The 143,034-nt window shown below is 47.8% G+C and overlaps 1 protein-coding gene across 5 annotated transcripts; it reads left to right on the forward strand.

The window, feature by feature from the left end:
- The first annotated feature begins 4,287 nt into the window (after window positions 1-4,287).
- On the forward strand, window positions 4,288-64,697 carry GAPVD1 (GTPase activating protein and VPS9 domains 1). 5 transcript variants are annotated; one of them, XM_007060943.4, is made up of 26 exons: window positions 4,288-4,497; window positions 27,033-27,248; window positions 29,159-30,002; window positions 36,982-37,068; window positions 38,193-38,327; window positions 38,458-38,647; window positions 42,612-42,772; window positions 47,067-47,196; window positions 48,194-48,319; window positions 49,046-49,219; window positions 49,537-49,677; window positions 50,660-50,794; window positions 51,664-51,783; window positions 52,379-52,456; window positions 52,631-53,004; window positions 53,605-53,692; window positions 54,759-54,839; window positions 55,124-55,246; window positions 55,828-55,957; window positions 58,151-58,260; window positions 58,887-59,046; window positions 59,573-59,760; window positions 60,839-61,052; window positions 61,749-61,821; window positions 63,214-63,411; window positions 64,135-64,697. In XM_007060943.4, the coding sequence occupies exons 1-26, from the start codon at window positions 4,490-4,492 to the stop codon at window positions 64,273-64,275; spliced, it is 4,425 nt and encodes a 1,474-aa protein (XP_007061005.2). In that variant the 5' UTR covers window positions 4,288-4,489; the 3' UTR covers window positions 64,276-64,697. The 5 variants fall into 5 exon arrangements, 4 of the variants coding, with proteins under 4 accessions (XP_007061005.2, XP_007061006.3, XP_027679152.1 ...); XM_007060944.4 differs by having other exon boundaries at window positions 4,364-4,497; window positions 47,067-47,133; XM_037880103.2 differs by lacking the exon at window positions 4,288-4,497 and adding an exon at window positions 23,109-23,258.
- Window positions 64,698-143,034: the final 78,337 nt, after the last annotated feature.

Consider the following 143,034-nt stretch of genomic DNA (forward strand, 5'->3'; position numbering starts at 1 on the left):
GTGATATCTTCATGGCCAAATCTCAGGGCCTCTGCCCCAAGCCACTGTGTGTGAAAGAAATTGGAAACCAGATGAGACAGGTGGGTCAAGTTAAATTTGGAGAAGATGAAGCTTATATTAGCAGGAATGAGAGAGGATTTTGAGGGCATCTGATCACGAAGTCACAAAGTAGTGTATAGTCCTGAAGTCCTGCTTAAGATGTTAGTTTTGATCTTTAAAGCCTTTGATGGGGTAAGACCAAACTATCTCAAAGACTATCTCTCCCTCTGTTCTCTGCTGTGACAGCTAGATCGACCAGGAGAGTCTCCCATAGTAAAACAATAGAGATGGGAAGTGCAGCAAATAGTCTGTGGAGTTTCCTAAAGTAGAAATCAGGATGAAACAAAGCCTTTATATACAGTTTAGATAACAATGCATGACCCATCTCTTTGCACTGGCTTTTCTCCAATCCTGAAGCAATGGGAGAGCGTAGCAACAGTCTCCTGGATTACGGTCACCAGTGGCTAAGAGATGAGGGAAGTGAAGCAGTTAGGTCCTACTTCAAACATGATTCATTATGGATTTCAATTATGTAAATAGTGCCTAGATACCTCCCTCAGTTAGAAATTGAAGGGAGAATTGCTTTAAATCAATAATTATTTTTATATGAATAAAAAGGTAAAATCCAAAATTTATATATGTAAAATCCATCATGGGCTTAATGTGTAAACACAATTGTTTGCTTGTAGTTTCAGCTACTCTTCAAATTTTTCAATTTCCAGATAAACTGATCTATTTATAGGCTGCAATAAGTAACAGAACAGTAGCATGGCTATTGTTGCATACAAACAACGGGAGTTTAGTGTTTTACTTCTTGTATCTAAACATGGTTTGTTGCTTGACTTGGTATATCCTGAGCAATAGCTTGTACTGAAGGTTGATAAAATGTCCTGCTGCTACAAGTGTCAGACATAGTAAGACATCTTATTACTTAAAAATGACGAGGCTAAGGTCAGGAAGTCTGATTCAGTGTAATTACAGGGTAAGAACTATCCAAAACATAGCCTACTGAAACTGTTCAGTGCCAGGTACGATCTTGGCATGACATCTGCTTTTCTGACACTCCTCCTTGAGCCAGAAAACCATTTTCACAAATGTACAATTGATCTGTGGCTTCTTAACTGTTGAAAGAGGTCAAAGACTCTTCTGTTAGAGATCAGTTGGTTTCCTCTCAGTGTTTCTGGTCAGTCTAGGGACGCTGGTGTGCGGTGTTCTCAGTCTGATCCAAGTATGCATTTATATAGCTCAGTTGTGAACAGGCATTCTTACCTACAAAAACAAAAAAAGTTCAAAATAGAATTTTAAAAATTCCCAAGCTTTGTGTCACACAAGGGTAGTACACAAGGGTGCTAAAGGAGTTGGCGGATGTGATTGCAGAGCCATTGGCAATTATCTTTGAAAACTCATGGCGATCAGGCGAGATTCCGGATGACTGGAAAAAGGCTAATGTAGTGCCCATCTTTAAAAAAGGGAAGAAGGAGGATCCAGGGAACTACAGGCCAGTCAGCCTCACCCCAGTCCCTAGAAAAATCATGGAGCAGGTCCTCAAGGAATCAATTTTGAAGCACTTTGAGGAGAGGAAAGTGATCAGGAACAGTCAGCATGGATTCACCAAGGGCAAGTCATGCCTGACTAACCTAATTGCCTTCTATGATGAGATAACTGGCTCTGTGGATGAGGGGAAAGTAGTGGACGTGTTATTCCTTGATTTTAGCAAAGCTTTTGACACGGTCTCCCACAGTATTCTTGCCAGCAAGTTAAAGAAGTATGGGCTGGATGAATGGACTATAAGGTGGATAGAAAGCTGGCTAGATTGTTGGGCTCAATGGGTAGTGATCAATGGCTCCATGTCTAGTTGGCAGCCAGGATCAAATGGAGTGCCCCAAGGGTCAGTCCTGGTGCCGGTTTTGTTCAATATCTTCATTAATGATCTGGAGGATGGTGTAGATTGCACCCTCAGTAAGTTTGCAGATGACACTAAACTGGGAGGAGTGGTAAATATGCTGGAGGGTAGGGATAGGATACAGAGGGACCTAGACAAATTAGAGGATTGGGCCAAAAGAAATCTGATGAGGTTCAACAAGGACAAGTGCAGAGTCCTGCACTTAGGACGGAAGAATCCCATGCACCGCTACAGACTAGGGACCAAGTGGCTAGGCAGCAGTTCTGCAGAAAAGGACATAGGGGTTATGGTGGATGAGAAGCTGGATATGGGTCAACAGTGTGCCCTTGTTGCCAAGAAGGCTAATGGCATTTTGGGCTGTATAAGTAGGGGCATTGCCAGCAGATCGAGGGACGTGATCGTTCCCCTCTATTCAGCACTGTTGAGGCTTCATCTGGAGTACTGTGTCCACCTTTGGGCCCCACGCTACTAGAAGGATGTGGAAAAATTGGAAAGAGTCCAGCAGAGGGCAACAAAAATGATTAGGGGGCTGGAGCACATGACTTACAAAGAGAGGCTGGCGGAACTGGGATTATTTAGTCTGCAGAAGAGAAGAATGAGGGTGGATTTGATAGCAGCCTTCAACTACCTGAAAGGGTGTTCCAAAGAGGATGGATCTAGACTGTTCTCAGTGGTACCAGATGATAGAACAAGGAGTAATGGTCTCAAGTTGCAGTGGAGGAGGTTTAGGTTGTATATTAGGAAAAACCTTTTCCCTAGGAATGTGGTGAAGCACTAGAATGGGTTACTTAGGGAGGTGGTGGAATCTCCTTCCTTTGAGGTTTTTAAGGTCAGACTTGACAAAGCCCTGGCTGGGATGATTTAGTTGGGGTTGGTCCTGCTTTGAGCAGGGGGTTGGACTAGATCATCTCCTGAGGTCCCTTCCAACCCTGATATTCTATGATTCTACACCTGTGCTACACCGCCTCAGTGGCTAATGGCCTTAATTTCAGAGGTGTTGAGCACCCAGATCTCTCATTGGCTGCTGTGGGATTGTGGGAACTAAGGTACTCAGCACTTCTGAAAATCAGCAGTGAGCCTACAACCTCTTAAGTCTCCCTGCCCCTTTCAGGCCAGGGACAGAGGTTAGTTGCATCTTTTAAATTGAATCTATGCTGGATAAGATCCACTCTGTATTAGCCTTCAAGCACTATCACTTTGAAATGACTCTGGACTCTCTTTAAACCATGACTTCATTTAATAAAAAAATAACATTGCCTACTGTACTTCTTATGTTCTTTCATCACAGAATCATGACGGAAAATAATACTGGCTAGAATCTTATTAATGTGAGCAAACATATGTGTTTTGAACCTAGACTATGAAATAATTAGTTCTTCAAAAAGAGGAAATATGTAGTCTCAAGGATCTACAGCAACTTTGCACTTTCAAAAGCAGAAATCCCTTTCTCTTTACAAATCTGTATTAGAGAACAAGATGCCACACTTCTGCCAAACATAGGAACTGTACCAAATTCAGCTCTAGCATTCAAAGCTTATTTGAGGACAATTTCATCCTGAGACAGTGTTGTTAGTTGAGCAGGGTGTTGTCCGTGTTGGCTGACTTACAGCTTCTTTTGCTGTCTTTACTTCATACATTTATGATCTCATTTGAGACACCCAGTCTTTATATTTAATTACATTTATGAGGAGTCCAATAAAAGGTTGAAATTGAAATCCTGAACTGATGGTTACAAAATCAGAATAGTAACAGATACAAAAATATACGTCTCAGGCAGGCACGTTTATGAGGCGTTTGTCAGAGGGTAGAAATTTGACTTAAACAACTCTCTTCTTTTGTGGTGCCTACAAAAAAATCAGTCGTGGCTAAGTTGATGGTTTGCCAATGACCATTGTTTTTGATGGTGACCAGTACAATTTGTTCCCTTGAGCTTCCCACGCCAGTGTGTTTTACTCACCTGTTTTCTATAGTTTTACACTTAGATTGCAAGCTCTTTGGGACAGGGGCTGTCCTTTTTCTAAATGGGGGCACACTGACTAGCACAAAAGGGCCCTGGCCTCTAGGTACTAATATGAATAAACAATAAAAGTAACATAATAAATGCTCCTTATGCAAGCAGGAGCTTTATGTAGTTTAGTACGCTTGGCAGGCCCAGCACCTACACCCCATGCAATACAGTAACACACAGCATTAAAATCAGAAATACAGCGTAGACAGCCTGCCTGCCCGTGCCTGTGGGCTAAGGCACGCTGGGGCTCTGTGCCAGGCCTCCCCCCAGGTCCGACGGTCCGTTTCCGATCTGGTAGCGGCTGCCGGCTCGTTCTATGCCCATTTCCCCCAAGGGCAGCCCTAAGTTGTCTTCCTTGTCTCTCTCCTCCCCGGCCTCTCCCGCACCCCGCCCATCGCTCCCCTCCTGGAACTACATCTCCCAGAAGGCCCGGCGCCCCAGGCCGCATGCGCAGTGACGGGCCTGCTCGCTCTCGCTGAGGGAGGCAGACGCAAGCAGCGGCGGGGTCTCGGTGGAGCGGCGGCTGGAGGCGGCGGCACATGCAGAGGTTGGGCCCCCTCCCCCTCCGGCGGCTGCCGGCCCCGGCCCCGGCCCCGGCGCGCGCGGGGCCCGGCCGGGGGAGCCCTGGGGCCGGAGGCCGAGTCCTCGCGCCCCCTGCTGGGGCGGCGCCGGGGCCGCGGGCCGCTGCCTGCTCTTCGCCGCCACTCCCTGGGCCGGCGGCCTGCGGCCCCGCGCCGGGCTCGGCGCCTGCCCCACGGAGCCCGCCGCGCCGGGGTGGGGGTGGGGCGCGTCGGTGGCCCCCTCGCGCGCCTGGGAAGGGGGCGGGGGCCCAAGGTCACGGGCACCGGGGCTGCGGGGCCGGTCTAGTGCCCTCAGCCAAACCCGCCTCCCGGGCCCGGCCCCGGCCCCGGCCCCGGCCCCGGCCTGCCGCCCGCTGCGGGCCTCCGCGGCAGAGCAGCTCGCCCCTGCCGAGCGGGGCCGGGGTGCTGGGGAGAGGAGTGGGAGAGCTGCAGGACGCGCCGTGCCCTGGGGCCACGGGGGGGGGAAACAGGAACGGTACCGGGACGTATTCACTGGGATGTCTGTCAAATTCAATCTTAGGAGCTGCTTTTGTGTCTAGGCAGATGAATGTAGCTTCTCAGACACGTTCAGCATTTGTGCTGCAGAGCCATTCAAGGTCCCGTTTGACTTCTTGCCTTCCCAGGAGCCATTGTTACCTGGCCTGTCAATATCTAGCAAACTGCAGTCATGGAAGTATGAATGAGTCTTCCCCTCCCATGGCATTCCAAAGAGAGGCACGGCAGGACCATAGCCCTGTCTGAGCCAAGTCACTGTGACAGTACCAAGGTGTTTTAGAATGAATTCGGGTAGCTTTTACTATAGAAGTTTTGGATATATTCATGGACTAAGAAGCTTTATGTGGAAGAGTATCCTGACTTTCCCACCTCTTGGTTACTGATGGAATGTACCTGCTCAAATGGAATGCTTTATTCTTTGCTAAGTCATGATGTTGAATTCTTCTTTATAGGACCAGCTTTTATGGCATTAAGGAAAACGGCACTGTTAAAATTGCTGATCTTTATAACTGAAAATATGAGCCTTTGTTTACTAACAGGGATTGGTCACTTTTTCCTCTTGATGGATGGAACTGTGGCCTGCCATGTGTGAGAGAGACAATCTGAAGATGATAGGGAATGAATTAATTATGCTACAAGCATGAAAGTTTTTGAGTGAACCTCAGTATACTAGGTAAGAAGATGGACAGGAGTCTTCAGAAAAGAGCCTTGTACGTTGTAAACTGCTGTTCCTTCACAGAGGACTTTAAAATATTCTGTCTAGGCATCTTTTTACACATCCCATTTTCATTATTTATTTGATCTTTTTATTACTTTCTTTGTATGAAAATATGGCAGTGTCCTGAGAGTTTTTCTGTTCCCTAATTGAAATTAGTTTTCACTTCATCTTTGGTTTTAGTACCAGTCATTTCTAGAGACTTCAGATGGGAAATAAATAGGTGAATTCTTATGACAGCCATCCTAATTCTTAAAGAATGAGACAGAGAGACAAATTTGTTTCTAAATAGCATGTTTTTCAAAGTTTTCTGTGAGACATGGCTCTCTAACAATGACAGTGATTTCTTCTAACTGTACAAACGTGCTAGATATTAAGCTCACGTGTCATAAATATGTTATTGTCAAAAAGTACCTTGGGAAAAGACTGCCCAGTCGTATTTTGATGGAGTCCAAGGCTATGTCTACACTATGCACCTTTTAGCGACACAGCTAAATGATGGGGTCGAAATTAGCTATTACCATTTAAGAAAGAGATCTTGGAGTCATTGTGAATAGTTCTCTGAAAAACGTCCACTAAATGTGCAGGGGCAGTCAAAAAAGCGAACAGAATGTTGGGAATCATTAAGATAGATAAGACAGAAAATATCATACTGCCTCTATATAAATCCATGGTACGCCCACATCTTGAATACTGAGTGCAAATGTGGTTGCCCCATCTCAAAAAAGATATATTGGAAAAGGTTCAGAAAAGGGCAACAAAAATCATTAGGGGTATGGAACGGCTGCCATATGAGGAGAGATTAATAAGACTGGGATTTTTCAGCTTGGAAAAGAGATGACTAAGGGGGATATGACAGAGGTCATAAAATCATGACTGATGTGGAGACAGTAAATAAGGAAGTGTTACATACTCCTTCTCATAACACAAGAATTAGGGGTCACCAAATGAAATTAACAAGCAGCAGATTTAAAACAAACAAAATGAAGTGTTTTTTTTCACACAATGCACAGTCAACCTCTGGAACTCTTTGCCAGAGGACGTTGTGAAGGCCAAGACTATAACAGAGTTCAAAAAAGAACTAGATAATCAATGGCTATTGGCCAGGATGGACAGGGATGATATTCCTAACGTCTGTTTACCAGAAGCTGGGAATGAGTGATGGGGATTGGATCACTTGATGATTACCTGTTCTGTTCATTCCCTCCTGGGCACCTGGCATTGGCCACTGTCGGAAGACAGGATACTGGGCTAGATGGACCTTTGGTCTATCCAATATGACCATTCTTATGCTACAGCCATGCTTCTAAAAGATGCGCAGTGTAGCCTCTTTGTCGGCAGGAGAGAGCTCTGCCGCCGACAAAGCACTGTTCACATTGGTGCTTTTCGTCGGTAAAACTTTTGTTGTTCGGGGGAAGGGGTGTGGTTTTTTTCACACCTCCTGAAGGACAAAAGTTATACTGACAAAAGTCCAGTGTAGACAAAGCGTGAGAATCTGTTTGACGCTCCCCCTTATCTGCATCATCTTTAATCAGACTGTGACAACTGCCTATCTGTCTAGCCAGTCTGCCTACATCAGTCTCCTTAAAGGGGACTCCTGATTCAGACCTGTATCTCTTTATATCATTACGGGCTTTCTTACTAATTTTAATGTGAATCCTGCATCAGAACTTGTCCCTCACTGAATGCTTTCTTAAAGAAACCTTGCCCACTTAAGATCTCCCTGCTTTGTGCCCGGCATCCTGGTAGGACTGCAGGATGGTACTCATTTGTACATCTTCCTGTTCCAAGTTACAAACATCTTCAAGAAGATCTCATAATTCAACATTTTTAATACTTAGCCTTGTACAGTAGAAGCTGGATCTGTCACAATACTTTTATTTTCCTATTTCATAGTCCTTAAATATTTCAGCCTAATTGGATATTTTAAATCACCCTTTACTTCCAATTCTCAAAATGCAATACAAAACTCTCAAAGGGGTTTGTGATGGAGTGGACTGGGCCCAAAGACCCTCTGCTGGAGGCCTCAGGGTTCTGCCACATCCATCGCAGGGAAGGAGCAGTGAAGAGGTCCTCCAAGAAAGAACTGCAGGCCTGGCAGCCTGGAAGAGCTGCAGGGCCACGGACAGTTTGCTAGCAGGGACCGAGGGAGCATTGAGGGAGCTCCTGGCTGGTTGCTAGGAAGGAGTAAGAACTCAGCCTGGGGAGGGCTACCGGAAGATAGAGTCTCCAGGGAGGAAGCCCTGGCGATATAGCGCCATATCAGGGCTGGACTACTTAAAGACCAAAGCCCAGGGAGGGCTAGAGAGAGAGAGACACCACCAGAGCGGTACTGAGATTGGCCCCAGTGGACCATATATCCGAAAGGGGTTTGTGCTGGTTAATATGCAGACAGTGTGACTCAGCTGGAGCACTGTGTCGCTGACAAACCCGCCTGAGAACCACCAAAAGGGGTCACCAGCACTAAAGAACACAGACATGCCCAACCAGAAGAGGGCACTTGCGGTGGGTGCCAATCCCGTTACAGGGGGTTAACCTTCACATCATTGCTGGGAAAATAGATCACTTTTATTGTGTGTGTCTGAGGATATAGTCACATTAATTCACAGTGATCCTGCATGCTGTTCCACGTGAGCAGACCCCAGTGCTCGCATAGAACCACACTGACTTCAGTGGCCACCCATGCAAAATAGCTTACAGGATAGGGACCTAAATTTGCATGACATGAAAACAACCTTCCTAATATGAAAAATTATTTTAACATTTTGTTATATACAGTCTATTTGCAAATACACACTTTTAAAGAGATTGTATATAAATATAGTTTCTCTTTCCAGCAGATGCTGAATCCTGCTAATGTGAAATAAGCCCTTCTTTGCTTCATAACTTTAAGACCCTCCCAATCTCTTATATTTTTTGGGGAGAGCGTCACTTAGTAAAATGTCCTAAAAATATAATCATGTATACACATTAGAAATATATTAGCAAGGAAGATATTGCTGACCCTTTATTAATGGCCATTTTTAGCATCTCTTGTCTTTGTTATTACTTAAGAAACAGACAATTGTAGTGTTTTTTGTTTGTTTTTGCTTATGTCATGAAAAAATTAAATGTAGTGGCATGTGGTATTCACAGAGTTATAAAGTTTGATGTGGTTTCAGTAAACAGTTTTGTAATGTTTGTCTAAAAGTTCACCTGCCTTCCCCTTGTCAAATATTTCTTGTGAACTTTTGTTTTTCTCTGTAAATTTAAGTAACCCGTGAAAATGGTATGTTTACAAATGTGGTTTTGAAGTGGGTTTTTTATTCTTTTATTCTTTTTGGTTTTTTGAGTAGATGAAAGTGATCCTCTGGGATTAAGCTAGCAATTGTGGAGTCTGAAAGTTTGTGTTTCCTCTTGTAAATATAGACAATCTTAAGTTTATCTGTTTTTAACTGTTATCAAACCTAAAGCCTTCATGCTGTTTGTTTACATTTTGCAGATACTATTTATTTATTAATAAGTAAAAAAAAATGTTTGGAGAGAGGGACTAATTCCCCACAATTACCTGTTTGTGTGTGATGACATCATAAAATATAAAAAGATGCCATTCTTAAAACAGTAAGTGCATTTGACATAAATTAGAGGCAGATAATGCTAGCAACTAATAACCCTGAACTCCCAACCATCACACCATCCTTAACCCCTATCAAGTTCCTCTTACTCCAGAGGTCTTGGCAAATAGATATGCTCTGCAGTGTGCCTTGGCGCTCAACAGACCTGGGATGCTTTGGACCAGGGAGAGGAGGTTGCAAGCTGCTCGTGGAAAACAACCTATTGGCAGCCTCCTTTCTCTTAAATCCAAGGGATTCCAACTTGTGCATATCTGCTGTTGCAAGTGTGGTAGGATGGCATAAGAAGAGAGACAATGCCTTAAGTAAGAATGTTCAAGCTATTGGGTTAATGATCATTTTCTAGTAATACCTTCACTTCTTAGTTTTTGCAGCACAAAATGAGTCATCTGAAAAAATGGCTATGTCTACACTGCCCCTAAGTGTCAGCAGTGAGTAGGGTTAGTGTAGAAACATGCAGCAATGAAAAGCAAGTTGCATCCACACAAGAGAGTGTAGCTATTACCCATGTCAATGAAAGGCTCCGTCAGCTGGAGGCAGCTGTTAAAAATAGTGTAGATGTGGGAGTCTCTGCTTGGGCTGCAGAGAATCCTGTAAGGTATATACCCACAGTCTTTAGGCATACCTTTATTTGCCCAAGCAGTGCCTTCCTATCTACACTGGCGTTTATCCACTTCATGGGGGGCAAACAGTGTGTGTGTTTACATGCTGCCGTAAAAGGTGTGCAGTGTAGACATAGTGTTACACTGTATAAGTCCATTCATCAAATGATCGATGTACTCTGTAAAGGGATCCTGAAAATTAAGGTTTCAGAGTAGCAGCCGTGTTAGTCTGTATTCGCAAAAAGAAAAGGAGGACTTTTGGCACCTTAGAGACTAACCAATTTATTTGACCATAAGCTTTCGTGAGCTACATGCATCCGATGAAGTGAGCTGTAGCTCACGAAAGCTTATGCTCAAATAAATTGGTTAGTCTCTAAGGTGCCACAAGCACTCCTTTTTTTGAAAATTAAGGGACTTCCCACCTCAGAGTTTAAACTATAAATTATTATTAGCCTAGATTTCAAGACGGGTTGCGGCTTCCACCGAAGACAATACTTTGGAAAAACCAAGCATCTATTCTGTAAGAAAAACCTTGGAGATAGATGTGAATGTAAGCACCATGTATAGACATTTAGCCTTCTGTTAAAGAAAATATGCTATCTGGATTTTAAAACGTTGTTTAGATAGATATGTTGTTCTCTCTTTTTTTTTTTTTTTTTTTTTAAAGTAACTCCTGAGGTAGAGTGATGAAACTAAACTAAAAATGTAGTGTGTGGTTGGTAAAGGAGGAAGACATTTGCCTTTTTGCCTATAGGAAATGTATGCGAAAGGTCACCAGGTAGTTTTTTGTTTTACCACACTAATGTGGACACACTTGATTACAAACACCACTATATTCTGATACTAGTTGTGCTAAATTGTGCCCAGGAATAGTAATCCTGTTGAATAGACAATACATTCAGTGTTGCAGTGAAGCCAGTGGGCACAGGTAAATTTATAATGCAAAGTTGGGTTAGTCTGTTGTTGAAGAAGAGGTTTGAAAATTTGAGATGCTGGTTTTTAAAGTTTAGAACTCAGTTCATATAATTTATTTAGCTGTCTTTTTTTTACAAATGAAATTTTCAGCTTTTAACTTTTTAGCTAACTCTTTGAGACACATGCCATTTATTTAAATCCAAATTCTGTTGCTTTTTAGCTGTTACTGTAAATGTTAATGACACAGGAAACATTTTATGTTTTCATGTGGGACAAATTTGCAGGGAAACCAAGCAAGCTTGCTTAGGAGATATTTTTCAGTTTGATGGAATGGTTCAATTTTGTCTTGGTTTGCCCTGCCTAGATTTGACCTGTCCAAACTTGCTATGGAAGCTGAATCCTGTGTGGGCTCCATGCTAAAAAAAATAACCTGAAGCAAGAAATGTTCCAAGGGAGAAGAAAAGGAAAACTATAACTTACTAATGATCTTTACCACTTTGGTAAATAATCCTTATCAATTTTGTTTAACGCCTTATTTTAGTGACGCACAGAACTATTTTATAGAGCTCGTTGTTTCTTTACATTGCAATACAGAATCAGACGTATACCTTAGTAAGCATTGGTTAAATTTTCAGTCATCTAATTCAATGGAGTGGTTTTTAGGATTTTATTGCTTTTTATCTGTCTGTCCTAGGCATTTATCACCTTGGTATCTAAGCACCATATCCCCTTTTTCTTATGTTGTGACAACAGTTGTCAAATGTCATGTCAGTCAGGTATGCCAAAACATATTTCAGCTCATGCTATCCAAGAGCATCATGATGTGTTGTATATTATTAACATTAATCATGATAATTTACAGCTGCAATACCAAAAAACCACTTCAGCGTATCTACATTGAAATTACGGAGATAGCAGGAATTTAATATGAAAAATCCAGGTATTCGCTTAACTTCTATTGTTTTTGCAGCCACATGGAATTTAAACTTCTGTTTGTCACAGAAGTTATTTAAATATCTGGATTTTATAAACTTTTGTCCTTTGGACAACTGTAAATAATCTTTCACCTATTCAAGTTGATAGGTTCTTTGTTTGGGACCATAAGGTGATTTCATGAGCACTTATAAGCTAACACAGTTGGGCAATCATGACCTTTTGTATTCCACAGAAGTTAATAAGAACATTCTTTAAAGTTCTTGTCCTGAATGCTGGAGTGAATTGAACTGCTCTCCAGTACAGGAAGGTTACAGGACACAAAATTGTTTGCTCCTAATGATTTCTTTAGATAAGTATGAAGGGAGGAACTTTATTTGAATTGTCTCTCTTTTTTTTTTTTTTTTTTTTTTTAAGTATTCACAGTAGCTGGGTGTGACGGATTGGACCCCTTAAGGTGCCACCTGATGTGCTGGGATATCACTGAACCCACCTGTTCTGCCAGCCAGGGCTCCCTTTTTACATGTCTTGCTGAGCCAGGCTATTAAGCCTCCTCCAGCATACACACAGGCAGGGCCACACCCAACTGCCGAATGACACAGACACTGAGATCAGCTCTGGGAAGCCTCAGCTTAAGGGACTTGCCCCAGCACTCAGGTGTCCAGCTCCCTTGGAGTGCAGGCCCAAAGGTATATTATGAAATCCACCCCCTCCCTCAATGTGGAGGAAGGTATGTATAGCTGCTTACCCCCCCCAATTATGAATTGCACAAATGGGGTTATATTATAAACAAGAAATAAGTTTATTAACTACAAAAGGTGAATTTTAACTGGTTAAAGAGATAGCAAACAGAACAAAGCAGATGACTAAGCAAACAAAACACACATACGAAGCTTGTTTCACTAAAGAAATTGGTTACAAATAGTAATTTCTCACCCTAAATATTGTCACCGGTAGATTACAGAAAGTCTTGAAAGGCAGCTACACTGGCCTGCAGCTTGAGACTTCAGGTAGTTCCACTCACAGTCTGGATATCCTGTCAGCCTGGGTTCAGCCCTTCTCCCCTCAGTTCAGTTCTTGCTTCCAGGTGTTTTTCAGTGTCTCTTTGGATGGGGAGGCAGAGGAGAACTATGATGATGTCACTCCCCTGCCTTATATAGCTCTTGTGTATGGTGGGAACCCTTTGTCTCCCAGTGGCATTCCAAGGGGTGGATCCAGTACAAGGTGACTCAGACCCATGTCCCTGCAGGACTGTGGCAGCCATTACTCGTAGGCTGTCTGGAGCATCCACAGGAAGACTAAGCTCTTTCACGTCCATTGTCTTTGCTAATAGGCCATTAGCCCTGTCTGGATTTTCCATTGTTGTACCTGAAGGGCTAGTTGGGGGTGACAGCCAAAGTAACATGTATGAAATACAGATACATAGTCAATATTCCTAATTTCAGATACAGAAATGATACAGGCACGCACATTGGATAATCACATTCAGTAAATCATAACCTTTCCAATGGTACCCTACATGAGCTATCTTGTATAAAGTATATATCAGTTATGTCATATTCATTTCATAAGCATATTTTCATAAAGAATAGGGAGTGAAACATCACACTGGGTGTTTCAGAGCAGGCTGTATTCCTAATATTTGTATTTAGAGCAGTGAAAGTGAGACTGAGCACAGTCATTTATTGACATTGTTATTCACGTGCTTCTCTTTTTGCTGAATTGGAGTTGGTTAATTTGGTCACTTACAGTATTTAGTAACGTTTCTTTATGCAGTAGTTTGAAGCCTTCTGACATGCCATACCTATCAGATGCATTCCTTTACTTTCATAAAGACATGTCTACAAATTTGTTGACCTACCTTATGTCGGCATACAGCCGCTGCAGTAATTACATCACTTGGCCTGTCTACACTTTGCTACTTGGTCAGCGGTGTGCTTCCTCACCAGCAGCATTTGTATTGTTTGTACTATCGGTGTGGGGCATTGTGGGATGGCTCCTGAAAGCCAGTAACAGTCGGTGGAAACAATGCAGTGTTTACACTGACAAAGTGTTGACCTAACTACATCGACCTTGACTCTACGCCACTCGTGGAGGTGGAATGATTAAGTCAAAGTAGCAGGGCAGTTACATCAGTGGGAGCAAAATTTAAGTGTAAACACTTCCTTAGTTAGGTTGACTTAAGCTGCCTTGTGTCGACCTAACTCTGTAATATAGACCAGACCCAAGGTTCACAAGCTATATCTTAAGGCTAATCTACACTAGCAATGCTAAAGTGGTGCCATGGCAGCGCTTTAATGTGTCTTGTGTGGTTGCGGCAGAAGCGCTCTAAAAAAACGACCTCCACGAGGGGCATAGCTACCAGCACTGGGGGCATGGCCCCCAGGGCTGGTGCGCTGTCTGCACTAGCACTTTACAGTGCTGAAACTTGCGCTCGTGGGGGTGTTTTTTCACATGCCTGAGCGAGAAAGTTGCAGCCCTGTAAATTGCCAGTGTAGACAAGCCCTGAGTCTTCATCTTTAGTTTCCAGTCAGTTTGCCCTGTTACTCCAGACTTCCACATGACTTTAGAAGCATTGTTGAAAACTGGTGAGTGGGAGCAGTGCCTCTCATTGAGGCAGTGCTTTTTGCAGAGGCTGAGAGTTCAGTAGCAGTCGTTAGCAGGCCAATCAGCTTAATTTATGGAGGACTATAAAACCATAAAAGCTGTTTTCCAGATGAGATAAGATTGACTGCACTATGTGAAAACGCAAATTAATTAAAACTTTTTCTCAACACAGTTGTATGTACTGGCAACCGACTCACCAGTTCACAGCTTTAGGTTTGTACGCACTAGTGCTTACTTCGATATAACTCAAGTCACTGAGGGGTGTGGAAAAGTTACTCCCGAGTGATGTAAGTTATACCAACCTAAGCGCCGGAGTGGACAACGCTTTGTCGGCAGGAGAAGCTCGCCCGTCAGCATAGCTACTGCCGCTCGGAGAGGGGGAGTAATCATGCTGACAGGAGAGCTGTCCCCCGTCGGCTTAGAACGCCTGCACTAGCAGCGCCGCAGCTATGTGGGGGCAGCCGCACCACTGTAGCGATTCTAGTGTAGACGAGCCCTTAGTCTCACCCATCTCGACCTTGAATGGTCTTTTATTGTGTTTGAATTTCCACCACAAAGAGACAGACATTTTGCACTTTTTGTGTGTTCATTTCAGGAACCATAATGCTAGAGCAGGGGTGGGCAAACTTTTTGGCAAAAGGGCCACGTTTGGGTGGGGAAATTGCATGCAGGGCCATGAATGTGGGGCAGGGGGTTGGGGTGCGGGAGGGAGTGCAGGGTGTGGGAGGGGGTGTGGTGTGTAGGAAGAGGCTCAGGCCAAGGGGTTGGGGCACAGGAGGTGGTGTGGAGTGGGAGGGGGCTCAGGGCAGGGGGTTGGGGTGCAGGGAGGGGTGTGGAGTGTGAGAGGAGGCTCAGGTTTGGGGGCTTGGGGCAGCAGCTTGGGGTGCAGCTGGGGGCTCAGGGCAGGGGGGTGAGGTGCAAGAGGGGTGTGGCAGGGGGTTGGGTGTGGGCTCCGGCCCGGTGTCACTTATCTTGAGCGGCTCCAGGGTGGCAGCAGGGCTAAGACAGGCTCCTTGCCTGCCTGCCCTGGCCTTGTGCCACTCCCGGAAGTGGCCTGCACCACATTCCTGTGGCCCCTGAGGGAAGGGGGGCAGAGGGCTATACTGCCCTTGCCTGCAGGTACCTCCCCTGAAGCTTCCATTGGCCACAATTCCCCGTTCCTGGCCAATGGGAGCTGCAGTGGGCGGTGCTTGCAGGCGAGGGCTGTGCGCGGAACCCTCCCCCCCCTCCCCCGGCAATCCCACTGGTCGGATCCAAAGCCCTGACAGGCCAGGTCCGGTGCTGGTCTGATGCCGACATCTGCTGATGAATGTAGTATCTTAGGGAAACTACAATTTTTGTATATTTATAAATATCTTTTTTTTTTCTCTTGACAGCATAATACACTTTAAAAGATTATATTGAGGTAACCTGATATGTTCTGCCATGTTGTGGCTCTCTAACTGGTCAACTTATTTTTAGATATATTGCACTCGTGTGTCAAGATATTAAAAATGTGTGTGGGAGTGTGAATTTGGATTCTGAGCATCACCTGATATGGAGTCACTTCTTTGTGGACTCTTGGAGTAAAAACATGCTGTGCTTTTATTCTGATCATCAGAATTAACCTTAAATTGTTGTCTTTAATCTAAGCCTGTCCTGTATTTTCAAATGACTATATAAATGTACCAATGTCACCGTAAAGCCTTACTTCAGTAATAAACTTCCCATCCAAATCCTCTCCATAGCCACCAATGATGATCCTACAAATAAGAAAGCAGACTGATTTGGGGGTAAAGTATATTGAATCTTCTTTCTTGTAAAAGTTTTTCTTGAGTGGCTAGATCACCTATAGAACCATGACTGGCAAAGTTTGAATTCATATCTTCAAATCCAAATCTCCTAAGTCAAGTTTGCTGCAGTATGTCAGATGATTTACTGGAGTTCCGAGAGTGAGGCTCCACAGGGGATTTAGACTGAAGCTTTTTTGATGCATGTCAGGTGACTCAGTGTGCAAGTCACACCAATAGTATGCACGTGGAACCCCTGTTCCATTTTCAGTTTGCATTGTGTGAACGGAGCATAGCATTCTAGGGGGGAGGGATAGCTCAGTGGTTTGAGCATTGGCCTGCTAAACCCAGGGTTGTGAGTTCAATCCTTGAGGGGGCCTTTTAGGGATCTGGGGCAAAAATTGGGGATTGGTCCTGCTTTGAGCAGGGGGTTGGACTAGATGACCTCCTGAGGTCCCTTCCAACCCAGATATTCTATGATTCTCCAGGAGTATCCCTTGGTCCTTTGCTTCACTGCTCAGCAGTCTGCATCCTGGGATTGTTTTCACTGGGAATTGTGGGAAGCCAGGTGGATTCATTTGAAAAAAAAAATCCTTTCTCTCCTGTCTTCACCCAGTACTTCCTTTCTGGACGGGCACATGCCATTTTCGAATTGCTGTCGGTCAGCATGGACCCATAAATGGTATGGTGACAAGCAGGAGTGCAAAAAGAATGCTTGGTCTGTGTGACAGCATTCAGAGCTGGATGAATTCAGCATTGGACTTCGCCTGTCACACTGTGGAACAGACGGTGCAGTAGCAGGAGAATGTTCTATGGCAGCAGCAGCAGGAGGATACTGGGCATTGGTGGCAGCAGGATGAGGGAAAAGAACAGGATGCTGCTGAGCTGTTAAAACAAGAGGAATGGCTCCTGGATCATTTACACTGTGTTCAGCGCTGTTTCTGATCCTGGGAAACCAGTGTGGATTGTCAGGAAAGGATCATTCTGCAAAGCTGGGATGATCAGCAGTGGTGAGAGAACTTTTTGTGAGATCTGTGCAGATCTGACCCTGGAGCTTCAGTGATAGCAGACCAACAAGTGGTGTCCCATACTTGTGGAGAATTGGGTTGCCATTGCTGTCTGGAAGCTGGCCACCCCAAATGTACCAGTCTGTAGCTAATCAGTTTGGCTGTGGGAGATCAGCTGTTGGGGGCATTCTCATGCAGATCTCCTGTACCATTGTTAAGGTGCTCTCTAATTGGGTCATGAAGCTGGGTAATGCTCAGGAGATTATTGATGGATTGGCACATATGAAGTTCCCAAACTATATTATGGCGATTGATGGAAGCCGTGTGCCATCATTCCGCTTTCCTTCCCACTAGGAGGGCACAGAATTTATAATGCGAAAAGGATATTTGCCGATTGTGCTCCAAGGACTCATGCATCACTGTGGCAGGTTTACAGACATAAATGCAGGTTGGACTGAGAGGGTCCACGATGCTAGCATCTTTCAGAACTCAGTGCTATTTCAGTTATGAAGAAAGAACTGTTTGCGCTCAGGAGCACTGTGGACATTAATGGTGTGGAGGTTGGTCCTGTTGTTTGAAGAGACCCAGCTTATTCCTTGATAGTTTGGCTAATGAAGCCATACACAGGCTGCTTGGACAGAAGGAAGAAACATTTTAGCTATTGCCTGAGTAGTTGAGTGTGCGTTTGGTCATTCAAAGGCAGACGTTTGTTTATGATATAGTTTGGAAGCAGAAGAAAAAAATGATTCAGCCATTCTAACTGCATGTTGTTTTGCATAATATTTGTGAGGGCGAAAGCCTTACTGATGGGTGGGAGGCTGAGGTCCAGAGACTTTCTCAAAGGTTGAAGCAGCCAGCAAGACGTCCTATGGAGAACGCAAACACCCAGGGGAATGCTGTCTGGGATGCCTCTTGTTTGTGTTTTGAATCTTATGCCTGAAGATGTTGCCCATGGGACGGTGGGGGCGGGCAGGTGTTGGGATGCAGACATTGTGATCACTGGGGTATTTTGTGTGGCTGATTGAAGTTTAACATTCCGTATGTGCATTGTAAAAGCCTATGAGTTTTCAGCTTTATTTAAAGGATTTTCTGTGTTAAAATCAATGATTTCTCATAATGGATGCATTGTAAACTGTTTTATTAGGAAATAACAATAAAAACAGTTTTAATGAAACCAATGGAAAAATATCTTTGTATTTGGAAATACGTTTGTTTAATCTTCTTAAGTGACTAGATACACACAAACTTTTAATTACTGCAATGGGGCAAACAAAACTCGAAGTGCAATAGTAAGGACATTTCAAATACAACAATTTGGAGTGTTGGAGAGGGGTGCATAAAGTTAAAGACAAGTATACATCTTGTTGCTGGTGGTTCTTGTCCGCATGGATTCTGGGATTGAGTGTCGTGGCTTAAAATTCTCATGGGCATTGTAAGACTCAAAAGAGCTGGACACAAGTGTAGTGTCTACAGCAGTGGTTCTCAACCTATTTTCTCCCCTTCCGGTTAGCCAGCCTACTGGAAGTAAATAGAGGCCCAGTCCTTGATGGTCTGGCTGCTGCAGGCATTGTGGTTGTGGGAGGAGGAGATGGAAAGAGTCACTTATTCATATCCCGGACAAGTCATGGTAGCTTTTTTTTCTTTTTTTTTTTTAAAGTATGTATGTGTGGCTTTATCTCTCTGAGCTTCCTCCAAAGAATGGGAAGTGATCTGCATGTATAAAAGGTAGTGGGTACATTTGGCTTTGTCTATCATATCTACTTTCAAGCTGTTTAGGGTGGGGTGGTTGGAGCTATGTTGTAGGTTTGTTTTTGTAGTGTGTGTGCTGGAGATGCTTCTGTGGCATTGGAGATGTAAAGGGGAGAGTTTATGGAAGGTGAGCTGGATAGTAATCTCCTTTGGGCTGTCCTCATTCTCGATGTTACATGGAGGCAGGTGACTAGGGGGAGAGAATGATCTTATTCAAAGAGACAAAGGGTAGACTAGTGAGAGATGCTCAGAAGTTATTCACCAGGACACTTCCCCGAGAAGTGCTGCAGGAGTGGAAGGAGCTTGTAGTCTACAAGGGTTGGGAGCATGGACATGAGGCTATTCCCTATAATATGCAAAACAAAATCAAGGTATTTCTCAGTCTTAAGTTCTGCTATATCTCCCTTGCAGACATGGAGAGAGTGCAGAGAAAAATAGAAGGGATCCTACAATAATTGTCAGCTACAATGCATCTTACAGGGCATTTGTACCTCAGCGGGGAGCGATATTGTTTGTGCCTTGACTGGGCAGGCAGTGTGTACTTATACCTCATGTAAATTAACCACATTTCTTTTCCTATAAGCACTGTCTCAATAAACTGAATTTTGCACAAATGAATGCCTTCATTATTCAAATCTGCTGCAGCGGAGGGGGTTGAGAACACATTGTAATTCCGCCATGCTGGCAGGCACCATTTTGAAGCAATAGAAGGAGGTCGGGGGGAGGGAGGCAGAGGCTCTTAGCTAACATCTGCCAACAATAATAATGAGTAATAAATTGTAAAGATAGGTACTTACGTGCTGAAGTTCCCACCAGGAGGTCTGACTTCCATCCTTGCCTGAGATTTTGGGGGGGATTCAGTCTCATCCATCACAGGGCAGAAATCATGGTCCATTGGGGCAGGGCAGGACTGGGGCTGGCGTTCCAGCTGGCTGTGTCGGGTTTCTGAGTCCCAAAAGGATCCCAGCTCTCAGGGGACAGTTCATCTTCTGATTTGTCGAGCTGGTCATCATTGCTGTGGGGGACAGCGTGGGCAGCAGGCTCCAGATAGTGCAGTGGTTCTCAAGTCTGGTCCACCGCTTGTTCAGGGAAAGTCCCTGGCACGCCAGGCCGGGTTGTTTACCTGCCGCATCTGCAGGTTCGGCCCATCGCGGCTCCCGCTGGCCGTGGTTCGCCTCTTCAGGCCAATGGGGGCTGCGGGAAGGGCGGCCAGCACATCCCTCGGCCCACGCTGCTTCCTGCAGCCCCCATTGGCCTGGAGCAGCGAACTGTGGCAAGTGGGAGCCTCAATTGGCCAAACCTGCGGCCGCGGCAGGTAAACAAACCGGCCCGGTGTGCCAGGGGCTTTCCATGAGCAGGCGGTGGACCAGACTTGAGAACCACTGAGAGAGTGCCTTGGTTGGGTTGTACTATAGTTAAGCAGAATCTTGTCCAGTTAATAAAAAAAAAAAAAATGGACAGATCACATTCCCCTACCAGATTGTGTCCTTTTATCCCTTGTGTCAACATACTTTCTTGTGAGCTGCTAAGTCTTTATCCGGCACTGGTTGGCATCTTGTGGATATCTGCTTTGCAGTGTCCATGAAAAGGTCCTTATGTCCATAGCTGGCCACAAAAGTTTCCTGAACTTATGCTTCACTCCAGATGGTGAGGAAGTCCAAAGTGTCAGCACAGCTGCATGCGGCATGTTGTGGGGCTTTTGGAGGGCTATTGTGGTTGTATCACCAGTATAATGGTACAATAGGATCCAAGAGCAAATGGGCAACATCTTGCTCTGCACCATCTTTTCAAGGGGAGAAGGGTCACCCTGGAAACTTGGTATCAGGAAAGGGAGGGCACACATGTAAATGGATAGGTCAGTAATGGTCGACCTGCAAAGCATTGTGAGGTAGCCTTTAAAAGCATGCAAAAAGTGGTGCACAGCAATTGTGAGCGCATAAAACACCAAACAAAATCCATTTAAAGTAGTCCTAGTCCACTATGCAAGAGGGTTCCAGTGTTCCTGATAAATGCAGAGTTAGGGCTCAGTGATGGGTTGTGTCATTTGTATGCAAGCATTTTCAAACCAGATTAACTAGATTGGATCCGGTTTAAAACTCCAGTGTTAGGCAAGCCCTCTGAGAAGGCAGTAGCTATTATCTGAAAGACTTTTATTGGCTGATCTTGTTGGCCTGGTTTTTACTGGGAAAAGAAATGTGTTAATGTAAGTGAGCTAACTTGAGGTGAAAACTAAATGAAGATAAAATGGTTTACATATATATAAATAAATAATATTTTTACACAGATTAGCAGGTCAAGTTAAAAGACTAACTTCACCTGCTGTGTGTAAAATCTACAAAATGCCTTATCTTCATTAGGATTTTACCTCAAGTTAGCTAGCTCAAGGCAATGCCTCTTGATTTTCCCATACAAGGAAGATAAGACAAATGAATTTAAAGCTACTTCCCAGCATTGTTCATGAATTTGGGATGATTGTAAGGAGAAACAAGTTTTTCCCTTCCAGGTTTGCTGATCAGGTTTTTGGAACTTGTAGGTTAGTGAATGAGGGTGTGGGGAGAAGTGAGGCATGGTCTGAGTCTGAAGTATGGTAAACTGCGCTCTGCTACTGACTCATCCTTGTAGTACTGGGCAAACAACTTTACCTCTCTCTGTTTTTTCCAGTCTATAAAATTATAATTCTTTACTATCCAATCTCCTCTCAAGTAATTTTATTTGATGTTTGTGACATTCCTTGAAGATAAAAAGTCCTATATAAGTGTTAAGTATTAAAATCTCTTTTGAATTCAAATTTTAGTTATAGTCTGAAAACTGACTTTAAAAATGATTGCGTTCTTCTTGCTTGTTCTGTTTATAAGTAATTTTTTTTTAAACTGTCAGCCCTGAAAACTCAGTTTAGGAGTTGAAAGTCAAGCTGAGTTCTTTCAGGCACATGCATCATAATAAGTATTGAAGATTCTTAAGGCTATATTCTGCCTGGGTTTTACCTATAGAACTCCATTGTCTTCAAATGGTACTGTACATCAGGTGTAACTTAGGTCAGAAGTTGATCTTGAAATTGGAATTTAGTTTAATAAGTCTGATATATGAGCCAGAATAAAATTCAACTTTTTCTCCCATTGCTGTACTTGCTCTGAAGAGCTAACAGGAGTTGAAAAAATGACTCCCTACGTGACTTCATATTAAGTGATAATATGGACACCACCTGGAAAGAAAAAGAGGGCAATCTAGAGAAATATTATGTAGAATAGTAGAAAAAGAAGCCTGTGAATATGGCACTCAGAAGCCTGACTGACCAGCACAAGACAAAAATAAATAGTGGAAACTGATAGAAATCCTATGCACCTGAGGTGCAGGAGGATAAAGAAAGGAGGAGATAAAGTTTCCTGTTTTCTGAAGAATCCACCTCACTCCTTCTCTCCACCCCCCCTCCTCCAACCAAAGAAATAAGTTGATATGACCAGTTACATATTGATTAACTTGCAGTCCTGGCTTTCAAGCTATGGACAAATGACTTTTGTAAATGCTTTCTTTTCCTGCCTCATAACTAAACTAGTGGGATTGAAAATATGCTGTCTGTCTTTTTTGGAAAGTTTGTTTGAAAGCTCTTGCACTTGAAAGCATTCTGGGTCCAAATTCTGCATTCCTGTGTGCCATGCAACTCCAGAGTGAATAATTGGAATTTGGCCTTAAGTCCAAAATATTATTTGTTTCCTATATTTTTGCTGTTTCAAAATCAAATCAAGTTGGCACTGAATTTGTCCAGGTATGTTTCCAGAGAAAATGTGGTTAAATATGTCAGTCTGAACTCCAGCTCACCTTGTGCTTGAGTTAATTAAAATGCTGTTGTCACTTTGAACTCCAAGTAGGTCCTCTGTTCTATATCAAGGGATCCCAGGAATTTAGGACTGTCAGAAGATTTTTTTTTTATTGTATGCAAATTCTCAGAGTTGCCTTAATGTTGTTTAACTCTTTTGAAATCCTGACTCACCTTTCTAAAGCTAGTTAAAGGATATTTCTTGCTTTTTTTCAGTACAGTTTTGTGAAGGAAAGATGAGTGCACTGATCTTTTAGCTTTTTAGAGATCTATCATAGGCAGTCTTTTCTTCATAAATAACTTTCTGGTTATACTTTCTCATTTCCTCCACAGTTGAAAGTAATGTTGTGACTAGCAAACAAAAGGGACGTGTGAAGAGAGAGCTGGCTTTCTTCTTAGCAGAGCTGAATTTGCATTATTGCCTCCAACTACTAAATCTAACTGCAGGGATTTTATCATATAAAAAAAATCTCATGTTTTAGTCACAAAAATAAAACTCCTATTCAAAAGGTGAGCAAATGAAGTCCTTAGAATAATGAATAGCTTTCCAAATAACATAGCAAAAATGTTTAGTTTCATAAAAAAACATTTTAAAAGTGTTTTGATCTACTCCAGGTTCCAAATAGTATGTCTTTACATAATTGAAAATGTAGGATAAAGAGATCCATTTGAAAGTTGCAGTCTTTAATATTGAGTAAAGGCATACTAGCCCCATTTTTAAATTATACCAACTATTAATGGGCGGTGAAAAGCATTGATTAGTCTTCCTGTATTTCAGTTTTCATTGTGAAAGAGGTTGCCTTTGCAAAGTAAAACTTCTCCCTAATAACAATTTATAAAATCTAATGAAAATGTTCCTTACTTTTTTCTGTATACACACGCACTTGCTGTACAGTCCCATTTTGAACAAAAAAACCTTTTGTAGTGCATGTCCAAGAAAAAAAACAAGCTCAACAAGAGATTGTTTTCACTATTAAAAACAAAGACTTCGTGAAACCCTATGCAAGTACTTGAGATGTAATTTTATTTTAAGGATCTGAAACTCATCAGATGCAGGTTAATTATAAAATGTCATCTATAATAGGGGAACTTTGCAAAACTAGGAACTTGTCTCCCCTCAAAACGTACACCGTGCATTGTCTCTCATCCAGAATGAGTTAAAATGAATTAATAATTCTACGCCATGGTGGGTACTGGGTACTGTAGAGATGAGGTCCATAAAAGTACCTAGGCAGCTCCTTAACTCATCCTGATGTGCTTCTATATATCAACATTTGTATGTTATAGCTAGCTTGTTTTAGATCCGTGTGCTTGGATTCCTTGCGAAAACGGAGGAATACAATGACGTATGTCACTATATACATCATTTTTTCTGGTCACCTGAAAGTTGCTTTAACATAGATATTTATAATCTGTTTCTTGATTTTTATTGTAAGAATAATTTGTTGCGTGACATCATTTGTTAGAAACCTTATGCTGCTGGCACAGTTCTGTCACATCAGTAGCACTTCTCCATTCATTTAATGAGCCAGTCACCTTTAAAACTTTTTGTAAAGGTACTTTGTATTCTTCTTGGAGTCCTTTTGGTTTAATGTGTCAGAGGGGTAGCCGTGTTAATCTGTATCCACAAAAACAATGAGGAGTCCAGTGGCACCTTAAAGACTAACAAATTTATAAACTTTTGTGGGTAAAAAACCCCACTTCATATGCAACTGAAGAAGTGGGGTTTTTTACCTATGAAAACTGATGCCCAAATAAATCTTAGTCTTTAAGGTGCCTCCGGACTCCTTGTTGTTCTTTTGGTTTAATATCACCTTCAAGTAGAGCAAGCATCTCAGCATGAACTACAGCCTTTGGATTGATTTTTGTTAAGGATACTCTGAGTCTCCTTTGCAAGCTTAGAAAATGCTTTGTAAGTTGAGGTGTTCGGACATTAGATGTTTAAACCTTTCTATATAAAAAGATGATATGACAGCTCTTTATGGTTTATCTTCAGTTGGATTATAGGGTTTTGTTTGTCAAGTCGAACCATAGAGGAGCTTGGGTAAGTAGTTGTTGGTGACCCATGCTCTTGAACCATCAGGGTTTCTTCAAAAATTCTGTGCCCAGTGAAGGAAGCTAATAAATATTATTTGGAAAGGATCCTGTGGCTTAGTGCCTGGCGTGGCCGGGAAGATCTTTAAAAGAGTACGAAGAGGAGAGTGATATGCCTGCAAATCATAAATCATACTCTAGTTCCCTGAGTGTGGGAGCAAGTAGCATTGTGAGATCAGGCTTCACTGAAGGTGCTAGAGCTGATAAGGAACAGACAAGCATTCCATTTATTATTGTATTTAAGTACCCATCACCATAGTATTTGGATGCTCTAACATATACAGGGTGGTGGAGCTGGTCATAATTCTTCCTACCAAACTAACACTCAAGAAGGGCTACTTCTGATGGTGAGGATATGAGTGGTCAGCTAAGGTAATTTTCTTTGTATGAAATCAGGTGAGGTTAATGGCTGTTCCATTTTCTTCTCTGTAATTATGCTTACACAAATTATATTGTCTTTGTTAACATGGTTTTCACAAATGATTCCTCAACATCTTAATTTAAATAAATAGAGGAAAAAAGGAAATTTCTTTTGAATAACTTGACTGTTTTATAATATGTCAACGGCAGTATGCCTTATCTATCTAGACTTTTAAATTGGGTAGTTAGCACGTTAGCTAACAGGTGCAAAGATCACACCTTTAAATCCTAAACTAGACAAGTTGCATCTGATTAATATTGCAATATCTGATTATATTATCATATAGTTACATATTTGGCAAACACTTCTTACTAGCCTTCATTAAATTTCTAACTTAATGAAAGGTTTTAAATACTATGATACTTTTTTGGTTTATTTAGTCATTAAGAAGCAAATAAGGTATTTACAAAGTACAACTTAGCTGCTGTTGTACTGTAATGGACTGTGCAGATTTCTTTTCCAACTTGAGGTTTCTTCAGTTTGTTTTGTCATTTAGAGAATTTCTGGATCATGGCCCGCAAGTACATTCCTATGAGTTGGGACGTTCAAGAAGACATTGTTGAACGAGTTCTACTATTGAGTAGCAATGTATTCTATGCATGTTTCCAGCATTTGGCTTATGTATGGGTGGTGCTAGTTATGAGTATCTTTAGCAGAAAAGGCAAATTGAATAATGTAGAAGACCGAATCTCTTTATTTCACATAGAAGCAGGAATTTCTGTCAGTCAAGGGGCTACTAGACCCAAACACTTATTTTAAACTGCAGCATAGCTTAGCATGTGTTCTGATTCATCTTACTCTCACGTACTGCTTTGCTCACTGAGCACTGACTTGGCCATATAATATGTCAAAATGGGACTCCTTTTCCCCTTCTACCTCACTGATTCTGAGTGTCGTTATGCTGGCCTCCACAATTAGAAATTAGAAGGGTAATCCTGAGGGTGTTCTCTTTTCTCCTCCTGCACCCCAGTGTGGCACTTTGGGGAGAGCTTTACTGTTATTAGTGAAAACAGAGTAATGTTTAAGTTAGCAGAGCTGAGGGCAGCTTTAATTTATATGGAACTGGCCAATATGATGTCACTGAACCCTGCAAGTGCATGTGAGAAATTTTGAAGATCCCATTATCCATGTGAAGTGTTTTACAGTAAGGAAGGATGGTCTAATAACTAGGGCTGTCGCCTGGGGTTTGGGAGGCTGGGGCTAGATTTAACATTTTTATTAAAGCTAATGTTAAAAAAAATATATATATAATACATAGTTTGAGAAAAAAGTGTCTGTACATCTGGGTATAGTGCTTAGATTATCCACAAATACAAAGTTTTGCTTTTAAAGTCATATGATACATAGAGTACATAATCAGCAATAACCCAAATTTAAGCGGATCGATTTAACAATACAGTTTAGATATTAGAATCCAAATACTCGGGTACATCACTCATGAAAAATTGTACCGAGATTTGGTAGTGGAAAGCAAAATATATCAATGAGTGGAGATTCTCCCTCAGTAATTGAGAATTAGGTTGGTTGTCCATTTAGAAATTACAGTCCATGAGGAAAGTAGGGATCCATGAGCAAAATAGGGATCAAAGATAGGTGGTAGGTACTGTAGTTACAGTAAGTCATAAACTTACAATTATTACTTGGTTCTTAAATTTTATCAGGAATTTTTTGATAACTTTTCAGTATCCAAATTCTTTTTGCCTGTTGGAGTTTTAAAAAATAGAAGCTATATATAATGTGAAATTCTTCATGTATTTTCCCTTTTGCAGTGAGTACTGTGTAGTCCTCTCACCCTCAAAGATGGTGAAGCTGGATATTCACACTCTGGCTCATCACCTCAAGCAAGAACGACTTTATGTAAACTCAGAAAAGCAACTTATTCAGAGATTAAATGCAGATGTATTGAAGACAGCTGAGAAACTGTACCACACAGCCTGGATTTCCAAGCAGCAAAGGATTAACTTGGACAGACTTATCATAACAAGGTGATAAATGCTTTGGGGGAAATTGAACTCCTAAACTCTGTGAATTAAAAGAATTCCATGATTCTTTTCATACTGTATATTGAGCACAACAAGTGATTCTAATTACAAAATTTTAATGGCTATAAAGCCATTCTAAAAAATTATTCTAAAACAGGAAGTCTGAGTTGTCTCAGATTTGCTCTGAAATAGTTCACTCTCTACTCTTTTGGGGGGGGGGGGGCTTTTGTGTGTGCGTGCGTATGTTGCATCTCTTCTGATTTGTAGTTCATAGCAAGAAATGAGGTTTTTATTATTAAACACTTGAATTTGTTATTGTAATGAAGCTTATACATTGAGGAATATTCAAAAAAAATTTTTTTTTGTGAAACTTACAATAAAGATTGTAGATGTTAACTGCTACGTTTTTTTAAAGGAAGAATTCTTGCAGTGTATTTTTTACTCTGTTGTCTAGAGTAGCGTTTTTCAAAATTCAGGTAGCAACCCAGTACTGGGTCATGGCATGTCAGGCACTGGGATGCTCTGGTCAGCACCTCTGACCAGGACATTAAAAGTCCAGTCATTGGTGCTATCCAGCTAAGACAGGCTAGTGCCTACCTGTTCTGACACCATGCTGCACCCTGGAAGCGGCCAGCAGCAGGTCTGGCTTCTAGGCAGGGGAGCCACAGGGCTCCGCGTGTTGCCCCCACCCCGAGCACTGGCTCCACACTCCCATTGGCCAGTGCCAGGCCAATGCTGGCTGCTTCAGGTGCAGCGCGGTTCGTGGTGCCAGGGCAGGCGGGAAGCCTGCCTCTGCACCCTGCGCCCCAGCCCTGAGCCCCCCCAAACTTGGAACCCTTTCCTGCACCCCAAATCCCTCATCCCCGGCCCTACCCCAGAGCCTGCACCCCCAGCCCAGAGCCCCCTCTCCCACCCCAATTCCCAGCCCCTTGGGTCGCGGGCATCAACAATTTTCCTCAAGTGAGTCCCCAGAAAAAAAGTTTGAAAAACACTGGTCTAGAGCTCCTGCTAATGGATTCAGAATGCTGTTTCATTTAGATTTAATTATTTGTCTATTAAAAATTAGGGTTGTCGATTAATCGCAGTTACCACATGCAATTAACTCAAAACAAATTAACGTGTTGTTTTTTTTAAATGAACATTAATCTTATACCTCTGGAGATGGGATGCAGCTGGGAGGGAGGCACCGCCTGCGCCAGGGAGCAGGAGGCCGACAGGGAGAAGCAATTTGGGAGAGCTGGTTAAACACCCTCCGGGGTGTGGGGGCAGGAGAGAAGAGCCTGGCCTTAGGGATGTGCGAAGGAGGCCACCACCCAGGGCGCTGTGCTGTAGGGGGAAGTGGGGAAGCTTCTACATGCCTCTGGGGCAGGGATACCTGTGCTTCACTGCTGCCCCTGGCCAACCTGCTCTGGACCGCGGAGCCTGCCTCCTGTCTGCTGCGCAAAGTGGGGGTGAGGGACTGATGTCGGGGTGTCCCCCTGCTCCTTTCCGGGTACCCAGTCACCGCTGAGGTGCGGGATCGGGGTGCCTGTCTGCCGCTGCCTCAGGTGTGAGTGCTGCCAACAGCAGCTGCTACTGGCTGAAAAAAGCGTTCAGGCACCTGAGTGCTCTGCTTAAAGAGACAGCACTCCCCCAGCGCACGCGCACACGCAAATACTTGTTATAAAAAACAATACAAAGTGAGCACCGTACGCTTGGTAATCTGTATTGTAATTTAAATCAGTATATTTGAAAATGTAGAAAACATCCAAAAATATTTAAATAAATGGTATTCTGTTATTATTTAACAGCATGATTAAAACTATGATTAATTGGGACTACTTTTTATCTCATGATTAATCACAATTAATTTTTTAATGGTTTGATAGCCCTGTTACAAATAATTAAATTATTTAACTGTTTTTTCTCTGAAGTGCTGAAGCTTCTCCTGCTGAATGCTGCCAGCATGCCAAAGTCTTGGAGGACACACAGTTTGTTGATGGGTACAAGCAGTTGGGATTTCAAGAGACTGCTTATGGAGAATTCCTCAACAGATTGAGAGAGAACCCTAGGCTTATTGCTTCCTCTCTGGTTGCTGGAGAGAAACTCAGCCAGGACAACACACAAAGTGTCATTCACACGGTCTTTACCTCCATCTATGGCAATTGCATCATGCAGGAAGATGAGAGTTACCTCCTTCAAGTTTTGCGTTACTTGATAGAATTTGAACTGAAGGAAAGTGACAATCCCAGACGGCTTTTGAGGAGAGGTACCTGTGCATTCAGCATTTTATTCAAACTTTTTTCTGAGGGACTCTTTTCTGCAAAACTCTTCCTTACTGCAACATTGCATGAGCCAATCATGCAGCTGCTGGTGGAAGATGAAGATCACCTAGAAACAGATGCAAACAAATTGATCGAGAGGTTCTCTCCCGCGCAACAGGAAAAACTCTTTGGGGAGAAAGGCACAGAAAGGTTCAGACAAAAAGTCCAAGAAATGGTGGATTCCAATGAGGCTAAGTTAGTGGCTTTGGTGAACAAATTCATTGGTTATCTCAAGCAGAACACATACTGCTTTCCACATAGCTTGCGATGGATTTTATCACAAATGTACAAAACACTCTCCTGTGTAGACTGGCTGGAGGTTGGGGAGGTGCGAGCAATGTGCACGGATCTTCTGCTTGCATGTTTCATTTGTCCTGCAGTTGTCAACCCAGAACAGTATGGAATAATTTCCGATGCCCCAATAAATGAGGTGGCAAGATTTAATCTGATGCAGGTATGACTTCCTTTTTTTTGTTACTCTAAACAAATGGGACCAGATAAGAATGGCCGTACTGGGTCAGATCAATGGTCCATCTAGCCCAGTTTTTTGTCCTCCAACAGTGTCCAATGACAGAAGCTTCAGAGGGAATGAACAGGGCAATTCTGAATGATGCATCCTGCCATCCAGTTCCAGCTTCTAGCAGTTGGAGGTTTAGGGACACCAGGAGCATATTGTTGTGTCCCTGACCATCTTGGCTAATAGCCATTGATGGATCTCTCCTCCAGGAATTTATCTGATTCTTTTTTAAGCTGCCCACCAGACTATCAATTGCCGGGCAGTTCAGTTGTCCCTCCCCCCACTGCCCTGTGCTGCTCCTGCCCTCTGCCTTGGAGCTGCTCCTGCTTGCTGTGCAGGGGCGGGAGCTAATGTCAAGGTGTCCCCCTCCCCCTGCTCCTGCCCCCCATCTCCACAGAGCAGGGAGGACATGACAGGGCACAGGATGGAGGGAGCCTGCTGGCAGCAGCTGCTGTCTCAACTTGCTGATCTACTTAAAAAGGCAATGTACTTAGAGTGGGGTCAGCATACTTAAAGGGGCAACGCGCATGTCTCACACACACACACGGTGTATGTATGTCTCGCGCGTGCACACGCACACGGTGTGTGTGTGTGTCTCTCTCTCTGCCATGCTGTTTCTCCTCCCTCCTTTTGTGCTGCCTTGTACAGTGTGAGGCTACGTTAATAGCAATGTGTTAACTCTTACGGGCTCAGCCGAGTGCTAGTTCATCATTTAGCAGTAAGGCATTCACTGGGAAATGTCCCACCCTCTTCTACCCTCTGACTCCTCCACCACCTCAACCAAGCAAAATTTCCCTGGAACCAACCCCCCCATTTACATTAATTCTTAATAGGGAAATTGGATTTGCTTAACATTGTTTTGCTTAAAGTAGCATTTTTCAGGAACATAACTACAACGTTAAGCGGGGAGTTACTGTACTTTTACCTTCAGAGCATCCCATGGCAGTGAGTCCCATACGTTGACTGTGTGTTGTGTGAAGAAGTTTTGTTTGTTTTTAAACCTGCTGCCTATTAATTTCCTTTCATAATTTTATAGACCTCTACCATATTCCCCCTTGGTTGGTTGTTTTCTAAACTGAACTGTCTCTCCTTATATATGGAAGGCGTTGGGAAAGCTTATGCTCAAATAAATTGGTTAGTCTCTAACGTGCCACAAGTACTCCTTTCCAGTCATTTTGGTTGCCCTGCTCACTACTTTTCACAATTCTAGTATCTTTTTTGAGATGGGGCAACTAGAACTAAACCTGGTATTCAAGGTTTGGGCATACCATGGATTTTCTGTCTTCTGTTCCCTAACATTGTTAGTTGTTTGTTCGTTTGTTTTTTACTGGCACTGCGTGCTGAGTGGAAGTTTTCAGAGAACTATCCATGATGACTCCAAGATCTCTTTCTTGAGTGGTAACAGCTAATTTAGACCCCATCATTTTAATGTATAGTTGGGATTATTTTTTCCTGTGTGCATTACTTTTCACTTAGCAACATCGAGTTTCATCTGCTATTTTGTGGCCTAGGCACCCAGTTTTGTGAGATCCCTTTGTAACGCTTCACAATCGGCTTTGGACTTAACTATCTTGAGTAATTGTATATCATCTGCAAATTTTGCAACCCCATGATTCACCCCCTTTTCCACAGCATAGGTCCCAGTACAGATCCCTGGGGGACCCCACTATTTACTTCGTACTATTGTGGAAACTGACTGTTTTTTTCATACCTTTTGTTTCTTATCTTTTAATGACTTACTGATCCATGAGAGAACCATTCCCTCTTATCCCATAACTGCTTAATTTGCTTTAGAGCTTTTGGTGAGGGATATTATCAAAGGCTTTCTCAAAGTCCAGGTATGCTTGGATCGCCCTTGTGCACATGCTTATTGACCCCCCTCCAGGAATTCTAATAGATAGATGAGGCATGATTTCCCTTTACAAAAGCATATTGTGTTCATCCATGTGTCTGATTCTGTACTTTACTATAGTTCCAAGCAGTTTGCCTGGTGCTGAAGTTAGGCTTATTGGCCTGTAATTGCCAGGATTGCCTCTGGAGGTTTTTTAAAAATTGATGTTACGTTAGCTGTCCTCCAGTCATCTGGTACAGGGGCTGGTTGTAAGCAATGGGTTATGTACAACAGTTAGTAGTTCTGCAATTTCATATTGGACTTCCTTCAGAACGCTGATAAAATTAATAGTAATAAGTCACCAGGACCAGATGGTATTCATCTGTTTGTTCCAGCCTCCTCTGTTGACACCTGAATTTGGGACAGTTCCTCAGATTTGTTACCTGAAAAGAGTGGCTTGTGTGGGGGGTCTCCCTCGTATCCTTTGCAGTGAAGACAATGCAAATAATTCATTAGCTTTGCTGCAACAGCCTTGTCTTCCTGGAGTGCTCTTTTAGCACTTCAGTCATACAGTGGTCCTACTGACAGTTTTATCAGCCTTCCTACTTCTGATGCACTTAACTTTTTTTGTTGCCAGTTTTTGTGTCTTGAGTTAATTGCTCTTCATATTCTTTCGTGGCCTGCTTTATAATTGACTTGCCAGAGTCTATGCTGCTTTCTGTTTTTTAAATAGTCTCCCTGTAGTTTGCCGGCATTTCACCCTTGTGACTGTTCCTTTTAGTTTCTATTTAACTTCCTCATTATTGTACAGTTCCCCTTTTTGAAGTTAAATGCGACTGTGGTGGGTTTCTTTGCCATTTTTCCCTCTACACGGATGTTAAATTTAATTACATTATGGTCTCTATTATTGAGTAGTTCAGCTATATTTAACTGCTGGCCACATCCTATTCTCCAGTTATGACTAGATCAAGACGTGCCTCTCCCCTTGTAGGTGCCAGGACAAGCTATTCCAAGAAGCAGTCATTTATGGTGTTCAGAAATTTTTCTCTCCATCCCTTCCTGAGGTGATATGTACTACGTCAATATGAGAACAATTGAAATCCCCCATTATTATTGTGTCTTCTACCTTTATAGCCTCTTTGTAGCCTCTCCCTGAGCATTTCACGGTCACCATCACCATCCTGATCTGGTGGTTGGTAGTATATTCCTACAGCTATACTCTTATTGTTCAATCATAGAATTTCTATCCAGAGAGATTCTGTGGGGCAGTGTTATTAATTTAAGATTTTTACTTTGACTCTGTGCTTTCTTTCACATACAGTGCCTCATCGGTATGACCTACTGTCATTCCTGTATATTCTGAATCCGGGTATTACCATGTCCCATCAGTTCTCCTCCTTCCACTAAGTTTTTGCAATGCCTATTCTGTCAATATCCTCATTTAATACCTAGCACTCTAGTTCACCCATCTTAGTATTTAGCTGTCTAGCAGTTGTATATAAACACTTGTACATTTTGTATTAAAATGGGGCTCTTCTACATTTGACTGTTCCTTACTAGCTCCTGTCTGTACTTTACCAAATTCTTTCCTATTGTCTTTTCTAGGACATAGAGATCCCCCTTTAATAAATTCATTCCTAAGGGATTTTTCTGCCTGAACTATGTTCTGCTCCACACCTGTCAGCTTTTCCCCAAACCTTAGTTTAAAAAATTCTCTACAGTCCTTTGCAACCTCTCCTCATATTTGAGATCTTCTAAGCATTTATTGGGGCTATTGTTACAGTATTTTTACTGGTTTTACTAGGGATAAGATGATGAATACTGATATAAAATATTTCTTTTATTATGATTCCTGAAGAGGAAAATTTAAAGCTTGAATACCCATTTGTTTTAAAATGTTGAGTTTTAAAAGACATTTATTGGTGTTTTTGATAGCAGCTGTTGAAGTTAAGAAATATATAGCAAACATCTAAATTCTGCTTTAAAAGGCAATACACCTGCTTTTACAAGGGTGACAGCTGTAAAGTATAAATATTTGTAAGTCTGGTCTAACAGCGCTTGTAAATTTTAATATCCTTCCACTTTTGTTAGCATAGTTGTATTTTTTGCTAATCTGCACTAACTGAAATAATAGAATTTTGTACAATTGTAGGACTGGAAGGGACCTCGAGAGGTTTTCTAGCCCAGTCCCCTGTATTCTAGGCAGAACTAAGTCTTATCTAGACTATCCCTGACAGGTGTTTGTCTAACGTGCTCTTAAAAATCTCCAGTGATGGAGATTCCACAACATCCCTAGACAATTTATTTCAATGATTAACTAACCTGACAGTTAGGAAGTTTTCCTAATGTCTAACCTAAACAGCCCTTTCTGCATTTTAAGACCATTGCTTCTTGTCCTATTCGGTCTCTCCTCACAGGTCGTGTTTTCTAGGCCTTTTATCTTTTTTTTTTGTTGCTCTTCTCTGGACTCTCTCTAATTTGTCCACATCTTTCCCAAAATGTGGCACCCAGAACTGGACACACTACTCCAGTTGAAGCTGTATCAGCGCAGAGTAGAGCGGAAGAATTACTTCTCATGTCTTGCTTACAACATTCCTACTAACACATCCCAGAATATTATTTGCGTGCCCTCCCTTTTTGGGGGGGGAGGGGAAGAGTCTTACACTGTTAATTCATATTTAGCTTGTGATCCACTATGACCCCAGATCCCTTTCCACAGTACTCTTTCTTAAGCAGCCATTTCCCATTTTGTTGGGTGCAACTGATAGTTTTTTCCTAAGTGGAGTACTTTGCATTTGTCCTTATTGAACTTCATCTGATTTACTTCAGGCAGTTTCTCTAATTTGTCCGGACCATTTTGAATTTTAATCCTATCCTCCAAAACACTTGCAACCCTTCTCAGCTTGGTATTGTCTGCAGACTTGATAAGTGTACTCTCTATGCCATTATCTAAATCATTGGTGAAGATATTGACCAGAACTAGACCAGAACTGATCCCTGTGGGACCGCACTCGATATGCCCTTCCAGCTTGATTGTGAACCCCTGATAACTACCCTCTGGGAATGGTTTTCCAACCAGTTATGCACCCACCTTATAGTAGCTCCATCTAGGTTGTTTCCCTACTTTGTTTATGAGACAGTCATGCAATACAGTATCAAAAGCCTTACTTAAAGTCAAGATATACCACATCTACTACTACTCCCCCCCCCCCTCCATCCACAAGGTTTGCTACCCTGTCAAAGAAAGCTATTAGGTTGGTTTGACATGATTTGGTCTTGACAAATCCATGCTGACTGTTACTTATCACCTTCTAGGTGTCTGCAAATTGATTGCTTGATTATTTGCTTAATTATGTTTCCGGGTACTGAAGTCAAGCTTACAGGTCTGTAATTCCCCAGGTTGTCTTTATTCCCCTTTTTTAGATTGGCACTATATTTGCCTTTTTCCAGTCCTCTGGAATCTCTCCCGTGTTCCATGACTTTTCGAAGATAATCGCTAATGGCTCAGATATCGCCTCAGTCAGCTCTTTGAGTATTCTAAGTTGTATTTCATTAGGCCTTGGTGACTTGAAGACCTCTAACTTGTCTAAGTCATTTTTAACTTGTTCTTTCCCTATTTTAGCCTATGATCCTACCTGTTCTTCACTGACATTCACTAAGTTAGATGTCCAATTGCTACTAAACTTTTTGGTGAAAACTGAAACAAAGTCATTTAGCACTTCTGCTAAATGTCTGTCTCTTTTGTCCTCTGAATGGATGTACACCATGTTGCTTATTGGGCAACTACTCGCTGTATTAATGCTTTAGAATATGCCTTCAGGTGACAGAATTTATTGTCTTTGTGTAAATGTTTTGGGAACTTAATATTCATTAGTGGTATTACACAGCATCCATTTGACTAAAAAACTACTGCATGTTCCATGTATCTGGGGCAAAACATACCTACATGGGTGCCAAGTGTAACTGGTATACTGACTGACTGAAATTCATTTCAGTAAGTTTCATAGAGCAGAAAGAGTGTGCCTAGCAGAAGGGGGCCTTAATCCTGACTGGGTTCTTTAGATCCTTCTGTAAAACAAGGGATCACTTATATACCTGCTGTATCGTTTTTTGTATGTTCTTATAGGACTTGCAATTTTATAAACCTCTTGGTGACAGGTTAAAAAGTTAAGGAGGGTTATTTTTCAGGAAAAACATGTTAAGCCGTAAAAAGAAAAGGAGTACTTGTGGCACCTTAGAGACTAACCAATTTATTTGAGCATGAGCTTTCGTGAGCTACAGCAAGCGAGCTGTAGCTCACGAAAGCTCATGCTCAAATAAATTGGTTAGTCTCTAAGGTGCCACAAGTCCTCCTTTTCTTTTTGCGAATACAGACTAACACGGCTGTTACTCTGAAACATGTTAAGCCGTGTACAAACTGAGTCAGAGGTTTGTGTTTTTTCCATGCGTGTCTAGAAAAATTTACATGGCCTTTAAAAATCTTCAGATCTAATACCTCTAGGTTCAACCCTCATCCCTTCCATATTTGCTGTGAAGAATCAGAGCCTAATAATCTAGCATAGGCTTAAAAACATACGGAAAATAACTGCTCCACATGCAATATTCAAACAAATGGCTAGGATTTCTTTTACAAATAATGAAATAATTTCAGATAAGGTACAATTATATACATTGTTCAGTGAATGAAAGATGGAATTAAAACAAAGAAGCCTTTGAGTTGGGAGAGGAAAAAAGTACAGTTTTCGTAATAGGAGAAAGTACTCTTCCTGTTTAGATAACTCAAATAGCTTTTAGTGAAACTTTCATAGAATCATAGGACTGGAAGGGACCTCAAGAGGTCATCTAGTCTAGTCCCCTGCACTCTTGATAGGACTGAGTATATTTCCACATAGAACATTTTACTTAGAGCCCAAGAACAAGTCTGAGAAATTTTAGCCCCAAAAGTAACTTTGGGAAAGTTTTTATATGTAAATTAAAATAGTAGTTTAAAATGGAAGCACTTTCTCATTTGATTCCTGTATTACGATCTAACTTGTTCTGTAATGGTTTCTGAAATATTTGCCTGAAGTGTTTTTTCCATTTTAGGTCGGGAGACTTTTGCAGCAGTTGGCAATGACAGGCTCTGAAGAGGGAGATCCGCACATGAAGAGCAACCTTGGCAAATTCGACAAAGTAAGAGTCACAAAACAGTACTTATGTACATATTTGACACTTCGCCTTTCTGTAGCCCCTGTCATCTGAGAATCTCAAAGCACTTCACAAACAAATAAGCTCCACAGCCCTCTTATGAGGTAAGTGAGCAGTACATCTAATTTATGGATAGGTAAACGGAGGTACAGGTTAAGTGACATCTGCATGGTCGCATACAGTTGGGGTCAGAGCTGGGAATAGAACTTGGAGTCATGCTTCCTGACTACTAGACACACAGTACCTTGCTGCTTAAATGAAAACATTAACAAAATGTCAAAATATGGCACTTTCTAAAACAGATACTATGTGATTTTTGTATAATTTTCTCTGCTGAATCTAGCATAAACTACTTTCATTTAAGGGGACACCATGTAGTCAATTTAAAAAAAAAAAAAAAGAAATTGCACACCTGCCCATGGAGTTCCTATCAGTTTTTTGCCTCATTTCCTGTGTCTCCCCTCATCCCCCCCCCCACCCCCCTTTTTTTTTTAAGTAAATTGTTTACTCTCCTTTCTTACTGTATGAAGGATGTACACACAATAGGGAAACTGACTCTACGGAGGAAACAGTGAAACTAACTATACACGATATGCTGTCAAATGCAGAAAGCAAACTAACAAACTTTTTTGCTCATTTCTTTCAATCTCTCTTGCTACTTGTTATGAAACTAGGTAAACATTCAGTCAGGTGTGACTTTTAAATTGACAGTTTCCTTATTTGCCTATCCCTGTGCCCTATAGCTTTGTTTCACTTGTAAGCTATGCTCAGCTGTTTCCTGAGGAAGGAACAATTTAAGTACAAGTTCATTACTGTGAGCTATTTTAAGTCATCAAGTGCCATTGCATAACAACATTTTAAAAACTGTACTTAAATAACGAGGACTTCAGAATCTATTTAAATAAGTGACACTTTCAAATGCAGATATGGAGTGAAGGGATCTCTAAATTTTTTGCATAATTTTGTACTTACTCTTCTTTGGCTAAAATATGTTTGATTTGCTATATATATAAGAAGCAGGAAAACTGATATACCTCTTGTACCTTTGTTCTTCTGTAGCTCTAAAATGTGAAAACATTCACTAAAAAACCTATGTCTTCTCCTTGCAGAGCTGTGTTGCTGCTTTCCTGGATGTTGTTATTAGTGGGCGCGCCGTGGAAACCCCTCCGATGTCCTCAGTTAACCTTCTAGAAGGGTTGACTAGGACTGTGGTTTATATGACATACAGCCAACTTACTAATCTGGTAATATCCTGATTCTTCAATGGGAGTAATATTTTCCTGCACACACTTGCAAGAGAGAGAGAAGTGGGTGTAGTAGGTTAATATGTAGCTTCATGCTCCTTTCTTAATGATACAAACTCTAATTTTGTAGGTTGGTTTTATGCGAAATGTAATGTCAAGTGACCAGCTGAAGGAAGATCGGATGGCTCTGGAAAACTTGTTGGCAAACTTACCCCAGAACAAACCCGGGAAAAGTAGCAGCCTTGAAATGACTCCTTACAATACTCCACAACTCTCCCCTGCAACTACCCCAGCCAACAAAAAAAATCGACTGCCTATAGGTGAGGAAGATTGAGAGAAATTCTTACAGCAAAGGCTTTTTGTTCATAGGCTTTCCTGCGCCCTGTATATGCTGCTTCAGCATTTCTTCAGTCCTCTTGTAGGATATGCTTAAGTTTTCTTCACACCACTTCCACTGTGTGTGTGTTTGTGTGTAGCATAGTTGTCATTGAATCAGACTTTATGTAATGAAAATATCTGTTGGATCGTCTTTCTGGTGTAACCACTCTAGAAGGACTGTACTTTTACCATATTTTTTTTCTAGTGCCTTGTCTAGTCAAGTTTGAAATTTCTCAAACGATGTTTCCACCACTTTACTTGGAAGAATATTCAATAATCTAATAGTTCCAATTCATAGTATAATTTTTCCTTTAATCCTACTTACACCCGACTGAATTTTAGTGTATTCATATAGTAAATGAAGTTGTAGGGTTCCCAGTTTACATGTAATGTAGATTTAATATAATCTAATCAGCATATGGTAGTGAAATGGTGCAGGCAAGTGGATAGGAGAGAATGAAAGGGAAGAGTCAGAGATTGAGTGGTGGTGAGGATAGTGCAGTTGTCAACATTGATACAGAGAGGGTTTGGATATGAGGAGAGAGTAGAAGGAAAGAAGGATGTTCAGGTTTTGCAGTATTTAGAGAAGTGGCAGTCTGTTTGTAATAAAGTGCTGGAGAGACAGGAAGAGATGGGAATCTGGTCAGTTGGGGAGAGGTTAGGCATGGGGAGGTAGATTTAAATCATCACCGTGGAGGTGATGAGAGTGGAGAAGATCACTCGAGTGATGAGAGTGGAGTGGGGAAGAAAGCAAGGGTGCAGACATTTGGCAACATCAGTATGAAAAATGGGAGGAAGGGGGATCCATTGAAGATAATGTTAAAAAAAGTGCTAAGCAGTGTAAGAGGGGAGATTGCCTTGTAATTATGCTGTCTTAAATATGGCTACTGATGTAATGTAGCACATTCTCTTCTGAAGTATAGAATTTCAGGATCTTATACCTTTTCAGCTCAAAAATATCCCATTTCAAAATGTGACACTTTTTCCTCTAGATCCTCAAGTATTGTACTCTGTTCTAGTGTTTACTTATCTGATTGGAATATTGGTATTCAGTAGAAAAAGAACTTGGTATTTATCTGTAACATAGGGCAAAAATATTATACTTAAAATAGTAAATTAAAGGTAGTAATTGCTAAAACCTCATTTTGGTACCTTGAGTTATCTTTACCTCTCTATGCACAACTGCTATTTTAAGTTTACATTAGTGAAGTAACAACTTGTTTGTATTTATTTTACAGTTTAAAATATTTTTGTTGTTCAAAGGCTTGATTTTGTTTCTGTTTAATGCTGTCGAAACCCAGGACAACAGTTGGCAGCCATTACTGCCTGGGATACTTCTACCACCAATCTCACAGCTCACATTAATCTAGTAACCCCATTTGGTGGGTAATGGACTCTTTCCCTTCTTCCTCTATGCAAAACTTTTATTTACTTCATAAAACCATGCTTCTCATGCTTGTTTTTAATTTGCTTTGTGCCAGGCTTCTTCGTTTATTCCATTACAAAGGCCAATTCCTACTTAAATAGCTAGAAAAATGTAGTAACCTAAAAAGCCTCCTCTCCCTTTGATGCATGATAATTGAAGGTAAAAATTTCACTCTCAATTTGCACATTTGGCCTCAGCTCCCATGTTTCAACTGAGGAAATTGACGCCATGCTAGATAAGAAAAGGAACTTCAGATCTTTGACTCTTTTTCTCTAAGGTGTCTAGAATGGGGAGAGGAAGAGAAGATTATATTAAAAGGAGTTACAGAGAACCACAAAATAATCAGGATGGGGTTATGATGTTGCTTTGCCATGTGTTTGTCAGTTCCTGATGATGTAACATTGGGTCTTCAAGTTTGTGATTTTTGTGTGCCTTCCTGCAGTTCTTGCTGGGTGGCTCACCACTGTTCTGAATGACTTGTTTCTGTTACCAGCACTGGCTCTGAATAGGGAAGAACCACCCAAGGCCAGGCTTAGAGTGGCATTTTCCATTTTATTTATACCATCACAAAAATTATAAATTAGCATGCCCAAGAGGTAAAAAGAATGAGGGCTTACCAGCTTTTGCTTGTAAGTATTTGACACGTTCCATCTAGTGTACGCTTGAATCCCCTTTTATATCAGCTTTTGCTGAAAAGGACTTGCTCAGTAAAGTCCAAAACTGTCTTAAATGCCTTAATAAAAGGTTTACTCTACAAAACATTGAAACCCTTCAATAATGCTGCTTTAGAACCTAGTCACACAAGGGGCTGTGTGCCTCTAGCTTCTGTTGACTTTATTGGAAAGTGCTCAGCAACTCATGGGATGCAGGGCCTTCATTCTTTTGTAGTGCTGTACATTTGGCTAGAAAGTTTTATATGTTGGTTTGTTTTTAAGTAAGAATTCAGGTAGCTGCTCTAAACAGCACTGTCTGAATTGCTGCCACTGTGCCTTCCCTTACAATGAGAGGTGTGTGTCTCCTATGAATTCTCTGCCTGTTCTTTCAGGCATTTAGGGTTTGGCACCAGCTAACATATTTTGAGTAACTATCACTGATGTCTGGGTAAAAAGAAAAGGAGTACTTGTGGCACCTTAGAGACTAACAAATTTATTTGAGCATAAGCTTTCATGAGCTACAGCTCACTTCATCGGATTTATTCCGATGTCTGGGTGTAGTCCAGAGAGTTTGCTGGTGAATGCTGAAGGGATACGTTTTATTTATTTGTATGATGTTCCTAACCTCTGTTTGCCAGAAGCTGGGAATGGGTGACAGGGGATGGATCACTTGATAATTCCCTGTTCTGTTCGTTCCCTCTGGGGCACCTGGCACTGGCCACTGTTGGAAGACAGGATACTGGGCTAGATGGACCTTTGGTCTGACCCAGTATGGCTGTTCTTATGTTCTTATTACAGTAGTGCTTTAACAGTTCTTATTAAGGATCTGGGCTTTCAGCACTATACAAACAAATAGTAGCAGATGATGCCCTAAAAAACTTGATTTATAATCTAATCATTATTTCACAGCCTAGTGCATAGCATCAAATAATCATTCTGGTCAGAGGTCTTGGAGATTAGAATTTTAAATGCTGGTTCTTGGATGTTCAAGTTTAAAAAAAAAAAAAAGACTCTCCGCACTTCATCTTTCTCCTTCCTCCCCTCTGCCCCCATATCCACCCTCTACATTGTTTCCGAACAGACCTCTTAGCCATAAGGAGCTTGATGCCCTTCTAGCTGGCAGCCATAGGGTCTTTGAGTTTCCATGCTCGTTGAATTCAACAAGGGCTCAGCCAGAACCCATAAATGGTTCATTGCATAAATGCAAAAAATGGCTTTTCCAGGTGTTGGTTTGTTTGTATTGGTCTCCTGGTGCTTTTTGATGAGCATTTTCCTGTTATTTAATGCAACAGAGATCTCTTATCAATGTAAGGTGCCTTTAGGTCATGAGGCTGTGAGGTTGGAATGACTGCAGTTTTTATGGAATAAAAACGCCACTACTTAAAAGGTATTTTAAACATGGGAACTAAAGTGCCTTTCTGGTGGTGCTCTGTTTTTGCAGTGGTACAGAAGCAGAGGGGAATCTCTCTTGCAAAGGAAAAATGTGTGCAGATAACCTAAAGGGAAAGCTGTCCTGCCCATCTGGGGCAGGAATATCTGTGGGTTAATGGAGAAGCATGGTACATTATATGCTTCTTAAGCCACTATGCTACAAGTCTGATATTTTCACAGTAGTGCAATATTTAAATAATTACACAGCCCCAGTGTCAGTTTTACACATCCCCAATATCAATTTCCACCTTTCCCGGAAGTTGTAAATTATATTCTGCATTTTGTCCATTCTTTGATATGCATGCGCTAACATCACACTTGTGTATTTGTAGATAATCTGAGAGTTTAAATATTGTAAACCTTCATAACACTCTCTATTTTAACATGTATCATTAGCTACCCGTAGCAGAAATAGATCAAATATTCCAATGGACCAACATGGAGACCATGAAGGATCTTCCCAGGATTCTATACAGGAAGTTCAGCCAGAAGAAGTACTGGTTATTTCTTTGGGAACAGGTCCGCAGCTTACTCCGGGTATGATGTCAGAAAATGAGGTATGAACTAGGTGTCCAATATAAATCACATGCTTTGAGAAATGAAGAATGTATATTCAGACAATGAAATAATACTAAATTTGTGATTAAACTAAGACAAGGTTTAAATTGGAGAATTAGGGCGAAAACCCTTTATTTGTTTCATTGTATTTAGGTGTTGCAAATGTTCTCCAAACCACAACTGATTTCTATTTATAATGATTAATACAGCATCCAGATTAAACAGGTAGGTGGGTATGCCACAGCCTTCCATTCATAGATTCCAAGGCCAGAAGGGACCATTGTGATGTAGATTGACCTGTATAACACAGGCCATAGAACTTCCTCAAAATAATTCCGAGAACATTTTAAAATAACATCTTTTAGAATAATATCTGGTCTTGGTTTAAAAATCGCCAGTGATGGAGGATGTACCACACCCCTTGGTAAATTGTTCCAATGGTTAATTACTCTTACTGTGAAAAATTTTATGCTTAATTTTCAGTCTGAATTTGTCTAGTTTCAACGTCTAGCCACTAGACCATGTTATGTCTTTCTCTGCTAGATTGAAGAGCCCATTATTAAATATTTGTTCTGCATATAGATATTTAGATATTGTAATCAAGTAACCCTTTAACCTTGGCTGTGTTAATCTAAATAAATTGCTGTCTTTGAGGCCATCGCTATAAGGCATATTTTCTAACCCTGTAATCCTTCTCATGGCTCTTCTCTGAACCCTCTCCAATTTATCACCATCCTTGAATTGTGAGCACCAGAACTGGACACAGTATTCCAGCAGCAGTCGCACCAGTGCCAAATAAAGAGGTAAAATAACCTCTGTGTTCCTAATCAAGATTCCCCTGTTTATCCATCCCAGGATTGCGTTAGCTCTTTTGCCCACAGCGTCACACTTGGAGCTCGTATTCAAATGATTATCCGCCATGACCCCTAAATCTGTTTTCCATCACTGCTTCCCAGGATAGTCCCCCATTTTGTAAGTATCGCCTACATCCTTTGTTTCTAGATGTATACATTTACATTTAGCTGTTTTAAAACACACATTGTTCTCTCATCCAGTTTATCAAGCAATCCAGATAATCTGAATCAGTACCTATCTTCTTCATTATTTACCACATCTCCAATTTTTATGTCATCTGCAAACTTTATCAGTGATGGTTTTATGTTTTCTTCCAGGTCATTGATAAAAATGTTCTTACAGGACCCCACTGGAAACACAGCCTCTCAATGAAAATTCCCAGTTTACAGTTACATTTTGAGATCTGTCAGTTAGCCAGTTGTAATCCATTTAATGTGTGCCATATATTGTTCTAGTTTTTTATTAAAATATTGTGGGGTGTGAAGTCCAACACTTTTCAGAAGTCTAAGTATATTACATCAACACTATTACTTTTATCAACCAGATTTGTAAACTCATCAAGAAAAGATATCAAGTTAGTTTGACAGGGTCTGTTTACCATGAACCCATGTTGACTTGCATTAATTACATTGCCCTCCTTTAAGTCTCAATTGAGACTGACATCAGTATCTGGCTGGCTGGTCTATAATTTCCCAGGTCATCCTGTTATTCTTTTTAAAAATTGGCACAACGTTACCTATCTTACAGCCCTTTGGAGAACTGGGGTGGTTCCAGGACATATTGAAAATAATCATTAATGGTCCAGCAAGCTCCTCACACAGCTCTTTTAAAACTCTTGCATCAAAGAATTATCTGGCCCTGCTGATTTAAAAATGTCTAACTTTAGTAGCTTCTGTTTAACATCCTGCAGAGATACTAGTGGAATGGAAGGAGGAGCATCATGACCATATGTTGAGATTATATCATCTGTTTTTTCACCAAATAAAGAACAGAAATATTTATTAAACTACCTTGTCTGTTTTTTCACATTATTATTGATGATTCTACCATTTCCATCTAGCAATGGACCAATACCTTTGTCAGGATTCTTTTTGTTCCTAATGTGTTTTAAATACTCCTTATTGTCCTTAATGCTGTTTGCCATATATTTATTCTTGGGTTCCTTTACTTCCCATATCCGTTTTCTACAATTCCTAACTTCTGATGTATATTCATTTTTGTCTGCTTCGCTTTCCTTCCATTGGTTATATATTTTTGGGCATCTAGTAAGATGTTCTTAAATGATTCCCAATTATCATTCACACTTTTCTGATTAAATTCTTCCTCCCAGCTGATTTGGCTCGTAATTGTTTTCACCTTTGTAATTTGGCCCTATTAAAGCACCAAGTGTATATATATTGCTGGTCTGGACTTTATTCTGCACATTGTAAATGTGATCAAGGAATGATCACTTGTCTTGAAGCTACCATTAATTTTAGTTCTGTGGTCGGTTCCTCTTTATCTGTTAAGACAAGATCTAATAAAGAATTCCCCTGTCTTGGATGCAGTACTTTTTAAGTTAGGAAATTGTCATCTATAATGTTTACAAATTCTAAGGATGTTTTAATACTGGCAGCATGAGACCTCCAGCATATGACACTCAAATTGAAATCCCCCCTGACATGTTTTTTTGCCTACAGTTTATAGATAGGCACATAAGGAGGCTGTCATCCTGTTCCCTAGTGTGAGCTGGTGGTCTGTAGCAGACACCAACTAATATCCCATCTTATGCTTTATCCCTTAGGACGTTGGTCCATAATCATTCACCATCACTTTCTTCCGAGTTATCTGTGACTCAAACATTTTTGACATATAATGCTGCTCCCTCTCCCTTTTGCTTATTTGATCCTTCCTAAATAGGTTATAACCATTGATTTTAACATTCCAATAGTGATGCGTCCCACCAGGTTTCAGTAATACCAAGTAGATCGAATTTATGCTCACAAATGAGCAATTCCAGTTCTTTTTGTTACAGGCTCTTAGCATTGGTGTATAGGCAATTGAGGAATTTCATCTGTGTCCTTTGGGTTCTTGATAGATTTTGTTCTCAACATCTTGATTTTGTGATGAGTGCTTACCTCTTTTTACTATCCCCTTTTGCTGTAAGTTTAATGCCCTCCTGATTACTCTAGCCATCCTGTCCCCAAGGAGCTTTGTTTCCTTTTTACTGAGGTGGAGGCCATTCAAACTATATGGACCCCTCTCCCAACAGAAGTTAGACTAGTGTTTAACAAAACCAAAACCTTCCACCACTTACCTAGCCAATGGTTCACTTCCTGAATCTTCTGCTTTTCTGCTGTTGTGGGACAGGAAGGATCTCAGAGAAGGTTGCTTGGATATTTTAAGTACTTAAGTAGTAAATTAACAGAGTACTTATCCATCTTCCCTCCATGATTGTGTGTGTGTGTGTGTGTATATAAAGTTGACACATGGTCAATTTTAATGACTCCGAAGAAGCCATGGAGGACAACTCTAAAGTAAGTATTGTGTTTTATATGGCTTTGGTGTATCTCTGCTGCCAGGTAAATGTGTGATGTCTGCAGTTGGATTTTGAAAGCAGATAAACACCACCTTCATTAAGCCATCCCTGCCTTGTCATTCTGTGCAGAGACATGCCTCATCTTTCTTAATAGGGTAAAACCTTCTGATTCATAGATCCAAGAGATTTTAGTGTCTCCAAAGGAACTGGTTTGTTCTGTGCTTTGCAAGCATATTATGTCTTATGCTAATCCTCTGGAAAAATTTTGTAGCCTGAAGTTACTGTGCATGCCCAAGTTATAAACTCTTGAAACGTAGTATTTAGAATGAAAGTGATGAAAAAGACTTAACTACTGCAGCATAATAAATCATGAAGAGTTAATTCTGCCAAGCCTGTGGAGATGTTACTCCACGTTACATTGCTTGGGAGCAAACTTGAGCTGCCATATCAGAGCTTGTAAAGGCTGAATATCCAAGTATTACGTTATCCATCTGCAGCTGTTGGCATAATGTGTCCTTTGAATAAGAGGACAATATACTTCCTTACGTCTATTAGTGTCTTGCCCCAATAGTTCAGATTCCCTCCTCTTGGAGTCCTGTACTTACCGATTGCTATGTGATATTAAGGTGGCATTAGAGAAAAAAGTCAGTTGAGGTTCCATTTTCATGATCTACGGCATGTCTAAATCTTGGCTATTTTAAAATCTCACCAGGCTGTTACTTCACAGAAAAGTGCTCAGTTTTGATTCAAATGACCTTTCCTTAAATGTGAGATGTTAGATATTGACTGTGCCATTAAAGATCTAGAAAAGTTGGAAAAAAATCTGGTTTCAGTTGTTAGACTGATTGTAAATAAAATTAATTAATTTTTTCTGGGTCAATTAAACATGTTGATTCTCTTCCTCTCCCTCCCCCGCATAGGTCTTAAACATGCAGCTTGCCGATGGAGGACAAGGAGATGTCCCTGTTGATGAAACCAAACTCCATGGTAAACCTGATAAAACCTTGCGCTTTTCCCTCTGCAGTGATAATCTGGAAGGAATATCTGAAGGTGAAGGGTTACTTAAGTAATTCAGAAAGTTTTGTGTCAGATTTTAATTCTAAAAGACGCTACTGTTATATACAGCATGTCATATCTGCCTTTGTAAAGGCTGTTCCATTTTCCCCTGAAAGCCTACTTTCATGTTTGGCCCTAAAAAGTCACTCTTGGCTGAAACTTTGACATACAGGTTGCTGAAGATAATTTTGTACTGGAAAGGATGAACAAAAATTGACTGTAGTTGAAAAAAGGATAAGAGGGTTTTCAACTTGGTGCATGTTATTGGCATAACTGCAATCTAAATTGTCCATAAATTTCTAGTTCACATACTGACTTTTAATCTTATTTTCATCAATTTTTTTTTGTATGCCAAAATGTTAGGAGCCTAGAACAACAGCTCTTTTATATGAGCATCACATACAGCAAAGAAGGGTTTATGTGGGATATTGAATTATATGGGATATTGAAAATATTGAAAATTACAAGCTGTTCAAATGTTCCAGGTAATATATGTTGTTTGTTTTAACTTTCCGTAATTAGTTTTTTCTCTCCTTCTTGTTTTTCAAGATAAACAAAATCAAGATATTAGAGAAAACTAATAATTACAAAAGTTTGTATTTGAATTTTGGCTAAAAGATAGTACACTAATGATGTGCCAACCATGAGTGACAAGGTATCTAAAGATTAGTTAATGTTGTTGTGTGGCACTACGAAGTTGTAAAGTGTTTGTTTATTACTGGAGTGCTAAGTGTTCCAGTTTCCAATTCTAAAACATAATTGAGATGTTGGTATTTAACACACTTTCTAAATTCACCATATTGAGAAGAATTTTTGAGTTCCTCAGTTCAGTATTTTACATAAGTGGCTAATTTGTATTGAAAATGACAGGCTTCAGCTCAGTTTTTTGCAGTCTTGCAAGTAAGTTACATCTTGTACTGTTCATGCTACGAGTTTAGAAAACACATAGCTTGATCTGAACGAACCTAACAGAAAAATCAATTTTCATCAGGTCCTTCAAATCGCTCCAATTCTGTGTCCTCTTTGGATTTAGAAGGAGAGTCTGTGTCAGAGCTTGGTGCAGGGCCTTCTGGGAGCAATGGTGTTGAAGCCCTGCAGCTATTAGAACATGAACAAGGTAGGTGCAGATACACAGTTCAAAGAGTGTAGACTGTTACAATTTCTCTAAATCCATCAGTTTGACATATCTAATTTAGATATGTCAGAGATGAATAAAGGGGCTTTCTACATCATTTAATTACTTCCACGCTTTTTTGAATATCTCACATTTTCATTTATTTTTTTCATTAGCCAGCTATTGTTATCCACTAAAACAATGTTAACGTTATTCTCAAACAGTGAACTTGTATTGTATTTTGAAATCTCAGTCACTATAATAAAATATTTTTAAATTTTTGTTTTATTATGCCTTCCTTTTCAAGAGGGAAAAGGATGATTTGAATTGTAGCAATTGGAAATGTTAGACCGTAGATATTTTTTGTAGTTACCGACACTTTAACTGGAGAGGGCAAAGTGTTCCAACTGATAGGAATTCAACCTCTTCCCTTCCACAAACTAATCTCCCTTCCATAAATTAATCACTCCTTGGTGTCTGTCATTCATAGTTGTAGACCATTATGATAGCTCTATGTTTGGCAAATATATACACTTTTTAAACCTTCTCTCATAAATCAATCTCTAGTGTTTCTCAAATATGAGTAAAGAATGTTGTCACATTGCATCTATTTGTGTTTATTATTAAAGTGCTGTATAGTTATTTAAAACTGCATTTTACTTGACAGAATTAGTTTCCTGTCCTATAGCGTATTGGAGAATTTTTGAGAGACCTTTTATTTTTACATAGCTACGACTCAGGATAATCTTGATGACAAGCTCCGTAAATTTGAAATTCGTGATATGATGGGGTTGACTGATGATAGGGACATATCAGAAACTGTGAGTGAGACCTGGAGCACAGATGTCTTGGGCAGTGACTTTGATCCAAATATTGATGAAGACCGTTTGCAAGAAATTGCAGGTAACTGACAGCTACTGAAACTGAAAACTACTTTAAGCTTGCTGCAAAGCAAGGCGGCTTTTGGAGCTCTCATTCAGTCTCTCTGTAGTTATGAAATAAATGTGTTGTTAAATCTAAGTTTCTTTGTAGGAAAACTTTAGACCTCTGTCCTGCCTTTGTTATGGGTACTTTCTTCTGGTTTGTTTTGTTTTTCCCCAATAGTTGTTGTGTGTCTTTTTTATAATGACTTAATACTGGGCACCCAGTTTATGGTGTCTGTCTTACTAGAATCCTTTCATCTTTCCTACCTGATCCTTTCTTTCCTCTTGGTTGTGCAGGTGCAGCTGCAGAGAACATGCTTGGCAGCTTGCTGTGTTTGCCGGGTTCAGGATCTGTGCTGCTTGACCCCTGCACAGGGTCAACGATATCTGAAACCACCAGTGAAGCTTGGAGTGTGGAGGTATTGCCAAGTGATTCAGGTCAGAATCCCACAACTCCTCTTTAGTTTGGTCTTTGACATGAACTGCAAAGCATTATTTCATAAATAGTTTTAGATAAGTGCATCACTTGAAACCATCACTTTGAGAGGGAATATTACCTGCCCAAAGACAACACAAGCTATTTCAAAGGGCAGGTGATAATCATAGTGGTCCTTTTTCAAACTAAGATGATTGCTTATGATTCCAAAATAAAACTATGAGAATTATCGAAGTCTTTAAGATTGACATATTGTGAATACAGATACCCAATATAGCACTCGGGCTGCACAAAATAGGCCGGTTTGTAGCCATTCTCTTTGGATGGGTAGCATGCTGAAAGGTGGGGGAAGGGTGTATGATGAGCAATGACTAGGAGGATGGCAGATGTGCTGTGGTGTGTCTTGTTTTTAATTCGTTTGGGTGAGTTAGGTGCAGTGCACAAGGATTTCTAATGCACAGGAGAGGCTAAGCTTTGTGACTCCATTAACCTTACCACGATGGATAGAAGACGTAAGCCAGAAGACTAGATTATAATGTGAGAGCAGATCTAGCATGGCTTGGTGACTGTTTAGTGTTCTGGAAAAACTAAGAATAAAAGGAGTATCGTAGAACTATGGGAATCTTTCTAGGCAGAATTTTTACATAGTTTCAATGTTTTCATGAGCATTTAATATATGATTCCATAGTCTCTGGCTAGGAAACTCAATAATTCAAATTTTGGTTTTTGTTAGAGTAAAAATAGAAGTAGCAAAATGCCCCTGCAGATATAAAGGACTATCTGCATTGTCTTGCCTGCAGTACAGCAAAGTAGAATTGGCTGAAATAGCTCAAATTATTTGTTGCCATTTCAGAGTACATTTCACAAAGTTAGCTAGACTCTCTTTTTACATTAAAATCTAAATTGCTACACCACCTTTTTGCATGTGAATTGTAAGAGAATATAACATCCGGCAGTAATGCATGCACACCATTTCCTATTTAGAGGCCCCAGACCTAAAGCAGGAGGAAAGACTGCAGGAGCTGGAAAGCTGTTCTGGACTGGGCAGCACCTCTGATGACACAGATGTGAGGGAGGTCAGTTCTCGTCCCAGTACACCAGGCCTCAGCGTCGTGTCAGGTGTGTGTTTATTTTCAGGAACAAGTTCTGCTTTGTTAGATGATAACCAGTATGTTTTGCCATGTGCTTAGTTTCATCATATTTACTCTCATCCATAAAAGGATTTTTTTTGTCTGGTGCTCATACTCTGATTTCCGGAGCAGCAGTACCATGCTCTTCATCCTACTAAAAACAGAGTGAAATCCAGAGAATCTGTTTGTACAGAAGCAGAGACTTGCAATAGGGTATCTGAATCTAAGAAATTGCCTAATATTTCCTTGCATTTCACTATGGACACCTGCCTTCAGCTTATCTTCATCCCATTTTGTGTAGCACACCTCTGTAATCTCTGTTGCTGCATCTTCCTTAAATTTCCGGTCATAGATTTGTGTAAATTATTTGTTTCAGAGTAACAGCCGTGTTAGTCTGTATTCACAAAAAGAAAAGGAGTACTTGTGGCACCTTAGAGTCTAACCAATTTATTTGAGCATAAGCTTTCGTGAGCTACAGCTCACCTCACGAAAGCTTATGCTCAAATAAATTGGTTAGTCTCTAAGGTGCCACAAGTACTCCTTTTCTTTTTGTAAATTATTTGTCAGTCTTAAGGTCCTTTATATTGCCAGTCATAGCATCAAAGAATATATTGTGTACATTAAATAGTGGAATAAAAAGATGGAACCCAAAGGTTACAAAACCATATACCAGAACAAATTCTAAAGTCATGGCTCTGAGAATGTCAAGCTGCCATTTCTCTTGAATTCAGTGTTTGGGAGTTGGCAGCAAGAACACCTCAGCTCACTGCAGCTGTCACAAAAAAATTTAATGTTTTTGATTTCTGCATTCTTTTTGTCTCAAAGATCCTCACAGATCCTTCTTTTGTTATTTGTAAGGTATTAGTGCAACCTCTGAGGATATTCCTAATAAGATCGAGGACCTTAGGTCTGAGTGTAGCTCTGACTTTGGAGGGAAAGATTCTGTGACAAGTCCTGATATGGATGAAACAGCTCATGGTAAGTAAAGCCCTTGGATAGTAAGTGAAAAATATATTGTGTCTTAGATGAGAGCTCATCAGGAATTGTTAAACTTGTAACTGTAAAACCTTTTAACACTTTACATGCCAGTAAGAAAAAGTGCGGTAAATTCTGCGTAGAAGAAAAGTTCACTTATATTTAGAAAATGTATTTTCTGGTTTTTGAGAAACGGCTTACAAATATTCTCTCCATATTTGTTCATCAGAAGTGTTTATGCTTATGACTAGAAAGAGGAGGTGATGACATACTGGAGAGTCTGAGATCTGAGTCTTTATTCTATCTAATTCTACTAAGTTAGGTTGACTGCTCTTTTGCGTTTGAGACTCTCTCCCCTCGCTGTGCTCTTTTTTTTAAAGTTTTTATAATAATTTGACTGTTCAGTCCTGTGAGTGCTTTCAGGTGCCTTCCTGTCAGTACATTTTGAAGTGTGTTAACTATTTATTAGCATTGTAAAAGGATCTAAATGCTGCCTGTTTCATAAGCTCTGTGAATGCATTTGTATTGTGCAGCACTCTAGCTAAGAAGCCGTGAATAGTGCATGGTACATGTAGACCCACTTTCTGTATTGTTTCAGGAGCCAGTCAGCTGACTTCTCCCCCTTCTCAGTCGGACTCTTTGCTTGCATTGTTTGACCCTTTGTCATCACACGAAGGTAAATTGTAAAGAATGGGCTATTCTTGTTTTTAAGATCTATACATCAAAGGCTGCTGTCCATTTTAGCTGGGAAAAAATCTTACCCATTTGAGAAATGCATGTACCACCACACATAACCACCACGGTATAATTCTAATGTTTGGTTCAATTATGTAACGTTTCATTGCTTCAGGTGTATCAGCAGTGGTTCGGCCTAAAGTGCACTATGCAAGACCTGCTCATCCGCCACCAGATCCCCCAATCTTGGAAGGGGCTATGGGAGGTAATGAGGCCAGATTACCAAATTTTGGCTCCCACATCTTAATCCCAACCGATTTGGAGGCGTTCAAACAAAGGCATTCCTACCCAGAAAGACTGGTCCGCAGCAGAAGCTCTGACATAGTGTCATCAGTTCGGAGACCTATGAGTGACCCTGGCTGGAACAGGCGGCCTGGTAATGAAGAAAGGGAGCTTCCTACACAAACACCCAACATTGGGGCAGCTGCTTCAGTGGTTGCACCTCAGTCCTCTTCATCATCCCCCAGTAAAGACTCCTCTAGAGGAGAGGTAAGACATTCGTTGTGAAGCTGAACTGATTTTGCATGTTTGTTTTTCTTACATGTCATTTTTGAGTAGAAATGTGTGTCTAGTGTTGTTAGCATTAAATATATTAACTAGGGAAGCATAGTGCAATTCTGGCACCTTCTGAAAGGTGGCCTGTAGTATGACTTATAAAAGTCAAAGCTTAAGATGTGGTGAATGGCCCAAATAGACAAGGTCCCTTTTTCAATTTATGTGACATGCTTTAGTTGTAGGACCTCCAAAATGAATCTCTAACCATAAAATCTTGTTGTGGTAAACTTAAAATGCGTCAACTTAATGAAAACAAACATTGCCTTTTTTTGAGAGAGATTTTCTTGGATTGTTGTAGACCAACTTTTAGCCCAGAACAAAGGGTTACGCTCTAACTTATAAACACCCCTCCAAGGGAGGACTTAAACTTTCAGGAGCAGGTTATTTTACTCTGTTGTAGTGCTGTTTTGCAGGTAATGTGATATGATCTGTTGTTGGTAATCAAGAAAATATTTTTCAGTCTTCCATTTTACAAAATCATGTAATGATTTCAGCATAGTGTAGATTGAAATAAAAAGCTCACTTTCCCTATAGATTGAGGAACGAAAAGATAGTGATGATGAGAAATCTGACAGGAACAAACCCTGGTGGAGAAAGCGTTTCGTTTCTGCCATGCCCAAAGGTAACAGAGTCTCACATTTACACATTCTTGGCACCTTTAGAAATGCTGCACATTGCTTTCAATAAATCTGCACTTTGGTAGGAAAACTTCTGTGACTAACTCTCCAGTTACTGTGAGATCATATATTAAATGGTCAGTCTGAATAGTTGACTACATGAAGGTTGCAACCAGTCCAGGCTCACAGTACTGTCTTCCCTTTCTATGTTGTTTTAATCCAAGATTGTTACGCTAATTACTTAACCAAATCAGGTAGTGCAGAGTCGGAGATCTTGTAAATGATTCAATCTGTCCAGTAGATCACAAAAGAGTCTTTGAATTTATGGGTATTGGTACTGTTTTAGAAGTAAAGGATATTAAGTATACATTCAGTCTAAAAGATAATCTCTAGTATTTAAGACTTTGCATACATAAAATATTATCTAAATGTTAAACGTCACAACACCCTTGTGAAAATAGAACCGCATTGTCCCCATTTTACAGAGGGGAAACTCTTCTTAAATGAGTTGGACTTAAATACTTTTATACAACTGAATTTTGTTTTTCTACATGTTTTAGTATTGTACAGTGGATTGTGACTTTTATCAGGAACCATTAATTGGAAGCTGTTGCCAGAAACAATTGACATCGCTATAATCAATGCATAACTCTGGATCTGTGGACATATGGCTAGAGAAAATTTGTGAAACTAGCCAGTTTCAATTCCTAATCAGTAAATGAAAAATACTGAACTCAGAAGGCACTATGCTTCAATGCTTTTTGGGTGTGCTGATTGTCTGGCTTAGTTTAGTAGCTATTAAGGACATAATTTGTAATATGATCACAATAGGCTTCCTGTTTCAACCCACAGGCTTGGGTGTCATTAACTTTTGTATTTAAAGAGAACTTGTGTTACTGAGAAGCTTCAGACATCACTTTTGCAGTTTCTTACACATCTAAATGCCCTTCATGGAGTCTTTATTTGATGTTAAACTTCCTGTTTCTTACAGTTTCTAAACGTAGTTTATAATTCCATGCTGTATTGTCTCCATGTATAATGTGTCTTATACAGACTTTCTGTAATTTCCAGCTCCTATACCATTTAGAAAAAAAGAAAAACAAGAAAAAGACAAAGATGACTTTGTGTCTGAGAGATTCTCAACACTTCAAGGTTTGTAAATGATATTGCCCTCGCAGCTCCTTTACTAAGACTATGCACCCCAAATGCTCTCCTGGAACAGCCAAAACGTTACCTTTTACAGAAATGTATATACTAGTATAGAGAGAACATTTTAATATTCAAAATTAGCTTCCTAACTGAGGAGGTTATTGTGGTTAGTCAGTACCTGCCCTGAAGACTTAATGGGTTTTAAACTTGTTATGCAGTGTTTACACTTCGCATTGAACCCAGCACCACATGGAGCTAATTCCTGTTGTATTTTCCTCATTGTTCAGATGATCCCAGTCCCAGGCTAAGTGCACAGGCGCAGGCTGCAGAGGATATCCTGGACAAATACAGGAATGCTATTAAGCGAACCAGCCCAAGTGAAGGAGCTATAGTAAATTATGAAAGTGCAGGTAAGAACTTTTGCAGTGCTACAGCCACAACATTAAAAAACGGGCAACAGAAAACCTCTTGGCGATAATGTTGAACACCCCTTAAATATTCTAGTCAAATGATAGTACCAACACCTGAGCTGTATTAACACTCTCTCTCTAGTGCAAGGAACAAGGAGGTTTCTCTTTGTTTAATTTATAATTGCATCCACGCTGATAGTGGGAGCTAAGCGATAATCTCCAAGGCCAGAACTCCTTGATTTGAATCAGTTGGGATTTCTCAGTGTCGTTAGCTATGCATCTCATATTAGCAATTTTTTAGAAAAATTGGAAAACAATAAAAGGACATTGAGATCTAAAACAGAATTATATGATTCCTTTTAAAAGCAAATTGTACATTACATCTGTTGAATTTTTTTTTAATTTACTCTAAAATTCCTTTTTTATTTATTTATTGATGGATGGATGGATTTACTTATGTTTCTTTTCCATATAATTAAAAAATCTTCTTGGAAATTAAAAATGAGAAAAAGCAAATAAACAATATAGTACTAGACAGTCAAGTTCCTTTCTATGAATTCTCTGTTGGAATGTTTGCTTAGAGGTAATTGGAGATGGTGAAAGTATACACGACTCTCCACGTGACGAAGCCCTGCAGAATATGTCAGCTGATGACCTCCCAGATTCTGCAAGTCAAGTAGCACAGCCACAAGACTCTGCTTTCTCTTACAGGTAAACGTAATATTTGTGTGTGTAACTTTGATTTTGGTGTTGGATTAACACAAAAGCTGAAGCCATGTGGTTGATCTGCAGAGAAATCATGATATATACTGTAGATATCCTAAATCTTAATAGTGGAAAAGAATTAGTCTCCTGGGGACCAGTAATATTGTTTCTTACTGTACACTTCCAGATGTTTTGTCCAGTGTAGTTTAAAATATGTAGTTAAATGATAGGATCTCCACCACTTCTACTGAGTGTATTTTTCAGGCTGTTAGAGCACACTCTCAAGAAGGTTTTCCTGATGTTCCACCTATATTTCCCTCCGCTTAGTCCCACTCTTTTCCTCCCACTTATACTTTTTAGTATGCCAAATAACTTCTCTCTTTCTCTGGGTCTCTTCTTTGTCCTTCTTTCCAGCTCCCTGATCATTTCTGTTGTTCTCCTCCGAACTTCCTCCTGTCTCTTTTTGGAAATTAGGGGCCTAAGAACTGAATACACCTGCCCAGGTGCAGTTGCACCACAGCTTTATAGAGAAGGACGTACACCCCTTTCCCATGATGTGATGCCTCCACGAATGCAGTCCAAAGTTGCATTGGCTTTTTGCTGCTATATCATGTTACAAGCATATGTAACCGTATGCCCTTTTCCACCTATCATCTTTCTTATTCAGCTTTACTGCATTCTAGGTTTCTCCTTTTTGTTCTACCTCCAGTTTCTTCTAGCATTTGAACCTCCTGTGATACTTATTTTAATGAACCTGTTTAACTTTTGGACTGAAGCAATTGGTTCCATCTGTCTCTGTGCATATACCATTTAGGACTGAAGCTTAAAAAAACTCCCAGAATTGTATATATTCATGTGGATTCGTGTTTGCTAAAGGAATTAAGATATTTAGTTTGTGTTGGTAGAAAGCACTGAAAGGTAATTCCCTAATGAAGATTCCAGACATCTGGGCCACATGTCTAATATAATATAGGGTTGATGTAGAGATGCTTAAATATTATACATTAAACTATGCACTAGCTAATATACACAAGGTGTCTGGATTGCTCAGGGGGTTGGTACTGGTATATTTTATCTATGGCTTCTAGGTCATTGCTTTGAATTCAGCCCTGCTTAATAGTAACTGAAAGTAGTTACTACCAATATCTCTTCAGTAGACTACATGATTTTTTGGTATTGGTCCAGTTATTTGTGGACTTATGCCTAAATAATTAGAGCATCCTGTATTGTAAGTTCTTTGGGGCAGGGACTGTTTTCTTATGTGCCAGCTGCAGCTTTTCCAATACAGTTCTGCACTTTTGGTACAAACATGTCTGGCACTTTGGAACTGAAAATGCTCTGTTGTTTATGTAGGCCAAGCTGTGCACCCAGTGAGAGAGAGCAGCCTGTCGCTGTTGCATGTGATATCTGTAGGCAGCAGTAGCACTAGAGATTCTTCTGCCTGCAACACCAAATGGGCATTGTGTGGGCCTGCTTTTGTGAAAATCAGGCTTCTCTAATTGTCCATCTTTCACCAAAATCAAAAGGATTCTGTCCATTAATGCTTAAAACGTTTCCTGAAATTCGGGAATTGATTGAATGCAGTGTTCAAAAGTTACTGGTTACAGACAAACAGAAATGCCAGTGAGTTGAATGTAGGGCTTCACTTCAGTTGGCCAATTATTAGCAACCTTGACAGTCCCAGTGGAAAGGCCAAAGATTAGTGTTCATAGTCCGAGAATTGTGGGAGGCCGCTCCAGATCAGTGTTGAGGAACATTGCCAAGGCAGTGTGATAAGGTCGGTATGCTGTGCCTGTTATGGATGGAGAATGTCAGTCTTCAGGGTTGCTAAGCTGGACACCTTTCACGAGCATGAAATTCACTGAAAAGATGTCATTCATTTTAGTTGGTAAAGATTCTGAAAGAACCAAGGTCTGGACTAAGTTTCATGAAGTTGCATTCCAGTACTTACTGAAAGATACCTTTTCAAAAGCCAAGTGTTAAATGAGAGCATTTTGTTTGAAGAGCTGAACTAAGTAGCGTATCGTCAAAAGCATTAGTGCTGTTGGCACTATTTGAAAATATTAAATCTTTACCATCTGAGTCTGTTAAGATTGCATTAAAAAGTTTCTGAGCGATGTTAAAGATGTAAATACTTGTCATTGCAAGGGTGTTTTAAGCAACACTGCATTTAGAGAAAATAACACTTATTCTCTTTAGGGATGCAAAGAAGAAACTGAGACTGGCTCTTTGTTCAGCAGATTCCATTGCCTTCCCAATGTTGTCCCATTCGACAAGAAATGGCCTACCAGATCACACCGACCCTGAAGGTAAATCCTCCTACATGTACAAACACACACTTCTCTATTTTGCATTGTTTTTCCTACTCCTACCCTCATCATATTTTCTTGCATGCTTCCCCCACATATGGGACAACCTGCCAAATCCCAGTTTCCAGTATGTTGTAACAAGGTACCTCGGCAAAGTTGTAGTGTAGGCAGAATCTGAGTCTCCCAGGGAATAGCCTCCTGTTAAAACGTTATAAAACGGAGCTGCAGAGAAACTGTAGGAAAATGAGAAAGGATGCACTAGATGAGTTAGTGTCTTTTCAGATTAACTCAGCTTTTTTCTTAAGAAAAGTGTGCACATGTGTACATTTGCATGTATGTAATACATGCACGTGCAGTTCTAAGTTTTTTACTTGCAGTTTTTCCTTTACTTATCTCTTATCTAGGGCATTTAAAGGCCCTTCCTAAATAATTGTGGCAAACGTATATCAAAATAACACGAGTGCTGGATATTGCTTAACATACATAAGTGTAATGGTTTGAAAGTATTATGTGCACCAGCTTTTCCATGCAGCTCTCTCAGATAAAAGCACTCTTCCACCTCATTTCTGTCTGTGGGGGAAAAAACCATGTAGGCAGTATACTAATTCTGTCATGTTTTTGGTCAGACAACGAAATTGTGTGCTTCCTGAAAGTTCAGTTAGCTGAAGCTATTAACCTCCAAGATAAGAATTTGATGGCCCAACTGCAGGAGACAATGCGCTGTGTAAGCCGCTTTGATAACCGGACATGTCGAAAGCTGCTGGCCTCCATTGCAGAGGATTATAGGTAATTTGTTTTGTGTATCAGTATTAAGCAGTTGCCATGTGCAGATGGAAGTGTCCAACTTGGCTTAGCAAAAGACAACTTTTTACATTTCCACTTTCCCACCAAATGCTAAAATTCTCTCTCCTTTCTGGGAATTGAACCATAAAAGGCTTGAATCTTAAGTCTCCCCCAACTAGTAACAAACTCCAGTCAGAGAATGTTGGTAGACCAGCCTGAGGGTGCTGCTCTGCATTGGCATACAGGAGACCTGCATTTAGATTCCACTGCAATCTCTCACTTCTTGGAGTGGGAGGGCTGTGGTGGCAGTGAACCAGCAGTGGAATTTGGATAGTTGTGTCTTACTGCATAGGCTGAGGCACTGAACAGAAGGTTGTACAGTAGCTTGAATTCAGGACTTGCTCTTCCATAAAAACCTAGGAGAGTTGAGGACTCCTCTCATGCCAGTCTGTAACCAGGTTAGGTAGCTAGTGTCCTACTTCTGTCTTTATTGTGGAATCCCTAATGAGAGAAACATTTTTAATTTTAGGAAAAGGGCTCCATACATTGCTTATTTAACTCGGTGTCGCCAAGGCCTGCAGACCACACACGCCCATCTGGAAAGGCTCCTGCAGAGGGTTCTACGTGATAAGGAAGTGGCCAACAGATATTTCACCACAGTTTGTGTGAGATTACTTCTGGAAAGCAAAGAAAAAAAGATAAGGGAATTCATTCAAGGTAATTTAATGTAGCATGTGGGTCATCTGTACCTTTTTGTGTTCAGTATTTAGAAATAAATAGACTGTGCCTCAAGTTAGACTTCTAGAATAGATTTGTTTACTGGTTGAAACCAAGTCTGACTGCATCTCAGAAGATACAGGGAACAGTTGGTGTTTGGAAAGCTTATACATGGGATTCATCTTGGCACAGGGTACCTTAGTCTAGAGAACTACTGCCTTAAAGTAACTGCTTTTAAAAATCTATCCACATATAGAATCTGAAAGTAATCTGAGCAGAGAAAGGTGGAGGAAAAAAGCGATGCATAGTCACTCCATGGTTTCGGGCTTTGCTGTGCTGCAGCTTAATAAACATTTTCACTGGGCGGAAAGGAGAAATTTGGTCCTGAAAGAACGTCTGAGCTGCTAGGCTGGAGAGAAGAACTACCAACGGTGGCTGCAGGGGGGTGGAATTGATAGCTGTGCTTCCTGAGTGGGAAGAACCGAGAGGGATGGCCAGTGATCCTGTTACACTGCATTACCTTGGCTGCATTGCACGCCCTGTATTTTAGTATACGTTTTGTTACATGAATATGACTATAGTAACAATGCATATTTAATCAAATACAAGACTGGAAAATGGTACACATGGGCTTTCTTAATCTCCTCCTTTCCTAGTGATAATGTCTGGCAGCCTTAATGCTATTGGTCCCTATTGGTGACCTTTACAGTAATTATGCTTAGTACTGTTCCTCTTCCTAATGCCCAGTGAGGGAGGTAGAAAAGTATCAATATTTGGGGGGGAAGGGGTGAGTCATGAGAATTAGATAACTTGCTCGGGGCCTCAGATGAAGTGAGTAGTGCAGTGCCAACCAGAGTGCTTAGACCACACAGTCTGCAAAATGTATTCTCTACTTTTTTCTAATTTCTTCATTGGAATGACTCTGTTCCTCCCCATACTCCCCCACCGACCCACAAAGCTACCAACAAGAATCCTTACCACCGTTGACCAGTTTCTGGCTCTACTTTCTGGAAGTGCCATAGGAAACTGCTTTAATTTGCCTTTTTAGTTGAGTTTCCTGCTTTTGCTTTGTATTCAGATTTCCAGAAACTCACTGCAGCAGATGATAAAACAGCTCAAGTAGAAGACTTTCTTCAGTTTTTATATGGGGCCATGGCCCAGGATGTCATCTGGCAAAATGCCAGTGAAGAGCAGCTCCAGGATGCACAGCTAGCCATAGAACGCAGTGTGATGAATCGCATTTTCAAACTCTCATTCTACCCTAATCAGGATGGAGACATTTTGCGTGACCAGTAAGTGAACAAGACTAGATGCACCTGAGTTATCTCACAGTTTGTAGAGGGAGAAGCACTGCTCTTTCCAGGAAACAAACTTGACTGCCTAGGCAGATAAGCTAGCCTTACCACACAACCCCTTTGTTTTGCCTTAATTAATTGTTTACATTAAATAGGTTTTCTGTATGAGAGGGAAACTATTTTAGGTTTTTACTTTAGCATCCTATGCAAAGATCTGCAGTCACAGCAAGCTACTAAAACCAGAGGAAAATAATCCTAACTGTATGATGTAGGAACTAGATGATAACCCCTGTAGTTTTGTGTTCCACAGTTGCTAATTAAAACCTTTGTCAGGGCACACACTCTCCATTTACAGTTTTGGTGCAGTTGGCCACGTGCCTCCTGGTTCTTTCATCTTCTGAAGGGCACCAGGTTTTTGACTGCTGCAGCCAGCATGGTATTGAATTTGGTGTACCATAAGGCAAGTCCTGCTGTTAGTGAGGCCAATGCAAACTGACCATGGTTACTATTTGTACATGGTGTTCCTGTTGTTCACTCTTATGTCTGCAGTGTATCGTTCAGATAGGTCTAATTTATAAACTTGTCTTATTGCATCGGAAATCCAAAAGGGGGTTTTACCTCTTCTATGAAAACTACATTTGTTTGGCTGTGTCTCTCCTTTTCTCACTTCACTTTTGTTCCCCTCTTTTTCAGGGTCCTTCATGAGCATATCCAAAGGTTGTCTAAGGTAGTGACTGCAAACCACCGATCCCTTCAGATACCAGAGGTAACAACTGCTTCTTCCCTCTATTTTTGTATTTAAAATCAGAGGAAATAACAGCACGTCTCCTCTTCCTAAAGCAGGCGACGTAGCTGTACAGTTTACTCCTTGTCACTGGGTGATACTGTTGTTATACTCCACTGATGAAACAAGTCTGAAGATGTATTTACCATTTGTCACTTGTGCACTGATTAATATTAAACTAATATGGAGGGTCCTTCGTTTAAAAAAAATGCCACGAACAATATCCAACCCACCTGAACTGACAAGCAGTAACTCTGTTAAAGAAAAAAAAGGTGGCTTAGGTAAAGGGCTCAAGACTCATGTACATCGTAGTTGTGGTTTATATTCACCAGGTAAACTAAAATCTCTTCGTGTTACCTAGGTTGGAAAGTACTTCTAGTAATCTATATCCCTGCATCAATGCAGGGATAATTCTATTATTCCCAAGCAATCCCTGATGGACAGATATCAAGTCCAACCTTGGGTGTATCTAATGAAGATAATTCTTCATCTTCCCATGGCTGCTGATACTGCCTTCCTTATCTTCCTAATAAGATTCCAGGATTGTCACTGTCTAGGTCTCACTCTGAAGCCTAGAATGTCTGTTGAGTCAGCCTGGAGCAGTGGAAATAGCCACAAATGGCTGAGAGCTAATTTTGTTTAGAATATCACCAGTGTCAATCATCACTGGGACTTGTGGTTTGTTACCATCTAATTTTTGAGTTGTCAGCTATTTTCAGCTTTTTTACACACATGACTTTAAGAATTATATCTGTGCAACAGCACCGAATTTCAGCTACTAGTCCTAGCATAATGGTTTTTAACCTGGATAATACTTCGCCCTTTATGCAGCATGTTTCTTCCTCAAATTGCTTTACAATAGTAAATCCTCACAGCACTCCCACGTAGGAGGGAGGAAGTTATTATCCCTATAATACAGGTAGGGAGACGGAAACAAAACGAGGTTAAGTGAGTAGTCCAGTGTCGCAGGAAAAAGTCCCTGTCAGAGGCAGGTCTATAACTCCTACATTCCTGGCTTCCAGTTCAGTTCAAGGTCCGCACTCTGAATAGGTGAGGCTCAGTAAATCATTTTATATGGAAGCTAGAACCTCATGTCTCGGTCTTCTTCTGAAACATTTTCTTGGGGAAAATCAATAAAAGAACAAGCTGATTGTGTGTGAGTCACACCATTAATATTACTTCTTATCAGTGTTGTTTATACACATGGAATGAGGGAGGCTTCCTGATACATGTGTATTGTATTGATGTTGTCCCTTAATTTTCCATTCCTCAGTGTGCTGCTCCCACCTTTAAGTCTCCAGTATTAGAGTGCACTGCAGAAGACCCTTAATCGCTTGGGCTGACTAGAATTGGAAATGTTTTTCTTCTTTTTAGGTGTATCTCCGGGAGGCCCCATGGCCATCTGCACAGTCCGAAATCCGCACAATCAGCGCTTACAAAACCCCACGGGACAAAGTGCAGTGCATTCTGCGAATGTGTTCAACCATCATGAACCTGCTGAGTTTGGCCAATGAAGATTCAGTCCCTGGGGCAGATGACTTTGTTCCTGTTTTGGTGTTTGTTCTGATAAAGGTGAGTCTTCTATCAGAGAACATAGATACTTTATAGATAGATATAGATATGTTTTTCCTTTAATTCTTGTGGTAAACCACCAAATGCTCTGAAGAGATGTTATGCATTCTGTTGACTGTATAGCTGATTTAAAGTGCAGACTTCATCTGTATGGCACAACTTGAATCAGAAAGTTAGTCACAGATGGGACATTGATTTGCATATAATCAGAACGATCAGCTAGAGTGCTGTGCCTCAACATTTGCCTATGGCTCAGCTGCTACTGAGAGCAGCCTTGCCTAGGGCCAGGTTCCTCATCAGAACTCTGCACCCATTTGCTGACTCAAAAGAACTAGGAATTGGAGGCTGCTCTCACCTGTGTGAGCTGATAAAACCAGAGTCCTTTGTACCTGTGGAAGTCAGTGGTGACTGGAGGGAATTTTAAAGATCCTGGGGACTCTTTCAGGAGAGAGTAAGTGTTAACCTTAGTGCGTTAGTCAGCATGCCTCCTTAGCAAAGCCAGTTCTTGCACACAGTGCTCAAGGAGCTGCTGCTGAGTGTGGAATGGTGTCTGTATTTGTCTGTACAGTCATTGCTGTACCAGTGTGTAATATTCAAAACCTAGGCTGAGGGGTGCTATATACATAACATTCCATTTCTGTTCTGTTACATTTGTAACACTTGTCTTTAAAACATCGGTCTCAAACTTAATTGTGGCATGTACCTTTTCTTTTTCACTCCCAGGCAAACCCGCCCTGCTTGTTGTCCACAGTTCAGTACATTAGTAGCTTCTATGCTAACTGTTTAACTGGAGAAGAATCTTACTGGTGGATGCAGTTCACAGCAGCAGTTGAATTTATTAAAACCATTGATGATCGCAAGTGACCCGAAAGGGCACCTATGTAGACAGACTGTTAGGAGCAGAGAGCCTGTAAGAATGTATATCAACCCTTTCAAAGGCTGAAGAAATACTTTCCTTGTATAATATTGTACAAAGTGGAAGCATTTAAAAATTTTTTTACTAATCAGATTAATTAATTTAACAGGTTTTCTTTCCTCTCTGTTTTGGTTGCATCTTTTCCCCCGATAGAGATTAGCACGGGAAAAAGGGACCACATTTTTCAGGTATTGTGGATCCTCAAAATCATTTAGGACACTCTGCTGTCACTGCCCCTTTCACACGGACACTATTTTTCCCTTAGACTTCTGTTGATGTAAATTCATTCATTTTCTTTGTTTCCAACCAAAAAGATCATGGCAAGCACTTTTAAGAGCCTTTCTAGCTTAATACACCTTTTGTAAGAAAACACCAGCTGCACTGAAAATTTGTAGCAGTTGACATAATTATAAATTGTACTTCACCTATGGTAAAATTAAAACCTGAGGACAATGTAAATATATTATAGAATATTTAATAAACTGCAGTCATCTTTAGACTCATTATCTCTTCAACCAGCAAACGAGCAGTTTCTCTCTCCTACAGCAGGTTGTGACATACTGTATTGGGTAATGAGATGACTTCCTCAATAGGATAAATTTAAAAAGGGCAAACCTAAATATTTATTAAAATTTTAATAAAGTTCACAGAACTTTCTGAAACTGGAATTTACAATTCACAGGGCTCTCACTTGAAAGTTTAAAATTTTGGGATCGGGACTTAGAGCGTTTTAAATAAATAGTTTGGATTTATAGAGGAGAGGGCCTGTAAGTTTCAATAGATAAGTTCTAATATAAAAAGGAATAGTATATACCTTATTGTAATATTTTTCATCTGAAATACTGTGTATACTGTACAAACCCCAAACAGAATTCCTTACAGAACCTGAAACTGTAATATATATTTTGATTATTCACATTAAATACACATGCCAGGGGTTTCAGTGAATGTTTTTTTACTATGTGTTCTTTGTATCATCTTCTCTAGCAGTGCAGGTTTTACTATTCATATAAAATATTTTAAAGTACCACATTGTCCTTTATAAAACACATCATGAAATTAGTTCAGGGAATCTTTGCAGATGTCTCACCCCTCTCCCTTTTGACACTGACAGTTACGAGAAGAGCAGGTGCACTTCCTTGACGAGTGAAATAGTAGCATTCCCATAGCTGGCCCAAGCCATTTCTGATACGCGTGTGAGTGGTCACTGGCCTTTGTCATTGTAGATCTATCTTAAAAAAAGGACTGCGATCAATTTATTTTTTAAAAGGCACACTGCTTAACTCCTTGATGCCAGCATTACTCCTCACTCTCTCCTCTTCTTCCCAGTGCCCATCACTTTCCTGGCAGTGAGGTGAGTCAGATTTGCTGGCTTTGAGCAGTAAAAGAAATGACATAATTTGCATCCCTTCTTTAAATAGAAAACCTGTTTATATTTCTAAACACTGCTCAAAAATGGGTTGAAGATTTTTTTTATGTACTTAAAAAGGCCAACATACCACATGTTAGAGGCCACATGAGCTGTTTAAAAAGGGAATCCATAAAAATCTAAGTAACTATTACTTCTGAAAGTCATTAACTGAAATTAGAACGAGCTATGTACAGTATTAAGTGATTGAGATGTGATTGTGTTACCCGTCTAGGCATAATTCAGTGAAAGAAACCTTTGTTTTCAAGGACTTAATCGTTAATGTGTAATTCAGTATATCATTTTTATCATGTTAAATAAATCATGGGGATTCAAGTGAGATGGTATTTCTTTTTAAGTTTTGTTTATAGTCTTTCTCCTCTATTATAGACTTACAGGGTACAGCAATACTTTCTAGTAGCAATGGAGTTGCTGTAGTCTGCTTTACTGTGATCTTGAGTCTGAATGGCATTGTAATACTCTAGTCGTGTAGTCATCATGGTTTTTTGGTGCTAATATATTGCATTCACAGCCCTGACCAATAACATTCAGCAGCAAAGCACAATATTGCCCTTTAAGAGAGAGTCAGAATTACATCTGAAAGCAATGTACATTTGTTATACCACAATTCAGAAGCGTTCTGTTATGTTAAATTATCACTGAGTATTTGCTGTGTTGATATCAAACTACTGACGTACCCTTAATTCTGCAATTTTTGGTTTTAGTAACAGAGAATATTTGGTCTCTAAAACCTGTCTTATTCTAAACTGTTTTCTTATATTTAACATATAAGCTCTCTAAGGGGGAGCAAATGATAGTCAATGATTATCATGCATCTTACCTTTTAATTATGAGCCGTCTGGACACAAAGGAGTTGATCAGCTTGATCGGGTCTTCAGGATTTATTCTCTTTACTGGAAAGTTTTTTCTCCTGGCAAAAACCATTTTCTTCACATTTGTATCACTTCACTGCTTTTCTGTATAGAAAAGTTATTGAAGAACTTGAACAATTTTTTAAATAAAATTATTTTAAAAATGGTTAATATTTGTATACGCCCCAACGTAGGTGAGAATCTTCACAGCAGAATGGTCCTTTGCTTCTTTTTTAACCTGCTATAAAAGCCTTTTATACAATGTTATAAATGTAGTAAAAGAATTTGGCTTTCCAAAGAATTAGGAAACTTATGGTAGTGTATGTCTCTATTTTTTCCTAGTGTTCTGATTTTGTTCTAAAATGTTAAATTATATGTACAGGAAGATGACTTTAAGTTTTCTGTTGTGCAATAGTAAGAAAATAAAGAGGGAAAGCACATTAAGGACCAAACAGTAAAAGAACTGTTTTGCCAAAAGGCTCTAGCCAGCCATGCGCACACATTGCATTGAATCAGTACTCATGACTTCAGTGCTTGTTGTTAGAATTACTTCAGCCATTTAACGGTGAACTGAGAAATGTTTTGGGAGGTGGGGAGTGGAGGTTATTAATAGCAGATCATATATGCAGACTCAAGGCCCAATTATTGAAGTTCAGGGTGCTGCCTGTATGAGTAAGGAGTACTCACCTGTCTGTGATTTCATATGATTGGGCCCATACATTATTTTCCTCTGTTGGGATGGGGAGCAGGAGGGAAGAGGCTTGGTTCGTTCTTCTGCAGGGGAATCCCCTTTTACTTCTAACCCCTGATTATTTATCTTTTTAAAGCTTGTTCTTTAAGAAGAATTGCAATGTATGGCCTATTTTTTTTTTTTTTTTGGTACTACCAAATACTGAATGTAACTGCCATAAATTTTAGGAAGAAGCCACAAACACAATCCTCTTTACTGTAGGTGAGTTTGTGGGGCACACCAAGTGTTGGATCAGATTGTTTGTTTGAAAATGCTGATGTTCTGTGAAGCCAAATTCTAGCAGAAATTTGCAATTTCATTGCCATGTTAATGCTGAATAGTTTGTAGAGGGAAATTAGTAGGCTAAGAAAGGGGAAGCAGTCAAGAGCAGTCGCACTTCTCAAAGCTGCATGAAAGTGAAGCATATTTGTCTAAAGTCTAGTAATTTATGAGGCATATAAATAAAGCAGACTTAGGCTAGCTGTGTGGCAGGAGACCTGGAGCAGCAGAAGAAATGGTGCACTGTTGGGAAGGGAAAGTACTCCTTTTATTTGGGTAACAGCTGATAGCTTGGTTGAGCCTGTACTACTTGAGAATTAATCGCTGAGTTACTATTGTGTGTTCTGTACCTTTAATTGTGCTTCACCTCTATTTAAAAGCTTTGTACTGCCTCTCTTGAAACTGGTAAAGCCTTTAAAAATTTAAATTAATGAGCTTGCACAATCTTGTATACAGGAAACCCATCTTGTCTCTACTGTGATTATTAATGTATTATATCATTCTGTAAAAACTGATTAAAAAGGAGAGCAGTTTAACTGTGACTGGGTTTCATGTCTGTGCATTGTAACATTCATGTCATGTTCTGTATATTCTGCAATGGCACTGAAGCCAGCATTGGAAGCTTATTTTATTGTAATATATACAACTTTGTTTCCACTAATTTTTGCACTTTGTTTTCAATTCAGCACTGTTCTGTAATGTTGCATCTGTAGACTCCTCCCATCTATACACATGTACAGCTCAAAGGGTGTGGTGTGGGGAGGGGCAGAAAGGAAACAAGACCCCAGTGCCAGGAAAAGGAGCTTTCCACTTCTAGGGCACTGGTTAATAGTGATGGTAGTTACCAAGTGGCCAGTTGGTGGCATGTGTGAAATGAGTTTGGGGACTTGCACTGCAGTGTGATGGACAGAGGTCTACATCACTGTTTGTACAGTCCTGAGCATAGTATTGCATTCCAACTCTCACAAGGTCCACCATCACTACTGAAGCTAATTGGCCCTGTTGCCAATCTCCACATGGAGCAAAGGATCAGCCACGTTTGTAGTGAAGTCATTCCTAGCCCTGAGCGGTGATGGCTCCAGTACAGGGCTCTATAACCTGGGCAGGACACGCTGGAGGAAGAGCTCTGTTACCTGTACTATACCTGATCAGTGGATAGAGGATTTCATTCACCATGACTCTCAAGTCCATAAGCACTAAAGTCACTTCAGTTTTTCTTCCCTTTTTAAAAATGTCTCCTATTGAAAATTTAAGACCATAACAAATGGTTCAGATTAACATACTGCTGCCTGAAAGATGAATAGACGAACTATTTTAAACAGGTTAATCTACTAGTAACCTCATTTAACATTATCTGGCCGCTACAGGGTAGACTTTGCTAGGCTCTGTCCTTATCCACTTAATTTGACTAGCAGAGTGGAATAATTTGCAACAGCCCAACAGCAGCTCTTATACAGCAAGAATCCTGCAGCTCTTACGGATTATGAGACAGTGCTGTGATTTGCAGCTGAAAACATTTACATGGTAATTGTCACGGAGTGTGGGGGAGTCCAGGCCCTGCACCCCTCTTCCTGGGATTCACTGAGACTCTCAGCCAGCCAGTAAAACAGAAGGTTTATTGGACAACAGGAACACAGTCCAAAACAGAGGTTGTGGGTACAACCAGGACCCCTCAGTCAAGTCCTTCTGGGGGAGCAGGGAGCTTAGACCCCAGCCCTGGGGTTCCCTGCATTCCTCCACCCAGCACCAAACTGAAACTAAACCCCCCCAGCAGGCTCCCTTCTGCAGCCAGTCTTCACATTCCTGGGCAGAGGCGTTTGTCCATTACAGAGAACATTTTCCCAGCAATATAATTTAATGTCAAAAGTGAAGTCCTTAGCTTAAATGTGCTTCTGAAAAGAATTCAGCAGGAGTTAATTTTGTTCACGTTTTGTCCACTTACAGCAGCCTCAGTAAGAGATCTGGTTTCATAAATCCTTTATTAACAAAAATGAAATTCACAACACATCCTCCTGTCAGAACAGAAATGAGTAGGGAATACTTAGCGCTGCACTTCTCCAGCATTTTTCATATAAGGCTCTCAAAGCATGAACCACTTTTGTCAGATAATTGTGGTTGAGGAAACAAACACAGAAGGGTGAAATGACTTGCCCATGGTCACTCTGTAACAGCTGGAAATGGATGCACTACTTGGCTGCTACCTATGCCACGGGGAGGGCTTCTCATTAGTGTCAGTAATCCATCTCTCCGAGAGGCAGTAGCTAGGTCAACAGAAGATTTCTTCTAGTGACCTAGCACTGACTACACTGGGGGTTAGGTCAGTATAACTACGTCTTTCAGGGGAGTGGACTTTTCACACCCCTGAGAGCATAGCTGTACCAATGGCAATTCCTAGACCAGGACAATGGAAATGAGTGTTCACAGCTTAAGGCTCTCCCTCAGACCTACCTCACCTCCTGTGTCAGGGGAAAGGGTTTACTGTACATCTATGGGGCCTATTCTGCTCCCTGGGCTTGGGGCTGCTGGAGAAGCATTCACCCCCATCACCACACAGCTCTTCTGTTGACACTTGTCTGCAAAACCTTTTGGGGACAGTCAAGAACCTCTCTTTCCAGGGTGGAGTGACCGACACAAGCTGTGCTGGTTTCTTCTGGCAGGAGATCTCACGAGGGGAATAGTAGCTGGGTGGAAAATCAAGCCAGGGCCATAGTGGCAGGTAAGAGAAATGGGAACGAACTCAGCATTTTGCCCTTTGGGGGAAGTGGGCTGGCTGCAGGTGGGTACAAAGGTGTGTTTTCTTGTAGGGTGGGCTCCTGGGAGAGAGCTTGAGACCTGCCAGTTAGACTTGGCTGTAAGGGAGTGAGTTGGGAGGACTGTTTGGGGGGAGGGGTGTAGCTGGAGCCCTGTGTACATCACTCCTGTGGTACGGTGCCAAAGCAGGGTGAGATTAACCGTGTGTCTCCTGCTGCTGCCTCATTCCGTCCTGTTCCAGTGAATGCTCTGCTGTCCGAGGAGGTTCTACTGCAAACAGGGCTGCGCGCTCCCTGCCTCGGTGGTCGAGCAGGTGCAGGTCTTCAAGCGTCACATGTACCACCTTCAAACAGGACGATGCAGAAAGTTACAGCCCACCGCGTGAGCGGTAGAGGTGTGTTCTCCCCACCCCACCTGCGGACAGGTCCCACAACATGGTTCTGACACACCAAGGGGTGCTCTTGTTCTGGGTCAGATCCCCAGCTGCTGTAATTCCTGGTCTGTGGGAGAGAGACAAGATGGGGGAGGTGTAACATCTTTTACTGGACCAACTTCTCTCGGGGAGAGAGACAAGCTTTTGAGCTACCCTGAGCTCTTCTTCAGGAAGATAAAGCTTCAGGAAGAGCCCGGGATAGCTCAAAAGATATTACATCTCCTCCACCCTGTCTCTAATATCCTGGGACCGACACAACCACACCAATGCTGCCTGGCTCCATGGGAGTGGGTGAACTGCGCCAAGTTACGCTAGTGAGACTCTGGCCCCCTGTTTGCCCTTAGATGCTGATGGTTTAGCTGGGCGGGGGAGAATCACAAAGCTCCCTTCTTACCCCATGTAAGCACAAGAAGGGGCCCTTAGCGCTACCGCAGAGCAAAGGAAGAGAGCCAAGCCGGCGGGGAGTCTTTGTGCTGGGATGCTGCTCTCTTGCAGCCAGGCTCATGGTTCCCATAATGGAGCTTTCTGCTCTGCAGCTGCCGGAGCCAGGATCAGGCCTGATGGAGCTGAGCTGCCAACAGCTGTAGCTGAAGCTCATGAGCAGAGCTAGTGTGCCCTGGAGGGAGGGCTTCTCAGAGACACTGGAAGGGTAGCTCCCTTGCTGGGCTCAGCTGCAAGGGAGGGGCATGCAGAGCAGCTCTTTGCTTCTGCCTGGGGCGCAAAGTCCCCTTACCCCGAAGAAGAGCAGAAAGAGATTCACTCTGGAGCCAAACTGGGATTCTTCTGTGGATGGCCTGAGCTCTGTCGCTCAGGGAAAGCCAGGGACTAGGAGCCCACCGGTTGCTGTGGAGAGCCAAGTCCCACCCCAAGCAATTGACAGGCCTGGTCCTGCCTGTTGCAACTGCAGAGCAGAGGCACGCGGGCTGCCAGGATGACAAGCCTAGAATTGCCAGGGCATTAGAATCCCCTCTTCGGAGAGCCAGGCCTGGATTGTTGCAAGAAACTGCAAGACTGATTCATCCTCAGCCCCTGCTCTGAGTGGCCACTGTGCTTTCTCACCAATAATTAATTGGCTGTGCAGGCAGAAAATTATTAATACAGGGTGATGTCCCTCCCTGCCTGACTTGGGAGCTGGGATGGATGCAGGCATGAGAAGCAGGTTTTTTTTACTCACCATCCCTGGTTTATTAGCTTTCTGCATCCTGCCCCAAGCACAGAAACATGAGATGAAGCTTTAACACTTCCCTTTCTCTGATCATTAACCCTCTCTAATGCTGTGACCTCAGAGAGGCTGCCCAGTGCAGCAGGGAAGGGCTTTCCGGGCATGTACCTTGCTGTGGTCTGGGTCAGGATAGTTGCAGACCCCTGCTGGGAAGGCAGATCTCATTAAGTTCTTCAGCTCCTTTGGGTAAATGTAAGTTGGATACTTTGTTTTCTCCAGGCCTATTCCTCCTTCCCACTTTAAATACAAGCAGACAGGTTATGCTGGACGATAATACAAAATGGGCACATTGTACACAACCATTTCCTCCCCAAAGCAGATGTGAAAAGGGCCCCATCACATGCCTCTTTGCCATGAACTTCGGCACCACATGTAGATCATGGAAATCACTACAGCATAAGGCTGCGGACCGTCCCTGGCACCGGTGCTGTAAATTCAGGCCCAGTGGAAGCTGCCTTTACTTTACTGCAAACCCGCTGTCTGTGCCCTAGCTAGCCATGCCGCTCTGCAGTCCCTGGAAGTCCATTGCACCACACACGTGCCACGTAAACATGTACCCGATGTAACATAGAGCCAGGTTTACCCGTTAGCCTCCCCTTCGCTCCCAAGGTCCCCTCTCTTCGAGGGGAGCCTGAAGCAAAAGGCTGGGCTCCTTCCCCACCTCCTTTGCTCTCACCAGCCGCCGGCGGATGAGTCTGTAGGCCTGGTGCCTCCTGCTCCTATCACACTTCATTGTTGCTGCTTGCTCCAGGACCGGTGCCACCCAGAGCGGGATCCTGCAACAGACCACTCCTGAGAGCCCAGCACACAGCAGGGACTGGCACCTGGGCCTAACGACACAGCTATCGCTGGACAGAGCTTTGTCTTGCCCTCTCGCTTTTCCACTGAGGACCCCCAAGCATGAACTCACCCTCCAGGATTCTTATAGACATTTTACAGGGCAGAAAACTCAGGCCTGTGACCAAGCCCCAGGAATCCAGTCACCCCTGCTTTAATCCACTAGACGCCACACTCCTCCCACAGCCAAGAATGCAGCCCAGGAGCCCTGACTCCCAGTCCCCACGGCTCGGATCCCTGAGACAACACTCCCCGGCCATCTCCAGTTCTTAGCTGGTTTATCTGGCCCCTGCATAGAGTTCCCCTGGCTTCTGCTACATGCGCAGCATATCTGGGTTTCCTCCCTAACCGGGAAACCAGCCTTCACGGCCAACAGGCTGATGGAGCAGTGAGAGGAGCCCCATGGCTGGGAGGAAAAATACAGGCACATTTCCTGGCTTTGTGTGTGCTTACAAGGGAGTGCATGTGAGCACAGCCCCTATGCCACCAGCATTAGCGTCAGGCAGGCACTTTGCCACAGCAGTTCCTGTCTTGGTCCAGGGCAGGGTCCTTCATCCCAGCATGCTCTGTTGAGCACGGGAAGCTGGGTGGGCGTGGAAAGGGCACTATCATGCCAGCCCCACCTCTGGGTGGCTGGAGGGCCCCTCACTGTGGGTTTCCCCATGGCACTGAGCTACCAGCGGCCTCGCAGACCGAGGGGCCGAGCCCCACCCTGGGTTCCTAGAGCCCTGGAGGAGGCAGGGGTCACTTACCCATACTGCTGACAGAGCCGTGCCATATTCTCCATGTGAGCTGGCCTCTCCGGCCCTGTGACACTGCAGCCTGGGGCACGTGCGAATCCCAGCCAGAAGGCAGCGCGCTGGGAAGGGGAGCTGCCTCTGCACAGGGCGGGCTGACCTTTTCACCCCTCATCTGGCTGGGCGAGAGCCGGCAAGTGACTTGCACCAGCCCTGCCTCTGTCCTCCGGCTCCAGAGCCCAGCCAGAGCCTGGCTCCTACACGGCCACACCAGGCGGTGCAGTGAGCCAAAGCCTGGCCTGCCATGCACTGGGCCCATTCAGCACCATGCTGCCTGGCTGGCACTGCCCCCGGCCCCAGGTGAGGAGGGGACTGGAGCAGTGAGGGGCCCCCTGCAGAGGAGGCCCTGCACCCACCACGAGAGCATCGTGTGCTGATAGCCTGCGGCAAGGGAGCATTGCACCTGCCTGACTCTGGGCGGGGGAGAGGAGATGCTGGCAGGCAGCATGTGGCTGCAAGCCCCGGCTGGCCTCTCTTGTTCCCTTTCCAAGGCTGACATCTAGTGGCTGAGAGCCCCATGCTCATCCCCCAAGGCCCTTCCACACCCAGGGCACCTGGCAGCTCCCACTAGGAACTGGCCCGAGCCCCTGCCTGGCTGATAACAGCTGAGCCCCTAGCCGCCCGGTCCAGATGGGAGCATGTGCCAGAGGGGAAGCACGGCGCATCACCCACTCAGCTCCCTCCAGAGACCGTTCTAGTAGAAGCATCCGGCGAATGCATTTGTCCCACAATCTCTGACTGCCCCCCCGCCCCCATGCCCCCGCAAGGCTCAATGCTTCCAGCTGTCACCGAGGGTTATCAGAGAGCAGAGAACGCAGGAACTGTGCCATGAAAACCCACCCAGGCCCCCTCCTCCTGCAGCCCACCTCTGGGGCCGCCCACCCCGGCACCGTGAGGCATGCAATGCCTTATTGCAGAGCCCTATGGAAAGCTGGCTGGACGCAGGGGGCTGGCTCCCTGCTCTTCTGTCCAGCTGCTAACTGTAACTAAGAGGTCTGATGATACTTTCCAAAGACAGCTACAGCAGAGCTCCCCAAGGAGGCTGTTCTGTCCTCAGTGGGCAAATGCCCCATGCTCACCGTGGGAGAGGCTGCATGTGAGCCCAGCTCTCTGTCCAGATGCCACCTGCACTGACACTATGCTGGGGAGGGTCACCTGGGAGCCGGGACAGAGCGCTTGAGAGCCTCAGTCGGGCCAGGAGGGGCCCAGGGAAGTGCCGCTAGGGGCACCGGTCAGATAGCAGCCCGGAGAGTGCGACGGCCACCCTGCGGCCACCCTTCCCGGCCCCCTTCCTGCCTGGTCCTGGGGCAGCATGGGGCTGGTCAGAGTTCATGCAGGGACAGCTCTGCACCTTCTTCAGACACCCCAGGAGGGCTCTTCAGGCATTCAGAGAACAGGACCTTCATTACTCCCACGTACACACTTGCACTGGGCTGGCCCAGAGCAAAGCACATCCTCGAAGGTGGGGCTGAGGGCCTGGCCTGAGGAGACAGACAACCCGGGCACGTGCAGCAACCTGAGGGACCATCCCAGGGCAGCCGGAGTCCCTGAGGGCAGGGTGGGGGGCTGCGTGCCTAGGGGCTCGGGGGTAGCGCACGCTGCCAGCAGAAGGGGGCTATGGAGACGGGGCCTATGACAGGCTGTGAGGAGAGGCAGCTCCCCACTGGCATGTGAATGTCCCTCTAAACAGGAGAAAACAGATGAGCGAGAGGCCAGGGACCCCTGGTGGGTGGTACGCGGGCAGCCCATTGCACCACACGCTGCAGCTTGGAGCCATGATGAAGACAAATGGGGAGCCCCTCCCTTGGAAATCTGTGGCCGATAAAGCCAGGCACCTGCCCAACAGCCACTGCAGCTGTTATGGTGGGACGTGCCAGCTCCAGCTACTGCCCCAGGGAGAGGCAACACCAGCCCCCACCCCCGGGCCCGGAGCCTCTCTCCTATGAGGGGAGCCCCCCCTTCCCCCATCTCAGCCAAGGGGACAAGGAGGGAGAGGCAGCAGCTGTGGGGTCTAAAGCACCAGCACTAGGTGCTGGCAGTGGTCCCGCAGTTCAAGGCATCCCGGGTCAGCTGCCAGGCTGTTAGTGATGGTCACTGAACTTTGTCCAGGCCTGTACTGTCAAGAGGTTAAGCCTAGCAGCTTCTAACAGTTGGGGGAGGCTGCCTGGACTCCAGCAGCCCCTTCTGCGGTGTCCTCCCCCTGTCCTCCCCTCCCTCAGCTGTGATGCTAGCCCGCAGGTGCAAGCGAGCAGGCCCTGATCACCCCCTGGCAAGGTGGAGCCCTGAACAAAGAGCTGAGTCTCAGTCTGTTGGGCCCCAAGCGGGGCATTTCCACCACTGGAAAACCTCCTGTCCCCAGCAGCACCGGGGTTTTGGTCAGAGGAGTTAAGGAGCCCACCTGCAGGGACCTGTGAGCCTGAGCCCTGCCCCCCTTGGCAAAGTAAGAAGTTGGAGGGCGGGAGTTTCCATTCCCAGCCATTTCCATTAACAAGAAACCCAACCCATGCCTTGTGGCGGTGCAGCCATATTTCACTGACACCTGCCTTGCTGCAAACCTTGTGGCCAGCTCCCTGGGTCCCTGCTCCGCTGTGCTTTGAGTGACAGCCCTGGGATCACTCGCTGAGGCCTGGAAACAGCAGGGGAAAGGAGCCACCTGGCCCACAAATGGGGCATGGGCTGCAGCTCAGGGGCTGATTGGGATCACTGAAAGCCCAGTGAGTCCCAAAGCGGAAGGTGTGTCGGGCACCAAGGGGACACCCCTGGCATGGTGCAGTGCAGAGCCATTCCTGCAGAGCTGCATCAGTAGCAGCTAGAGCAGAGGACTGGGGCTCAGATTCCTGGGAGTAACTGATAGGTGCAAAGCACCTGCAGACCCCAGATGGTCAATGTAAAGGGGAGGTTCAGAGTATTCCTGCGGCTTCCTCTGCTGCATTGGCACAAAGACCCCGGCCTGCAGGAGTGGACTCAGCTCCTCCACATCTGCTGCTGGCTGGAGAAGCCCCTTGCCCTGCACCATTTGTGACGGGAGAGGAAGCCATGCTTGGAGTGACCCTGGGCCTTTAGACACCACCTTATGCCACTGAGTCCCCCGCTCACCCTCCCCGATTGGTGGATGAACCTGCCTTGCTCTTCCTTGGGCTGCACCTGCCCTTTGGTGTCATGTGGGGTGCAAATGCATCTTTCCTCACTAGCTGCCTGGACTCGTGACTCCTACCCCTCAGCAGATGGTGGGAGGGTAAGAGTCCATCCCGCCTGGACAGACCAGTTCAGACAGAGTTTTTCAGTCATTTCTAAAATACACAATTCACCCTGTTCAGTTCTGTTAGTTCATTAGCTGAAATGCACACTTGAAAACAACAAAGGCTGAGGTTTAAAAAGCAACATGCAATTTTTATTATCTGTATCCAGGCCCACCATTAGCTCAGTCCCTGCAGTGTTATTGACCTTGATTCTCGCTCATTTGCATCCAGCATTTTTCATCCTTTGGAATATGGTGTTTGGGGACCTTTCCATCATTAAGTGGATTTACAGCAATTTCCTTATGTGTTTTCTCCAAGGGATTCTGTTATGAGAGGCACATTAAATCTCCATTAATACCTCATTATCCGACTGATAAGATTACCATGATAATGAGGCAGAAATTCTAATTGTTTCACTTCTTATTGTGCCTTTCATTAAATCATATACCTGGAAGTTAGCATCAGAGAGATTTTCAGCCTCCAGACTTTGTGAGTTGAGTCCCTTTCCCGAGCGTGGGCTGCATCTAGCATGTGCGAGGGATTTCACAGGACAGTCTCGGGTGCAAGGTGTCCTGATCCAAGAGCCCCTAGCCAGGGAATGCTGGTTATCGATGGCTCCTGTGGTGCTTATAGCAGAGTCCCGCATATTGCTGGCGTGGACAAGCGCAAGAGCTGGGCTTGCCCTTCCTTGCCTCCATTCTCCCATCGCCTGCGAGTCTGAGCAGACTGCCAGGACTGCACCGCAGTCAGCTCGCCGGGCTGTCGGGCTCAGGAGGGCTCATTTGAATGAGAGTTGAAGGCACCAGGTTAAAACAAAAAGGAAGGTTCAAGAAAAGATGCTGGGAGGCCTTTGATTAGAGGTTTGTGACCCTGCCTGGAGCTAGAATGAAAGGCCGAGGAGAGGCCCTTGTGTGCTGCAAAGGTCACTTCAGACCAGCCTAGTTCTCATGCCATACGGAGCCCAGCCTCATGCTCAGCACAGTCCTGGGCACAGCAGAAACTGGGTCCTGCCTCGGCTAGACAGAGCCCAGTGCAGACGGCCTCAAACCTGCCTGTGTTTCCCGAGAGCGTCTCTCTGCGTTTCACTCACCAGCTGCTCCGGGCCCAGGAATCCTGCTCCCCTTTCATGAACTCTGAGCAATGGCAGCTAAGCCTCTGCAGATTCCCTGACAACCGGGGCAGCAGGAACCGACACACCCAGAGAAGAGTCCTTGCTGCTAGGAGGGCTGCGTCTGCCCCCCTCCCGCCTTGCCCCCCAGCATGTGTCTGGGAAATAGCCAGGCCCTGTGTTCTGGCCCTGGGGTCAGGAGCAGTTTATTCTGCAGCTGGCTGCCTCTCCCGAGGGACAAACGTGCTGGGCCAGCTGGTGGTTTCTCCTGGGGAAGCTGCTCCCTTGGATTTTTCATAGTGTATAGTTGAAATTGTGTATGAAGCAGGTGCTGTTGGAAGAGAGACTTCCAGGCATCAGACCCGCCAGGGATGGGGGGTCTCCCCCAGAGTCCCCAGTAGGGTTCCCCCGTAGCTCTGCCAGTACACCTCAGGCCTGACAGCAGCACCTGGACCTGCTGTTCCTGGGCCCTGCTTGGGCAGAGACGGTCAAACCCGTGGTGGTTCTGAGACTGGCAGAAATCTCCACTGAACTCAGCAGGATACACACTCAACTTACTGCTCGCCACATCCTCACCCCAGAGCGGGGCTTGGGTTTCCAGAGGGATCAGCCCAGCGCCCCATTCACTGGGTCGTCCAGTCCCATCACCCTGTGAACCCCTGAGGCTCTTAGAACGTCAGAAAGTCTGTTCCTGGGTTTGCACTTCAAATTCAGGAATTGCCCAAAAGCAAACTGCTGGAGCGACTTTCTCTCCTTGCTCACTAGGGCTGCCACTGCCCTGGCAGCTGTGCATGGACCGGGCCCACGGCATGGAGTTACTGAGGAGGCCTCATGAATGCAGCTTGTCGGGAGTCCAAGTGCTGGGGCGGGGTGTGGGGTGGGCTGGATCTTTGAGGCTTTGTTCTCGAGTCCCCCTTGTTCCCCTTCCTTGGCTAAAGTTCGTGCAATGTGGGGCTCAACAGACGCTCATACTAATCGTGGCTTTTCAGCTGGCGGAGAGAGGGGTGGGTTGGAGATCACTATTTTTCACCCTGGCCCTGTGGAATGTTGCCTGCTGGCCTAATAACGAGCTCTGTCATTAATGACTTGCTCCCGAAGGCTTATGCAGCTGCCGCAGCAGAGCACATGCTGGGCTGTCGACTGCATCTGCCAGGCTGGGAGCAGGCGGCTTGACCCCGGCGCGGCTTCCGGACCGGCAGCATAGAACCGGCAGCGGGCGTGCCGGGGAGCTGGGAGTGAATCTGCTCAGAGCTGTCGCGCTCAAGCCAGATCCCCAGAAACTCTGCCCCCGCTGAACTGCACGGCCCCCAGCCTGGAGCGCAGGCGGCCCTTGGCCTCGGCTCTCCGGAGCGGGCAATGACGTGTTTAATTCCTCTCCTGGGCAGAGTCAGGCCTGCGTAACCAGCAGGCCTCTCTGGCTGTCACACAGGGCAGGCACCATGCAAGTGGCTCTGCTGTCCCTCAGTCCTGGCCTGCAGCCCCCCTGCTACCCGAATCATGGTCCCCCCTCCCCACCTCTGCCCCTCCACCCTGAAGCAAACCCCCCTGCTGCTCTGGGCCCTGGGCTCCCCACATCTCAGCTGGTGCCACCCTGCTGCTCTACAGCCCTGGGCTCCCTCACACACAGCTCTGCTGATGTCCCGCAGGCCCGACCTGTAGCCCCCATCCCCTGCAATTCCAGTCTGGGGTATCGCAGGCAGTTCTGCCCCTGCTCCTGAGCTAGACCTGCCAAGTCCCCCTTTGTCGGAGCCTGCACGCCCGCCTCTGCCAAGGAGTCTTTGCAACGTTGATAAATAGTCATCAGGTTGGGGCTAACAGACGCATGTCACTGGTGAGCCTCACTCTGCTGGGGTGACTGGCTGTGGCCCCGAGCACACCGCTCCCAGCAGCCCAACTCCCCACTATACCAGCACTCCCCGCGTGGGACAAGTCTCTTCACAGAAAGGGATGTCTCTGCTCTGACGCTCACCTCTTCTTCCTCTCAATCCCACCGTCTTTCTTTCCTTCCCCTTCTCTTTCACGACTGTATCCATCCTCTCCTCTCTCCCCGCTCTGTTCTCGCGGCCCACGTTGCTGGCTGGGACATCGCTCAGCTCCACACCATCTCGGGAGCAGTGATTTCCCCTTGGGCAGAGCTCACAGAATCGTAGCACTGGAAGGGACCTCGAGAGGTCATCTAGTCCAGTCCCCTGCACTCACGGCAGGACTAAGTATTATCTAGACCATTCCTGACAGGTGTTCGTCTAATCTGCTCTTAAAAATCTCCAATGATGGAGATTCCACAACCTCCCTAGGCAATTTATTCCAGTGCTTAACCACCCTGACAGGAAGTTTTTCCTAATGTCCAACCTAAACCGCCCTTGCTGCAATTTAAGCCCATTGCTTCTTGTCCTATCCTCAGAGGTTAAGAAGAACAATTCTTCTCCCTCCTCCTTGTAACAACCTTTTATGTACTTGAAAACTGTTACCATGTCCCCCCTCAGTCTTCTCTTCCCCAGACTAAACAAACCCAATTTTTCCAATCTTTCCTCAGAGGTCATGTTTTCCAGACCTTTAATCATTTTTGTTGCTCTTCTCTGGACTTTCTCCAATTTGTCCACATCTTTCCTGAAACATGGTGCCCAGAACTGGCCACGATACTCCAGCTGAGGCCTAATCAGCGCGGAGTAGAGCACAGGAATACTCCTGCTAATACTTCCCAGAACAATGTTCGCTTTTTTTGCAACAGTGTTACACTGTTGACTCACACTGAGCTTGTGATCCACTTTGACCCCCAGATACTTTTACACAGTACGCAGCCATTTCCCATTTTGTTGTGTGCAACTGATTATTTCTTCCTAAGGGGAGTACTTTGCATTTGTCCTTATTGAATTTCATCCTATTTACTTCAGACCATTTCTCCAGTTTGTCCAGATCATTTTGAATTTTAATCCTATCCTCCAAAGCACTTGCAACCCCCTCCCAGCTTGGTATCATCCGCAGACTTTATAAGTGCACTCTCTATGCCATTATCTAAATCACTGATGAAGATATTGAACAGAACCAGACCCAGAACTGATCCCTGTGGGACCCCACTCATTATGCCCTTCCAGCATGACTGTGAACCACTGATAACTACCCTCTGGGAATGGTTTTCCAACCAGTTATGCTCCATCTAGGTTGCATTTCCCTAGTTTGTTTATGAGCAGGTCATGTGAGACAGTATCAAAAGCCTTACTAAAGTCAAGATATACCATGTCTACTGGTTTCCCCCTTTCCACAAGGCTTGTTACCCTGGCATGGCCCCACCTGGGTTGACGTGTTGCTGCTGACAGGCCATCTCGGCTCACCTCAGTCCCTGCACATAGGGGACAAGAAAAAGCTTTTCTTAGGGCTAAAGACCCTGAAGAATAAGCTCCCGCCAAGCAGTGGTAGGTCCCTGGTGCACCCCGATGCTTCTACCTCCTGCCTTCCCCATGGCTCTAGGAGAGCTGTGTTTAACCATGTAACTTCCACCCTCAGTCCCCCCGTTTCCCATGGAGCCCCAGGCCTCTGGCCCCGCTTTGGTGTCCTGCTCCCACCTCCAGCCTGGGTCACAGGAGCTTGTGGTCTTTCCCTGATGGGAGTAATTTCTGCTCCTGTGGTTCTACCCCCAGTGTCTCCTCCTCTGGGCGGAACTTGGGCATCTCTGACTGTGGAGTGAAACCATCCAGCTGCCCTGCGTGGCTCCAGCCCAGCCCCATCATCCAGCCCCGCCAGGCTCGAGACAGGGTGCTTCAAGGTAGCTGGCCTCAGCCCAAAGCTCCCAGCTCCATGGCAGGTGAGAGGAGCAGGGCCTGACTCCTGTGCCCTCCAGCAGCTGTCTGGATGGAGGGTGGGGCCCAGAGGAGGAAGCCTGGGGCCATAGGGAGCTGTGCACCTGAGTGGCTAAAGCCGTGGCACATTAGTTGCCACTGGAGAGAGATGCTGGCCCTGTCTGTGCTACAGCAATGCCCTCCATGCAGCTGCCAGGGAGGGATGTCTCTAAGGATCTTTGCCTGCGAGCGGCCAGGGTTGTGGGGGCTCGGCTCCTCAGTGTCAGCACTCTTTGCTCCAATAACCTCGCTTCCAAAGAGGACGAGAAACAGAAGCGGTTCCTGGTGATTCTCCTGTAAGAGGGTGAATGCCACGAGTGTCAGACCAGGCCTGAATGTGTGTGGGCCTATGCGCATGCTGGGACTCAACCCAGACATTCTTTCCTACAGGTGATTAAGCACAGGGGTGTACAGCGCGTTTGCAGCCTCCTTCAGAGCTGTTACGGCCCATCAGGTCAATGATCCATGAACTAAAAAGTCTCTAAGCAGGAGCAATTATTGTCTGTCATGTGTCAAAGGCGCCCATATTGACCCCGATAGATGGAGCCATTATGGTCTGTTGAGTCAATGGTCCGTGAATGGGGGAGTCCCTGGGAGTGAAGGTCTTGACACACTGGGCCATAACGGCCCCGTCTATCATGTCTAGTGTATCTGTTACATATGAGCTACCAGAGAGGCTCTGGGCTCCAGGCCAGGCCTCCGCTCAGGGTCCACCTGGACTGGGACCGGGAGGTTAGATGGCACCAGCTCCCGCGTGCTGAACAAGATAAAGTCCCAGTGAGGGAGTAACATGACTAGCCGTGTGCTGGGCCGGTAGAGGGGTGTCTGGCCTGCATTGCCGTGGTTCCTCTATCCCTCGTCTAGGCAGAGCCAGGGGGGCTATAATCTGTGCTTCCAAACACACCGTGTGTGATGCAGCCAGGCTCCCGGACTGAGGCTGAGGGACCTTCCCTGGTGGAATCATTCAAGGGGGGGAAGAGGCGGTAGCACCAAACCGCTCCAGCCACTTAGCACTGGGTTGGGGCAGACCTTGGGGAAAAGACTGCAGGGAGCTACCCTGGGCTGGGTCCTTATAGCCAGGCCTCTTCCCTCTCTGGGCATCTCTACACTGGACACCACACCCGAGTCTGTGGGACCCGGGCTGGTAGACTTGGTATTTCCAACTCCGAGCTTGAGCATCCAAACTGCATTGGAAACCTGGGTTTACATGGACTGGATCCCGGTCTCACAGCCATGCTAATGCATCCACACTGCACTACGCAGTCCTTCTGACTCAGGTCTGCGGCTTGAGCTGCATCCACACTGCATGACAGGCTTGGACCCGAGTCCAGCAGGACTTGGGCTCTGATGCACTAGCAGGATCCCAGAACCCAGGCCCTGAGTGCTGGCTGACCCAAGTCAGACTGATGTGTGTGTGGACTGGGGCTGAAACCTGAGTCAAAGGCTGGATTTAGGGTGCAGAGTAGATGTGCCTTATGGGTCTGATACAAACACTCGCTTCCAATAACAGGCCAGCCTGTGCCTCTTCTTGCAATGAAGTCATATCTCCCAGCCAAACACATCCTCCTCCTCCTATGGTGCTGCCAATCAAATCCTTCCTGCTCCCTGGGCGTTGAGTCAGCTTGCTGTGCTGAGTAATACATGCAGCCCTGGTGCCCCTTCGCCATTGGGTCTGGCTTTCCTTGGTTGCTCTTGCTCCTTGACGTGCCTGACAGATGGGGCAGGGCCCATCTCCATGTGGTTTGAGTGAGGCATCCTGCACGCTGCCAGGTGCTGGCATGGAGCAGCCAGGAGTGGGAGACATCACATGGCTCTGGTGGTCTCTGCCCACTCTCTACCTGGCTGCCCAGGCTGAGGGCCCAGCTGCAAATGGAGGTTGCACTGATTTAAATGAAACTGGTTTAGTTAAACCGGAGCAACATTTGTGTGTGAACGCTCTCTGATTGGTTCGAATCTGGTTCTGTGGGTTTAGCCTGTGCACTTACCAATGCAGGCTAGATGGCTACGAGCCAGGGTGACCCAAGAGGAGGGTTCACACACGCAGCTGCGCAGGTTTGATTAAACCGGTGCAAAGCCTCACCTTTAGCACTCGCTGCGGTGCTGGGTGTGCACCTGGCCTGAGCCCAGGACAGACACCCACAGCCACTGCTGGCGCTGGTGAGGGCACCTGGCTCCGAGGCTTGGCCTGCTCCTGAGGTCTGTGTAGAGCTCGTGCTCCCCTTGGGCAGGTCACCCAGGAAGAGGCGCTGTGCCCACGGCATATAGCCAGGGCCTGTTCGCACAGTCAGCAAGTGCTGGAGCTGGGTGGGAGGCGCTGGCGTCTCTCTGGCCTTGGGGGAGGGAGGGAGAGTGAAAAGATGTGTGTCTCTGTGTGCGAGTGTGTGCATGTCTGTGTTTGTCTGTGCATGCAAGTGCGTGTGTGTGTGTGTGAATGAGAGTGTGTGTGTCTGTGCACGAGTGTGTGTGTGCGAGTGTTGTGTGTGAGCACGTGTGCATGTGCTGTCTTGCCCCCCCCGCCCACACCTGGGTCTCCGTAACCAGTCTAGGGTTACAGGTTGCTGGGATATTTGTTCCAGACAGTGTGTGGCCCCAGCCTGTTTCTCTCCACTCAGCAACAGGAGCTGCCTGTAGAGTAGAATGACATGTGCTTCCAGCAGGGCCGTTATAACACCAGCACATGGGCTGACCCCACACTTGCGGGACGCTCTGTCACCTGGGTGCGGAGGCTCCCTCCCTTGCGAGTCCCCCAGCGCTCGGGGCTCTGTGGCTAAGTCCAGCCCCTGGTGCTGGGGGCTGAAGAAAGCCCAGGGCTCTTTCAGGAGCAGCCAATCAGAATGCTCTCTGCTCGCCTCTAGGTACCAGAGATGCCATCGGCAGCCATGGCAGGCGTGTCGAACCTTGAACTCGTGCCCTGGCAGGCCTGGGAAAGTGGAGCAGACTGAGGTTCCTATGTGTTAGAGCCAATTTATTTCCATTGCGTCAGGGTAACATGGATTCTGAGCTGGGGTTTTAAGCAGACTTGCTGGGAGTGTGGTGAGGACGACCTGCAGCTCCCTCCCCGGTATCCTGCACTGGGCCCCATTGCATTAGTCCCCAACACCCAGTGGCTGCTGGCCTGGCCCAGGAGCCCACCCGCTGCCATTCCCGAGGTGGTGTGTGCGGGAGGGTTGGTGGCCATGTTTCCATTGTCCCTCAACGCATGTTCTTGCCAGTGCCACTATCTGATCCCAAGGCCTGTGGCTCTGAGGCTTGGGAGTTGGCTGCATACAAAGCCATGCTCTGGCAGCATGCCAGCTTCAGGGGGCTTTCGGTCTTCTCCAGCTTCTTCTGTCTTTCACACAGGGGAGCACTTTCCTTAAAGTGACTGGCTTCCCTCAAAGCCATACTCAGTTGAGCTGCTGCTCCATCACTGTGCTGGGGCAAAGTGACACAGCCTGCCTGCTTTGGGGACCTGCTCGTTCATGCCCTGGGAGACTCAGGACCCTGGACGCCTTGTTGGAAGGCACAGGTGCATTCAGTGCCTCCTCAGCTGCGCATCGTTCTCCAACCGCTGCCGTGGATCGCTGGTGATTAGAAATGTCTGGGCTTCTGGGAGGATCCACTGCATTGTCCCTCTTCTCTGCATGGGTCAGGCAGCCCCACTGTCTGGGCACTGGGGGCTCCTGACACTGATGCTGGGGCGTAATGAGAGCTACGTGGACAGGAGAATAGCCTGTGTCCTGGCACCTGCTGATGGGAGGGAGCCAGGGGGCAGCCCTAGGGAGCTATCAGATCAGTATCCACGAGTAGTTCCTCACTGCCTGACCCACTGGTTTCAATGCTCCAGAGCGCCAGGCCTGGGCTCCCCATGGGCCCGGTGTTCTGGTGGGAGGGTGAATTGAGCCCACAGGGCAGACAGGCAACGCAGCTGGGTAACTGGGGTGGAGGGTCCCATGTGGAAGGGGAGCAGAGTGGGTTCTGCCTGGTTGGTTGGGTGTTCCCTGTCATCGGACACCAGCCATTGCTGGGACTGACTCTCCCACGAGAGCAGGCTTTGCGGTGCCGTTAGCAGGCCAGGCGGTGTGTGAGTCTGGGGAGACCCACACCCTACACTGACCAACACTAGAGTGTCACAAGGCGATGCAAGGCGAGGAGAACCCCAGCCAGTCCAGGGCCTGAAACTTCCTGCACTTTGATGCGCTGTAAAGCACCACAAGGGACCCAGCCTCTCCCTGGCTTTTATTGCTCTTTCCTGACGCCTCATCTTAACCTTTCCTTCTTCCTTATCTTCTATAGTTCCTCCTTGGATTATTACGCTTATTATAGCCATAAGGCTGCTGAGAGCTGCTAAAACATTTAAGATGCAAACATTAGGGCTGCAGAAGGGTCTAATTTAATCTAAGCTGCCAACGTGCCTTTGCCAAGTCGTTGCTGTAAGTGCTGGTAAGGCGCAGAATGTAATAACGCTGAGATACACACAAGCCACCTGCCTAATCATATGTAATTGCTGAAATCAGTGGTTTTACACCATCCCCTGAACTAGAACCGGTTTCAGAGTAGCAGCCGTGTTAGTCTGTATTCGCAAAAAGAAAAGGAGTACTTGTGGCATCTTAGAGACTAACACATTTATTTGAGCATGAGCTTTCGTGAGCTACAGCTCACTTCATCGGATGCATCCATGAAAGCTTACGCTCAAACAAATTGGTTAGTCTCTAAGGTGCCACAAGTACTCCTTTTCTTTGAACTAGAACAGTGCGTTTCATAGAATCATAGAAGATCAGGGTTGGAAGGGACCTCAGGAGGTCATCTAATCCAACCTCCTGCTCAAAGCAGGACCAATCCCCAATTAAATCATCCCAGCCAAGGCTTTGTCAAGCCTGACCTTAAAAACCTCTAAGGAAGGAGATTCCACCACCTCCCTAGGTAACGCATTCCAGTGCTTCACCACCCTCCTAGTGAAAAAGTTTTTCCTAACACCCAGCCAATTTATCACTGGCTGGATACAGCGCCAGGTTTACAATGGCGCCATGGAGCCGGGCCCATGCTCAGAAGAGGCCCCGGCCTGCTCCACTTGCACTGCGCCCCGAGACCCCGCTCCTCGCCCCGCTGTCCACTTGCTCCTCTCGGCCTGACCGCCAGCTGGCCAAGGGCTCCTCTCCACCCCCTGCCCCACCCCCCTGCTCCTCTCTGCCCCCTGGCAGGCCCCAGTGCACCTCTGGCTTCAGGCCTGTGCGGACAGTGTTGGGGGGCTTGGCTGGGCCCCTCCAGGCAAGTGTGTCTTGAGGGAGCCCGTTCAGGGCAGCCCTTGGCCTGGCTGATCGCACCACTCCTGGGGCCAGAGCGATTCCTGGCCCCGGGACCAGCAGCCCTGGCTGCGCTGCCGACTCACCCCAGCAGACACGCTCACCTCCCAGCAGGGCTGGTGAGTGCGGCCGGGAGGCAGGGCTTGGGGGAGTGGGTCTCTGGGGAGTCTGAGGGGGGTTCTGGGCTGTGAGGGGGCAGGAAAGATTTGTGCGTTGGGGCACTAGGGAGTGGGGGTTCTGTGGGGGGTGCTGGGCAGTTGTGTGGGGCTGTGGGCAGGGGTGACGTTGTGCAGGGCACTGTGCATTTGTGGGGGAGGTCTGGGGGGGCACTGGGCATCGTGGGTCTGGGGGGCTCTCATCATAGGGAGTCGAGGGGGTGCTGGGTGGGGGCCTCTGTGCCGTGGTATGGGCCAGCCCCCCCAGGGGGAAAGGATATGCTGGCATCACAGGGCCACTGTGTGTCTGGCAACAGCCGGTTTGTAAATAGTGCCCTTGCACTGGGCTGGGCGGAGTGGGGCCGCCCCTGCCATGCCCTGCCATGCCATGCCCCTGGCTTGCCCCTCGGTCTGGGGACCGACCTCCCTGTGCCATGCTCCATTGCCTCCATGGGGTCCCACAAATATGTTTGGCACCAGGCCCACAAAAGATTAATCCTGGCCCTGGCTATGGTTTCACCGGGGTGTCCCTGAAAAGATTTTCTTTCCAATAATTTGTTGCTTGTAGAACAATGCTAAGGTGCAGCATATCCTCTAATGAAGGGGTGTGTCTGAGACACAGCACACGCATGCCCTGCTCCTTTTTCAATGAAAAAATGCCATTTTGTCAAAATTGCAGTTGTTCACAAAACAAGGTCAGCGTCACTCAATCGCCCCACTTGAAACATGTTTTGAAATGGTCAAACTGTTTTGTTTCAACATTTTTTAAACAAACCATTCTGTTTGTCTGGCTCAGCAGGAGTTTGCATTTTGAAATATAAGCTAATTAGACTGAATAAACGGTTATAAAGAAAAAGAAAAAAGGTCAAAAATCGAAGTGAAACATTTTGATTGACCCAAACTAAAAGCGTTTCAGTTTTTTGGTTCTTGAAAATTTTCAATATTTCTACTTTTTTTCATCCGATTCAAGATGGGGGAACATTTTCAAACTCTTGAAAATCTTCAGGGGATAGACCAGTTGTTTCCTGCCCAGTTGTGCTAAAGCCGTGATCTCTCCTGCTGCCTCCTCTGGACAGCCCCTTTGCTGCCTGCCTCCATGTCCCCTCTGACGCTCTCCTCCAGTTTGGTTTCAATTGTTCCCTTTGACCTTTCCACACTAACTGTTCCCGTGTTCGTCTGTCTCTAGGGTTGTGTTTGCCATAAGTGGATGCCAAGTGCGTCCTCAGGATTAGATTCTGGCTGGCCCCTGTCACTGCCTGGGCTCGCGCTAGCAGAATTCCTCCTGCGCTCGCCAGATGTGGGCAGGACGCTCAGGCTGCCCCCTCAGAGAGGATGAACAGGGGAAATATTCAGGAATCTTGGTGTCTAAAAACAGACATTCCCAGGCCTGGGGCATGAGGTGGGTCACAGCGAGCGCTGGCGTGATGTATTGGTGCGTGTGGGGCCAGAAGTGCCCACTGGGCAGCGGCCGGTGCTAAGTGACCACCCTGAGAACAGCCCCAGGCCAGGGGACTCAGCCCTGAGGAGAAGAGGTGGTCTCCAGGCTTTCCACGGTCACTGGTTCACCGGTGACACTGACACAGTCATATGGGGAAGCTGCCCCTGTGCCCTTCTCTGCCTTCACTGGTGGCTGCGAAATCCCCCCTCTGCCCTGCTGCTCCTGGAACAGCACCGCAGAGACTGAGGGGAAAGGAGGGACAGGTGGCTGGCAACACAAGCCACGGCCTGCTCTCTGTGGCTCCATGGCTACCCCCCGAGGAGCCACGGGTGTCTTAGCCCTGTGGCTCCGGAACGGTCCCTGGGAAGAGCGGAGCTGGGGGGAAGAGTTACCTGGGACGCAGTGTCCCGTGGCACAGAAATCTCATTCATGCCTGCTCGGACAGCAGGGATCGGACTGCCGGCCCTTCCCCAAAGGCCAAATCCAGCCCACTGGAGTGGGAGCAACACTTGGCTCTAAATGTCTGAGACTCGGGGGAAAAGCCTTTGTGCGGGCCAGGTCCCCATGCCCGGCGCAGGAAGTTCAGGGCACTCTGCAAGCCGCTGGCAATAGCCAGGCACAGTCGTGCTGGCTTCTGGCCCATGTCTGACTTCACAGTCACTTCACTGCTTGGCACCAGCCCCTTCTTCCAATCTGTGACTGGCCCTTGGGGCATCTGGCCGTGAGCCCTGCGCTCTCTCCCCATCCAGCCCGGAGCTACACACGGCAGCAGGAGGGGACTGGGGAGGGAGAGGAGGAGTGGGGGCCGGGGGGGGGTCGGTATTCGCCGCACAGAGGCATGCTAACGAGTGCAGATGTGCTGAGCAGCCACCACAGACACTGCCCCAGCACACGTGCGTCCCTTGTGCAGTGCGCAGTGGGCTGGGGCCGATACAGCTTCGTGGGAGGGGTGGGCAGGTGCTGGGTGAGCATTGCCTGTAGGGCTGGGGGCTGCCTGTGAGAGGCGGGATGGAGCCAGCAGAGAATAAGGACAGTGCTGGGCATGGTGGGGATGTGGGCGGGGGGGGGGTCCTCCCCTCTCTCCCCCACCTGCTCTCTCTGACTGGGGGTGGGATTTGTATACGCTGCAGAAATTAATTTTATATGGCACTAGTGGACTTCACAAAGCTCCTCCCAAACTAATGATGAGGTTGTTTCCATAGTAACTAATGGGGAGGCTGAGGTAGATTAAAATGCAAACGGCTGAGTTAGAGCCAGGGCTGGGCTGATCCCGGGCGTGTAGCCTTCAGTGGGGTGCTGGCCTTGGGGGTGGAGCTGCGAGCTTCCATCGCTGGCCGCCACTCTGCAGCCTGCCCCACCCCAGGGCTCTGGGGCTTATGTTGGGGACAGGCAGCCCTTGAGTGAGGGAGCGTCACTGTGAGAGGGGCCGGCACCATGAAGGGCTTTGAGCGAGTTGGCTGGGACAGCCGCTCTGCTGAGCCCCCGGATGCCACACGGTTCGCTGTCCCTTTGGCCCGCAGTCCATGATCTAGCCCCATTTTATGGCCTCTGGGGTGGTGGGGAAATGGTGCTGTGCCTCCGGGGGCCGTCGTGAAAACCGCAGCTGCCCAGGGCAATGCAACGAGCCCCCTTCCCGTCTGACTAAATGTCACAAACTTCTCCCTGCTGAGCTCGAATCGCCTGGTGGCTTGGGTGCGTCCTTTCATGTGTCACGGCCTCCCTGTGTGACGCTAGAAGGTGAATGCCCTGCAGCGCGCTGCTGCATTGGGCAGCACCCTCCTGGCTGTCTCTGGCCAGACACTCTTCTCCTTTTCTGGGTTGAATCTCTTTGTTCCAAATGTACATAGCAAAACCCGAGGGTTGCTGGTCTCCTAGTACACTAGTATTTCCTCTTGAGCTGCACCCCAGAACACCAAGACAGCTAGCTTCCCGCCTGGTAATGCAACAGGGTCGTAAAAATGTGAGGCAGGATCTGAACTCCTGTAGCCTCCTGAAATGTGAGCAGAAAGGGGCCAGCAGGACCTGGAGCTCCGCTGCAGGGCGCCGGACCCTGCTGTCTCTGCAGGGATTTAACCCTGACCCTTTACACAGCAGCATGTGGGCACAAGAGCAGTCGTGGAGCCCGGGAAGCTGCAAGAGGTGGGTCTCTTTTGGAGCTGCACGCTGGAGGGCCACCCCTGCAGCTACTGAGCTCATCTGTCCCCCTCACAGCAGGAGCCTCACACCCATTTCAATGGCCAGTCCTTGCTAGACTCGCCTGGCGCTTTCCCACCTGTGCCCCGCGAGCACGTTGCAGCACCTGCACCTGGCAGGTGTGTTTGACGGCGGGTGCAAGCCTGCTTCCTCCTGCCAGCCCCCGTCAGCAGCACAGTCACTTAACGAAACCATGGACAGAATCATTGGGCTGGGGTTAATCAACATTCATTCATGTTTCCAAGTTTAAATGGAGCATTTGTTTAATTATGTGTAAGTAGCAATACATTCTGGCCATTATCTAAATCACTATTTTATTTCCTGGATGTGGTTTCATAATGCTGGGTTTGTGCTCCAGCCTCTGCATCATTAACAGAGAAGAGTTAATGAATATAAAAGCGTAAAGGCTAATTACACTTTAATTTACAATCATGGTCTCATTTTGGGACCACATGAAATCTGTTTTGAAAACAATTTAAAAAAAAAGCCCAGCTCAGGCCTGGTAAATGGAAGGCTTCATCCGCAAAGTGATCTGGGAGCTAGCCAAGGGGGCACGGTGCATCCCAGCCGCCCTTGGCAACAGGTGGTCCACAAGGATGGACCCGGCCCATCTCTCCCCTCTGTCATAAGGGAGCCGCTAAGGCCTCCTGTATTTTTCCAGAACCTCCCCTCCGGCCCTGTGGCTGGGGACTTGCTGCCTCACTAAAGAGACCTGGCCATCACACTGAACTCTACACGGTGCTGGTGACCACCTGGGAGAATCCTCTATTCAGGTCCTTTACTGGGACCATCACTGTGGTGTCTGGGCCCCTGGCATCCTGCCCTGGGCTCAGCACAGCCAGGAGGGGCTGTCAGTTCTAAACAGTTTGTCCAACACAGCAAACTGGCCTGTGGCCCCGAGACCAGCACCTAGCACTCTGCTGGCATCCAGTCTCATAGCGCTGCAACTTGGCACCATTTTGTCAGCCCCACAACAGCAGAGTGTAGGAAATGGGACAGTCGGGGGCCATCTCCCCTCCCCAAGGGTTTGCACCCTGCTTTGGCAAACCCCACCATATAGATGGGAGCAGAGCTTTGGGGAATCTGCTCTCCCTGCTGGCGTCTCTGAAGTACAGCATACCTGTGAGCCTATGGGGACGAGCCCAGGTAACATTCTCCCGCGGGAGGTTACAAATCAAGCAGCCGCTCAGAAGGGCAGTGACCCCTCGGGGGTCAGACACCATGCAGACTGCAGTAAACAGGAGCCTGCGCAGAGCGCAGGGAGCCTACAGGTCACCTGAAGGAGACAAAGATTTATAGGGTTGCAGATGTCGAAAGCAAAATCCAGCAGGACTGCTGACTCAAGCACTTTGCAGCACATACAATTACTGGAGCTATAATGGCATGCTTTCCAATGAATGGGGCTTGTTCAGGAGTAGATACCGGTGCCCAGTTATTCTGGGTGATGGTATCTGAAATCGAAGCTCTCAGCAGAGGAGGCGATAGATAGTGGTTTCAGATCCCATTTTTGTAATGAGATCTGCAGAGGGTGAGTATATGTTTGGGGCTGGGGGGTGGGGGGGTGACTGTGCACTAGAAATTGGATCATCTAAAATACAGTGTTTGGAAGCCCAGATTTGCTTCCTGTGGGCTGGGATATGGCAGAGTTTATAGGTCTGGCAGCAACTGTTCACAGCTGAGAGATTGTAGCAAAGGAACTGAAGGAGTTTTGTGTGTGAACTGGTGTAACCTGGCGCCAGATCCAGATTGCTGTGGTCCCTTCTCCTGTAAAGTCGTATGCCCCAAGTGCATTGCTCTCCGATCTGTCGCTGGCTCCCACAGGCTCGGGCCCTGGCCTGGAGCTTTGGGGTTTCTGGCAAAGTTTCCTCCCTTGTACACAGCAGAAGTCCCAGAGGAGTCAGGAGGCTTTCTCATGGCAGGAGGTGAATCCAGTGATAACTGTGTGTCCCATCAACGAGTTGGGTGGTTACAGGTCCCAGTTGGTTCAGCTTAGCTGCTGAATGGCTGGGTGCGGGCAAAGGCAGGTGTCTAGGAGAGGAAAGCTCTTCACATATGGATGCATGCAGGTCTGGGCCCTTTCTACCAGGCTGTCTCCAGAGCATTGTTCTTTCCAGATGCAAAGCTGAAGCCTGAGTCCTCGTGCCAGGACTTGGTGTCCTTCTGCCGGTGCAGTCAGGCGTTGGTGGAGAGTTGGCGGAGGTGGAGGAAGTCATTGCTGGTAAGACAGCACCATCTATCCCATACCAAGAGGTAGGCCTCTGGCACGCCGGGTAGGGCTCTGATGGAGCATTTGAAGACACATGCACCCTTTTGTTGGGGAATCTTTCAAGTGCGCTGCTCCCTCTTCCTGCGGTGTCCCTGGGAAGCCCTGGGCTGGGAGAGGAGTGTTGTTCAGGGGAGGATCCGTAGCTGTGTTTACACACCTGTGGTCTGCCCTCCCACCCCGATGTGGCAGGAATAGATGGTGCGCGTATATTCAGAAGGGAATAGAAATGACAATGCTCCTGTATTTTCCCCCTAAGGGGGCAGCCAGAGTCACTCATTATGGACAGCTTGTGGTGAAAGGGGAATTGCCTCAGTTTTGGGAGGTTCCCCAGAGCCTGTGTGCTGGGGATGGGGGAGATGTGACCCTGGGGACAGGTAGTAATAGGCTCGGAGATTATGTGGGGGGCTGATGAAGGATTGTGTGCAGGGGCCCCGACGGCTTGGTTAAGCGGCCGTGGGAGGGAAAGGCTGTGACCTTGAATAAAAGCCCTTCTGTGGGGTTTCCAGAGACCTGTCTTGCATGGTGCCCGCAGGAGAAATGGCTGGAGCGGGTTTGTGTGTCCAGGTAGGACCCACCAAAAGTGTGTCTGCGTGTAACTTGGAGAGTGAAGAGCTGCAGTCTAGCGAGCCCTGGGGAACAGACTTGGGGAGCAATCCCTGGCCCATGGGGCAAGATGGACACTAACCATTTATCAGTCTCTGTGACTAATCTCCCACTCGGAGTAGCACCCCCAATGGCCAGATGGCCTATCATAGAATCATAGACTATCAGGGTTGGAAGGAACCTCAGGAGGTCATCTAGTCCAACCCCCTGCTCAAAGCAGGACCAATCCCCAATTTTTGCCCCAGATCCCTAAATGGCCCCCTCAAGGATCGAACTCACAACCCTGGCTTTAGCAGGCCAATGCTCAAACCACTGAGCTATCCCTCCCCCCCCATCCGGATCTGTTCCCTGATCTGTTTGGCAGGATGTTGTACTCCACACGGCGGGAGTAATGGCTCTCTGTGCAGCAAAGGCAGCAAAGTTTTGGTTACATGCCATCTCTGCCCTGTGGGGGCACAAGGGAGTGGCCCCCCCATGTCCCTCTGCTCGTCTACCAGCCCCTGTGCAAGAGGAGCACATTGCAGAGGATCTGTTCCCTTCTCCCTCGTGTGAGTGCTATGTGAGGGAGCAGTTGGCCATTTCTCAGCAGCTAGTCCTTCCCTTGTTTGGAAGCCAGTCGGTGATGCTGCACCAGACAGGCTGCGGCCTGGCCTGAGTGCGTCCGAGCCCCTGAGCTGCAGAGCCCTCACCGTGCTGGGCCCTGGCCCTTCCAGGAACGGCGCATGGTGTGGTGGGTAACTCAGACAGTGGATGCGAGAGGACCTCAGGGTTCAGCCCCCATGGTGGTGAGTGAGGGATAAACGCCTTGCTGTCTACCCAGGTTGCAGTTATAAATCAGCTGATTCATCGTGTCTCGCTGGTGTATAACATGGGAGAATGCAACACACCAGCTCCGCATGGAGCCAGAGGGCAAATTCTGGCCTTCGATGCAGTCTCTCTCCCAGCTTGTTGGGTGCATGTGGGAGGGACAGGACAGCGGTCTCCAAAGAGAGGTGCAGAGACGTTCAGTGTTGCTGACCCTTGTGACTTTATCAGGAGTCTCCCAAGAGCTGCTGTTTGTCTTAAAGCCCCAGCACCTGCAGCCAGGTGATTATTTGCAAATCTCAGCTTTCATTTCAAGCAGCAGCGAGCGTCAGACCCTCCTGGTGGCAGAGAAAAGCTGGGAAATGTGCCCTCCTTGTCCTCTTGTGGCTCAGAGAGCAGCGGAGGGAAAACAAGACCGACGTTTATTATTTGTAAAGGACTCTCATGTGCGGTTTCATGATTTTGGGGGCTCAGACCCAGGGTTTTTGAGCAGTTGGGGTTGGCCGTGTTGGCCGTTGGACAGAGCTGTGATTTTCTCACTAGCCAATGGGGACAGAGGAACAGGGTTAAACAGCAAGCGGAACGAGCCCGGTTAAATGCTGGCAGGGGTCTCCGGACTGAGCTGCCGGAGGGGCTGTGCAGTCCCCATCACCGCAAGGAGGGTCATGGCTGAGACTGGATCCCCGGCTCTGCGGGTAGCTCAGGGCTAATGACACTGTAGCGCCTCCGGCAGGACTGTGCTACGTAACTCACTGGAGGTGCCCATCAGGGCAAAGGCTCTCTATGCTGGGCATTTAACTGGCACGCAGGCAAAGGGAGAGATTCAGGGCAAGGGATCCCGTTCCCAGCAAGACCAGGCAGTTTGTGCTCGTACCTCTTCAGAAAGCTGCCATATTTCCAGTCTGGCATTGAGCTGCATGTGGACTCAGGCTTGGGCCTCATTAGTTTATGCAGCTTCCCAGAATCCTTTAATTCATTCCAATGACACAACCACTGCCAAGCATGGACACTTTCCTGCAGGAGCGGGTCCAGCTCAGCCACAGGTTCTGGGCTGGAGGCAGGAATCACTCGGTGCAGTGAGATTCTCAGGCCTGTGTTATGCCATAGGTGAGACTAGAGGGTCACCATGCTCCCTTCCGGCCTTAACATCTTGTCTTTGTTTACATTGCCACTCGCTAGTGGTTACTCTGCTACTGAGAACAGGCTGGGGGGGCGGGGGGGAAGATCCATTTGGTTGTAACAATACCGTGAGGTTGGTTAGTTTTCGGGTGCATCCATTGGAGTGCTCTAGCCCCTAGATGGCACGAGTGAGCTATCTTTAAAACCTCTTTGCACAGTGAATTTGATATTTGATTTATAGGTTGAGTTACTGTGTGTAATGTGGCCATAGAAAACAATACCGCCCTATCTGTTTCTGTGCTCGGATACCTGGGCTGTGTGTGTAATTATCCTGTTTATCTGCATGGTAAAAACTGTGGACAAAAGCCACCAGTTCGAAGGGTAAATTAAACAGCCACCAACTTCCAGAAGTTCCTTAAAAGACCAATAACCCTCAGCTCCTTTCCAGCAAAAATAAAAGCAGAGGAAAACCCTTCCAGTCACCCAGCTGTCCAGCCATAGAGAGCTCAGCACTGAGATACCACTGAGCACGCTGGACATGACGAGATAGTTAATGGCAGCTGGATGGTCCTACCGTGCTTTTTTTCTGTACTGTGGGAGTGCCCAGGTTCCCAGGGGCTTGGTGGCGCTAGGCGCTGCACGACACATATGAAGACAGGATCCCAGTGGCTCTGTCTGCCCTGCGAGGAGGATGTTTTTTAACCTCTTGAACATCCCAGCTGCTCTCTCCAGCAGAGCCATTTGTTTTCTTGCCCTGCCCAGTAACTCTGTGGAACCCAAAGTGTGCCGTGCATAATCACAGCAGCCTTGGATGGTAGGTCCCATGTCCAGAGGGAAGGGTGGTGTTTAGCCCACACAGTTACGGATGGGGCGGGATCTGTTGAAGCTAGGGGTTTTTGCTGGAGCTGTTTCTTCCTGCCCAAAGAAGGTTATGCCCACATGAATCTACATTTACACTGAATTGTCTTCACGCAGCATGTTGCTCCCCAGAGGCATCTGAGCATACACACAACAAACCAGTGCCAATGGGCTCATGGCAAAATAGTCAATTCCTGACAGAGAACAGAAAATCAATGTTCGCTGGTTCTACCCATGATTGTTCTTGGACTGGGAATGTAATTACTTCCCTTTGATCACTATGTCTCCCCTCTCTCTTTGCCACCTTCACTTTGCCTTTGTGGAGCGAGCGATCTAGGTTAATGTTCTGACAGGAGAGGTGTGCTCAAGGCTGGCTGCATGGACCCAACGGGAGAGGTGGTTTACATTCTGAATTCTGCCCGGTAGGATGGTGTTGAGGAGGTGTCTCTTGCCCCACGGAGGGAAGATAACATGCTGATTGAACTCCCTTTGTCCCTCTTGTGCTGTATCATGGGTGGATGCAGGCTGGAAGCGGCTCTGTGCTTGCATCTTCCCAGGCTGCAGCTGATAAGCGGCATCCCTGCGCTTCCTGGTCACTGTCTGTGCACCTAGGGACAGGACAGCCTGCCATGCCCGCAGAGCCAGGGCATTCGCTGAAGAGCTGTCTTGAGAAGATTCTCTCCACGGGGAAGCCTGTCCGTTGGGTGCAGCCGGGGATTCCTGAGGCCTGGGTGATGCTGAGAAGTGCTTGGTTGGGGTTGTTTGTTGAACTGGCTGAAGAAGCCTTTGCCTGAATCCCCCTTACCAGTTTGGGGGGCAAATGGGAAGGGGTGCTGACTCATCCGTCCCTTCAGCCCCTCTCCCTCTGGGACTTGCTGGGTCCGAGTCGTCTGCCTGGCTGCAGATTTAGAAGGTGCTTTGACAGCTTGTTCCTTTGCGGTTAGATTTTCCAGGCACTGTCAAGCCCCCCCTAACATTCGCTGAGCACAATGGGCCCCAACCCCCTGAGTGAGCGTGGATCTGGCTGAGGTTCAGGAACGTTCCCTCGTAATTCAGCATAAGCTGAGTTTTAGTTTGTTGACATTTAAAATATTATAACAGCTGGTCCTGCTTTAGCCCAAACAGTCCTGTCTGTGAGTGCATCAATCACAGCCGGGACTGTAACTCTTCCTGCAAACGCCAGGGAAACACATCTTCTCCTCCCCTGCTAACTGCCCCCGGGACATTGCAGGGTACTGCATGGCTCTTCGACCTGTCACCAGGCTACCTGGTACCACCTACTTTTAAATCAATCCTCCTCCTGCCAGCTCTGACCCGGTGCTCCTGCTCAGAACCGATCCGTACAATCAGCTCTCTCCTCTGACCAATGCCCGCTGACCCTTGGGCTGCTGGGTTCGGCACCGGGCTGGCTGGGAGTTCAAAGCAGCACCCGGAGGCATGTGGGAGCTCTGGCAGCCTAGCCGGTGGGCACATGGCGCCGGGGCAGTCAGGCCTGCGCAGACACGACCGTGGGTGGCAGTGGAGCCCTTGGAATGGACGATGTCCTCTGAGGTGATTCTGCAGCTCCGGCCAAGCGCAGAGTCTGCCCCCGGGGTCCTGCGCACATCAGGACCAGCTTTGCCTCACAGGTCTCTGGCCTCAGGCGCGTACAGTCCCGGAAGGGAGCTGCACAGGGGCTCCTGTCTGCTGCCTCTACCCTCCTTCCACGGCCCGGCGGTTCAGCGGAGAGGCTTGAAGAGCAGAGCCCCTGGGGTGGCTGGGCCTGTCCGCTGGAGCTCTCCCAGCCCCTGCCGGCTCAGAGGAGGCAGAAAGGGGCCCTGAACTCCTGGTCTTGTACTCAGGGCAGCTCTGCTGACTCGGGAGCCTGCAGGCCCAGGCCAGACCCATGTGGCAGCCATGGAGCCAGAGCCAGTGACTCTGAGGAGTGCCACCTCCCCGGCTCCAGGTGGCTCGTGGCCGGGATTGTAGAACTGGCTGGGGTGCGCCTGGCGCGAGGGCTGCAGTGGGAGAAGGGGGTGAGCCTGGGCCACAGGCTGCCCTGGGCCAGGTTAATCCTCCTGTGGCAGAGTGAATGTCTGTTTGTACTGGCTTTATTGTTCTGATTCCCTTGCAAAGAAAATAAAAACCCGGCCCCCACCCCACCAGCACGGAGTGAGCCGCTCGTGCTTTCTGCTGGGCTGGCTGCCTGCAGCCGGCAGCGGAAATAAATCTCCCTGAGAAAACCACTTTGCTCACACAATGTCAGTCCAGCAGGGCACAGTGGCATCACTCACTTCTTGTTTTATTTAGCTGATAATCGTTTATTGGACCAGCAGAGCCTTGTAGAAGCGCAGCGTTGTTAAAGGGCTGTCACAGACGCTCAGAGCTAGAAACTTGCCCAGACCATCACCGGCTCCCAGCGAAGAGCCTGGCAAGGCAAACCAATATTTCTCCTTCCCCCTCCCCCTTCCAGATAATGACTGATGCCCAGGGAAGTAAATCTTCCTCCCAAGGCTGAGCCCAGGTAGAGCGCGCGGTTTGGCAATGCGTCTGCAGTGCCGGCTGAACCCGGGCAATCTTCTCATGCAGCTGTGTTCGTTCTTTGCACGTTTCCCTATCACGCCATGCAAAGCCAAGGCCGCTCATGGGCATGTGTTCTCTTGCTCCCCTGGAGAGGAGGCTGAGGGAGGGAACTACAGCACTTCTCCCTGTTAAGCTGGCACATGGTGCTGAATCAATTGTCAGGGCTGGCAGGGGTCTGCTAGAGGGGGGGAGCTTGCAGTGGTGCTGCAGCCTGCCTGCTCTCACGGCCCCCCTGGGGAGCTGGTTTTAAGGATCCACAAAGCGAGGGGAGCAGCTCTCCAGGAAAGAACAGCCAGCAATGGCAAGCTCTGAGCAGGCCAGGACTCAGAGGCAGATCTTTCCCTCTGGCTGTGGCTCACTTTGCCTTTTAATACTGAGCCCTGCAAGCAGGGGGATGTGGGCTGTTGGCTCCTACAGAGAAGCTGCAGCCTGGTTGGTTTTGTTTCCCCCACCTGCAGAGAGTTAAATGACAGGACGTGTCCTCCCACGCTCCAGGTGTATCTGAAAGTGGCTCCACGGCCATCTGTTCAGGCTGGATTTCAAACAATCAGCGCTCGACAGGGCCCCAAGAGACCCAATTCAGTGCATTCTGCAAACGCGGTTCCCCATTATGAATGTGCTGAGCCTGGGAAGGAAGATGGGCTCCCTAGGGTCTGCGCTCTGACAGGCCTCCAACCTGAGAGACGGCTTCTCCTTCTGCCTGCACTCCCTCTCCTGCGTCCTTAGCTTCTGCGCCAGGCTGGGCAGGTAGCAGCCCCTTCGGCCTTAGTCCTGGCTCTTCCACTGACTCCCTGGGTTTGGGTGCTGGTGTCAGCGGGAGCTGGGGCTGCTCAGCACCTCTGGAAATCCCACCTCTTGGTTATTTCAGGTGTAAATTGAACAGAATACTCCCCGCCCATGGCTGCGGGGCCAGCCCGCTAATTCCTGTCAGAGCTGGGGGATGTGAAAGCCTTTGCCTGGGAGAGGCGAGACTTTAAAGTTCTGTTTTTAAAATGTCCCTCTCCTGTAAGTGCCGGGGTGGGCAGCGAAGGGAGCCCCGAGGGGAGCAGGCTTCCTCCTCTGCCAGCTGCAGATTCTCCCTTCCCTGCCTTTTTCTCCTGAGCAAACGTTTATTCTGCTCTGTGCGCAGCAGCTCTGCTGGTGCCTGAGAACCGCCATGCCTAGCAAATGAGTTCAGTTGAGGGAGCCGGGCCCAGAGTGGTGCCGGTGACTTCTCGGGGGTCACCATCCTGGCTACGGGACGGACATGTGGAGGCAGAGGAAGTTGGAGAATAGCTTCTTTTGAAGTCCAAGAATCAGAACTGTGTTGAATGGTTCCCAGGCAAGGTCACCAAGGGGACCACACTGAGGTCAGTCAGGAAACCGTTGCATGGCATCCCTGGGCACGGAAGTGCTCGAGAAAGGAGTCTGCTCCTGGGACTTGGTGCTAGGAATGGACGTGGCTGCCTTTCTGTGTGCCCCCCTGCCGCCTGCACAGGGGTCTGGTGACCTCCAGGCAGAAGTGTGAATGTAACTAGAACAGCCCTCTGTAAAAGCCATCCTGGTTGTGTTTCTAAACCCAGATCTCCCACTCCTGAGACCTGAGTAGCCCTTTGGCTTCTGTTTCGACAAATACAATTCGTACCTACCTCCGGGGCGGTTCCAGAGCACCAAGGGCTGGAGGCTTGGTTTGCCCAGAGGTACAGGCAGGAGCATTAGCAGCAGCTCTGAAAGCTCCAGCAGTTGGCTCATGTTCCTGTTTGTCTACCTCCCCGCCTGCTGGCCTGCCCGTTGTCCCAGAAACATGCGAGGGGTTTGCCACACTCTGGAACGCTTGAGACTCCCGTAGACAGTCTTGTCATCCAGCTTGTCCCCAAATGACGAGGCCATGTCACTAATGAACACATCTAGCAGTGTGAGCACCATCAATCACTAATTGACAGGGTTCTCGGCTGGGAGCTAGCGTGGGTTAGACGCACGCAGCACTAACGAGGAGCTGCACAAGATCAACTTCACCCACGACACCAAGGACCTGATTCTCCCTGGCATGGCCTGGTTGGAGTCGGTCACACCAGTGCACGGTGGGTGTAAAAGCGCCACACTCTGCTGGGTGGGGGTGTCTTATCCCCACTCTGCACAACATGCAGTGGAGAACTGGAGTCACCGTCCCCATTGCTCCCTACCAGATGGTTATCCTGGGATGCGTGCGTGCAAACTCGGAACGGGCGTGAGTGGGTGCCATTCCACAGGGTCCTTCTGTGCCGTCTTTGATCTCCGTAGATAAAGGTTTATCTGATGTTGCACGTGCCTGGTTCCCCATGGGGCTTGGGATGTGTCTGCATTGATAGATTGTTTGTACAATTCCCCCTAAATCTGAATCGGATTTTATTTATCGCTATATTTTTGTGCATTTTCTCAGCGGTGTGGTCGGGGTCTGAGCAGTGTCTGGTTTTCATGTGTACATATAACTCTATTGCTGGATGAATTTGCTGTATCCCGTAGAACGCCATCCCCTGTCTATCAGGTGGAGTTAGTGGTGTCACCTGGGAACTTCAGAGATGTTTGCAGCAGTACTTTATAAAGTGATTTCAGTGCTTACCTCCGGCCGCAGCAACTCCTTGGCATTAAAACCAGTGTGGTAATGAAATCCAAAATAACTCTCCTCAGTAACTTCCATTAAACAACACTTTTAAAAATGTGTCCATCAAAAATTGTACTTGGCGATTTCAGCTGGGAATTTCCAAGTAGTCTGAGGGATTTAGCAATTCTCTAAATTCAGCTGCCCAGCGCCCTTAGGGTCTGCTGGAAATCCCAGCTGTATTTTAAACCCTGCCAGGCTGGAGGCCTTCTACTGGTGAAAGCTTGTCACACATGCTCACCCACCCTTTGCTGTGCTCCCAGCTCCCCTGGTTCCTGGAGGAGTTGTGCGGGGGCTGGTTGTTAGGAGTAAGAGCCTAACGGCCCTGACCCTTCCCACCACGCCGACACATGAGACCCCGCCGAAGGCTCATCAGGACTCTCACGATGCTGAAACTGCTTTTCTGCTGCATGTTTTTGTGTGAGTCAGCAGCCGTGGTATCATGCCCAGAAATATCCGACCTACATTTCTACACCGAAGCCTGCTCCCCAGTGTCTCGGATCTGCCCTGAATGCCATCCTGCCCTTGTGCACAGGTCAGAGCTGTGCTCTCTGCTGAAATCAGCCTGCACTGCACCAGGTAACCAGTCCTTCAGTTGTTCATCACAGCCTTGGTAACCATGCCTTCCCTGGCTACTTCCCCCAGGCTAACCCACCCTGCCTGCTGTCCACTGTGCAGAACATTAATAATTCCTGTGCCAGCCGGGTGAGCGCAGCCCCTTCCCATTGGCTGAGGTTGTTTGTAGCAGCAGTTGAATTCATTAGAACTACTGATGATCTCAAGTGATGCAGAACACCACCTGCATGGCCAGCCTGTCAGGCAAGAAGGGCAAGGAACGTACACCAGCTGCTTTGGGAGCCTCAAGAATCTGACATATTTTTTCTCTTCTGTGGTATCTGTACATAGCCCAGGCACTTTGTCTATTAAACCAAGCGCTGAGTTTACCGAAGAGGTGTCTTCTCTGTCCTTTAATGTCAGCAGCTAACACAGCAGCCCGACGTGGCGCTACTGTCATTTCCTTTGTGAGGTCAGAAACTTCAGCCAATTCGCCTTAGCCCTGGCAGTGGGCAGGGGCTGTGCTCTTCTGAACTTGCTGCGGAGGGTTGCTGGCCTACGTGAGCCTACTAAGGTCATCTAGAGAAGAGGCCTAAAAACCCTTCTGCTGATGAATTGTGGACCCCAGGCTGGGGGAACATGCAAAGTTTTGCGAGTGTAGGGCCAATGGTGTGGATGCGTCAAGAGTTAACTTGTACGAGCCAGCTCCCGAGGCACTGGGATTGTGGCTGCTCTCTCTTGTCCACCTGGGCAGCCCTGTGGCAGGGGCTGGCTCTGAGGTGCTCCCGCCCTGAGCTCAATGGCAGAGTCCATCTCTTTGCAGCAGGGGCCATTCATCTTCTCTTGGCCCCTCTTGGCTTGCAGTGATAGAGAGGTGGATTTTCCCCCCACACCCCTTCTCATCTCCATGCCTTCTTCCATGCAGCCCTGGACACCTGCGTCTCCCTCCCTCAGCAGCTCTCACACCTCATCCCTCCCCTTCTGCCACCACGTCTTTAAGCATCGCTCCTCGCTGCTCGCTTCACACAAGTGAGAACACAATGGATCACATGAAATAAAAACAAAGATAGTACGGTGGGGACACAGCCCTTGTTCTAAGTCTCAGCCACACTGCTGGGTGTTGTTCCACCCCCACCCTTCCTCAGCACTGCAGGGGGCTCTCGTGGGGCTGTTCTGGGGAAGGACCTGGTGTTATACTCTGCGCAGCACCCACCATGCCTCTGGATTGTGCGTCGTCCCAGGGGTTCTCTGCCCAACGCTCTGGCTAGGTGCAGCTGGCAGACGTCCCTGGCACTCTCAGGCTTCTCCGGGCAGTGACAGGAAACCTCCTGCTCTGATATGTCTTCACCTTGCCGTGAAACTGTAGTTTACCTGTTAAAGGTCTGCACCATGCGTTCCCTGGATGAATTCGTGCCTGCCCCCAGTCAGCACTGAGCTTCCCCCAGAGCGAGAGCTGCACAAGGCGGGGCTCCTTTCCCAAACCACCACCTGGCAAGGTGAGTGCCTGTCACAGCCTTGGCCCCCAGCTCACCTGAGCAGCCAGGCAGGGCTCTCAGCAGAACTTAACCCCGCCCCCAACAAATAGCTAAATCTTTTCAAGTGACTCAGCAAGAGCGTGGCAACCCCCCCCCCGCTCTGGGCCTGCGGGCTGCCGCTCCTGCAGCTGGGCAGAGCCCCCTGGACACTCTGCTGCAGGGGCTCAGTGGGAGTTGCAGCTGGCCTGTCCCACCCTGGCTCACCTCCCTGGCCCCGGCGCCTGGCTGCAGCACTCAAAGCCGACTCTTGTAAAAGACACCGTTTCCGTTTGGCAGCAAGCGCTGCAGCCTCCGTCGAGAGACCAGCGGTTCACAGGGCATTGAGGAGAGCTCCTGGCAATGGCTCGGGCGCCTTAGAAAGGGGGACGAGGAGACAGTGAAGCCTGAATACAGCTGTGACGATGAACAGCAGGACTCCGAGCCCCCCAGAACCTCTTCGGAAGGGATTGTGGGGCTTTCAAAGGGCCAGGAACAAAGGAACTTGTCTTCAGGAGTGTGTCCTGTTATTGGGGCAGTTCGGGCAGTGATGGCAGAGATGTGGGGGCCTCGTGTAGACAGGCTTCTGGGGTGTTAATCACTATGTTGCCCACACGAGCCCGGAGCAAGGTGAGATAACACGGTCGCTAAAAGACCAGAGCGTGGTTTACACCAGCACTCCCCCCTCGCCGGGAGTAATGCAGGGCTGGGAGAGCCTCAGGGACAGGCCATGGCTGACCTAGTCCCTCGGTGAGGACGGGATGAGTGTAATCGAGCAGCCCCATAGCCCCCTCGCTGCTCTCAGAAGCAGAGAATGAAACACGAACCACTTCCCAGTTAACGACCTGTTGGGGAAAGTGGAGACTTTGCTCGTATTGGACACGTCTGACCTGAAAAAACCCAGCTCAGCCTCTCATGAATGTAGCACAGGAACATGCTTGCAAATAGGATATGACAGCGTAAGACACAAATATGGTTACCAGCTGTCTGGGCTTCATGGGGCAGCACTGCTTGAGAAGGGAATGTCCCAGCCACAGATGCACTGGCCGGGAGCGGGGGAGAGACTAGGAAGCACATGCAGTTCAGTGAGACAATGATGAGCTATGCAAGTGTGTCAAAATGCCACCCCCTCACATGCACAGAGCCTCATAGATGTGTGCACACACAGAGGGACTCTTCCCCCTCAGCCCCCTTGTGCACATTGGGCTCCCCTCATTTGTTTCTGTGAGGAGATGTATGATCAGCTTTTACCCTGCAAAGGAAGGGGGCTCTTGGATCACTTCGGCAGCACATCCATGCTGGCCCCTGCACCCCCTGAAAAGCCCTGTTTTTCACATAATAATTACACTAAAAATGTCACGTTAAAGTCTCAGTTACTTGATCGTCTCTCTGATATCTGCATCACACTAATGCAGGGCCAAACCCCGCTGTCCTCACTCGGACTAAGCTCCCATTGAAATCCACTAGAGTTTTGCAGGAGTTAGGACTTTAGGATTTGGCCCAAGCCAATTCTGGGGGGCATCTGGATCTCAATGTGAGTTTGAAACTAACTTATCTCCAGGGACCAGATTCTGGGAGCCTGCTGCTATTTCCACGCCCTGTCTGAGGCTGGTGCATTGGTGTCTCTGGGGTTATGAAGCAGGTTGTGCTTTCTTATACAGAACAAAGCACTCAGTGTGTTCACAACCACGCCGAGCAAGACAGCACTCTGCTGTGCACACAGAGGGGGTGTCTCCCACCCAGATTCTGGGCTTAGCCACAGCCATGACACGCATCCAGTCCTTGGCCAAACATCCCACCAAGTCTATTGGTTCCTCTTTCCATCCTGCAAGGGCTCTTGCTACCCTTCACCCTTTGGCCTCTGTGTGATTTAAATTCACTCTCCTCTAACCAGTCAGCCCTTTGCCACTGCAGGCCTTGCACAGGCCTCAGTCTTTGGGATGTCTGATGGGTTGGCTGTCGTAGGTTTACGCTGCAAGTCCGATTAACTCACTGCCCAGGGACTTTGGTGCTGGGCTGTTGCCACTTTGTTGGTTTAGCCTCTTGTCCTTTGCCCTGTGTAAGTAGCTGGAGGCTGCACATAGAAACTCTCATTGCTTTGGGACACAGAACATCTGTAAAAGCTTGGCCTGTCCCATCTATGGATGCGGATGCTGCAGCGTGCGTGCCCTGCCCTCGGTTGTCCGTGGCCATGAGGAGCCATGGAGAGCTTTCTCTGCCCCGTGACGTGCCTGGAGGGAATCCCAAGCAGCAAGCACTCAGAGCCTGGGATGCTCACCGAGCAGCGGATGTCTCCGCTGGCTGGGAACGAGCCATCCTGCGCAAGGTGGCTGAGCCTTGTCCTCCCCTTTGCAGCAAGACACCGTCTGTAAATCTAAATTAATAAGATTGCACAGCTATAGACGTAGGAACACGTACTGTATCTTGTCTTTGTCGATCAATGCATTATATCATCCCATAAAACTGATTAAAAAGCAGAGCAGTTCATCTCACCGGGGTTTCATGTCTCGACATTATAAATTTCATATTATGGTTAATGATTGTCAGTAAAGACTGAGTACATGCAAGCTGATCAGTATTGTAGTTTGTAATTAATTATTGGAGCGTCGCTGCAAAGGACGCAGGAGAGGGGGTGGCTGCTGATTAGTAATTTATTATTTTTAAAACACCAAAGGAGCAATTTGAAATTGAAAACAGTAAATTTCATTTGTTGTTTGAAGTTGACTTGTGGGGGGTCATGGGCGCAAAGCGGGACTGTCAGTGTCTTCCCCATGCTTGACGTTGCTACCCTCAGAGCAAGGGCCTACGCCAAGCTCGAGCAGTTGAATATCAGGATGAAATGTAAGCTGGGGGCAGGTTGCCCAATGCAGAGTTCTTGCACCTTCACTGAAGCAGCTGGTGCTGGCCACTGTCCGAGACAGGACACTGGGCTAGACAGGCCCTGGGTCTGATCCAGTCTGTCGGTTCCTATGTTCTCAGGTTACTATAGTCTTGGCCAGTAAGGGTGCCGTCCCTGTGGCCACCAAAGAAGCAGAGTGGTGCAGCAAGATTGAACGGTGTGGTCTGTCTGGGCTACCCTGTGGAAAGGACACACTCCCAGGCTGCAGGTGTAATGCTGACAGATCCCCGGTCGTCAGTGGGCAGGATCGAACCGGGGACCTCTGGAGCTTAGTGCATGAGCCTCTACAGCATGAGCTAAAAGCCAACGGGCTCGTAGCTAAGGCTGTAGAGCAGATTCATTTACCTAACTAACTAACTAACTAACTACTAACTCTCTCTCTCTCCTCGGTGCCACTAGATGGGACAGAACACCACACCCAGGAGGTGTGTGGGTTACACAAGCGGGGGGCGGCTGTGTGGGGTGACAGTAGCAGTGGAGATCCATGCCCGGGGGAGCAGAGGCTGCCTGGCCTTGGTCTCTCTACCTCTTTGTGCTGTATTCCACCTCCACCTAAACTAGCCACCGCTTGCCCTCTGTCCGTGGGGTGGCCTGCCTGGCTGGGTCTCTGCCCTCTCTTTCAAGGCAGCTGGGTCTCCCCAGCCCCTTTGCCTGGGGACCGGGTGCCTTCTCTGGGCTGGTCAGTTGTCTTTGAACACAGTGTTGGGTTTCCCTAACTGCAGTGCAGGAGACTGGGCAGCAGGACGCACTTGCTTGGGGGGACGTCTGTGGGGTCTCTGTAGGGTCTAGGGCTGCAGGCCTCCTAGAGCAAGGGGCTGCATCGTCCCTGGAAGCCTGCTTGTTCTGTAGGAGCATCCACCTCGTGGTTCATCTGGCTGGCAGCTGGGAAAATGCCAAGAGTTAATCCTAGGCCTCTCACATTCCCCCTCCAGACAGCTGATATCTGAGCATCCACACCATGGGCTGGGAGCCAAGGGCATCAGCTGGGGCCAGCACAGCCTTGCCTGCGGCTCGCAGCCAGAACCGGAGGCAACTGCGCTGCTCATCTTAAATGCACAGTAACGCAGCCCTCAAAACGCAAGTGCGAAGGTGCTTTGAGCCTCACCCCAGGTGAGTTCCCTGGCAGGAGGAGGCAGGCGCTGGGCCGGTGGCTGCTGTAATGAACCCACTGTCTGCTTCTTGCGCAGAGTAATGGCCACAGCCAAATCCCCCTCGCTCTCCATGTGCCCAGCTCCATAAAAACCCATCCACGCTGCTTGCTCATCCTGCTCAGATACCTGCTAAGAGGGCAATGTTCAAGCTGGTTAATCAGAATGCAGATGCATTATACAAGCAATATTGCAGGCAGTTAGCCTGGAATGATCGTTTGTGTTCAGAGAGTGCAAGCAAATACAAATAATAGTAAACAGCACATAGTTTAAACTCTGACATGGAAAATGCTTCCAAAATGTGCCCAGCAGCATGAAATCTGCAGGAGGTGCTGTGGGGAGCCGTTGGAGAAGAGGCAGCCCGGATCAGGAAGGTGTTTGGGATGGGACATGCACGCAGCCAGGTATGGTGTCCTAGCAGACAGCTGGGCATAGAGTCATTCCCTGGCTGTAAGGACCAGGCTGTACAGCGAGGCTCAGCTGGCCCTGCGCTCTCCTTGCTGCCCAGAGGAACCAAGGCCTGCGCTGTGTAGGAGGAGCACTGCTGTTCCGTGGTGCCCTCTGGCTCGTCCCAGGGTGTGGGTGAGAGTGAGACTCAGGGCCCCCAGCTCCCCAGCTGTACAGATAATACCCAGGGACTAGTGGTCAGCCCTGGCCTTGGGAACGACACGTCAAACTGCCTGAGAATGTTCAGTTACCTGCAAAACCCTCCCGTCCTGCTGGAGCCTGCTCCCCCGCTGCCCGTCTGCCGGCGTCCATGCAGGGTGATGGGAGCTGCCCGGGGGAGTGGTGGGCAGATCTGGGCCAGAGGGTCACAGCCAGACTGGCTCTGGGAGGAGAGGGGGCAGCGTGAGGCCATCTATTGTGCCCCCCATTATGAGAGACAAACTGGGGCGGCTCCTCCAGGTGCTGGCTGTTAGTCCCAAGAGCAGAACTGGGCTGGTGCTGGTCCCCGGTTCCCCTGCGAACACCTCGCTCCCCCGAAGAGTCAGACCCTGCTCATTAGCGCTTGCTCTCTGGGAAACGTCAGTTCTGTGCTGTGGGCTGAGCCTGTTCCCGCCACAGGCCTGCTCAGCCTGTTCACCCCGGTACAATACCGGGCTGTCAGTGATGGAGAACGGCCCTCGCCAACACCATGAGGGCGTGGAACTGCAGCCTGAGAGGAGCCTGTCCATACAACGTGTGTGTGGGGGACGGGCTGGCCGTGCTGTTTGCTCTGGGATCTCGTTTGGGAACAGTGCGGCTCTGGCACAGGGGTATTCGGGTTGTAATAAGCCATGTTGTCTATGGCACTGTTGGTACCCACCCTCCTGCCCTAATACACTGGTGAACTGCCATGCACCAAAACTTCCAAAGCAAGGCCAGCTACGCCGTCCCGATCCCACGCGCTGTGACGCTCCCCCCCATGCAGCTGCTCCCCTCCAAATAATTCCTGCTCCGGCATGGAAATGCAAGGAATCCAAACGTTTGCTGAGCTCTGCCATTTTTATTGTGCTGCATGTAACATCGCCCCTTTGCCAGCTTCACTGCAGTCTCTGCAGCTCTTCCGAGTCGAGCTGACTTCGGTGGGGCTGCTCTGCCCCCTGGCATTCTGCTGGCTCCCATGACCTGTTGTTTGCAAGGAATGTTGTCCAGGATGACAATGGTCTTTTAACTCCCAACCCACTGAGATGAACAGATGCCTTCAGTACCAACTACGGACATCAGCTGTTGGGTCCCTCAGGCTATATGGTGACCTGGTTGCAAATGAAGGAGTAGCAACAGCTGCTTGCAGTGCCACTGGTGAGATGAGGACAACGACTGTCTCGCTGGGGAGGCCAGTACCCGCTCCAGAGCGGCAGCTCGACTAAAATGAAATGACTTCACGTTTCCGTACGGACGCGCCTCTATGTTAACTGTGAGGGAGGGCTGTGATCAGCTCGTCCAGGGCAGCCCTCTGCTGCTGCATGCACCTGTCTGAGAGCTGGGCAGAGACTTGGGTTTGCCTTTGAACGTGTCTTCTCTGTGCCCCCACCGTTCCAGCACCCTCTCTACCAGACTTCGTGGCTAGCGCGTGTGTAAGACCGAGCTGTTCCCAGGCTGTGCAGCTGTGTGCTGGAGCAACGTGTGAGGTGTAGATCAAAGACTGGGCTGTGCTGGACTAGCTGTAAAGCAACTAAATGCAGAGGCGTCCAGAGACTCTCTGCTATGAGCCAGAGTCCTGGTTCCACATCCTGTCTGTCACCGCCTTGGCCAGCAGGGTTGTTAGCAGGACCTTTGTCTTGGTCTGTAGTGACTTGTCTTGGCCCATCCAGGAGCTTCCTTGCCCAGTTCTGGGGGGAGTCCTGATCAGCTCTTAGCAGCTGTCACAAGGTCACCAGCAGGGAGGGGTCCAAGCCCGACGAATGCCTTTGTCATGGGAACCCCAACAGAGGTACTGCAAGGGGAGGACTCTGGGGATGGCCAGGTGAGTTTGGGCTCCGGCTCGTCTGGGACGAGGCTGGGAGTGTCACAAGCTGGGAGCCCACAGTGAGCATGTGTGTGCTGTGTCTCATAAGCGACCTCCTCCTGAAGGACACAGGTGGGTAAAGGAACCGGGTTTCCCAGGGTTGGTCCTGGCTTTGTGGGGGCTGGCTCAGTGAGCCAGGAACACCCTGGGGGCACCTGCAATATCCCAGGTTTTCATTTAATCAATCCAAGCACTCGGGGTTTGCTTTTCCCAGCTTCCCAGTGCTAGTTCAGGGCCTGTGGCCACAGAGGGTCATGCTGGTGGCCTGGAGCATGCAGGCTGGTGGGAGCAGTGCTCCGTGCAGCCAGGGGAGGATCTGGGGAGGGTTTGAGAACGGCATTGCCTAGCCCCTGCAGCGGGGAGGCTGCTCTGGCACAGCGAGTGGATTGACCTGCAGCAGGATGGTTCTTGTAGCTGCCTGCATTAGGGACTGAGTGAGGCCGCTGCGGTGTGGCACGCTGGCAATAGCCCTGTCACAAGGACAGGCCCAGAGAGGCAGGGTGACCCAGGCAGGACTGGCACTTGAGACCTGGTTTCGTTCCTTACACCATCTGTGTGGCCGTGGATCCGTCCTCCCGGTGCCTCCCAGATGGGAATGACAGCGCTTCCTTTCCCTTCCTGATGGGGCTGTGAGGGTAACGATGCTAGAGACTGTGAGGTGCTGGACGCTGCCATGACGGGCATGTGTGAGTACCGTCGAGAGGCCGCGTCTGCAGCATTCTGCAGGAAAAGACATGCTAGAAAACATCAAGAGAGTCACCTCTGAGAATGATGCTCGGGTGACTCCCTGGCAGCCTGGCACTAGCTCAGGGTCTCCGACAAGCTCTTTGGTAATGCCTTGGAGCTACTGAGTCAAGGAACCAGCTAGTAAGGACGTGGATGGAATCTGGGATGTTAAATTGCTGTGAAGGTTGCACTGAGGGCCCTGGCTGAGTGGTGTAGTGAGAACAGGACACTTCTCAAGAGACAGGTTATTCCCATGTCTATTGGCACGTGGTCGTTTTTTATGAGGGACGTGGGGAATTTAAGTTTGGTGCCAACACTAAAGGTTGCCTGTGCATATTGCACAAGTCTCCAGAAGGAGCGTACAGTTGTCAAGATCTTTGGGAAAGTTGTAGAACTTTTGTGGAGAAGACTGTAGACACACCAAAACTACTAGTGGGTTCTTCGATGCGGGTGGGGTGCAATCTGAGGATGCTCAGACTCATGTTCTACATTCCTGGCCCCCTTGTGCACAGGTCCATCAGAAGTTCTTGGACAAGGTCATTAGTTCTCTCACACTCTCCCAGCAACCTCCGCAATCTTGCTTTCCTTGCGTATTCTGGGACCCAGCAGTGATTGCTGAATTATTAGACACTCGCTGGTGCCATAGCTCCTACCCACCTGAGTACAGCCTACAGCGGGGTGTATTGTTCAGTACGAGGGTGTTTATGTGCCAAACTCTAACAAGGCAAGAAGGCAGGAAAAGAATGTTCAAAGAGACAAAACAAAGCCCAGGCAATAACTAACTGGCCCTTTGGGGGCGATGTTGGTTTTGGAGGATACATCAAAGGCACATCGTCCGCACGAGCCCGGATCGTCAGGTCATTGGGATAGACCCACGCTGGTGTGAAGTGGTGCTTCTCTTCTGCAGTCCATGGAGCGGGGATCACTCATGCCAGAGGGAAGTCTGGCCTGTCCACTACACAGTCCTGAGCCACGTCAATACCAAGCTATTGACCAAAGTTAGCTTAGGCCCAGACCTCAGGAACAATCCTGCAAACTCTTATTCACTTCACTGGGACGCTGCAGCATCTGATCCTTAGCCCTGGCCATTCCGTCCACTGGGTTGGAATTCTCAGATTTCTGGCACCATTCTGTCCTCCAGATTTTCTCCAAAATAGAGCCAGGGAAAGATGGAAGATTCTTCCGGAGAGAACAAACAAAGTCCCATTAAAACAGAAGAATACTGGGGAGCAGGGAGATATAATTGGATTAGATCTTTATTTGATCTTTCTGTTCGTAGAGGGAGGCGTGAGCAGTCCTGGGGCTGCAGAGAGTTAATCAGCAAGGCCAGGGGGTGCCTTCTGTTCCTCCACAGGGGGTGTCATTTTATCTAAGGGGTTTAACTTTTATTGACTAATAACAATGTTTTACAGAGAGAGAACCAGGGACACAAGCCAAAGGAACGTGCCTGAGCGTCAGGAAAAGAGACCAGCTCACAGCGATATTTTGATTTTGATTTTTATTGTATTGCTTAGCACTGAGATGATTTTAGTCCTCTAGCAACAAAGAGAGTAAACTAATCAAGCCAGAATGCAAATTGTTATGTTAGGAGAAGATGGTTTTCTTTACAGCTGTGATTGTCTGAACTTTCACAAGAGAAAATGGACCCTGAGAGCCTGATTGGAAAATAGAGCCTTTGAAAAAGGGAATTGTTTACCAAAAAGTTTGTTGTAACCGCTAACGCTTCCCCTTTATCACTGATTACCCAGTCTATGCAGCTTATTTATCTGGTGGGGAAACGGAAGCCCATTCAGCCGGTTCCTCCCAAATCATTGAGTGTCTAATTAACTTTAGGGTTTTTATTATAATCTCTCTCTTACTCAAGTGCTCCTGGTTGATACACAGGATTGTCCCACACTGGACAGTCATTCCGCTGCAGTAATAGGCAAGTGACGGACCCACACACGGGAGAGTTGGAATAGCTGTGAAACTTTCTTTTGACCACTAAACAAACCCATACACAATGAATGTCTGCAAGAGAACTCTCTAGGCCCCCAAAATGCACCAGCCAATGCAGCAAGGGGTGCTTTGAAGTACCTAGCAAAATAATGAAAACACAGCAGTGCTGGCTAACTTTGTCTAGCTGACTTCTCCCACCCCTTACCTCCCAGCAATCTGCCGGCAAGCCCTTTTATCCAGCACATACAACTAATCCCTTAAAGTAGTCAAGAGCTTGAGAAATGTTGAAATTTTAATGTATGTTAAAAGGGTATTAAATTCTAAACCAAAATTTATATGGAAATATGACATTTAAATATTTTTTAGCTTTCAGGAATCTGGGGGCTTAAATTTTATACTACAGACAAATTTTATCATTTTAAAAAGAATTAGCATTGAAATATTTCTTGTATCTCCATGTTGAGTTAATGCATAAAGATCTGAAAACAGCCTGAGGCAGTTATGCAGATGACACGGAAATCACATACTGTGTAAAACCAGCAAGGCTCACATTGCGTGACTCTGAAGCACATGGCCAGCCTGGAAAGAAGGAAAGCGGGGTTTCCTAAACTGAAAGACAACATGGTACATGGCATTCCAGTCCTGTCCGGAGCCCTGTGACTGAGTGTGGCTTTAACAGTCTGGTTTTTTTTAAATTCCATATCCATGTTGCAGGGATGAATGTGTTCACTGTAACTGTTAGCAGAGGGTATTAAATGGATAGTACTAAAAGTGTTCAATGAAATCACGTTATAGAGATTTAAAAGGTTCATCTGATGGCCACAGCCCCCTCTTGCTATGCTACAAGAGCCCAGCAGAATGAAAGCAGCTGTAGAATTGCAAACACGTGGGAGTGCGACGCTTGATCGTTTTAGGTTTCTTGTTTCCTGGAGGTATTATTTCAGGTGTTCTGGGTGCTTGGGGGAAGCTGTTTATTATAGCCTGTAAACTCTGGAGGCCCAAATGGAAGTTTAACCTCTCAAATGCTGGAGCCCTCTCACACTGTGGCCAAAAGGAAGTCTTGGGAGGACCTGCATGTATGATCATAGATTTGTAAGGCCAGAGGAGACCAATATGATCCTCTTGTCTGACCTCCGTCCTATCCCAGGCCAGGAAATTTCTCCCTGTGATTCCTGAATCCAGCCCAGAGCTTGTGGCTTTAGATAACATAATCTGAAGACTTTAAAGTCTGGATGGCTGTTTCTGTTACACTGACGGTTCTGTTTTCCAAGTAACTAAACCCTCTCTCTGGAAGAAATGCCATGAAATTAGAAATGGAGTGAGGACCCAGAATCTTTGGGAGGGGCTGGGCATCTGTTCAGCTGAGGCCCTCTCACCGCTGACCTCCTAATGAGATGGCTGCTCCTGAAAAGCGGTTAGTCAATGCAGACTATTTCTAGAGGGTTTCTGGGCACTGATACACTGTAGCCAGCTGGTGTTTGGTCACATTGAAAGAGCCCACATTCCCGCCAGCTTGGAAGCATAACTAGTCTTTGTAAGACAAAGCCAAACAAGATGAACATTCCAAAAAAGGCCAGGAACCCCGACACCAGAGCAGGTGATACCGGAAAGGCTGTGGAGTGCACGGTGTACACATCCCTGCTGAAGGCATGCAGTGTGCGGGTGAAGATTCAGTCTTGAAGGGCCCCTCAGGTCCATGTGGGTGCTGGGGGCATCTCACACAATTGTGACACAGCGTAAGCCCTCTCCGCCACCGGGCAGATTCCCGGAGGGACTCGGTCCAGAGAAGGACGTGTCCCATTTGGCATAAAGCTGACCTGACCTGGGCTTGACTCAGCTGTAGCCGTTCTAGAGGCTCCTCTAAAGGCTGGCTGTGAACGCCCAGTAAACCCAGCAGCGCCGTTGTAATGTTCTTTAATGCAGCGAATCTCTTCCCCATGTCAGACAATGAGGGGCGAGTCTGGAAGTTGTGACTGATTGTGGTCTCTGGCCCATGTTTTAGCTCAGAGTTTTACACTGATGCTGTCAGATCAGGGCTACTAGAGCAAGGGGGAGTAATTCTGACTTGACTGAGGATACTCCCTGAACAGAGCTGCCTTCCAGCCGGCTCACCGTGCACACCGGTTCTTCTTTGCCAGCTGGTAGAACGGGGGTAGCTCGAGTTCTAGTCTGCAGTTTATACTGCTCCAGTTGGTCAGAGATGTAACCCCCTCTGCAGGATCATGGCAACATTTGCTTTTCCCCCCATTACCTCCGGGCAACAACCACCCCTCAAATCCTCTGCTCTAGAAGCTGGGAAACGTCCTAGTTTTCAGTCGCCGGTGTACGGCCCGGTCTTGAAATCTCTCCAGGCTTTTTGCTCAGTCCTTCCTCAGGCAAAAGGCCCACTGGTGCAGCATAGATTCAGGAGGCCTAAATCCATGGCCTAAGGTCATGCAGTGTGAGCACCCTGGCTTGTGTGAGGCTTTCAGCCCACCATCAGGTGTGGGGGTCCTATGAGGTGGGCTGTTAGTGGCACTTCCACACAGGTCCCACATTTAATTTCTCTGAGGTGCTTTGTGAAATCGTGTCCTGTGAGTTTGTACCTGGGGGGCAGGGGAGGGATAGGCCAAGAATCTGCACCCTACTGAGCTGTGTTGGGAGACTGCGTTGTCTGGCCTCCTTGCCGGCTCTTCCAATTGCTCCTTCTTCCCAACCCCGGCAGTACTTTATAAACCTTAGCCGCAGACATGCCTCCATTTTATCCTGCACATCAAGGCAGTGTGGGATTCCCAAGCAAACCAAAGGCAGGTGGGTGTCGAGGGCAGGAGATCACTTATTCTAGCTGTTGCGTAATATGGAGGCTCCGACAGGTGCCAGTGCAGGGCTCATAGGAGATAAAGCTGAGACTAGGGTTAATGGGAAGAAATCCTACCATAGCACCATAGTGCCATGCTAAATGGGAGCCAGCTAAACAGCGTCTGAGATGGAGAGAGGGACCGACTGGGCTAGATCCGCTGATGGGCCTTTGCTCATTCTTTCAGCACAGAGAGAATACACGCCGGATGATACATTGCAGCTAATCATCGGTGGTTTAAAAACAAATTTTATAGCAGCCCCTCTTTGTAAGTAGCCCTCTGGGGCATTCGGGGTCTGGGCGTAAAGCTGGTAAATAGCAAAAGGAGGTCAAGACCTGTGCTGAGCTCCAACTCTCTGAACAACTGGGGCTCAGAGTCGGGCCAGAGGGTTGTAACTCGAGCAGCCACACCCCAGGCTGCTTACTGCGAGCAGAAGAGTTCAGAACTAAGCCCCTCATTCTCCAGACACGAGGCTGATGGGGAATTCTGCCACTCATGGGTCATGGCTGCTTCCCAGGCGATTAACGGGCAGAGAGTGGCAGACCACTGCAAAGGTCTCCCTCTGCCAGGGAGCACTGTGCCAGTTCTCTCCTCTTTGGTTTGTTTTTACAGTAAGTAAATAACCATTCCGAAGGCAGATGCCGCCTCTGAGCAGCGTGGGCTCAGAGCAAGTGCACACCAGCTGGTTTACTTCCCACGGCCTCAAGATGGCAAGCGAAGTCTGTAAAGCAAGCCCGGCTCTGATCTGTTTGCAGAACAAAGACACATTAGCCCATCACCTCTGGGCTTGAACATACTCTCTATCCCATATAAACCGAGGCTTGCAGGAGCCGTTTCAAAAACTTTAATTATTGGGGCATAAGCCTGACTCAGACGAAAACCAGCATGTTTATTTTTCAAACACAATGGAGGGAACTCCAGGTTCAGAAGGAAAAGATGCTATTTCGTTATCGAATTCAGGCTTATTTCATTTTTCATCACCATGCGGCATTTGAAAATTGTTTCCTTCCAGCAATGGAATCAGACCTACACTCCCAAGAGCAGCCACTCAGACACCTTGGCAAAATGACAGGAATCGGTGCTTTTTCAATGTCGATCCTCGGAAATTCCACATCTTGCTACTCTAGACAACCACTGTTGCTGCTTGGCAGGGAAATGGTGCAGCATTGGTAACCAAATGACCTGATTGCTCGAATGATATTAAGTCATAAATGGGCTACATTAATACAATAAATACCAAGACTATTAGAAACCGTCTAGCATGGTCTATTATAAAATTGACTCCAAACTACTGAGGGTGTCTGTCAGCAGCACACAATCCATTTTTTCTGCTTGCACCACAATTTGTACTGTTACAATACTGAATTTAAACCCGTCCTGTGTGTACATCATCTCCAGTGTGCCGATTCTAAATTACACTGCCTATTAAAGGTGAGTTATTAGCTCCATAAATATCTCCTTATATAGCTAGTCTCTGAAAGGGCTTGCGGGCTTACGAACAAATTCCCCGGCAGGATAGCAGGCCTTTCTGCAGGGGGATTGCCTGCTCTGGCTCTGTAACTCAAGTTTGGCTCATCCTACTATGATCTTTAGGGGGAAGATAAAAACAACTTATCCATCTGACAGAAGAAGGGACTAAGTGCTGGTGGTTCGATTTCTTTCCCTTTTCTTTGCTGTCAGGGAGGCAAGCTGCTCTTTCTCTCTGCTGAGTAACGTCACAGTACCTCTGGCAGAACATCAGGATTAATTAGACCAAATGGAGAAGCCAGAGCTGAATGGCGGGAAGAAGCGCTGTGAGCTCCAGAGCTGTCTGGCAGCCACACGGGGAGTGGCCAGCAAACGGCAAACTTGACAATGACTTATGGAAATAGCTGGGTACTAGACACAGACAACCTGAATGCTTTGAGGGCACAAATAGGTTTGAAATGCAAACAAACTCGGAGTCCCCTACCCTTCCCTACCACTGATATGCTTTCCTATAAACACCACAGTTTAGAGCATTTCCCTGCTTTTGTGTCATGTGTCACATGGGAGCATGTCACATCAGGTTGCGTCAGTCACGAAGCTCAGGGGCGTGACAAGACTGATGTTATGTGTCATAACACGACGTGTCTGCAGGGACATTTAAAAAAAATGTAATTGTCTCCCAAGCACTGTTCCTGGCACGGCGAGGCGGTGGGGCAGGGAGGCCATGGCTCGGGCCTGCTGACAATGCACAAGAGGCCTGGGGTGAGGGCTAAGGAGTTGTCTGCTCCCCAAAATGTTAGGGTTAATTGGTAGCCTGCATCACTTCTGGGAAAACTGGTTGTCCCCTCCCCACTACCAAACCGAACCAGCGGTAGGAGGTGCTTTCAGCATGTTTGCCCAATGGTCCCGGTTCAGCAGCCAGTCCCTCTCAAGCAAAGCCCTTAAGCGAAAAGTGATGAACTTTAAGCATACGCTTCCAGGCCATGCTGAATCAGGTCCTATGTTAGGTACAAACCCACCAAGTAGAGACTGGCTGTTCAGTTCCAGCTCATTAAAGGTGAGCTGCAAAGGACTAATTTAAACCAGACCTTGTGCCTTTTCTTGAATCTTTATGGTCCCTAAGGAATTTTTTTCTTATATTTACATTAGAAATTCAGGTCTCTTTTTCTGACTCTCTAACACTCTATGAGGCCCTGGAGAACTAGCCTCAGGATTTATAACCTTACTGGACCAGTGAACTGAAACCTGATTCAGAGATCTGCCTGGGAAACGTTATTCCTGGCCTGTGAACATTTTGGAGATTTCAAAATTTTTCCTGTTGCGCATGAGGCTGAAACTGCGACCTTTGGCGGTTTAGAGGGACAAGGTGTCTCTTGCTGAAGACTTCCCAGCTTTCTCTGCTGGTTAACTGAGGAGGAAAGGCATCACATTCCGATTGTTTTAAAACACTCAAAAACATGCCAGTGCACATGGAGGAAAAGTTCTTTGGTAAGGAACCAGCTGTTTAGCCCTCCAACTCAGGTCTGGGAAAGGTCCCCACAGGAGCTCTGACTCAGCTGTGTGGGACTCCATCCAGAGAGAAGCCTGATGTTCCTGATATTTCTAAGGAAAAAAACAAGCCACAGTCACTCTTTTTAAGGAGAGAAAGAGGAGGAGAAACCTTCCCGGGCTGTAAAGATGTAGAAAAAGCCCATTCCTTCCAGTCCCCCCTTCCTATAACAGCGACTCGGTTCTGGGCTCAGCCCAGGGTGGGGCTGTCATCCAGCTAGACAGAATAAGGCCAATGCTGCCAAAACTGCTCTTGGATTAGGCTGCGCAATTGGAAGCACCCTGGGCCTGATTTCTGGCAGTGCTGAGCACCCACCATTTGAACTGACGTCATTAGGAGCGGTGGGTGCTCAGCTCTACTGGAAATCAGGCCCCATGTGCCTCTGGTTGGGTGCCCAAACGCTGAGGCTGCCAAGCGAGTGAGCACTGTTGGAAACACCTCCAGCAGCTTGCAGCCGCCTTCCCCGGGAGAAGGGCGTGATGTGTGGCTAATGCTGGCTTAACATGAATTTCTGCAGGCCCTGACCTACAGGTATTTAACAAGCCCAAAGCCAGCTGGCGGCTCGGCGACCCTTCCGGTGCCAGCTCCTCAGCCGTTCTGAGACCAGGCACCAGACATAAGCGACCAGAGCAAAGCCAGCTCTTCCCGCATGCACAGCTACAAGGGGAGCCACCAATGACAACATGCCTAGCTCTGCAGGTTCAGCCTCTGGAGCTGCAGACAGAGCAGCTCTCTGGAATTGTGGTGGCCTCTCCTCTCCCACAAAGGCTCAGACACTTGAAATGTGTTGCTGCCTCTGTGATTCCCTCTGAGCAGCCCTGGGTCTCACGCAGTTTACCTCCAACACCGTGCTCCTGACTCCTGCAGAGATCGGCCGTAGGTGCCTGAGCTGGGAGCCTCCCCCAGAACTTTGATCTCGAGATGTGGGCATGAGCCTAGGCCAGGAGGAAGCATCCCAGCGAAGTGCACGTGAGAGGTGCGCCGGGTTTAGTCTATTATGCCAGAGCTAATGTTCAGGGCCAGCTCCAGTGAACTGCCGGTACCTGATTATAAGTCTAGCACTTAAAATTCATTTGGCTCCTGCAGGTGTCAGTGAAGTTACTGTTAGTTCTGTTTCCTCTGTAACAATTGCTGTGATTTCTATGAATTTCAATGACTCAGTGGAGTGGCTGGCTTCCACTTCATGGGACAAAAATAGGCATTGCGAGGGGTCTGACAGCCGATGTTCCTGAGCTAGCGCCGGAATAAAGTCCTGGAATGGAGCAGCCCCACTTCCTAGCGAGCCGTTCGCTCTTGGTTTTAGCTCTTGCGGTCTGTCCCTTCACTCTGTGCCACATGCAATTGTCTGTCTGGAAACCTCAGAGCATCTTCTACTAAACAAACTCTTCTTGGCATCCGTCCTGAGACTCCCCTCTTTGAGGAGTCAGGCCACCCTGTGCAGGGTGCTGGACCTGTTTTCTTGTTGTTAAGTCTTTGAACCATGGTGACAGCACTTTGTTAATTCCCCTGCCTTGCTCTGTTCCCCCTTTGGTAGGAGCCTGCCAGCTGGAACCCATTTACCTCAGACCAGACCACATCAGTGAGCCATCTATTAGAGGGCCCTCTCCCTGCGAGTGGCCAGTTCTAGATGCTTTTCTGGAAGACACAAGCTCCCCAGGGTGGAGAATTCTGTAATAACATGGCCATGGGGAAGGTTCTTCCCAACCCCAGGGCTGGTCCGATGCCCCAAGCATAAGGGCTACTGATGATCCATGGTTAATTCCATCCTTGCTGCTGAGGCTGTGCAGAGCTGTATAAACATCTCATGCTTTTCGTCTGAATCCAGCTTTGTTGGTCTTTACAGCTGCCTCACAAGAAGATTTTTAAATGCGCCCTGTATCGCAGGGCCAGGGTGTTTCCTTCAGAGCCCCTGGAGGAGCAAAGGAAACAAGCCGTGTGAGGTGCCCATGTTGCTAATTAAAGTGTGGTGCAGAGAAACTCTCTCAGGTCTGGCTGGCTTGACATTAAGCCCTAAATTTGCTGTAAAAGCAAATGGATATGCACACCCACATCCATAAGGCTTTTAGTTCAGCAACAAGTGAATCCATCAAAGCCCAGCACCTAATTTAATAGCAATAATGAAAGGTGTGCGTCACTATTAATTTAAGCACTCCAACATTAGCCTTGCACTCAGAAACCAGCAAGGCAAAGCTATTTACAAATGAATGTACCAGGGCAATAAATTGAAAGTACGGGTTTGACCCATGGTGGCTGCTTTTTTCACTTATACATAGATATATTTCTATGGATGCATTTATTCCCCTCTCTTTAGTGAGGCCTCCCTAATTAAGTTGAAGTGGCAGTGAAAGTGCGGCAGTAAGTGTGGAAAGAAGCTGCTAAAAACATATTTAATTCATTATAAATAATCTTTGATACCATAAGGTTGGATAAAGGTTTACAGTATCAGAACAGGCCGCCAAGGAAGGCCAAGGAGCTTGCTCGTAAGCAATGAAAGCATTTACATCAAACAATTTAACCTCTGGAGATCGGGGTTAAAAAGGAACGAGGCTGGTGTATGAAACTGTGTCTGCCTGCTGCCGTGTCATTTGGGAGCCACAGTGCTTGCCTCTCGCACCCGGCCTGTGGCTATGGCCCTGCAGAAGGAAGGGCCCAGGCGCAAGGCCGGGGGCTCCACCCTAGTGGTGTCAAAGGGATTTAGGGGCCTAGCCCTTGGGTGGCACTCTGCAAAGGGGTGTGTGTCACACACAAATGAATTTCCAAACATCAGGAGCAGCCTTTGCTCCATCCTGCTGGGCCTCGAAAGGTGGCTAAGCAATACTGATGGGGGAGGAACGCAGGTCTGCAGACACCGCGGGACAGCACAGCGGAGTGAGTTTAACTTGGGGTAACCGACTGGAATTGAGGGAGGGGGAAATCCAGGCTAAGCCTGGGGACAGACTCAGCTCTCTGGGGAAAGGGCAGAGTTCTAAACTAGAGGGACTGCTGGAGAATGGGCTGTGATGGGCATCCGTGACCCATGCCGGCCAGCACACCACGCTGGGGGCTTGGCATTGCACGGCCTAGCCATGGGCCACACAGTTTGGCACAGGAGTTTCCCTCAGAAGCTTATGTTGAATGTCATATGTCCCTGCAGCATCCTTTGGCTGTGCCCTAGTGTCTGTGGGGGTGTGGGGAGGCCTTGCACACTGTGGGTGCTACTGAAGTGTAAACGAGATAACACTGACTTACCCAGGCCCTGGGTTTGGCATGAGCCCCGACTTGGGAAGAGCAGAGGACACTCCCGGCTCTTAGTTCAAGTGCTGCCCATCTGTTACTAGGCCAACTCCAAGCACTGAAAAGCCCCAGACGAGCTGGAGACAGGCTTTGTCTGAAGCTGTGCTCTGGTCCTGCAGGGAGCTCTGGCGGGCACAGGTGGAACCTGGGGAGGCCTTAGTGGCCATGTTGTACGTCCATAGCCCCCCAGCGACTGCCCTGGGCGGAAGGAGACACAGGCAGGTGTCGGGCTTTAAAACCCGTCATGTCAGTTGGTGTCTGAGGCAGTGCGTGTGCACGATGCTCCCTGCTCATGGCCAGTGCGTCCGTGCCCACCTGTGGGGCTACTGGCTGCTGTGGGGTCCCGGGGCTGGCTGAGAGAAGCTGAGGTGCGAGGTGTGGGCGTTGGAGATGCTTGGTGAAATGTGTACCTGGCCCATGTGTGCGCCCGGGGTCTGGAGCTCCTGTGTCAGTGTGTGTGACGCGTGACCCAAGGATGATAATGTATGTGAAAAGGAAGGTGTGTGTCACTCGCATTAAAGGAGTTTAATGTGCTTGGAGTCAAGTTATTGTACCCTTGCAGAATATATGATCTGTCATGCTGCCTTTGCAGGCTGTCACCTCACAGAAAGGCTGCAGTGTTCCAGGAAACCATTACCCGACGTTAATGATAGTATCTCCGTTGGCCTGTGCTGTGCGGGGAGGCTGCTGGGGAGCCTGGGAGGAGGAGCACGAGTGTCTCTGGCCTCATATCGCACTGTCTCTCTTCCCCTCAAGCCCTCATGAAGGCTGGGAGCCAGCAGGCCAGGGGGACATTTTCCCCTTCTCTCCAGGGCCTCCTTCAGTCCGGGGAGCTCAAAGCATGTTGCAGACTGGAACTTCGGCACCCAAATGACTCTTGTGAGCGAGGGCCACGTTATTATCGGCATTTTCCAGGCGGGGAACCTGAGGCAGAGGAGTCAAATGACTTGCCTAAGTGTGTCAGTAGCAGAGATGGGATTGGGATCCTGGCGTCCTGTCTTCCCGCGTTGGGAGCATAGTTTGATACCAATGCTCATCCTCCCTGTTACACCTCTGCCCAGGGAGCCTGTCATGCAGGCAGCACCAAACAGCTCCTGTGTCCTGCCCAGTGAGTGTGGTCCTGCTGCAGCAGGATCTGGCCCCCCAAGGCCTGGAGCAAGGTGTGGCAGGCCCAGAGGCCTGTCACAGCCTGGATACTCCCTGGAGGAGGAGGTTGAGGAGAGGGCACAGATAACGGGACCTTGCTCCTATGGCCGATCAGCTTTTCCTGTAGGGCTCTGAGCTTGTGGCTAGTTTGCATTTTGGCTGGTTCTTCCCCTTCCCCCAGTGCCCAGGCGGCTTGCCTCCATCTCACTGTCACGGAGGCATCAGGTGCTTCCCGGCCCAGGTGTAAAGCAGGACAGAGCTCAAGCCCCAGCACCCAGAAGCACTGCCGAGTTCGCCAGTGGCAGGTGACGAGCGCTTCGTGAGTGCCGAGAGCTGGGAAAGTGCAGGGTGCTGTTAGCGTGGCGGTGGCATCACATGGTCCCATGGGTCCAGGGGACCCGTCTGCCCAGCCCGAGCTGCGTGCTTGGGGGCTCGTGCTGGCTTCTTGTCAATCCGTTCTGGGGCCTGGGAATGTCGAACATTAGACCAGCTGCTCTAACAGCCAGGCTCCCGCTGGGTTTGGTTCCTGGGCTCGTTCTGCTGCAGCCTGCCGGGAAGCTGAGCTTTGTGGACCCGTGTCCCAGGATCCCAGTGGTCCATCGCTCGGGTTTGTGTCATCCTGGGACCCAGGTCCCTCTTGCCCCAAGTCTTGTGCTCTTCCTTGTGCCAGTACAGCGCGAGTGCCCAGTGCTCCAGTACTAACGTTTGGCCCCGGGTAAAAGTGAAGCCCAAGGTGCAAGGTCAGCTGCCATGTTTCAGGTCAAAGACAAAGCTGCAAAACCACTTGTGAGCCCCAATCTCTTTGAATAACGAGCCTGTCGAAGCAGTCGCCCGCTTTTGCTATTGGGGTTCTAGACTCACCAGTTCCTCCACCTCTTACATGGCGGGTCTGCACCGGGTCGGCACTGCAGCGTCTGCCATGGGGTGTTTACAGCCCCTATGGACTCAACATCTTCTCACCTCAGCAGCCAAGTTCAGGATCTATTTGAGCTGGATCCTCTCTGTACTGCTGGACGGTTGTGAAACAGGGACACTGTGCTGCTCAGTGGGCAAAGCCGGAGGTTTTCCACACAAAATACCAACGTCGGCTAGTGGGCATAAAGCAGAACAACGGGCAACGCAGACGTTGCTGGTCACTCCGGTCAACGGACAACTGGTAGGGTGACCAGACAGCAAGTGTGAAAAATCGGGACAGGGGTAATAAGGTACCTATATAAGACAAAGCCCCAAAAAATCAGGACTGTCCCTATAAAATTGGGACGTCTGGTCACCCTAATTACTGAGGCCTTGTTCGCCGCCGGCGTCTTGCGCTTTTCGGACATGGCACAAGAATGCCACAAGATGTTCCAGGCAATGCCATTCGCCAGGTGACTTGTAACAGCCGGGATGAAATTCCACCAACCAAGGGGCAGCGGCGGCCCAGAGGCAGACGCCCCATCACTTGTTCCGCCATTGGACTGTCGGCCCCTCAAGCCCTTGCGGCCGCAAGGGACCAGCCCAAATGGCGAGCGATCGCTGCAGCCGACTGTCCAGCTAAGCGCTGAAGGTGGCGGGGGCGGCGCGGGTCACTGGTGAGCGTGTGGCAGGCGGCCGTGCTCTCGTTCGGACTCCAGTGAGGTGGGAGCGCTGCTTTAGGATGTGCCAAACTGCAGACGGCGGGGAGCGACTGTGTGCCGATGCCGAGCAATGCCTCCCTTCCGAATCTGGGTGGGACAGCGCTGGTGACGCCCGGCCACAGCTGCCAGGGCATAGGAAGCTCTTGGGGAGCATTTGGTTCCTACGAGCTGGCAGCTGAGGACTGGGCAAACCTGAGTCAAACTGGGGAGCAGCATCTTCGATTCTGTAGCATTTGTCCAGCTGCAAATAGCAGGCCGTGCTTTGGGGTGGCGGTGCTGGGTCTGGTTCTCCAGCACAGTCAGTGGGGGCCTGGGAAGGGACTGGGAGGGCTCCCCAGGGCAGGGCAGGGGGAAAGGCTGGCCCTGTGTGGCATTTCTGTCCAATTTGTTGGGGTATTTGTCTGGGGGTGAACACTTGAAATTGGACGATGACTTTTTCTCCCAGGCCCTTTCCTGCTATGGGTGTGAGATGAAGCTGAGGGGCCCAGAATGCCCCACACCTCCCCCTCCCCGACTCCAGGCCCCCAAATTGTCATTTCTGGGGCTGTGGAGCACGTTGTTGGGCTCTCTTTTCAAGCTGGGTTCTGTGCCCCAGGCGGGCGCCCTTTCGGCTGCGCTGATCCCAGGTGGGAACCAAGGGATGGACAGCGTCATGGGGTCTCCTTGTTGCTGCGTGGACAGTTTGGGACCTTGGGCCATACTAGGGAGGCAAGGTCAGTAGTGTAGCTAGCAACTCTCCCCATGCGTTCTGGGGGTCCCTCCCCTTCTTTCGGGGTGTGTCCCCTGAGAGATCGGAAGAGTTGTCCCAGCTCTGTCTGGCTCAGGATTTGCTCTCCCCGCTGAGCTGCCATCCAGCCCGTGGCACTTGGTTGCTCTTTACAGCGTGCTGCGTGAGCAGTTGGCCTGGAGCGCTCCCCAGAAAGGATTCAAGTCCTGCTTTGGACCAGGGACAAGAATGGTCTTCAGCAAGCTAGGAAATGCTGATGTGAGGCCTGGTTCCAGGAACCACTCCCGTAGGGCCAGCCTAAAGGCCAGCCATTCGATCAGCACGGAGCCGGCAGCGAGTGGCGCTGTGGATTTCTGATTCCGCTAAGCTCGCAGAGACGACGCTGTTTGTGGCCGTGCACTGTGCCAGCCCGCACAGCGATGGGTGCTGCGGTTCTGGTAACGGGGTGCTATGGGAGGGCAACATGCCCCAGCTCCCTGGAAGGCAGTTCAAGCACCCCAAAATAGAGCCAGAGGGTAGAATGTGCTCCTGATACAGGCAGAAGGGGCTGGGGGGGCCGAAGGGGCTGGGGAGCAGCATGGTGCCGTTTCGTTAGGACAGTGCCCCTGTGTAGCATGGGGGCTTTAACATGCCTTTGGTAAGAAAATCCCGAGGGTTTGCGTTTCATCAGCCCCCTGAGCATTTGTCACATGGGGAAACTGAGGCACAGAGGGTCAGTGAGTGGTCCAAGGCCACACAAGAAATCAGGATGAGAGTATTTCCGGCTCCTAGCCTTGTGCTCAGCCCACAAGGCACCCGGCCTCTCAAGCCTTGTAGGATCTCAAGCCCTTTAATGATTGTGGTCTCATTGTGCCACCAACATGAGAGGCACTGAGATGCTTTAATGAGGGCCACATAAATAACTGGCTAGACAGTTACATGAGGGGGCTGAACGGATGGACGGAGGGTGCTTGTGGTGTGGTGGCTGGCGGGGGAGTGTGCGTATAGGGGTAGGGATGGGAGGATGGAGGGGTGTGAATAGGGATGGGTGGGTGAGTGGGTGGATGGATAGAGGGGTGTGTATAGGGCTGGCAGAGTGGATGGATGGATAATCTGCAGCACAATCCAGTACATGGAAGCTGCTGGTTTCCTATAAATACCCTCAGGATCACAGTGCTCTCTTTGTCACCCTGGTTTCTGCATGTGCGTGCGACACGCCATACACAGGAGTGCGCAGCGAGCGACACGCACAAACCTGGCTGTTGTTCTGTGGCAGGTCTTGCGTTTGAGAGAATAAAATTGCAGAATCGGCCCTCTTGGATTCCCCCATGTCCACCCTCCAGCGCAGGGTTCTGCCATGTGACAGGAGGCTGTGCTGTCCCCTCGTGTACGCAGCAGACAGGCCTGGACTTTAGGCCCAAGCCCAGCACTCAGTAGGAGGCTGCTGCCAAGCTCGCTGCTGGATGGATGTTACAGGGGTTGCCAGGAAAGTGCCAGCATTTGCCAGCCCTGCTGGTGCCATGTCTCACGCCATGGGCGTTATTTCCTGCCCTTATAGAGGCAAAGTGCAGGACGTCAAATGCCCCCGTCTGGCGTCAGCAAATGTTGGCACTGCTGGGGCCCACGGTTCGTACCAATACAAAGCCCCATGCAGTGACGCTGCTCTCATGCATCATGTGCTATAAGGAGTGAATGGGACTGTGTCAGGGATGTTCACAGCAAAGCAAACTCCCCGATCGCATACGGCTGTGTCTATCTCTGCGTGCCAGCCCTGCCCACCCTTCATAGCCTTAACCATGAACGCGTTTCCGTACCAGAGAAGCAATGCACATCATAAAGCAAGTTAGTAACCCAAGAGGCATGCTGAAGGCAGCTAAATATTGCGCTTCCTTCCCTGGTTAGGTGACATTAAAAAGGGCGAGAACATTCTTTTTTGGAGTGTAATCTCTCACCTGCTACAAGAAGCTGTGTAAACTGATAAACTGCAGATTAAATGACTGCCACCCGCCACTTCAGTCCCTTGCCGTTAATTTCACACATTGTGCAACCCACTGCTTTCAGGGCCTGTCAATTCCACCTAATCGCAGGAGGCACGAAAACACTCTGCCCTGACAGTCCCAGATCAAGAAACTCCTAACTCCTAACGCAGGTGGATTGCAGACATCACTTATGCACAAATCAGCAAGATGCCAGCAAGGAGGAATTATGTCAGCTGACAGCACAGACATGAGGTACATATTGCAGAACTGAAGCGGCCTGAGCCTCCTTGACAAATTGCAGCAAGGTGCTGCTGAGCTGGGTGAGGGGAAGCAGTTCCCGCACTGTGCTATCCCCGTGCAGCCATGCAACACAGCCCGGGCACCGCCAGGCTCAGGGTTTGGAAATCCATTTTGGGGAGGGGCTCGCTCTTTGGGGCAGCGCAGAGGGGACACAACAGTCATGTCCCTCAGCCGTTCACGCTGTTGTGCTGCAAACGGGATTGAATAGCAGCAGCTGGGCAACGATCTGACGCATGTGTGAGCGTGCAGACCCGGGGCCCTCCAAGCCCTGAACATGGCAAAGGCATTGGCGGGGCTGTTTGGGTCCTCAGCCTCCGATTCTAGGCTAAGGAAGGGCTGCGTGTGATGTTGTGAGACTGGAGGTGGGATCTGGGCCCCAGAAAGCAGCCCACGCCATGGCCCAGCTTGCTGGGAAGCTGGCAAAGAAGCCAGAGGAGGAAGCTCAGTGAGGGAGGCCGGTGGGCCATGGGCACGGGAGATCCGGCATGTTCAAGTGGAATGAATATTAGCTTGAGTTCTGCCATAATTTTGCCAGAGCCCCTTCCATAGTCATGCGTGGAGAGTGCCTGGGCAGCGCTGCTTACTGCCCACCTGGGCTGCACGTTTTCAGGTGTGCGGTGGTGCTAGGGGTGCGTGCATGGCCCATCGGGGAGCAGGCGACTTATCTGACCAACCCTTGCAACAGCACTCAGAGAGTGAGAACGAGCAATCAACCATTGCAGAGCCCTGTTCAGGCCACAGAGACAACCATCCTTTGCAGAGCTAATCTATGTTTTCCAGAGAATTCCCCAGGTACTGAGGGATGCTGAAGGAATGGGAGGAAATCGAGGCCTGGTCACAGATGTTCCTTGAGCAGAGAACGAGGCAGCACTGGCCGGGTAAAGGATTTGTTGTGATTTAGCCACTTCAGCCTCATTTTGACTCTTACTGCAAAGGGCCCAGCGTTCTCTCCCACTCCCGCCGCAGGACACCCTGTCCCCATGGCGCCTACAGGCCGCATCCCTCACAGGTGTCCTCCTCCTCCCAGCCCAAGAGATTTGCAATCCCCAGGTGGCCCCATTCTCCAGTTAGCTGCCTGGGACGTCTGTACCTGAAATGCTCACGCCTGTCTCCCCGCAGCTGGGAGAGGCTAGTGAATCCGTCCTTCAGTTCCAGCCCACGCCATTCCTAGACCACTCTGGCAGCGCGCGCTCTGCTCATGGCAGCCGCAGACTCCACCAACAGAGCGAACCTGTTCTCCAGGTCATAGCCTGCCTCTGCAGCCAGCGCAGGGCCCAAAACAGGCCCAGGCCCACCCTCAGGAAGTGCTGTGCATCAGGGGCCAACAGCCTGGCTGCTCTCACAATCCTTGTATGGCGAACGCGGAGGGGAGACCTGGTTGCTGTGGGGGGAGGTGGGAGGCAGGAGCAGGTAGCTACCGACAGGCTAACTTCTGGCATGGCAGCCGGCTCGAGCAGGTTTGATGCAGTTCCCCAGAATGAACCGTCCAGCAGATATCAGAGGAGGTTTGGGCCAGCGCTGGGATGAACAACACCCAACTGGGAGGCTGTAGACATGGCTGAGACCCACAGTGAGGGGACTGCAGCGGGGTTCTGTGCAATGCCCATGGAGCAGCCTGCGGGGCAAGGATTTGGACGGGTTCTTGTCTAGTCCCTGGTGGTTTGTCTAGAGCACAAAACAAACCCATGGCCGGCATGCCCTGCTCAAGGGGGTGCTAGGCCTGCAGGCCCAGTCTCGGGGCACTGGCAGAGCTGTCCTAGGGCTGTAACTGCTGGGGTTACATCGCCCTGGCAGAGCCGTAGGGCCGGATCTGCACCTTCACTGGTCTATGGCTCTCTCCCTTCCAGCTGCACGGGGAAAGTCTCCCAGGCTACAGGGGGGTTTTACCTTTTGCCTGCAGATCAGTGCAGACCCTTCTGGGGCCATAGGCAGAAAACCCAGTTGCTGTCAGTGCCTTATAACTGGGGGGAAGGCGCCTGCCCGAATTCAGCACCACGGCCAGGGCACGAAGCAGTGAGCAGGAGCTGGGCTTGGCTATGGGGCCTTGCTCCCAGTGGCCTATGAGCACTGGTCCAGCCCCGTGCGAGCGAGGGAGCAGGGGGCTGAGACTGGGGCCTGATGCCCAGCCAGCGAGTCCGACTGTGGCGGCTGATGGGACACTCTTCTGAACACACCATTTAAACTGTCCTGACAAGTGTACTGGGGCAGCGAGGGAAACACGCCCACCAGTGCCTCTGGCCTGTCCCAGCGCCTCAGTTTCCCTGCCTAGCTCCAGCTTTGTACTAGCGCCAGGGACGGACTTTCTGGCAGCTCCTTTGCTGTGCGGGCTCCAGGCTGCACTGCTCTGAGCTGAGCCTGGGAATCCAGCAGATAATCTCACGGCTCTAGGTTCCTGCAGGTGTTTCCAGGGACCATGCGACCGCTCTTCGCTCAGCTGCTGCTGGCTCCGTTGAGCTGGAGATGTATTCAACTGCTCAACTAGCTCACAAGCTGAGCCAAGCCTCATGCCATGAGTTACTGCCGCCCCCCTACCCTGTGTCTTTCCAAAACCTCCCCTGCCATGCGCTCTGTGACGACCCCGGACTCCGTGGGACCTGCCTTGGGCCACGGCTCTACTCCCCGCCCAGTGCTGAGAGCAGGGCGCGAGGCAGCCCTGTGCTGGGCAGAGCAGGGGTCTGTCAAATGGAAAATCTCACGCGCTGGTTTAATTCTAGTGACCAGGGGAGGGTTTGGCCCCAGGCTAATGAAACGGAGAAAGGGCTGTGGGAGCCACAGGGCACCTTAGGGAAGGCAGCGAGACTGGAGATTTAAGGCCAACCTCTCTCCCCTCCAGGCACCACTTTGTCTAGAGGAGAAGCAAACAACAGGGCTCTGCAGTGTGCAAACAGCCCACCTGGCCTGTGCGCGCAGGCGCCGGGTGACATTTCTGCAGGTAATGAGGGCTGACAAAGGCTGCAGGAGGAGCCAGCGCAGTTCTCCCCTGGGCGAAGGCAACAACAAGCGTGTCAGGCTGGAACGGTGCGCTGTGCTGTGTGCTTGCCAGGTGACTGGTTCATTAGCTGGGTCTCACGGGCAGAGGGGCTGCTCCATTTGCCTACCTCAGCTGCACAGACAAGCACCATTTCCAAGGGGGCTAAAGACACGAATGTCCAGTAACAGAACAGGAATATAGGACCCAAAGCCCGTGGGCCTGAGCGTAGCTGCTGATCCTGGCTTGGGCCCTGCACGCTCACATGCTGCCTGTTTCCTTGGCTAACCTGCCATTCCTCGTCCTTCCATAGTGGCTCTGCTGGGGCTGGACCATGGGCCAGGCCTGCCGGGGGAGCTCAAGGCACCAATGAACGTTCAGCTGGAGGGGGACGTAGTGCAGCAGGAGTGTCCTGTTTTGATGAAGGGGGAAGAAGATCCTTTGGAGACAGTGCCCATCCAGGGCCCAGGGGGAGGACAAGAGCCTTTGGTGCGAGCACCAGGCTGGTCTCTTTCATCCACGCCCTACCTGGACACAGTTCTCATGGGAGCCCCTGTGTTACAGTGGCAGCGGAAACCTATGGCAGGGCTAGTTCTTTCTTGTTGTTCTGATGCAATTTACAGTAGGGTGTGTCTACAGTAAAGCTTTAGTCCCGGCGCCATGTAGCTCTAATGTTTGGTGGTGGTGGGGGGCTCCTGGTAGCTGCTCTGCTGCATTTCTTGGCCTTCCTAGCTGCATTCACTGCCTTGAAGGGTGATTTTTTTCACAGGGATCGTTTGCTGAATGGAGCTGGATTTGAGTGCTGCATTCGCGCTGTATGCCCTTCGGTGTGGCGCTATGTGCCGGGAGCACCAACGCCAGGCACTGGAGTGAGGACTGTCTCGCACATCACACACCGGGACCTTCCTTAGACTTCTAGTTTCAAGTCCACATGGACTGTTTTCTGTTGCAGCCTCTCCAGCCCCTACTCCAGCCTGCTGGATCCTTGCAAACAAAAGGACGATGAGATCAACTACGTGCTTGTGTCTGTTCCCCTGCCTCCTAGTCAGGCATTCACTCGTAATGAATTATAGGAAGTGCCAAACTCACCTCCCCAGAGCTGGCTGCATCCAGCCTGCGCCAATCCTGTAAAATGGAAGTCTGAGAGAGGCAGGTTTTAGGCCATGTTTTTCTCTCGGTGATGGGGCCTTTTTTTTCTGCACACCGCTGTGTACAGGCAGAGCGATACCGATCCTGAGTGAGCTGGAGAGAAGGGGGAGGTGCAGCATATGGGTGAGCCTCCCTGATGCCCTTGGAGCCAGAAGCAATGAGATCTTGAAGCCCCTCTTGGCACTGGATTAGCTCCTGAAAAGAAAGAAAATACTAACTACATAACTAATAACCCCTTGCTCTGCGTGTGTATAAATCTTAGCCGCCCTAGCGCTGCGTTCACATTTCACTTGCCTTAGTCTGTGTTCCTTAAAAGCTTAAATTAATGACAACCTTGCAGTTGCTCATTAATAATTGCTTCATTACTATATGCGACTGCATTCTCTTGACAATAGTGGTGTTTGCTGGTGTAGTTCTAATTATCTGGCACTTCAGCTTCCTGAGAGGGCCCCAGAATGCCTTCACGGGAGAGCAGCCTCTCCCGAGGCGTGGGCAGCACCCAGCCTCTTGCTACATCTCCCAAGCTCCATGGCTTTGTCTTTTACTAAGCCTAGGAAAGAGGCTTGCACTTCATTAAAGGGGCAGGCCCAAAGCGATTAAAGTCTCATCTATGACCCTGGTACCAAGCATTGTTAAACTCACGTTCCTGGGACCCGCGGGCTTTGTCTGGCTCTGCCGAGCTCGCCATGCCCTGCTTCAAACCCAGCAGCCCTCTCTGCCAGGCTGCAGAACTTCTCAGCCAGGCCCTGCCATCTCCCGACTCCCCCCTACAGCTGCTCAGACTGGCCCCCGGCCCATCGCTGTGGCCCTGTTGCTCTTTGAGTTGCTCTGTGGCTGCAAAGCTCCTTGCTGTGCAGAACCAGCGTGGTCAGGCATTAAATAGACCCACCCACACAGGCATGCTCTCGGCCAGCTTTCCTCCAAGAGAACAGCCGCTGTCTTAGCAGGGTCAGCCTCTGGCACACCCCACCTTTCCCCAGCATGCACGCTCCAGCTGTGGGCCCTGGTGCAAAGTGGCGCCTTTCTGGCCTGACCAGGCGCTCAGCCTGGGACGAGAGGGTTGGGGCCTGCTCCTGCTCATCCGGGTGTGAAGCAGGAATAACCCTGCTGCCAACAGGTGTGATGCAGTGGAGGGCAGGCGAGACTCAGCACCAGACCCTGAAGGAGCTCCCGTCAGGGCACAGGGAGGGGGGTAGGGATGGGGAAGCAGGCCCCTGCCCTTGCTGATGTTCTGGGACCTAGACAGGCACCTTGGTCCTCCCGCACGCTCATGCCAGGGGCAGTCACAGTCTTCTACCCAGACAGAGCCCCAGCCGCTCCTGTGACAGCTGAGGCCCAGCTCCCGGTTGCACCCGGCTCTGGGGATGGGAACGTGACTGTGCCCTGCTTGGTGCATGCACGTGTTCTCCTGCAGCCGTGCAGCACGTGTGCCTCTCTGCCACCCAAATGTCTCACTTTGCTGCGTGACACAAGCTGCTCCCCGGCCCGGCGTTTTGCTGCTGGCACTTGCCCCAACCCCTGCTCATGACGCCATTGCCAGGAGAGGCGCGTGAGCGTGCTGGTGTGCGAGTGGAGGAGGAGAGGTCGCGAAACCCCGTGAGTTTGCTACTGACTGAGCGGTCGCGCTATCCCACTGGCAGCCAGCTCCCCCTGGGCTGCGCTGGCTCGTGGGGGATGTCATTCGTGCTCGCTTTGCTCCCCACGTGTTTGTCAAACACGATCCGCCTGCCGTGCGGCCAGAGCCAGCTAACGCCACGGGGGGTTCCAGGCGAATTGTCTTCGTCCTATGCCGGCGACGAGGCCACCTGAGGCTCTGCTAATATCACTGGGGCCAGAGGCGCGGGCGGTGGGGCTCATAGGCCGGGGCGGCTAAACCTCCCCTAACCCAGGCCATGGCCCTGCCCAAGCTCCACCCAAGGCCCCGCCCTCGCTCCCCTTCACCCCCAAGGCTGGCGTGGCTCAGCTCGGGCTGGCTGGCAGCCTGGGGTCAGGGTGGTCTGGCCAGGTCTGGTTAAAAACAAAGCAAAATAAAACACGCTGGCTAGTGCCTAAAGCTCCGTGGACTACAGGCTCAGGCTCAGGCAATGGCTTACTGAGAGGCAGGACCCAGCGCCCCCCACCCACAGGGCTGAGGCACCACCTTGCCTGGGCCAAGCACTCTGGCCTGTTTTGGCCCTTCAGTGATGTTAAACTAAACTCTCTTTTGGCTCCCTGTTTTTTACCCAAAGGCCGGTGTCTCTGCTCAAGACCCGGGAAGACTGGGTTGCAGCTGTTAGCTTGAGGATTTTGTTTACCTGATATGTAGCTGAATTTTCATGGTCCTCGACCTATAACCAAGCTGGTCAGACAGGTAAGTCCCCATTCCTTTGTCTGGTGCAGCTGGTGTCATGCACACAGCCTGGCCCCAGTTTCCATATGACACATGACAACAAACCGTTGGGGGTAGTGAGAGCATCAGGCCTGATGTGAGTTACAACATGGGGAGGAGCCCTCTGCCAGTGGGCATTGAGGGGCACGCTGTGGGGAAGGGGAGGACAGGCATGGCTGGCTGCAGAAAAGGGCAGTAGTTGCTTTGCACTGCCACATATGTTTTGGCATAAGCTCCTGGCTCCAGGCACAATGCCAAGGGAAGCCACCACACCCCTCTGAAAACCTCGCTGGTGTCTAACTTCAAGGGAATCCTCTTTGAACTGCGTGGTCCCTTGGTGAAGAGACTCGCCAGGGTTAGCCAAAAGCATTTTTCCAGTGGCTTTTACCATGCTGCTGTCTGTATTCCAGCACTTCGCGTCATCCGAACATGGTGCTTGGAGGGAAGAAATGAGATGTGAAATGCAGCCGCTGCCCTCAGTGGCCGTGGGACACTTGCCCTCCGGTCCGTCTCACTGTTTGAAAGGGGCAGAAGTGTGAACTGGGATTTCAGAGCGATGGGCTAGACTCGCCGCCGCCTGGGGGGACACTAATTTACATCCACGGATTTACGCTCGGCCAGCTGCCTACGACCATCCAAACCGCTGCTGTGGCGAAGGGAAATAAACACACCTGCTTCTCTGGGCCACCTGCAGGGAGCTTGCAGCATGTGTGTGGAGGGGGGCCGAATCCAGGGGTGAAGTGGGGGCCTGGGGAGGAACAGGTCTCTGTCCAGCTGTCTGTCTCTCTTCCCCCGCCCCGAGGCCATCTCCAGTGGCTCCTCAGGGGCCCAGCAGCCACTCAGTGGTGGCTGGTGAGGGGTTGACCTGGGGCAGATTTTCTAGCGCTGCAGCCCACTGTGCGTGTGGCCCTTGGGTAGGTGTTTCGCTGGGCACTGAGCCCTGGGGGAAGCCTGGCCCCGCTGGTGGGTGCAGGAGAGCGGGACCCGGTGCTCCTGTGGTGCTGAGGGGAGGAGGGAGTGGTTGGGAGCGTGGCTAGGAGGCAACGAGTGGGAGATAACCCCCCTCCCCTGCCCCATGCCACGGACAGCTGGTAACTCTGCTCTGGCAGCATTGGCCACAGACTGACTCTCCAAGGCTGACTTAATTCGCTGCTCCGAGGAGCCTTGTCCAGAGAGCTGCAGCGGCATGGGCTGAAATCTGCTCTCTGTGAACTTGGCTAATGACCGGGGAGTTGGTAATTTTCTGCTTCCCCAGAGCCCCTGGGCTTCAGGAATCTCTGCTCAGCTAACGCTCCCACCTGCGGCCGCCTGGAGCTGGGGAGGGGGCGCCGCTGCCCCCCACAAGCTGAGCATGTCTCCTTCATGGCACATGGAGAACCTGAGTTCTCAAACCCCCAGTGGATTTCCCACTAGAACCCGGGAATGGTCCTCGAGGGGGAAGGGTCCTTTGGGCAGGGCTGAGAGGGGCAGCACCCAGCTGGGCCCCAGACCCTCCTTTCTGCCCTGGGTGCATGCACAGGGAGTCAGATGGTGAGCAATAGCGGACAGGGCTCAACAGGGCCTGGCCCCCACTGCAGCCCGGCGAGCTCTGCAAGGTGACTGGCCCAGGGCCCCCAGCCGGCAGGGAAGAGGAGAGCTACCTGGTTCCCAGCTGCCCACACCTCCTGGAGTGGAGCAGAGGCTGAGATCACACTCTGGAGATCACACCCTGTGAGAAGCGACTTGGCCAGCAATTAACAACGGCGGCAGGCTGGAGAACAAGTGCTGGGGACTCTCAGCTGCATGTTGCAGGGATGGGAAGGTTTGCACCAGCCATTGCCCAGAGACCCTTCCAGCGGAGCAGCCCAGAGGGTGCTGAGACTGCCTGCTACAGAAGTGCTCCCACCCTGGTGCGGCCCTGCAATACGTCCATTTCATGCTGCACAAGGCCACTCAGAGAATTGCTTCATGCCACTGCAAACTGGCCCCAGGCGGGCAGGGGGAGCGACACCTCCCCAGCAGACAGCTCAAGAGAGGGAAGCCATGTCCGTTCCATGGCAGCACGCTCACGTCATGGCAAGTGCACAGCCAGCTCGTCCCCACATAACGACAACTGCTGATGAGTTGATTCTTTAAGGCGTGGGAGAGTAACCCGAGGCAGCGCCTGGAGCTGGGTGCTCCAGCAAGGCAGCTATGGCTGTTTCTGACAAAGTGGGTGCTGGAGAAGGAGTTCATCTTGTGAGACCAAAACCTGCCTGTCCCGGGAGACATACATTGCCTCTGAGGGCGCTCTCTTGCTCATTCCAGAGCAGCATGGAAACCAGCTCTCTCTCCGCTGGGATCCCGGATGCAGCTCTCTCCAGCAGCGGTGGGCGTCGCTATCCTCTGATTTCAGACAGCTGCGGAAACATGGCGCTAGCCATGCTGCCGTTCATTACACAGCATTGGCCCAACTGTGTCCCAGCGCCTCTGGGGCCTTTGCAATGCAGCCTCCAGGGCAGGCTCATGCCGAGCTCCTCCAGCAGAGCCACTAACTGCTCTCCAAAGTGACACTGGCAGCTAGGGCAGGAATTCGAACGCTGTTCATCAGCCCCTCAGGGAAATTCGTCAGGCAGCAGCCGCCCGGGATTCAGTGGGATTCGTTACTCGCGGCTGGGAAATGACCACTTGCGCCATTTTATTCTGAATAGCCTGTTTCAGAACCCATTAGCTTCCTGCACCGCACCGCAGTCCGAGTGCTTGGGAACCCCTTCGCTTCCACATCGAGGGGAGGTCACTCATTTGTAGTTAAAAATCTACTGTGACTTGTCAGAAAAATGAATAAACCAGCACATTGTTTTTTCATTTTGGAGCGCAGCATCTGTTTGTGTAATCAGGAGATAGCTGGGAAAGGCAGCCAGGCTGGCGAGCACGTTTTATTTAACTTTTCCTCTGTCAAAGGAGTTTAAACGTGTAATGAACAGGCCATGGTGATTTGAAATATAATCCCATTACTCTGATGAGATTACCAAGTCTGGGAGAGTTCACAAATCATGCTTAGGGTTTTTATAGCGAACACCCTATTGAGATTTCGCATTTAAACAGAGGTGTGTGGCAAGAATAAAACATGACAGAGCTTAACCCTTCACTTGGTCTGCAGCCTTACCCTTCTCCTCCTGTTTCCAAGAGATGCTGGGTGGCAAGGGGGTGCAGGCGGAGCAGATGGGGGGAGGCACGTCCAGGCTTGATGTCACTGTTTTGCAATTCCAAGGCCCAAGTCCCAGGGGTTGGGGGAGAGGCCCGTTCGGATGGGCTGCACTGCAGAAAAACAGGAGTTATTCCCATGGGAATTTGTGGCTAGAAGGGCAGTAGGAAGCAGCCTGACAGCTGGGTTCTTCCTGTGGAATCCTTAAGTACCAGCCACATGCAAAGACACTGAAGTAACCAATTTTTATGCCTCTAGGTCATTAAACAATAGTATAATTAATCTCTGATCTAATACAAATGTCAAGGCAATCCAGCACCCACATTCTAACATGGCTGTCTAGGACGGTATAGAAAAGGGCAAATGAAGGGTACTTGTACCCAGAGTCCTTTGAGATGGCTCTGCATATTCACACTTTTGGGTACTGTGCTGCCTTGCAGTAGAAATCTCTAGCAGTCAGCTAGAGTGCTCTTTCCTCCCGCCCCACCACCTTGCCCCTCTGCAAGGGGGAGAGCCCCAGGGCCCAGGCTCCAGTCTGAGCATCACACCTACACTGCCCTGTTAGAGCTCGGCAGCCCAGGCCCTGCGTGCCCACGCCAGCTGACACGGGCCAGCTGTGGGTGTTTTATTGCAATGTAGACGCACCTTTAGACTGATCTGAATGGGCACCTGCAGATGCTTACATTTTCATCTTCTTGGAAAGCAAGCACAAAGTGCATCAATCCGGTTTGAAGTCGAGGGCTCGTTAGCATGAGAGCCGCCCAGATCAGATGTCACACACGGATTAGTCACTGCTGCACTGTTCAGGCTACGGGACACCGCGGTCACCACTGCCCAGGTGCGGTTGCACTGCGAAGAACAGGAATACACCATGGATCACGTATTCATTCGATTTTTTATTCTTTTGCAAATCTCTTAAACGCTTTGGCCACCTTAAGAGCGCAGCGCAAACATTTTCAGGTATTGTCTCAGACAGCACACTCAGTCATAATGCAATTAGCTATCTGTGTTCAGACAATTCACTAAGAAAAAGCAAGTTCGTTTAGCAATTGCATTGAGTTCCTCTTGCTAACCAGCTCTTCAATCCCAGAATGCCCTGGGATACCTCCCCTGATTTTAGAAGCGGGATGTTTAGACAAAAAGTTTCCAACTAGTGGATTGGATCACTGGTGCCTTGATGCACAAATTAAGCTTTCCAAGGAAAGCTCAACTGCAGCAGGACCAGATGTCCAGAACTCAGGGATGGATACTGCTCGGTTTAGGAGCCCAGAGCTGTCCCCAGGTAAGGATAGGCCACACGCCGATTAACAGCATTAACAACTTTGGGTGAGCAAGAATTCCACTAGTCCCTAAAGCCAGCCAGTCTTCAGTCCAGAGCAGGTCAGCAGCAAGCACTAGGACATGCTGGTGGGAGAGCTCAGGATACTACCAGGGCTACAGGGTGAAATCCAGCCCTGTTCAGAGGGCCACCACAGTCCCGTTTGAGTTCCTCAAGCTTTAAGCAGCACACAGGGCTTGCGCTGGCTTTCTACCCAGGGCTGGGGATTTCACCCCTAATGAATTCTGAAGGACACTGATCACAGGCCAGCTCTAGGTTCCATTTGTCTAATGCTGCTGCTGCTTCCTGATAAGCGGCATGCTATCTTCACGCTTCATGGTCATGAAGGTAGCCAAGTACAGCGCTGCAGGAGGCGGCTAGCAGGGTCCAGGTGTGACCCTCGCTATCAAAAGCGGAGTCATGCCCTTGTGCCCAGCAGATGAAAGTAGTATATACGAAGGCTTAACTTTGAATGCGATGTCTCTGCACCAGCTGCAACCTCTCTCCAAGGATGATGGTGGGGGGAATGTCAACTGTGTCACGCGCCTGCCCCTGCTCATCTTCAGGTGGCTCGTTCAGTTTCTGCTCATCTACATTTCCCCTGCCCCTCTGACAGCCGATGAAGCTGAAAGCACCTTTATGTTCATGATCATTTTTGCAAGATGCTGTGGTATTTCAAGCCATTTGCATCTGGAACCACCTATCTACCGCCCTAGCAGTGGCAGCTCCGCGTGTGAGAAGACAGGGAGGACAGGCACAGCGCAATGCACCAAGCCGTAAGTTAAATGCTGGGAAGACGAATCTCATCACTGGGAAAACAAAAAGTTTTGTTGCACATTACTTGAGAAGCTGGCACAACAGTGAGGGAACAGAACCATTTGAAGGATCGTTATGAAGTAAAACAGTTTGCACAATGCCACCTATCCCACTGAAACTTACTGAGGTACAGAATCTGCAAGCTGCTACCCCAACGAGGCTTTTCTTCTGATGATAAACAATATAACTGATGCCGAAACGTCATCTGAAAACACACCCAAATGACCACGTGAAGCACATGGACAAATGTGAAAGCCAACCCAGCTACGCCTTCCCAAAGCATAGTCTCGGAAGGAGGAGACAGAAAAATGAGTTCCCTGCTGGCTGAAACCAGTTGGATAATGCAGCCTTGGGGACAAAGGCTGGGCCAGTCGGGTGAAGCTGTCCTGCATGCTGGGACACTGCAATTCATGCAGTTGTAAAAAGTCACATATTGCCAGGTGGGCAAACAGAAATTCTTCCGAGACAGACCAATAACCGTAAAGCAGCAAAGGCATGATTATTGAAAGGTTTCAGAGTAGCAGCCGTGTTAGGCTGTATTCGCAAAAAGAAAAGGAGTACTTGTGGCACCTTAGAGACTAACCAATGCATCCAATGAAGTGAGCTGTAGCTCACGAAAGCTTATGCCAAATAAATTGGTTAGTCTCTAAGGTGCCACATGTCCTGCTTTTCTTTTTATGATTATTGAAAGATGGGAAAAGGGCTCAGGCATCCACAAACATCTATTGGGTTTTCTGTCCCCTTCCCCCTAGAACAATCAGGGAAGACCCTTCCTCATCACTAATAATCAATGTTTCCTTTGACAAGAATTACGTATTTGCATTGCCCACAAAGGCAAAAGAAAGGGGACTTTAAAAAATGACATATTATTAACTGTTTTGGACATGACTAAGCTCCACATGCTTCATCAGCATGGCTGTAGTGATCTGATGAGCTCTATTCACCTGTACAAATCTATTGTTTCATTGTCAGTTGGAGGTACTGCTTACAGATGGTGATGCAACAAATGGTTACCTTGTAAGGGTCGTACTCAAAAGGGGCAATTCCAAAATATGACATCCTTCTATTTGTGAACATGAAACTTTATACGTGCAGTTGCAGCTTGAGCACTGTCACTTGTGGACGCATGTGATTTTTTTTTTTTTGCATGTGTAAATTTTACCTCCTGGGTGTGCAAGCGGTCACGCGCACAGCTTAGCACACACAAGTAGGTTGAGCACTTTTGAGAACAGACAGTAATAATAATAAAAAAAATCTTGTTGCACCCAATAGATACCAACGTACTTAAGCGAGAAGTCATCCTTGTCACAAGTCAGCAGCTACAGTATTCTGCCTAAACCTAGTAACAAGGCAAAGAACGAACAGCTTGCTTTTCTGACCCACTTGAATGCCCATCTGAATCAATTAAATCTGCAACTACTAGGGAAAGACCAGTCTGTGATGGATCTGTGTTCAGTTGTGCGCACATTGCAATCACGAGCCCTGATTTAACTCTTTCCAAAGCTGTAAAAGCAGAAATGCTTGCTCGGCGGGAGAGGGTGAGGTCTCCTGCAGCTAGGGAGGGCGTACAGCTTACAGCTCCAGGCCCTGAGTTAAGTTGGCTCTGATGTTTCTAAAGTAAATTTATAACTGGGAGCAAGTCAGTTTGGAATCAATACACATGCTCCCGCTCAATCCCCATTCCCATCCCATTGGAGTAGCTACCATGCACTTCAAACCAGAAGTAACTGGTATTCTCTCCCTCTCTTCATTCCCAGCTTGTAGAAAAGAGTCAGGGGTTAGCTCTGAAAATGTGACATCCAGCGTCATTCTTCTCTTCTAGTTCCATAGTCTAGGTCAGAGGTGGGCCACATCCGGCCCGCGGGACTGTCCTGCCCAGCCCCTGAGCTCCCGGGCAGGGAGGCTCGCCCCTGCCCCTCTGTCCGCCCTCCCCAGCAGCTATGCCGCCACGTGGGCAGTGGTCTGGCCCGCTGCTCCTCCCGGGCAGCGTGGCGGTGGCATGGCTGGCTCCAGCTGGGCACCCGGGCTTTGCTGCTCTGAGCAGCATGGTAAAGGGGGGTTGGATAAAGGGCAAGGGGTCCTGGGGGCAGTCAGTGGACGGGGGGGTTGGATAGGTGTGGGAGCCTGTCTGGGGGTGGGGGTGTAGATAGGGGCTGGGGCAGTTGCCATTCTGGGGAAGTTCTGTGACCCAGGTTATACAGGTCAGACAGGATGATCACATGATCCCTTTTGGGCTTGGCATCCAGGAACTTAATTTTAGGGCCATGTTTTCTGCGGGACCTCAGCCTGTTTGTGCAACTGCAAGTAGCTTCCATGAGCAAGCTTTTCACTCTCGCATGTTTGCAGGGAAGTTACACACACACAAACCCCACTGTAACACACAAGTGGGGCACAAATGGCATTTGCCTGTGTAGATTGTCATGTTGTGCACACGAGTGATTGTATACCCATAGAGGGGGTTGAAAATTTGTACATGTAAAACATTTTTAATGAATTCAGCATCATGAGGGATTAATAAAAGCAAGCCACTGCCCATACGGAATGGTCCCTTATAGTAGCTGTGTCTAGGCTGACAGCAACCAAATTTGATTCACTGTCTCTTGCACAACAGTCCTGTGGTTGTCAGAAACAACGTGGCGAACGTATGCTATTTCTCTTACTGGAGCATGCCACTTTGCAGCTCCGTTCTAAGACTGAAAACTAGCTGACAAAGAGCACGGTCACTTCACTTTGCGAACTATTTCATGTTAAAATTAATTGAATGAGCCATTTCCATTGCATGATTGGCAGTTTCTTTCTCCACTGCTTCTTGCTGCATTTGTGCATGTAAATAGTTAAAAACATAAATACCAGACAATAAAAGATTTGTCCCCCTTACATTCATCTTCCATTATTACTTCTCCACAAAGTCCAAGTAACATGGTAGGAAAAGGCCTTTTCTGCCAGCTAGCAAGGGTGATCAGAATGCTTCATGCAGCGGAAATGCTATTCTACAGCTTTTCCAGGAGGGGTTTCATTCACAGTTCTTCCCATGGAACAAGCTAAAAGTTTAGAAATTTGAGACCTTTAATGCAACATATGAATGACAAAATATAGAATTATCTGCCTTAGTGTTTATTCCTAAACTATACATTAAGGCTCAGAGAAAGAAAATTTGTTAATACAAAAACAAAGAAAGGAGTTCTAACATGTTAAATGGTCTGTAGGTCAATCTCACTGCAAGGCAGTAGAACATGGAGAAAATATTTGGTCTAACCAGCAGAAATCAGTTTGTGTTGCAGATTTCTGTAGGAGGTTTTTCTTCATTCTTACATGCAGAATCCTGCCAAGTGTTCTTAGCACAGCCATATGCATCCACTTGATACAAAATTGAGAACAACA

Source organism: Chelonia mydas, chromosome 16 (assembly GCF_015237465.2).
Source record: "Chelonia mydas isolate rCheMyd1 chromosome 16, rCheMyd1.pri.v2, whole genome shotgun sequence".
NCBI lineage: Eukaryota > Metazoa > Chordata > Testudines > Cheloniidae > Chelonia > Chelonia mydas.

Bases quoted from the DNA above. Each gene is read 5' to 3' on its own strand.
- GAPVD1 (XM_007060943.4), top strand. The intron at 42,773-47,066 runs GTATGAACTAGG...TCCCCCGCATAG, and splicing joins GTATGATGTCAGAAAATGAG to GTCTTAAACATGCAGCTTGC. The intron at 52,457-52,630 runs GTAAATTGTAAA...TCATTGCTTCAG, and splicing joins CCCTTTGTCATCACACGAAG to GTGTATCAGCAGTGGTTCGG.